Genomic DNA, 112,996 nt, shown 5'->3' with positions numbered 1-112,996 from the left:
GGTATCAGTTTGCCTCAGTTTGAGTCTGAATTGAAGCTTGGACTTTGAACAAGTTACTTAACCTCTTCATCTCTTGCCCCCCACCTCTGTGAGATAAGGGTGATCATAGCACCTATGTCTCAGTTCCCTGCACTGAATTGAGTAAGTCAGGAATTGCTAGAGGAGCTATTGATATGCTCAGAGTGTTTTAAATGCAATCCAAGTTACTATGAAGAAGGTAGAAGTTGTTCATCCAAAATGAAAATAAGTAAACCTTTGAAAAGAGGTGAGCAAATCTTCAAATAATATTCTTAAATAGTATATTAATTTGACCTAATCTCTAAATTAACTATAAGATTTCTTGCCCACTTTGTTAAACTTTCATGGTTTTTTAGTTTAGTTGTTTTTTTTCCTATTATTTGGTTACCATAATTATTGTGTGTGTGTGTGCATAGTGTTATATGTCCATATGTATTTCTAGGTTTATAATGTTTAAACAGAAATGTATACTTTTTTCATAATCAGCAGATATATAGATATATCTTTCTTGTAGATTGACCCAACAAGAACAATATCTGCAGGGAAAGTGAATCTTGGAGCCTTTAGGACATACCCAAAGGTAATTTTAAAAATGATAAGTATAATTTTTTAAATTCTAAATATTTATTTTTAAACATGCTATGGTCTCATTTTATCCTGCAACAATTTAATAACATTTATAAAAGCAAACTACTTTTGCCCTTAGCAAAAGGCAATGCATTTGTCTTATATATTATTAATTTTACAATTAATTAATAGCAATTGTACATTTGTTATTTAGTGTCTGTATGCCCATGGCATTCTGACAGTACTAGAGAAACAAGCTAAACACATATGTCTGCAATCTGAAACAAATATTAGCATAAGTGCATATCACCTAAGGTCAAGAAAAATCAATCTGTATAGCAAATCCAGCCTTCAGCCATCAAATGGGGTTGAGGTTGGGTATCAGCAATAAGCTTTTTTATTAGAATGCTTATGTTCAATATGTGATTTCCCAAAAGTAACATTTCTATAAATTAAAAGCTACGTAGGAAACATGTTTTTCCTGTTTTGTTTTACTCTTCTGTTTTCTTCACTTTTGTTTAGGGCTACAAACCCCCTGATGAAGGCCCTTCTGAGTACCAGACTATCCCACTTAATAAAATAGAAGACTTTGGTGTACACTGCAAACAGTAAGTAATTTTAAGATGTATTTGATGAGAAAATCATCATAGGAAATCTTAGAGTTTATCCAGTCTAAGCCCCTAATTTAAAGATGAGAAAAAAGGTTCAGGTGAAATACATTTCATACTACCTTTTAAAATAATACTTGGAATATGCAAATTTAGGATAATGTTTGAATTTTTTATTGTTGTAACCTAACATATTGCCTTTCACACATCTATAAACACTATCAAAATACAAGATACTTTGCCTATTAGTGAAATTAACAATTGAGGGAAGTTGTATTCAGGGCCTGCCTGACATTAACACATATGCTGCCCCTAGAGTATCCAAGTTCTATTTAGCAAAAGTTCCTCCTAAATAATGCCACACCAAAAGTTAAAGAAGCCATACTAAAAGCCATAGAATTAAATATACTTCTTTAAATTAGTGAATATTATCATGTGTGAATTATGTCTCAGTTTTTAAGAGTGTTAAAGAAACCAATAAGGACAGTTTTCTCCACCTTCTAAGTACATCTTCCACCTCTCTTATTATTATCTTGACCTAACCTACCACCACCTGGAGCCTGAACCAAAGCACTACCCTTCCAACTGTCTTCCTCCTTCTACCCTTCACCCCTTAAAGGTCTTTTGTCAGCCAAACTAATTTAATTTATTAAAATGTAAGTCAGATCATGTTCTTCCTTCTCAAAACGACTTCCAGTCTCACTAAGAACAAGATCCATAGTCCTTACCATGAATTATACAATCCTATGTGGTCTGGCCCTTTTAATTTCTGTGAGTTCATCTTCTATCACTGAACCTTTGCTCTCTCCAGTCTAGTTCATAGTGACCTTATTTTGGCTTTTCAGATGTGCCAGGCAGGCTTCTGCCTCAGGGCCTTTGCCTTTACTGCCTTCTGCCTAGAACATTCTTCCTCATTTTATGTGGCTCACTACTTCAATCACTGTGTGGTTAAGAGTCACCTTAACAGAAAATGTTCATTGGTCACCCTATCGAAAATAGCATCTTCCAGTCACTCTGTTCCTTTCCCTGGTTTAGTTTTCTTATCTCGTACATTTTTGCTTCCTTGTTATTGACCCTGTTAGAGTGTGAACTTTATGAGAGTAGAATTAATTTACTGCTGTATCTAATATTTAAAACAAGGTGTGATACACAGAAGGGTGCTTAAGTGATTATGTGGTATCCCCTTTTCTCCATTCTTCCTGTCTCAACTTTAAGGAATACCTTGACTACCCTTATGCTCTTATTTTTCTACTTAGAGATTCATAGAAAATTACATAATTTCTAAAATTAAATTTTTAAATATATCTGGTTTTCAGTCATCCCTAACATACTTCTGAAAAGAAAAGATGCTATTTTATTTTTCAGTTACAGGTCTGGGATTAAGTCACTTAAATTTGTCCTGAAAAGAGTTTAAACCATTTCAGTTTGAGAGAATTGTTCTAAGCATAGAAGCACCTTTGCTGTGATGTTTTCATTTTCAGAGTAACAGTCTGTTTCTCATTTATATTGTGGTATCAAGAGCTTATACCTGTAATACCTGCTCTACTTTTCTCACCACCAAAACAAAAAAGAGTGAGGCAGTCTATGCTTTCTGTATCCAAACAAACCTTTATTTCCTGATTTTCTGAAATAGCCTGTCAGAGAGAAGTAGCCCCTTTCTAGCTACCTACCTTGATAGAGTCTCGAATTTTGAAGCTGGAATTGCAAGGGTATTCAAAGGTGTTTTCTTACTTAGGATCAATTTCTAAATAAGAAAGGATAAAGTTTTTCATAGGGCAAGTTAGTGGCTCAGTTTATTTTTTATTTCAAATCTTTAGTGAATCATAGTGCCAAGTTGAAAGAACATAGGTTGTGTGCAGACTGGTTAGATCTATTTCCTAAATTATTTGATAATAAGCTATTATTTGCAGTTTGTACTGACCTTTGTTCTTTTCTACCTTAAATCCTAGATCATAATGTACACCGAGAGTCTATTTTAAATGTAGAATCTAATGTACATATTAAATATTTTTAACTTTGAAGAAACTTAGTAAAAATAGGATACAAAGAGTTTTTAAATTAGCTTGTATGTTATCAGTGTTATACAAGCACGTAGTTTAAGTAAGGAGCCAAATGGTTCTGTTAAACTCACTATGAAAGACAATAATCTTGTACCACTTTCCTGTCCCCCAGAGGCAGTGACTAAACTATCAGAGCCATTCCTTTAGGTATTTACCCCCATATCCTCAAGCAACATGCCGATAGTGCTACTTCTTGATTTTAGCTCTAGGCAGTATCTATTATTGAATTTCTGTACAGAGGATGAGGATTTAGCTCCATGAGTAATTTTGAATATTATTCTTGTTTTCAACCCTGCTAGTGATTTGCAGCTACTCACTACATATTAGACAAAAAAATTTCATCACGCCAAGCTATGGAATTAAAACAGTAATTACATTAAGGTGATCCATAAATGTTAAAACATAAAAGTCTATTCTAGACCCTCAAGTTGGTATTCCCTTATTTTCTATCCTTTTAAATCTACGTATCTGTTTCTAAGCTCATCCTCTTATCTCTTCTTTCCTCAAATATTTATAACAAGTACCCCTCCTCCTTTCCAAAGCTCACCTTTCCACCTGAGCCTCTGCCTCCCCTCCCCATACATAACCCCCTCACCTCTTAAGTACTCTATTAAATGTCTATGCTCTGGATGTAAAAATAAAGGCTGTGAGATTTTTTTGTAAGACACAACTTTTCATTTCCTTTCTTTGCCACTTACTAGCTCTGTAGCTTTGAGCAAGGTCTTCACTTTCTAACTCTGTGTCTTTGTCTGTAAATGGAAATAAAAAATCCTTCCTTGTGTGGTTGTAGGGAAAATTAAATGTGAATGTATGTAAAGCATGCAGGACATTATAGATGCTCAAGATATACAATGTTCCACTTCCACATTTCACTAGCTGTGTTCTTTCCATCTTCAGATATGCCCAAATATCTTAATCTTGAAACCTCCTTCACTTAATTCTGAAGTCTTTAATTTCTTACTTTTTAATTTCTTCACTCTGAATTTAATCAATAAGCATTTTTTTGTTGCATCCATGTGTCTTTATCTTTTGTACCGCTAACCTGAGTCTGAGTCTTTATCTCTTCACATCTGTCCCACTGCAGAGGCATCCTTTGTGGTATTCCTGCCTACGGTTTCTCTCCTCTTAACACATCCTACCTTAGCCAACTTCCTAAAACACCTCTCTGGCCACATGATTGTGCTGGTCAAACACCTTGCATCACACCCAAGTACCTAGGGGATAGAGGTTAAATTTCTTATCCTTTTATGTAATATTCTCCACTCAGTAGACCCTAACATAGCTTCCTAGGTTTCCCTCACATAATTCTGCTCTTGCTAAATTGTCCAGGCAAACTGATTCATTTATTGTTCTTTTCATGGCTTTCCTTTTTGTGAGTTGATGCTCTCTGTCTAATGCCCTCCTTGTTCCCAGCACGTCCACACCATAGACTCATTTAAGAATTACTCTAAATCCTGCCTTCTCTCTACACTCAGAGTACTCATTATCTCTTAACATTTAATTGGTAGCTGATTTGTTGTATATATGCACTGTAGAATCACTTATTGTTATTCAACATATATCATTGTATTTAACTTTTTGTGGATTCATATCACATCTCTGATGAATGGTAAGCTCCTTAAGGTAAAGAAGTCCCTTGTATTTCTTTGTATCTGTTCATGTACAGAACCCAATGCGATATTAAATATTTATTACTTTAAAAAAAAACATTTTGCAGACATTTATCTGAATTTCCCTTGCTATTCCTGATTATAAATTAGGCACCTTTGGAAGCAGTAATAATTCTTTCAGGCACTTTAAGGACCTACTTTAAAGTTTCCTTTTCTGAAAAGCCGTAGGTCCCAATTAGAGGATCAGAAAGGGAAGAACAGGGAATCTACATGTTATTTTCAGTATTTTTAAAGACCTAACAAAAATTATAGTTAGTCCTAGAGAGGTAATTCATTAAGTTTATGTGCTATTAGCTGGAATTTATGAACTCATAAGATGGAAAACATAGGTTATTCAAAAGTTGTGATTGGTTGCTGGTAACTTCTTGGGAATTTCTGAACTCTACAAAAGGAAGACATAAAACACAAGAAAGTTCAGTTAACCGGAGATTAATTGAACCACACCCCTGAAAAGTAAGGAAATCATGGTTACCTATCATTGTGTTGTATTAAAAACTAAAACATGACTATATGGATATAAAATATAATTAATTTAAATTTGACCAAAACTTACATGATATCATTGAATATTTTTTCTTACTAAATTTGTGCTTTTGTTTCATAGATATTATGCCTTAGAAGTCTCATATTTCAAATCCTCTTTGGATCGCAAATTGCTTGAGCTTTTGTGGAATAAATACTGGGTGAATACACTGAGTTCCTCTAGCTTGCTTACTGTAAGTACTATACTTGTAAGGGATATGTTTGATTTTTACCTTCATAAGCCACTTAAGTTGTTTAATACCTGATGCTCTTTTTATGGAGAGGCTATACCTGACTTGGACAAGATGGCAGGACTGGGGTCAGATTCTCTACAACCAGAACTGGGTTGGAATACTAAGCCAAGCCAACCTCTGTGTCAAGTACCTTTGCAACCAAGTCTAAATGGCAAATATAGTGGCCAGAGGAGGGTGAAATCTGCTCCAGCCTTCAGGAGACTTATAGAGAGAAAAATACAAATACTGGTTTCTATTGTGTCAGATGTCTCAAGTAGGACTCTGGTTACAAGTGACAGGAGACCCAACCGAACTGGCCTAAACAAAACATAGTCCAAGACTAGGACTTTCTTCAGGCACATAAAAGGTCTTGGTCTTTCTCAGCTTTGATTTCCTCTCAGTTTACTTCAGTTTCAGGCTTCATGTGAAAGCAAGATGGCAGCATTAGCTTCAGACCTCCCAGCCTCTCAGTTTCACATTCAAAAGAGAATATCAAGATAACACACACACACACACACACACACACACACACACATGCACGTACATATACACATACACATGCATACATATACCCAGGCAAAGCCTCATTGTGTTTGAGTTTTGTGTAGCTCACATGCCCACTTAAAAGTGCCCTGGGGCAAGGAAAGAACACAATCACTATCTGGGCCAGGGCAAATGCTTCACTTTTGGACTGGAATAAAAGAAACTCAGGAGCACATGGAGTAAGAATGGGGAAGGAGTTGTCCCCAGAAGGAAATCAAAATATCATTACCTTAAAGTAGAAGATGCTGGACAGAAAAAAAAAAATTTTTCCAGTGTTTCATTAAAACCTGACATATTTAGAAGAATATTTATTCAACAAGCTTCTATCTAGAACTTAGTTGAGAACACTTGTGGTTTTTTTACTCTTTTATTTTAAAATAAGCCACTTCCTATAGCACATTATAGCATAATTAGAACCACAAAATTTGGAATAAAATAAACTCAGTTCAGAAACAACTCTGCCACTCTACTAGCTGTGTGTGACCTTCAGAAAGTTATTTAATCTGACTGAGCCTTTCTTGGGCTCAATAGTAGAATGGTATCTACATCATCAAGTACACTGAAAATTAAATGAAATGCTTTATGTAAAGCCATTAGCAAAGTGCCTGGCATAAATAAAACCTCAATAAATTATTTTGCTGTTTGGTTATTGCATTCATGGGGAATAGACCTCACTTGAACATACTTGGTACGATTTTAAACACAGTTCTGACAAGCTTTTTGTTCTTATTTATTGTCCTCAACAGTCAAAAGTAGCAGATTAGAGGGAAGGAGAGTGATCACAATAGCAAACATTTATCAAGTGCTTCTTTCGTGCCAGTCACTGCTAAATGCTTTATATGTGCTGTTTCCTTAGAGGCAAGTATACTAATAGCAGCCAGAAGTAACACATGATGGCAAGGGAAGGAAACACTAATACCAGAGCAGTCTGAACCTTTGTGTAAGGCAATCAGCTCTACTGCTAAGCCTATGGCTGTCCCTGTATTCCGGCACTGCATATATTGAGGACATTAATAATCAAAATAAGGTTAAATTATATTTCCTCCTTTTTTATGGTTTTATATATAGTACCTTACAGCATTTTAAGAAAATATATAAATGTTCATCTTTCCCCAGCTAAAGCATGTAACCTAAAAACTATCAGAAAAGTTATTTTCTGATTTAAGAAATTAGTTCCCTTTATTCATTCTCTGAGTGTTTGAAATATAACTGATGTCATTTTATCTTATTTTTAATAGTGTAATTGTTCCTGCCATCCTACATTTGTATGGCTTGAGCTAAATTTTCCAAATGTGAGGTAGCCTTCAAATCTTTCTCCAGATTATAGGGGGGTGGGGAATGTATTGGTGCACTAAACCATTTACATCCAAACAAAGTGAATATAACTGCATCTTTTTAAAATAGCATAAGTTTGTAAAATCATTGGAAGAGCTGGTAACATTTTAATGTGCCCTCTGTGATAACTATGATGACAGCAAATAATTTTTCATGTTTGGTAGTTGAACTGTGTTTCCTGTACACAGTCTAACAAATTGAGAATAACACATTAATTGTTGCCAAATTGTTTAATTTTCATTCTCTTCTATTGAGGATATAGGAAGGAGATGCAATATACCTCACAACTCATCGTTGTGAAAATTTGTTTAGACTACAACATTTTTCAAAAGATACACCATAAAAATATTTTTTTAAAATTATATTTAAGTGTGCATGTATAACTACTCAAGTTTTTCTTTTTAAAAAATGTGAAATATTAAAGGACAAAATGATAGATACAATAACCCAGCTTACCAAATGTAGGTGTGCATGTGAACATGAAACATTCACTAAAATGTAACTGTGATAATAGGTAAGTGGAGGTATTATAGGTATTTACTTTTTTCTTTATATTGCTCTACATTTTCCAAGTTTTCTGCAATAACTTAATTTTATAATCAGAGAAGCTAAAACAAATGTTAATTTTAAAATACCACCATACATATTAACCCTGGAAGTTCAACAAGAACAAGTAACAAAATTAGTCAACAATTATCAAGCCTTTAGCAGGTACCATGGACAGTCCTAACAGCTTTGTATACATTACTTAATTTAATCTTCACAATAGTCTTCAGGTAGAAATTACTGCTTTCCTCTTACATTTTCAGAAGATGACTCGAAGGCACAGTAAAAGTGCTTTCCAAGACCTCCCAGCTACTCTACAGCAGGGCCAGAATCTAGACTCACTGCTGTGTACTTGAAAGCCTCTCATAATATCAAATACTAGATTTAAGCAGTCAAAAAGAAAAACTCCAAATTTAATCTTGAAATTACAAAAGGGAGAAAATGCTACACTTGAACTGCTTGAACTTTGGGATCCACTTTACAAGTATAAATTGACTTCTTCACTGAGATTTCTTTGAGGAATTCTTTGTAAATGAAATGTTCTATATGGAGGAAAATTAATTTACATTTAAATATATATTTAAATGTAAATAAAATAAATATATATTGTTAGACCTTATGTACTGACATAACACCATTTTCCCCACAGAATGCAGACTATACCACTGGTCAGGTCTTTGATTTGTCTGAAAAATTAGAACAATCAGAAGCCCAGCTGGGACGAGGGAGTTTCATGTTGGGTTTAGAAGCACATGATCGAAAGTCAGAAGACAAACTTGCCAAAGCCACTAGAGATAGGTAAGAGCAAATATAGTCCTTCCCCTAATTCTTTGTGTTTCTAGATTTGCAAAAAATAGTAGGATTCAAATTCCTTATGGTTCAACTTATAACCTAGAATGTTACCTGAATATTAACTTCTTGAGACCTTTAAAAGTTGTCAAATGCAGATTTTAATTTTGAAAATTTAGGAGACATTAAGTAAGAACATTAAAGGCTTAAAGGTCTACATGATGTTATGAAAAATTCCCAGTTACCTTTTCTAGGTTCAGTTAGAAAGCGTAACAAAACCAGTCTGGATCTTTGAGGGGGGGTGGGGGGAAAACTTGCACAAGAATGCTCTAATCCGATCATCTGAGGGATTAAAGTACTATTTCTTAAATTTATCAAGTTTCAAATTCTAAAGTTTTAAACCCCTACATTTCATAGAAATGACTGTATCTCTCAAGTTATTCTTCTGAAATTATCATTTACATATTAATTTAGTATTTCAAATTTCATTAACAAGAACTTATTAGGAACAAACTTGGGTTATGTTTTCTGATAATTAGTGAAATAATTATGTGGCTCTTCAAATGCATACAGGATAAGGAAGACTACCTAAATAATATTTACTTGCACTGAGATTTGAATTTTAATGTGATAAGGGCAGAGAAGAAGGGAAAACTATGTTGACATCTATATAAATCAATACCTTGGTATCCATTTTAAGAAAAACTGGATTGGTCAGTAGGAAAGAGAAGGGAGAAGGGGAGGCAAAGTGTATTAGGAGCAGAAGTCATCTTGGGCTAGAATTATTTCATTCCTTTCTTCTCTATGGGTTTTTAGAAGATATAGAGCTAATGGCCTGGATCAAAATTACATTTTTCTTTGATATTAGGTCTCATATGAGGTACTTGCTCTGAGTACATTTTTTCTCATCTGTCTTTATATGTCTGTTTATAATTTTATCTACACTTACAAGTCAACTTCTGAATGAGAGCAAAAATTTCACCGTGGGGATGTCTTCAATTATGAGATGAAAAGTAGGAAGGACAAAAGTAGTACAAAAGTAGAGAATTTTTATTTTGGGGTAACTTTACAGGAATTGCATCTTTTCTGAATATTTGTGGTTTTTCACTGTTTATGTGTTTTTATCAACTCTAAAATCTAAGTCTTTACCCACTAATCTAACTTTGACTTTTGTTAGAAGGATGTGATTATTTCAGGAAAAAAGCATAGAATTCTTTAAAATCATTTTTTAACTCTAACTAATAAAGAATAATAGATTTTAATGTAATACTGGAGTCAGTCTATAATTATGAATTACGTATAATTTCAGTCACCTTCTGAAACATTTCCCAAAGCTGCTAACAAGTAACAAAATTAACTATTATGAGTTATATCAAATTTTACATTTTAATCTCTTGTGAAGATGCTAGTATGTAGTGAAATGGTTAAAGACATGCAGAAGGCTAAAAATTAGAAGAGTAAACTATAAATTGGCGTGGTTTGGGGAGTATGAATAGAACTCAAAATCATCATTAATGCAAGGAAATGGGAGCTGAGGGCAACTTGCTTGTTTGAAAGTTTTCAGTCCTAGTCACATTATGTGATGTGTTTTTTTCTTTTCAGCTGTAAAACTACCATAGAAGCTATCCATGGATTGATGTCTCAGGTTATTAAGGATAAACTGTTTAATCAAATTAACATCTCTTAAACAATCACTGAGTTGTACTTTTGCCTGACTGAAAGCCAGTATGAGAAAAATACTCAAGTAAAACTTTGAAAACCAGGTACCAAAAATCTGATTAGAAGTATAAGGTGCTCTGAAGTGTCCTGAATATTAACATCCTTTAATAAAGCTCCTTCAAATGAAATTTTTCTTTCATTGTTTTGTGGGAAGGGTGACATTATTTTTTTAGTATCTTTTAATGTTCTTGTGTCATTAAAGGATACTTCTTACAAGGGAAAGAAATATTTTATTAGAACCATTCTATTTTTTAGGGTCTTGACTATCTAATCTAAGAATTTCAGCATTTCACTTGCCATACAGATTGTCAGAGCCACTGTTTAATTTGCTTGTAACTTCTTTTGATAGTCTATTACTAAAAATATAATATAACATGTTGTTTTTATGTTCATATGAAACATTAACCCAGTCACACTACAAATATTTTCTTGAAAACCAAATAACTTATTTAAGACAGAGCCTAGCATAGGGTATCTAGTCATTCAAATATTCACCAAGTGTCATCACTGAACTAGGCCCAGTGTTATTCTCTGCAGATATTTTGAACAAGATAGAAATGGACACTGTCCTCACAGAATTTATCAAGGAAGCTAAAGCTACGTTAACACAAACCTAAGTGTACAGGTATGAAGGGAGAAATAAAGTGTGCTGGGGAACTCTCAGAATGAGTTACCCAGGTAGGCTTCCTGAAAGAAATGACCTGACATAAAGTTGCAGTTTGAAAGATAGATAGAAGGACTGGCCATAAAAAACATAATGGGAAAGCAATTACTTTTACAGGCAGAGAGTACAGCAATGTGTAGAAGGTCAGAAGCAGATAGCAAGAACCTAAAATAGAACCTTCAAGAACTGAGATTCAGTTAGACTTGAGAGTGTTGAGTAGGACATGGAAAATGGCAGGAGATAACTTTAATGGTAAGATGAGGATAGATCCTTCAGGGGCCTTTGGACTTTATCCTAACAGCAGTGGGGAGTTTAAAGGGCATAGATGTACTGGACTGATGTTTCTAAGATCGCTCTGTTAAGAGATTTGGGATGAGGGCTGCCAGAGAGCAGTTGAGATGACCTAGAGAAAATAAGAGTGAGAAGAGGGCTCAAGACAAATCATAGAAATGTCAACTTTTAAAATGGGCAGAGGAAGAAGAGACCCCAGAAGCAGAGAAGCAAACATTAAGAAGTAATTTACCAGTGACTTCACATGGTGCCAAGACATCAAGGAAAACAAAGCTTAAAAGTTTCCATTAGATTTAACAATGAGGTAGTCTTTGGTAAGATGGGGAAGCCAATTAACAGTATCCAACTGTTTTCCTGGACAGTTGATACATTAGCATTTTGATCTCTTTTTAATATACCTTTAAATAAAAGCAGGCATCCCCAGCTTCAATTGGCTCAAACTGACCTCCATTTCTATGGTCTTTAAAAAAAAATCATGACTGGCCCTAACAAGCAGCCACAATATCTACTGCCACAGCCTTCAGGGAGTCAACACCATATTAAGTCATTTAGTTAGGAACACTGACAAGCTTATTGAGGTGACAGACATGATAGAATGGTTAAGGTTTTTGATATGAAAGTAAGGTATCATTGAAGTCACCATGAAAACATACTAGCAGTTTTCATTCCAAGACTTGGATAAAGTTAACCCACATTTAATTTGACATTCATGACCTAATCAATTAAGACATCTTGGATGATGGAAAATGCTTATAACAACAGAAATACCAGGAGAAGAAAGATTTTCATTCCTATGTTTATTAGACTCATTTTAAGAAGTCTCAGTATTTCTACAATGATGCCTTGATTGGGAGTAACACACGAACAGGTGCCTCAACAATAAAAATAATTTGTTGGCTCACCTGACTCCAGAATCCAGAATCATATTTGACTTAGCCACAGATGAATTAGTTCTCCCATTAGAGTTCTCAGATCTGCCCTACACATGTTAAACTAAACCTAAAACTGGATTACCCCCAAACTGGCTGCACACCACACTATTCCAGTTAGGGGGAAAGAGATGCTCATTATTGACAGGGTTCCAACTCTACTCCAGTTGGTCTAACCTGGGTCATGAGCCCACCCCTGGGATTATATATAGCGACTGGTTGAGACCAATTAAGGGCCAGCCCTAGAGGTGGGGTCAATAATGCCCAAAATGTGTAATTATACACATTGAGAGGTTAAATGGGTACTACAGAGACACCAACTATGTCTCCTTTACTCAATGGTACAGCCCTAGGAGAAACAAACCAGACAGGAGCATTTGCATTTTATTATAAATGTAACTTCAGTAAGAAGCAAAGTACTTTACAAATATTCTTCGAGTATCTTTAAGTTTTAGTGTATTGCATCATGATCACTTTTGGTTTACATGCTCCAGTTTAAATTAGTGAGCTTTTAGAAAATCAGGGTTTCATTTGCAGCCATCATTCAAAAACTAAGTCATGAGTTGGGGTTGCTTTTTCCAGCAAAAAATTATCTCACTTTCTTGGGCTCTTCTGGAGCTGAAAAAGTCATTTTCTAAGTGAAATCTGTTTTTTGTTCAGTTTCAGTGTTTTTCAGAGATAAGTCTTCTGTGATAGTATACAGGAAACATCGATCATTATTGAAAATTTAATCCCAATGTCCAAGTAATAAAACTGTAGCCAGATGCACAGTCTGGAGCAGGGATGGAGAAGTCAATGGATATGGAATGGGGATTGGGACCAGTTAAGGGTACAGAGATCCCAGAATCAAGGGTGTTCCAAATTTTCCAGATTGTTTTAACATCTCAAGGTCCTAATTCCAAATAATTTGACAACACTGATATCTATATATAGTGTTAAGAATTTATGCACTTAGTTCCATTTTTACTTATGTAAGTTACATGAGTATGTCATTCTATATATTTATTGATTAACCATAAAACACCACACAAGTGTTACTTTGAAATCAGTAGTATTGACAAGAACAAAAGATTGACAAGGAAAGAAACCGTTTGTGCCCCATGGTTTCTGAATTTGGATAATAAGCTCTGAAACCAAACATCACATGCTCCATTTGAGGGATCATGTCTGAAGATTGTTGTCACAAAGTAGTATGACTACCTGGTTTAGAATTTTGAAAAATCACTGCATTGCACAATAGAATAATAAACTGCCCAATAGTGCAGCCACTTAAAATAAACACAGAAGAGCTGGAACATAAGTAATTTTACATGAATCAGAAAAACTTGGAGTTGGAGTGCTGCATATTGCAGAAGTTCAGTTTCCAAAAATTGTTCTGTGAGTGATGAGGTACAGATGCATAAGTCATGCATGCAGAGAATTCATTTATATTGCTAAGTCTGCACTGTATCCCCATGTAGCTGAATAAACTGAACTGAACACAGACTGTTGAGTTGCCAAGGTTTCTTTCTGTGTTTCTGGATTGTAATTAGAAACTCTAAAGACACATACATAGGTGTACAGAGGGCAGGGGTAGAAGGGTTTGTGGGGGTTTTTTTGTTTTTGAGATAGGAAAATATACTATACAGAATAGCAGCTCTTATTTTGCTCATCCTTACAATATAAAATAAGTAAAAGGTTATGTTCAAATTATAAGGCAATTTTTTCATCCACTGTTTAATAATTGATGTATCTATGTCATTGTGTTTGCAAAATATGTTCAAAAACTGAACATCTAATTATGTGTTCTCTTTGTTTTGGCCTATTTTCAAAACAAGTTCCAACAGCAAGTAAATTTACCTTCTTGTGGTCAAAATGCTAGCTGAAGGACTTAATGTAACTTCTGAGGTAATTTTTAAGTTTCTGAAGGTTTCTAAACCTTTTATCCATATATTAGTGGAGAAAGACCATTCATCTTTGTAAATATAAAGTTATGGTAAACTTATTTTAGAAAACTAATAACATGAAGCTCAGGCCAACTGTAACCAGATTGGCATGCTTAAACTTTTGATCTCAGAAATCAGAATATTATAAAAATAAAATAAGGAACTCTGTCATTTTGGGTCAAACTTGGGAGGAAACAGCTAAAATCATAGCTTGATAACTAACACCAATGATTAATTGCTTTTTCAACATGTGGATTATCTTGGTGCCAAAAATTATGGAACAATTGCCTAACAAATTAAAGAGTCCCTGATGTCAGTACTCATATTTTCTTTGGATTATACTAAGCAATTACACTAAACTTTCTAATGACTGAGTAAAATGGTATTGTGCCTTGAGGCACATTTTGATGAACTACAGTTGTACTTTTCATAACCTAAGAGGCATATGCATAAAGAAGTATATTGTCTAGAATAGAGCTTTGTGACCTTTATATTTTAGAGGTTTATAAATATCTATCATACAACTACACATATGTTTACCATTAATAGTCATTACACTACTTACTTTCTTGAAAAACTGGTTGGTATAAACTCATCTCCAAATAAATGTTTCACTTAAATGGCTCATTTTTGTTCCTAGAATTTTCTGCTTCATATCCATCCTCATATTCCCTTCAATTTATTATTTGTGTTATTGATGATACTAAATAAGTCATTTAAAACATGTATGTGTTTAGCTTTAATCTTACTTCAGCTCCTGTGCAAACCATCTATCATTTCTTGCATGTGGTTCCAGTGTACCTGAGACTATTATCTTATGATTCAAGACTTAAAAAAAATAACATTAGACTAAGTAAGAAATTAATTTACAATCTTATATATGAGGACACACCATTTGAATAATTACAACCACCTGAAATGTTCTATAGCTTCAGAGAAATTAATGTGATATGCCACTGATATAAGAATTACACATGAACACTACCTTTAGGAGAGATTATTTTATAAACTTTCTAAATAGTCTTAATATTTAAGTTAAAACACTACATCACTTAAAACTAAGGAACTGTGAACTATTGAAATGATAATTCATTAGGCAAACATCAACACTGTGGGCTTCTAGTTATCCCTAGATCTAAAAACAATTTATTAAAAGTGCTTTACCTGTTTCAGTAAAGAGCAAAACTGAAACAAAAGCTGTATTAAGTATGAAAATGTGGAGCACAGGTAGAAATTATATTTTCTAATTCTAAAGCTTCTGCTATCAGATTTTTAAGAGCATATTTGATAGTAACTATTCACACTACAAGAACATTACATTTAATCAAGATTTTTGAATTTCAACTTCTAATCAAGTGGCAACTGTTCTCTCCTTCAAACTTTAAGTATAATAAAGTCCGTTATTCCTATTAACAAAAGGAAATTTACATTGTGCCTTATGAACTAAATGAGCTGTTTTATATCACTGTGATGCAACGGCTGATCTGATTCCTGCTTTCCTCTCATGCTATTCTCCACTACTCACTATGATCCAGCCACAGTTGTCCTCTGGGTCCTCATGCTCATCCAGCTTTTCCCCCTCCAAGCCCTCAAACTGGCTGCTTCCTGGGTGTGGAACACTTCCTCACAGGCTCTCAAGGGCTTGGTTCGCCAGGCTACTCATTTTCAAGTCTCAACCCAAATTCTGTCTCCTTGAAGAGAACTTACGTTCTCCCTCATCTCAAGGAAACACCTCTCCCCTTCCCTCCTTCCCCACTGTACACCCCAGTTTCACTCTATATATTTCTTTCACAGAATGTACCACAGTTTGAGATTGTCTTGGTTATTTATTTATTTACTTTTTCACTGTCTGTGTCCCCTCACTAGAATGTAAGCCCCATGGGAGTGGGAACTTGGTCTAACTTCTATATTCCCAGCACCTTGAACAATGGTACATGGTAGGCCCCTCAGTAAATATTTATTCACTGAAGAAAAAATACAATGAACATTTCATTTGTTTTTAAGAAACATTAACAATATATATTTTTAGAATGACAAGATTAAATGTCCACACCTTTTTATGGTAAACTGACTTGTTGCACTGTAAGATCACTATAAAAAGAATATCTTTTCTTGGACTTAGTAGATTTAAAATGAGTGAAAAGGTACTGTTTTTTCAATCAAGGATTACAATCTCAGAAATATGGGAAAGGCCACACACGAGTAAGAAAACAGCCATGTTCAAAAGCAAGCATGAAGGAATGGAAATTTTTTCAAACAAGCTGACCAAAAAAGCAGTCAAGAGCCCCAAAACTAAGCAACTAATTACAGGTATACAGTTATAAAGGATGTTTTCACTGATTTTAACAAATTACTGTGAAAGACACGAAATAGAGGATGTTACTTTGCTGAGTTTCACTCTTAGCCTCAATCCATCACCAACTAATTAAACTTTTACTGAACTTATTATTGGCCTGATAAGCTTAAGCAGTCTTGGATCTCTATTAGAAGACAGATTCCCCACCCATGGTTGAAAGACAATTTTTTTTAAATTCCTAAAACATAAGTAATGAACTGTTCCTGAAATCTAATTTAAACTTTTTCTAAAATTAGAAGTCCCTTTGTTACAAATGCTTTCTAAAAGACTCAAACTAAACTGTGAGACTCTATTGACATATATAGACATTACTTAAATTAGAATATCAGTGGCAATATTTACAAAAATACTTCTTGAAAATATTTTAAATATAAAATAATTAACTGCATAATATAAATGTGACCTTAAGGTATGAAACTGATTTTCAGTTTAGATATCTTAATTTACAGTCACATCTCATACATTATATTTATTGCCATTTGACCCTCTAGGGGAAGATGGAAGTGAACTATTTGAGAAAAAAGATTATATATGTTAAACAGAATTTGAAAAATAGAACTTGAGAAAGTCTTTTTGTTTTAAAACTAATGGAACTTAAAAAATATAATAGATCTTGACAAAGTCCTTTCACATCTATTCTTAGGTAACAAAGGGGCAGGTAACAAAGCTGGATCTGAAAGTAGTTTCTAAGAGTAAGTGGACTTCATCTGGTGACTTAATGTGGGGTTAACTAGTATGTGAGGAAGTACTGGAGATGGCTTTTTTTTTTGTAACAGGGTGAACTGTGGGCAAGACAGGAACTGAAGGAGGCATATCGGATTTGTGCAGAATGGAAAGGAGTTCAGTTTTTGACAGGTTCAGGTTTTGTTGCCACAGGGACATTCATATCTGTTGGAATGAATATCTAGCAGATAGTTGGAGGTATAGGTCTGGAAGTCAGGGGAAATACTTTGGATTATTTTATATAGAACCTATGCAATAATCATTTACATTTATAGAATACATTATATAATAACACCAGTTGCTAAGTTTTTAAAAAATTAGTTATTATTGGTGCCTGTATTGTACATATTATGGTATCAGAAAACCATGAAGCCCCCAAATAAATGATCATTTAAACCAAGTTACTGAAATCAAGAGTAATATCTTGAATTGAACTTGCCTCATCCATAAACAAAAGGGCTTCCTTCCTTTGTTTAATTCTACAACTTGCAGCTTCTGTAAATGGATACCTGTTAAGAAATGGTTTACTCCATCTAAGCTACACACCTCCTATGGTCACTTTCATTTCTTTCATCCAAGCATCCTCTCAAAATATCCTATGAAAATGGAAATCATGTCCCAAATATCTAAGCAAACCTTCCCTCCTTAAGGGAATTTTTCATTGCTCTCTTTATTAGTTATTTATTGCTACATAACAAAATACCCCAAAACTTCATGGCAGCACACTTAGTTATTTCATAACTTTCATGGTTCAAGAATTCACATCCTCTGATAAGAGTCTCTCACAAGGGTGTACTCACGGTGTTGGCCAGGGACGAGGTTTCATCTGAAAGCTCAACTGAGGAAGCATCAACTTATAAATTAAAACAGTAGATCTCAGTTCCTCACTGGCTGTTGGCTATAGGCCATCCTCAGTTCCTTGCAACATGGGGCTCTCCTAAATTACAGTTGCTCTACAAAGAGTGCAAGCCAAAAATGCAATAGGAAGAATCATCTAAGAAGACTGAAGTCACAATCTTTGGTAACCTAATTGCATAAGTGTCTTCTCATCCACTGTGCTTTATTCTAAGGGTTAGAACAAGTCACTAGGTCCAGGCCATACTAAAGGGGAAGGAATCACACAAAGGCAAGAATACCAAAAGACCATTGAGACCATCTTGGAAGTCTGCCTACAATACTCACGAATATTTACCAATCTATAAGGTCAAGACAAAAAGAAACGTTAACTCCAAAAAGTGCTGATTTCTCTGTATGGAAAATTGATGTGATGATATACATGTCTGGGTCCTTTAATTTGTCAGTTTCTCAATGAAAACAGCTAATCATTAAAGTGCTTTGCTTTGTGTTTCTCACAGGACTGTGTAGTATATCATCTAGAAGGTCACGATATATATACTGATGGACAAAGATACATAGAACAATATACAAAGCAAAATGTATGTTTCTGTCTAAAGACTTGAAAACTCTAGTGGAGACTTTTTTAAATGTCCTTTTTGGCATTATTCTTCCAAGAGTACCCTTTAAAATGATTCTCAAGACTTCACATTTTTTTTACAAATTTCCCAACATCTGTCAAAGTGTAAATCTTAGAGTACTTTATGTTGAACTTAAAAATGCAGCACTGAAGACAAATATTTCTTGTAATCTGCCAAATTGGAAAATACACAGATGATTGGTTAACACTGGGTACCACTAGACAGGAATTATATTTCACATTTTAATGAGAAAATACTTTCTTTTAAGCTTAACTTGCTGCATTAAAAAAAACTAATTAGTAATTCAACCATTTAAAACTATTTTAGATACCATTGATCACAAAGAGATTTTCAATTCCAAGAAGAGCAGAATCCAAATGAACTTTCAGAATATAATTTTATCATTTTTTAAAGCCCTGATTACTAAAAAGAGAAATAAACAATCATAATCCCACCACTAGGAAATAACAAGTATTAAATATTTTGGCATACAGGTATAGAGCCATAGATCTACATCTAAATCTACACATGTATAGACATAAACATAGATAGCCTTTTAGACACTTAAATTTGTATATAATTTTACTACAAATGAGATCATACTCTTTTATAGTGATATATAAAACTGTTATAAAACAAAGATTTTAAAAGCAAGTAATTTTTCAATAAGGCATTGCTAAACATGTTTCTACCAAAATATGTTAGCCGCCAGTTAAGTACTACACAGAGCAATGGGACAGTCAGGCATACATTTCTAAAGTTGTTGTTCCCAAACAAATGAAGGGCATCTGATTTGTGCCATAGAGTTTTAGCCATATTATTTTGATCATTCTTTTATTTCTTCATATATTTCTGTAGCTTTTTATTCTGTTAAGTACCACCACTCCTTAAACTGTTTCCCCAGTGTCTGAATCTAAATTATTAGTTTCTGAATCACTGTTCTTCTCAGAACAAATTTAACCTCTGATGAATCTTTCTCTGACACCTTAACCAGCTTTGCTTCCCTCTTCTAGCCAAACTAGTCAGCATAGTTATTGATTTGCTATTTCTCTTTTCCCTGGTTTCTCCCTCTTGCCTACTTATGGCACAGAGTTTCAATGATTAGTTCTATTCTGGAAACTATTAAAATCATGTCACCTCACATTTAACATGTGTAACCCAAATTCATCTACTTTCTCCTCAAATTACTTGCCACCTCTCCTCTTTCTCCAGTTTTGTTCCTTATCCTAGCTAAAGGCAGGAATTATTTTCAACTTCTCCTTCCCTGTATCTTATCCAATCTCTATTAAATCATGCTTCAATATGCCTTCTAAATTTGTTCATTCCTTGCCACTTTCTTTGCTTTCACCCTCATCCAGGCCAAAATCACCTCACAACTGGACTTGAGTAACAATACCCAGAATGAAGTCAGGGTTCATCCATCCCCATCACTCATCCCTCTTTCTAGACCATGATTACTGTAACAGTCAGTGAGATATAAGGGCAGGGGACCTGACCTTGAAATCAGAAGCCCAAGAGTAAACTCCTTTTCTGTTCCCTGATGTGTGACCTTCAGCATATTTATTTTTCTCTAGGCCTGGGAGTTTCCTTATCTTCAAAATGACAAGTTGGACTGTCTACATGGGCTCTCAGCTGCCTTGTAACTCTTACAATATTCTGCTCTGATGCTTCTTTGCTCAAGGAACAGCAATGACAGCCTTTCCTCCGTGCCCCTCCCACAAGATCAGAGCTGTTACTCAGTTTTCCAGCTTGTACTGCCCCTTACATCCATATCACTCACTTTCCCTAATGAGCACCAGTCTTTCCACTATAAATGTCACTTCCTTATTCTATTGTTCTTCTTATCCTTCACTTGTAAATTATTAATTTTACAAACATTTATAGAATGACTGCTAATGTACAAAGCACTTTGCTAGATAAAACATGTAATTCCTTCCCTTAAAGAACTGTAATCTCATGAGAAATAAGGTAAAGTAACAAACATATAATAGTGTATTAAGTACTATGCTAAAGAATTTAATATATCCCAGTTGTTTTAGTAGCAGAAAGGAGCATCACTTAACAAGACTGATACCTGGGAAGGCTTTGGAAAGGATGCACTAATCCCAAACTGGGTCCTTGAAACTTAAACGGGAAAATAAGAATTGAGGAAAGAAAGTGTATCCTTTGATGCCTCCTTTGCTACCTTGAGGAGCAGAGGGGGAAATTTTTTACAACAGGGTATATTGGGCCAAGTGTCAGATTGAAATATTGGAGCATATATAGGGAACGAGGAAAAGCAGTGAGATTGGTCATAAGGAAGGGACTAGAATGTTACCCTGAGCAGTTTGGGTTTTATCTGAAGAAGGGGGAAAGTATGGGCTATACTTAGATTCAGACAATTCCCTTCCTGGTCTGTTACTGGGAAAAGTAGTTACTGGGCACTGAAACGTTAAAAACTGACGGCAGGAGAAATGGTGGCCTGACAGAAATTGTTCTGGCTACTTCTTGGTCCACAAAAATCATCATATGACCTCATCAAGCTAACCGGCCCTCACTCGGACCCCACCTGGTGGTCACCATCAACCTCCCGCCGTTGCGTCACAAAGGGCGGGCCACGCGGGCCACAGAGGGGGCGCTTCCGGAGGCATCGCGATATTTCCTGTGAGCGGCGGCCTGACCCACAGCGTCTACTTGCAACGACACCTGGGCAGGGAAAGAACAGTGCCCCGGCGAAAAATCACCAAACCTGAGTTAACTGACCCCGGTCTTCCCGCGAGCGGTAAGGCGCTTTCAGAGAAGCAGCATAGGGACGGAAGAAACTGTAGTGCCGTGTTTCTCAAACTTGCCCGCCAGTAAGACTTCCCTCACCACTTGTTAAAATGCAGATCCTTGAGCCTTAACTCTAGACATCTAGAATTGCCAGGAAAACAGTCTGAAGGTCTGTATAATAAACGACTGGCTAGAATCAAACAAGGCTGGGAAACAGCTCTAGAGGAGGAAGACATGGGTCGGGGTTGGCGGCGGAGCTAAAGGAGTGGGGTCAATGGGCTTTGCAAACGCAAAAGCGGGAGCCAGGAATTTAGAGCATCTGGAAGCCCCTGAGCCTGAGGCTCGCTAGGGAACTATACCATCTGAATTTGGAAACCCCCACCTCATCTAGTCTGTAAGAGCCCCAAGAAGTGAAAGCCAAGGGGTCCACCAAAATGGGTCCTGTTGTCTTATTGACCAAATTACCCCTACAGGTAATTTATAGTACAGGATTGCTCTTGCATAGCTAACTGTATAGCAGCTTGTAAGGAAGAAACCCTGGGGTGTATAACCTCTTTAAGATGTGCATTTTTGCCACAGTTATAAGTGTGAAGATATTTGAAATTTACAAGGGCTTCTTAGAGCGCTAGTAAAGTAGCTTTAAGCTGACCCCACTGGCGATCTGGAGAAATAGAGATATCCTATCAAGTGGAGCCCCGAGATATTAGAGATATCTAGCAGGGAAAATTTACCAAAAAAAACAAAAAACAAAAAACAAAAGTTTCTCAAACTTTGAGAAAACAATGAACTTCTTTTGAAATAAATTCAACTACATCCCACAAGCGTTAACACAATTATTTTTATTATAATGTTCTAAAATGCATCCAAATCCAAACTAGGTTCAATTTAAATTCCTAAAGCTTATAATTTCTCTAAAACAAACCACAATACAAATAAAGTTTAAATTAATAAATGTTAAGATGAATAGTCATGTTTTGATGAAACAAAACCCTCTCTTGTGGATGTGACTGCTACAATGCAGGCTGTTTTGAGTAAACAGTCTCTAGTAATTGTGTATTATGGGTTGAAGCCCCTGTAACGTTTTCCAATGGCTTGTTGATAAGGTCCATTGACCTTCCCTTGGTTTAATAAGTATTTTGTGTATATATTACGTTTGCCTCTTTCCTTTCCTTATAATCTGAGAGAATTAAGCAAACACCAGTTTGTGCCCTAGAAGGCAGAGACAAAATCCAGTTATATAATGGTCATTCATAACGATTCAGATAATTCAAAGTTTCTCTGTTTTAGCCCAGGTTAGAAAACAAGAGAGTGAAGCAATAACTTATGTGCTAACAGTAACGGGGGGCTGTAATCTCAGGGAAGAAAGAGAGAAGGAGAAAAAGAATGAAACAGAGCAGGAAGGAGAGCAAATATTAGACAGTGCATAACCCAGAAGACCACAGCATGTTTTCAGAGAGATATTTTGAAATGGCTGTCTCCTAAAAGTATACAGGAGAAAGAAGGGAGAATAAATCATTTGTGGCTCCTGTCTCTCATAGGTCAGAATTACCACTACAGGCAATTTACAGGACAGAGTCATTCTTCAGTAAGCTACCTGTACAGCAGTTTCCTGACTTAGCTGTAAGAGAAAAACCCTGTGGTGTGCGACATCTTTAAGACATGTGCTTTCACCACAGTTATCACTATAAAAAAGATATTCAATTTTCCAGAAAAAGTTCTAAAATTTTAAGATTTGGGGCAAAGAAATTGTATTTTTAAAATATTTTAAAAATAAATCAAATGTATATAAAAGATCATATTTCTATTATATTTAAAATATTGGATATTCTCTACACTACCTACAAACAATATAATTCATAAAAGAAAGCCATTTGCAATATCAACAAAAATATATGATCCCAAAATGACTTATGCATGGTCTTAATCAGAAGAAAATTATAAAATTACTGAAAGTCATTAAAGAAGCACTTGTAAAATGGAAAGATACCACAGTGATGACAAAGAGGACTCAATATTAGACAGATATTAGTTCTTCACAAATTGTTCATAAATTCAGTGCAATTCCTAAAAAAATCCTAAGAGGATTTTTGGAACATGACAAGTTGATTTTATTTTATATTTTTTATTAATGTGTCATTAATATACACTCTTACAAACGTTTCAAATGAAAAACTACTACAGTCACCCATATTATCAAGTCCTCACTCCATTGCAATCACTGTCCATCAGCATAGTCAGATGCTATAGAGTCACTACTAGTCTTCTCTGTCCTATACTGCCTTCCCCATGACCCCTGTACATTGTGTGTGCCAATCATAATGCTCCTTAATCCCCTTCTCCCTCCCTCCCCACCCACTCTCCCACCCTTTCCCTTTGGTAAATGTTAGTCCCTTTTTGGAATTTGTGAGTCTTCTGCTGTTTTGTTCCTTCAGTTTTTCTTCATTGTTGTACTCCACAAATGAGGGAAATCATTTGGTACTTGGCCTTCTCCACCTGGCTTATTTCACTGAGCATAACACCCTCTAGCTCCAACCATGTTGTTGCAAATGGTAGAATTTGTTTTCTTCTTATGACTGAATAATATTCCATTGTGTATATGTACCACCTCTTCTTTATCCATTCATCTACTTACTGATGGACACCTAGGTTGCTTCCATATTTTGGCTATTGTAAATAGTGCTGTGATAAACATAGGAGTGCATATGTCTTTTTGAATCTGTGATCATGTCTTCTTTGGGTAAATTCCTAGGAGTGGAATTCCTGGGTCAAATGGTATTTCTATTTCTAATTTTTTGAAGAACCTCCATATTGCTTTCTATTTCTATTCTAAACTAATTTACATTCGAACCAGCAGTGTAGGAGGGTTCCCCTTTCTCTGCATTCTCGCCAGCATTTGTTGTTCCTTGTCTTTTGGATATTGGCCATTTTAACAGGGATGAGGTGATATCTCATTGTGGCTTTAATTTGCATTTCCCTGATCATTAGTGATGTGGAGCATCTTTTCATGTACCTGTTGGCCACCCGAATTTCTTCTTTGGAGAAGTGTCTGTTCATATCCTCTGCCCATTTTTTAATTGGGTTATTTGCTTTTTGGGTGTTGAGGCATATGAGTTCTTTATATATTTTGGATGTTAACCCCTCGTTGGATATGTTGTTTATGAATATATTCCCCCATACCGTAGGATGCCTTTTTGTTCTGCTTATGGTGTCCTTTGCTGTACAGAAGCTTTTTATTTTGATGTAGTCCCATTTATTCATTTTTACTTTTGTTGCCTTGCCTAAGGATGTGTTCAGGAAAAAGTTGCTCATGTTTATATTCAAGAGATTTTTGCCTATGTTTTCTTCTAAGAGTTTTATGATTTCATGACTTACATTTAGGTCTTTGATCCATTTCGAGTTTACTTTTGTGTATGGGGTTAAACAGTGATCCAGTTTTATTCTCTTGCATATAGATGCCCAGTTTTGCCAACACCAGTTGTTGAACAGGCTGTCATTTCCCCATTGTATATCCATGGCTTCTTTATTGTATATTAATTGATCAGATATGATTGGGTTTATATCTGGGCTCTCAATTCTGGTCCCTTGATCTATGGGTCTATTCTTGTGCCAGTACCAAATTGTCTTGATTATTGTGGTTTTATAGTAGAGCTTGAAGTCAGGAAGTATAATTCCCCAAGCTTTATTCTTCCTTCTCAGGATTGCGTTGGCTATTTGGGGCCTTCTGTGGTTCCATACAAATCTTAGAACTATTTGTTCTAGTTCATTGAAGAATGCCAAATATTGTTCCATTTGGATTTGTCACACAGTTCTCTTAATATTCTTTCATTCCTAGAGATCCTTTATTCTCTCTGTGCCTCAGCTTCTCTGTATTCCTATTCTCTAATTTCTGTTTCATTTACTATCTCCTCTACTACATCTAATCTGCTTTTAAATCCCTCTTTTGTATGTTTCATTTCAGATACTATATTTTTCAAAGTTTCTATCTCCTTCTTGAACCCCTCCCTGAGTTCTTGAATATTTTTCTGTATCCCTGTGAGCATGTTTATGATTCTTATTTTGAAATCTCTTTCAGGAAGATTGGTGAGTTCAGTTTCACTTGGTCTTATTTCTGGTTTTTGTATGATTTTGGTTTGAATCAGGTTCCGTTGACATTTCATATTTGTAAGTGGCACCTTCTAATGCCCAGAAGCTCTACTCTCAGCCCCTAGAGCGATGGCAGGGGTCACAGGTGAGTGGTGCTGGTCTCTGTCAGGAGGAAAGGGGTCTTTCCTGCTTCCTGGCTGCAGTACCTGACTCCACTACCAGGGCCAGTGGGCCAAGTGTGCAGGGAGGAGCCTCTATGCTATGTGCTTTCACTGCTGTAGGTGGGGCCACCCTCTGGCTGGCCTGGCACAATGGTGGGAGCAGCCAGTTTGCAAGCCAGTGCTGGCTGGGAGGAAGGAGCAGCAGGTTGTGTATCATGGTGGGGGCCCTGGAGCTGCATTGCTAGCCAGGGGGATGGAGGGCCTGAAGCTCCTTGAAAGTTCCCAACCTGCTGAGCTGAGTGTGCCAGGACAATTTTATCCAACTATCCTTTCTCCTGAGCAGCAAGCTCTGTGCAATCCTTTCCCCTTTAGCAGTCCTCTCACTGTTGGGAAGTCTCTCAGAGTGCCTGTCTTTTTTTTGTAGGTGCCTTTTCTCTACAAACAGCTAGAATCTCAGTCTCTCCAAGTATGCTGAGTGTCTTAGCTTTCCAACTCCACTAATCTCCACAGAATCATGCAATGTAGGTTCGTGCTCCCAAAGCAGATCTCCAGGGCTGGGTGTTCAGCAGTCCTAGGCCTCCACCCCCTCCCTGCTCCATTTCTCTTCCTCCCACCAGTGAGCTGTAGTGGGGGAAGGGCTTATGTCCCACCAGATCATACTTTACCCTTTTCTGTGAGGTCTGCTCTTTTCCCAGATGTATGCAGTCTATCACTGCATTCTTTCCTGTTGCTCTTTCAGAATTAGTTGTATTTGCTGTATTTTCATGATATATGTGGTTTTTGGAAGAGGTTTCTGTCTCACCTCTCATGTCACCATCATTAAGCCAATCTCCAATGAAACTCTTTGACAAATTGATTTTAAAATGCATATGAAAGAGTTGAGGAAGAGAGGATTCTAGGTATATGCCAGAGTAGGAGGCATCCATCTTCCCACCTAGACTACAACTGCACCGGCAGAACCTGCCTGTGTAACTATTTTGGAAGGCCGTAGTCTATCCAAGGCTTACAACTCCTAAGGGAAGGCTTAGACAATAAAGTGAAGTTAATTTTGGTCCATTTCAATTTCAATCTCAATTTCAGTCTCTACAGCAGCTACCCGTCACCCACACCCACCCCAATGGCATAAAACTGTGCAGGGATTTCTGGAGCACCTTGCACACAGCTTGCAGGAGCCAAAGTGGGCAACAAGCACACTGTCCATCTATCCTCTGTTCACTGATTGCTGCTTCTGATCACAGACAAAGAGGCTCCACCTCTCCCCACTGTTGCAGGTTTCCCCTACCCCTCAAGCAGAAGTGACTTCCAAGGGATTTAAAGAGCTGGTGCTCTTTTTTTCCTTTCCTTGTTCATTTTTCTCTGTTTCCTCTTTTGGGAGCCAGACACTAAAGACTAGGACATTCAAAAGCAAATGCATATAATGGGAATATTAGAAAGTGACTGTGCATGCCCAGAGAAAGGTTCAGGCTCAGAAAACACCTGAGAAGACTTTATATCTTAGGCTGATCCTCAGCACAAAGACAGCCAACAATAATAAAAGATGAAACAACACAAAAACAATAATAAATAACAGAAAACTCTGGAGAAGGGGAATAAACTGATTTTCAGATATACCTCATTACTAGATTAAAATTCCAGTTTTCAGTAAAAAATTGAAGTCATATGAAGAAATGGGTGAGCATGGCCCATTCAAAGAAAAAAATAAATCAAAGGAAGCTGTCCCTTTAAAAGGCCTTATGGCAGATATAGGAGACAAAAACTTTAAAACAACTGTCTTAAAGATGTACAGAATGTCACGAAAATGATATATAGGCAAAATGAAAAAAAAATCAATAAAGATGCAGAAACACTGCAAAGAAACCCTGGCACTGAAAAGTATAATAACTGAAATGAAAAATTCACTACTAGAGGGATTCAAAGGCAGATTTTAATATTCAGGAAAATGAATCAGTGAACTTAAAGAGAGGACAATGGAAATTACTGAGTCAAGGAACAAAAATAAAAAAGACTGAAGAAAAGTAAACAGAGTCTAAGGATCTGTGGGACAACATCAAGCAGACCAACATATATGCATTGTAGGAGTCCCAGAAGGAGAAGGGAGACTGGGGGAGGGAGAAGATTTAAAGAAATAATGTCTGAAAACTTCCCTAATTTGATGAAAGATATGAATATAAACATTCAAGAAGCCCAATGAATTCCAGCATGTACTCAAGAGACCCACACCGAGACACATTATAATGAAACTTTTGAAAGACAAAAAAAGATCTTCAAAGCAGTGAGAAATGGCTAATACATGGAATACAAGGAATTCTTAGATTATCAACACATTATTCACTGGAAACTTCCAACACAGTTGACAGTGGGCCAGTATACTCAAAGTGCTATAAAGAAAAAAACCTGTCAACTAAGAATCCCATATCCTGCAAAACTGTTCTTCAAAGGTGAGGAAGAAATTAAGACCTTCCCAGGTCTTAATCAAAAGCTAATTGAGTTTATCACCACTAGACCTGCCCTTTAAGAAATGCTCAAGGGAGCCAGCTGAGTAAAATGAAAGGACACTAGACAATAACTTGAAGCCATATGAAGAATGCTACTATTGTACAATGTTTAGTAATTCTGCTTTTTATTTTTCTACACAATTTAAGCTAATATATTTTTTAAAATAATTAGTGTAAAACAATATCAGTGTAACTTTGTAACTCCACATTTTGTTACATAATTTAAGTGACTAATGTATTTAAAACAATTGTTAGACTATGTATGGGGGCACACAAGGTATAAAGATGTAATTTTCTCACATCGACAACCAAAAGATGCGGGGATGGAGCTGTCTGTAAAGGAGCAGAGTTTTTGTATATTAAATTAAGCTGGCATAAATTCAAATTAGAGTTATATAACTATAGGATGTTACATGTAATTCCTATGCTAACCACAAAGAAAACAGCAACAGAATACATACCAAAGGAAATGAGAAAACAATTTTAAAGCTTCACAAAAAACAAAAGAAGAGAGTAAGGGAGGAAATGAGAGACAAAAGCTATGACACATAGAAAATAAATTAAATGACAGAGATAAACATTTGTACACCTAAAGAAAGACCACCAAAATATGTGAAGCAAAAACTGACAACTGAAGAGGAAAATAGACAGTTCTACAATAATCATTGTAGACTTCATTATCTTACTCTCAATGAATAAAAAAACTAACCAAAAGAGAATAGATGACTTAAATATAAAGCAACAAGATTTAACATCACATATAGAACATACTACCCAACAACAGTATGCACAGTCTTCTGAAGTGCACATGGGACATTTTCCAGGACAGACAATATGTTAAGCCAAAAATCAAATTTCAATAGATTTTTTAAAAGATACATATCATACAAAGTATCTTCTCCAACCACAATGGGATGAAGTGAGAAATCAAAAACAGAAAGAAAACTGGAAAATTCACCAATTTGTGGAAATTAAACAACACACTCTTAAATAAGCAGTGAATCAAAGAAGTCACAAAAGAAATTAGAAAATACTTAAGATATGAATGAAAATGAAAACATACCAAAGCTTATTACATGCAGTAAAAGCAGTACTAAGGGGGAAATTTATAGCTGTAAGTGTTTACATTAAAAAACAGGAAAGATCTTAAATCAACAACCTAACTTTACAACTTAAGGAACTAGATAACAAAGCAGTAAACCCAAAGCTAGCAGAAAGAAGGAAATCGTAAAAATTAGAACATAGATAAGTGAAATAGAGAATAGAAGAACAGTAGAGATATTCAATAAAACCAATGCTGGTTCTTTGAAAAGATCAATGTAATTGACAAACTTTGAGGTAGATGGACTACAAAAAGCCTCAAATTAATAAAATTATAAATGAAAGTGGGGCTATTTTACTACCAATCCTACAGAAATGAAAAGGATTATAAGAGAGAACTTTTTATAGTTATATGCCAAACACTGGACAATGTAGATGAAATGGAAAAATTCCTAGAAACACAAAACCTACCAACACTAAATCATGAAGTAAAAGAAAATCTGAATAAACCTATAACTAGTAAGGAGAATATGAATCAATAAGTGAAATCCCCCAACAAAGAAAAGTCTTAGCCCCGATGGCTTCATTGGTAAATTCTCCCAAACATTTTAAGAACTAACAACAATCCTCAAACTTTTCAAAAACTTTAAGGGAACACTTCCTAACTCATTCTGTGAGGTCAGCATTACTGTGATACCAAAGTCAGACAAAGACACTGTAAAAAAAAAAGAAAAAGAAAAAGCCAGACCAATAACCCATGTGAACATTGATGCAAATCCTCAACAAAATACTAGCTCAGAAAACCAAAATACTAGCTCAATAAACCAAACTCAGCAGCATATTAACATGATTATACACCATGAATAAATGTAATTTATTCCAATACTACAAGGATGGTTCAGCATACAAAAATGAATCAATGTAATACACTACAATAACAGAACAAAGGAGGGAATAAAACCCATATGATCATCTCAATTGATGCAGAAAGAACATTTGACAAAATTCAACAACCTGAATTTTCATGAAAACATACTCAACCAACTAATAACAAAAAGAAACTACTTCAACATAATAAAAGCCACATATGAAAAACCCAAAGTGAACATCATACTCAATGGTGAAAGACTGAAATATGTTCTTCTAAGATTAGTAGCAAGTCAAGGATGCTCACTTTTACTGTTTTTATTCAACATGATACTGGAAGTTCTAGCTAGGGAAATTTGGCAAGAATAATAAAAGGTATTTAAATTTGAGAGGAAGAAGTCAAATTATCTCTGTTCACAGATGATATAATCTAATCTGTAGAAAACCTGAAAGATTATACACACACCATAAAAAAACTATTGGTATTAATAAATGAATTCAACAAAGATCAGGATATAAAGTCAATACACAAACATCAGTTGTATGTTCATACACAATGGCCAATCTGAAAAGGAAATTTAAAAATCAGTTCCATTTATAGTGGTGTCAAAAAGAATAAAACACTTGGGAATTAACCAATGAGGTGAAAGAATTGTACACTGAAAAATTACAAAGCACTACTGAATATATCTTTAATAGAAGACATAAATAAATGGAAACATCCCAAATTCATGGATTGGAATACTTAATATTGTTAAGACATCAATACTACACAAGGTGATCTGCAGATTCAATGCAAGCCTTATCTAAATCTCAGTGGTGTTTTTTGAAGAAATACAAAAAACCTATCCTGAAAAGTCATATAGAATTTCAAGGGACCCAAATAGCCAAAACAGTTTTGTAAAAGAAGAGAGGACCCACACTTCCTGATTACAACTTACTACAAAACTATAGTAGTCAAAGCAGCATGGTACATAAAGAAAGACACATAGACCAATGGAATAGAATAGAAAGCCCAGAAATAAACCCTCACATATATAGTTAAATGATTTTTGACAAAGGTACTAAGACCACTTAATAGGAACAGGACATTCTTCTCAACAAATGATGTTGGGAAAACTGGATATCCACATGCAAAGAATGAAAGTGGACCCTTACTTAGCCCCATATATAGAAATTAACTCAAAATGGGTCAAAGGCCTCAATGTAAGACCTAAAACTATAAAACTCTCAGAAGAAAACAGAGAGCAAGAGCTTCACAGTATTGAATTTGAGAGTAATTTTTTGGGAATGACACAAAGACACAGACAACAAAAAAAATAAGCAAATTAGACTTCATGAAAAAAATTTAAATTTATGCATCAAAACATCAACAAAGTAAAAAGACAACACACAGAATGGGAAAAATGTTTGCAAATCATATTCCTGATAAGGGCTTAATATCCAGAATACAAAAAGAGCTCTTAAAACTCAAATGGACAAAGGTCTTGAAAATATTTACATATCATATATCGGATAGGGGGCCTGCAACTCAAGAAGAAAACAACCTGACTAAAAAATGGGCCAAGGACTTGAATAGACATTTCTCCAAAGAAGATACAGAAATGGCCATTAAGCAAATGCAAGATCCTCAGCATCACTAATCGTTAGGAAATGCATATCAATACTACAATGAGATACCACCTCACACCCAATAGGATGGCTACTATAAAAAATATAGATAATAACAAGTGTTAGTGAGGATGTAGTTATTTTAACTCTTGAGCACTGTTCAAAAGAATGTAAAATGGTAAAGCCTCTGTGGAAAACAATACAGCAGTTATTCAAAAAATTAAAAGTAGAATTACCAAAAGCTCCAACAATTCTACTTCTGTGTATATACCCAAAAGAATTGAAAATGGTCACAAAAGGATTTTTGTACACCCATATTCACAGTATTATTCACAGTAGCTATAACATAGAAGCAACCCAAGTGTCCACAGACAAATGACTGGTAAATAAAATGTGGTATATACATATAATGGAACATTACTCAATCTTAAAAAGCAAGGAAATTCTGACATATGCTACAACATACGAACCTTGAGGACATTATGCTAAGTGAAATAAGCCATTCACAAAAACACAAATATTGTATGATTCCACTTATATGAAGTTCTTAGAGTCATCAACATCAAAGAGACAGAAAGTAGAATGCCAGTTCCCTGGGGCTAGGTAGAGAGGGGAAATGGGAGTTATTGCTTAATGGGTATAGAATTTCAGTTTTGCAAGGTGAAATAGTACTGGAGATAGATAATGGTGATGATTTTATAGCATTATAAATGTATTTTTACCACTGAACTTATACACTTATAAAATGGTTAAGATGGTGAATTTTATCTTTCAGTGCAATTTTTAAAAATTGGACAAAAAAGAGTTAAGAACCAAGAATAACCAAGGTGAAAAAGAATTATTAAGCTGCACTAATTAAGATGGTATTGACTTGGGGATAGATACATAAATAGAAAAGAACCAAGTATATAGTTCTGGGAAAACTGGTCTCCATAAGAACAAAATAAAATTGAATCTCTATCCCACTTCCTATATATTAATTAAATTAGATAGATAAAAGACCAAAATGTATAAAACAAAACTTTAACATATTTTCAAGGAAAAAAAAGGTCTTTCTCTTAAAATAGGATAGGGAAGGGGTTACTATGCTACATAAAGCATAAGACATGAGCAAAAAAATGATAAATTTGACTACATTAAAAAAATACAGCTATTTTTCAGAAGATGTCATGATAAATACACTGAGGAGAAAGGGAGAAAAGACAAGCTATAGTCTGGGAATAGATATCTGCTATATATATAAGCAATAAAATATTAATACCTGGCAAAAATACATGTGTATTTACAAATTCCTTAGAAGAACACAACCCAGAAAGAAAAATAGGAAAAATATAAGAAAGGACAATTAACAGAAAAGTCCGTATGGCCAATAAACAACAGACCCTCAGTCTCTCTAGTAATAATAGAATGGCAAATTAAAACAATGAGATGACACTACTGATCTGGCTGTTTTAAAATCCCTTTTTTATTTTCATTTTTACAAATTAAAAAAATTCTAAGGTAAAAAGTGAAGTATTATTTCACAGCCAGCAGATAGCAAAAGTTAGACTATTGACAGTAATGTAGATTGCACTATAGAGCAATAAGAACTTAAGCTGTCAGTGGTAAAACTACTTTGGAGAATAATTTGGCAATATACAGTAATGCTGAAAATGTGCAACCTATAAATGGCCACCCCTAGTTTTAAGCCCTAAAGAAACTCTTGCACATATGCTAAAGATGATATGCATAGAAGAACCATAACAGCAACATTGCAAAAGCAAAAAGATTGTAAATACCCAAAAATTTACCACTCAGAAGAAATACATTTCTTACAATGGAATATTATATACCAGTGCAAATATTCTAGAGCTATATGCATTAGTTTTGATGATTGTCACAAACAAAACATTAAGCAAAAAAGAAAGTTAGAATCAGAATAACACTTATGACTATAAAATGTAGAAAACAATACTATACATTGTTTAGATATACATACATCTGTAGTAAAAGACAAATAGGGATGTCTAAATTTAAGCATAAACTCTAAGGGAATGGAGAGGGCAAAAAAGTATAGAGGGGTTCCATATGTATTTGTAATGTATCTAGGTCAATAACTTTGCTATTATCACTATTATTCTACTATGGTTTTGTTCACAGATAAAGTGAACACTGTTCACTGTTTCACCTGTAAAATAAGAAGAACAGGCTATTAATAAAAGATTACTGTATATAAGATATCCATATGTGGCTCATAAGTTTGAGATAACCCATTTTTTAAGCAAAAAACTTAGAATCAGAATACTATTTATGGCTGTAAAAATGTAGAAAACAATACTGTATGTTGTTCAGAAATGTTAAGTGTTTATACATACATCTATAGTAAAAGTATAGAGACACGAATAGTAATGTCTAAATTTAAGCATAAACTCTAATTTAAGAGAATGGAGAGGAAGATATAGAGGACTTATATAAAGCTGACCTGTGGATCCATTACTGTGTTGTTATTCTTTATATTTTTATAATGAAATATTTTATGAAATATTGTTAAGACAAGATTAAGATAAAAGTTATTTTTACTCGATTAGAAACTTAGTTTGGAATATTACTGTGTCACGTTTGAAATTCAATCTGCAAATAGTAATTTAAAATTTTTGTTATAAAAGTAATAAATTTATACAGATTTCAAAAATCTATGAAGATTTGATAATCTTATTCTGTAGATTATAGTTTGCGTTCTGAAGAGTGTAAGGATACATTCCATGTCTTCAAATATTTCATTGTGGGCATTTTATATAATATAGCCTGGGTAATTACATACCAATGCATGAGAACACAAATTTAATTTACTTTCTACTGAATTCATTTTTCTTCCTCAGCATTGATCTCAGGCCCAGAATACACAAACTGACATGTTTGGTTGGTAAAATTACAAATATACTGGACTTACAATGCTCAATTTTAAACCGTATTTTCTTGTTACATTTTTAATAAGGGAATATAAAGCACAATTGGGGAAACTGGGATATCTGTCACTTAAATAGCTATACTTCCTGGATGACTGAAAAAAATGGGTTATGTCAAATTTATAAGTAAGTATCATTATTATCCTAATTTTATAAGAAACTGAGGTAACATGCCCCAAATTGCCTAACCAGTGAGCAATGGAACCATAATTTGTACCCAGGCAATCTGGATTGAGAACCAATGCATTCTGTTGCCTCTTTTGCACCAGCCCCATTTTCAAGTATGCACCAGTGTCCCTTGTATACACTCAAGGTTTTCACACCATATGTTCTCATTTGACAGTTTAATTAATATAGTCACCACAAGAACTATGGAAAAAGGAGCTGGGAGATCTAGTCTTATTCTCAACTGCTACTAGTATGAAACAAATCTCTGCACCTTAGTTTCTTCACATGAGAACACTAGGTGATAATCTTTGAGGTCCTTTTCAACTCCAAAAGAGAAAAATAATCCTTTAAAAGATGCCCACAACAGTAATTCAATACCAGGAAGAAGAAAAGATGTAAACTAGAAGTTAATGAGCATTCTGTATTAGTTAATTTTGGTGTTTTTAGTCTTATTATAAAAAGAATTAAGTCTATAAACTAGAAAATATCTCAATGCCCCTAAAAATAACTATGAATAAGTTCATCAAATAGTGTATAAAAAAATTAAAGAGTAAGTAAAAATAATTTTTCCTAAATTACTATCTACATAATATTCCTTTTTTTTTTCCTTTTATTTTTAGAATGCTGGGCATAAAACAATACCTAAACCTCCTTTAACATGGTTTCAGAACAGAGCTATTGCTGAGAATTTGATTTATAGAGGAATCATGGTTCGACTGACCTTGGATCTAATTGCCAAAAACAGCAATCTTAAATCCCGAAAAGAAACTACTTCACAATACCTGAAGAAAATAACACACGTAAATTTTTCAGACAAAAATATAGATGCAATTGTAAGAACTCTGAAATTATTTCCTATTTTTACATAATTAACAATGTGAAGTTTAGAAATTGTTAATAAGAAAGTTTTCTTATTAAGTATATTTTTATTACACGGGGGACCCTTGAACAACAGGATTTAGAAAAAGTTTTGAAGATCTGCAGATTTGAAAAAAACATTTTCTTTTCTGTAGCTTACTTTATTGTAAGGATGCATTATATAATACATATACAGAGACTGTGTTAATCAACTATTTATATTACTGGTAAGGCTTCTGGTCAACTGTAGGCTATTTATGGTTAAGTTTTTCAGAAGTCAAAAGTTGTACATGGATTTTAAACTCATGGGGGTCAGCACCCCTGACCCCAATGTTGTTCAAGGGTCAACTAGCTGTATTAGCTATATTTTGACAAATCAGCTTTATGTATTTCACATTTTAATTTCCTATTTGTAATGTTACTTATTAAAATTAAGTCTCTAAAATATATATGATCTATTTTAAATATGTGTTAAATATATATGTTAAAACCCTATAGTGTAACAAACTAGATTTGAAAGCATATGTTAGAAAATAATTTCAAAGATAGTTACTTTTGCATAATTTCAGAACTTTGTAATATGAAATTTTTAACATATCAAAATGTTAGGAACTATGTGAAAACCATATTTCAAAACTTTAACAGTGAAAATGTTTTACCACATAATTTAACTGATTATATAAATGTAGGTTATACTGTGTCGATAATATGAGACAATATTATGTTTACTTGTATAAATTCTGAAACTACATTTTCCCTGTGCTAATTCTTGACTTCAATTTGGGAGACTTTAAAGGCAGCAATCATCCTTTTAGGCCATTTGTTTTATTTTTATTTTTATTTTTTATTAAGGTATCGATATACACTCTTATGAGGGTTTCACATGAGCAACATTGTAGTTACTACATTCACCCCATATTATCAAGTCCCAACCAGACCCCATTGCAGTCACTGTCCAACAGCATAGTCAGATGCTATAGAGTCACTACTTGTCTTCTCTGTGCTATACTGCCTTCCCCATGTGCTATACATGACTCCCCCTACATTACATGTGCTAATCATAATGCCCCTTAATCCCTTTCTCCTTCCCTCCCCACCCACCCACCCTCTCCAACCCTTCCCCTCTGGTAACTGCTAGTCCCTTATTGGAGTCTGTGAGTCTGCTGATGTTTTGTTCCTTCAGTTTTGTTTCATTGTTATACTCCACAAATGAGGGAAATCATTTGGTACTTGTCTTTCTCCACCTGGCTAATTTCACTGAGTATAATACCCTGTAGCTCCATCCCTGTTGTTGGAAATGGTAGGATTTGTTTTCTTCTTATGACTGAATAATATTCCACTGTGTATATGTACCACCTCTTCTTTATCCATTCATCTACTGATGGACACTTAGGTTGCTTCCATGTCTTGCCTACTGTACATAGTGCTGTGATAAACATAGGAGTGCATATGTCTTTTTGAATCTGGGATCTTGTTTTTTTGGGTAAATTCCTAGAAGTGGAATTCCCAGGGCAAATGATATTTCTATTTTTAGTTTTTTGAGGAACCTCCACATTGCTTTCCACAATGGTTAAGCTAATTTACATTCCCACCAACAGTGTAGGAGGGTTCCCCTTTCTCCGCTTTCACACCAGCATTTGTTGTTCCTTGTCTGGTCAAAGTTGGCCATCCTAACTGGTGGAAGGTGATATCTCATTTTGGTTTTAAATTGCATTTCCCTGCTAATTAGCGATGTGGAGCATCTTTTCAGGTGCCTGTTGGCCATCTGAATTTGTTCTTCAGAGATGTGTTTGTTCATATCCTCTGCCCATTTTTTAATTGGGCTATTTACTTTTTGAGTGTTGAGGTGTGTGAGTTCTTTATTTATTTTGGATGTTAACCCCTTGTCAGATGTCATTTGTGAATATATTCTCCCATACTGTAGGATGCCTTTTTGTTCCGCTGATGGTGTCCTTTGCTGTACAGAAGCTTTTTAGTTTGATGTAGTCCCATTTGTTCATTTTTGCTTTTGTTTCCCTTGCCCAAGGAGATGTGTTCAGGAAAAAGTTGCTGTTTATATTCAAGAGATTTTTGCCTATGTTTTCTTCTAAGAGTTTTATTAGCTTCATGATTTCATGACTTACATTCAGGTCTTTGATCCATTTTGAGTTTACTTTTGTGTATGGAGTTAGACAATAATCCAATTTCATTCTCTTGCATGTAGCTGTCCAGTTTTGCCAACACCAGTTGTTGAACAGGCTGTCATTTCCCCATTGTATGTCCATAGCTCCTTTAGCATATATTAATTGACCACATATGCTTGGGTTTATATCTGGGCTCTCTATTCTGATTTTTAGGCCATTTGTATTAGTATTCACTGTTTATAATAAACAGACTATAGATGAGATAAATTTTCTCAAAAAGGCATAAGCTACATGAGGACAGGATCATATCTATTTTGTTTACATCACTCTGAATCACCCATCAAATACAGTGCTTGATTCACACTAAGTGCTTAATAAATATTAATTGAAAGAATTAAAGAAAACACCAAAACCCTAGGCAAAATCATCAATTAAGACTTTTTTTTTTCAGAGACCCTACCCAGTTCCCATTCTACATTCCTTCTCCCCATGATTCCAACCACCCAAACTTCATGTCTCTCTTCTGTTGTCCAGGGAACTCTCTACCTCATACCATTAGAGACTGCTTTCTCCAAAGAGCCTCCATTTAACATTTTTTTTTGTCACCTCAAAATCTGTGCTCCTTTAATGGAATGACCTTTTTTAGGAGCAAAGCAAACTGGTTGAAGTAGTTCACACTAAGATAAGAATAATATGTAAAAAGGTCCAAAGATGTGGTTATATTTTAAAAGATTTTGTTACCTTTATGAAAGCTGAGATATTTTGAAGCAACTTCACAAAACCCTTGCCTACTTATACGATGCTGACTCTACCACCACACAAGAATGACACACTTTAAAAAATACTTTATTTTCTTATCTGAAAAGCAAATTATGTTAATTTGTATAAAAATGCATATAAAAAGAAAAAACCTTTTAATCCTATTGTGCAGAGTAAAGCACTACTCATGTTTAGGTGATGTCCCTCCATTCTTTTTTCTACGCATGTATTCATATAGTTTTATAATAGTAGGTCATATTAAGTGTACTGATTTTATTTTATTATGAGATCCTCAATACATTACTAAAGAAGCTAAAGGATATTTGATAGTTTATATAGTATCCTCTTCAGTAGCATTATCATAGTTTATTAATCTGTTGTTCTTGAATATCTAGATTACTCCAATTTTCAGTATTATAAGCCTCAACAGATTTACTTCAAACCTACAAGAAAGATTAAGCTCTGATTTATAATGTTGAAGCAATAATTTGGAGCCTAATTCCTTCCAAAAAAATTTCTTGCACTGGGAAAATCTTTCGTAACAAATACAGTTTTATTGATATAGTTACAGAATACTAAAATATAGACCAATCATTTTCGTCTTGTTGTGACTGTGCTAAGAACAAAGGAATACTATTCTTTTATATTAACCTTAAGGAAATGTTCAGAATGATAAGGTGAAAAAATTTCTTAAAGACATTCAAGTTTTCGGGAGAAATAAAGTATGGCTTCTTTTTATTTTCTTTTTAGGAAGACCTGTCTCTTTGCAAAAACCTTAGTGTTTTATATTTGTATGATAATCGTATTAGTCAAATCTCTAATTTGAATTATGCCACAAATCTGACCCACCTGTATCTACAAAACAATTGTATTTCATGTATAGAAAACCTCAGCTCATTAAAGAAACTGGAAAAACTGTAAGTGCTTTTATTTTTAAGTAATGTAATTGTCATCATTAAAGTAATATTTTTGCATGCAGGCCTTCCCATTATCTGCAGTTTTGTGGAACAGGCCTCAGTTTTTATTCTCTTGTAATATCATTAGTGCAAAATAAATTGTTTCACATATAATACTTTACAATTTGTGTTTTACTAAGCCTAGTACACTTTTCTTTGCAGGAGTTGTCTTTAAGGGATACCTAAGCATCCTTAAGTAGGTTCAACCAGTGAAAAAAGTTTCCATAGAACCCAAATGAGTTCTGTGCCTTTCAGAATCATACATCTCAAAAGGGCTGGGTCACAGAATGGCTAATGTTGATGTAGATTTGATTGTAAAATGTTATTTACTGACTGTAATGATTTTAAACAATGACAACTGATGGATTCAATTTCCTCAGATTGGGAGAACAATCAGTGCTTCTCAAAAAGTGGACCAAGAGCTTCAGAATGGGAAGAAGAAAGTAGAGTGGAAAATGCTTATTAAAAATGCAGACTGCTGGGTTCCAGCCTCGATAGCCAAATCAGAATCTCTGGGGGTTAGCCTCAGAAATCTTCATTTTTAAACCTACAATTCTTCTGCACCCTAACATAAGAGGAGCACTGGCAGATAATTTAATAAGGACTATTCCAATTCTCTCACTTTAAAAACAATAAATTTATTCCTTAGGCTAAATTAAGTATAAGAATAATATATATAGGCGCGGGAGCCAAGATGGCGGCGTGAGTAGAGCAGTGGAAATCTCCTCCCAAAAACACATAGAGCTATGAAAATATAACAAAGAAAAATCTTCCTAAAATAGAGACCACAGGACACAGGACAACATCCAGACCACATCCACACCTGCAAGAACCCAGCGCCTTGTGAAGGGGGTAAGATACAAGCCCCAGCCCGGCGGGACCCGAGCGCCCCTCCCCCCGGCTCCCGGCGGGTGGAGAGAAACCGGAGCAGTTTTTTTTTTTTTGGCGAGCGCTTTTTGGAAGCCTTAGAGGGACGGGCCCCCGTTGCTGGGGAGGCAGGGTGGTGGGACCGGTGAGGAGGTGCCTGGGAACAGCGCCGGAGGACAAAGAATATCCCGCGTTTCTCCCTGCGAGACCTGGGGGCGGGTGCCTGAGACCGGTGCCTGAGGACGGAGGAGGTCGCGCGTTTTTCCCCTTTTTTTTTTTTTTCTCTTTATGGCAAGCGCTTTTTGGAAGCCTTGAAGGGACGGGGACCCCAGTGCTAGGGAGGCACGGTGGCGGGACTGGTGAGCGGGTGGCTGGGACCGGCGCCTGAGGACAAAGAATATCCCCCGTTTTTCCCTGCGGGACCGGTGGGCGGGTGCCTGAGACCGGCACTTGAGGACAGAGGAAATCGCGCGTTTTTCCCCTTTTTTTTTTCTCTTTTCTGCGAGTGCTTTTTGGAAGCCTAAAAGGGACAGGGACCCCGGTGCTAGGGAGGCAGGGCGGCGGGACTGGTGAGCGGGTGCCTGGGACCGGCACCTGAGGACAAAGAATATCCCGCATTTTTCCCTGTGGGACCGGTGGGTGGGTGCCTGAGACCGGCACTTGAGGACGGAAGAAATCGCGCGTTTTTCCCCTTTTTTTTCTCTCTTTTTGCCAAGTGCTTTTTGGAAGCCTTGAAGGGACAGGGACCCCGGTGCTAGGGAGGCAGGGCGGCAGGACTGGTGAGCGGGTGCGTGGGACCAGTGCCTGACGACAAAGAATATTGAGCGTTCCTTCCCTGCGGGACCGGTGGGTGGGTGCTTTTTGGAAGCCTTGAAAGGACAGGGACCCTGGTGCTAGGGAGACAGGGCAGCAGGACCAGTGCGCGGGTGCCTGGGACCGGCACCTGAGGAAAAAAAAAAAAAAATCGCGTGTTTTTTCTTTTTTTTTTCCTTTCTGTTCCCTCTCTCATTGTTGCTGTTGTTGTTTTGGTTTGGAGAGTGCTTTTTGGAAATCTTAAAGGGGCAGGACAGGTCACTTAGACCAGAAGCAGGGAATCTGGGGATCTCTGGGCACTCTAACCCCCTGGGCAGCAGGGAGCACAGAGGCCCCTTGCGGAGATAAATAGTCTCCTGGCTGCTCCCCCTCTAACGGGGCTCCACCATTTTGGAGGAACAGCCCCAGCCAGGCCAAGCCCACAGCAACAGTGGAGATAAACCCCAAAGCAACTGGGCAGGAAGCAGAAGCCCTGTCTGCGCACAGCTGCCCAGCACAAGCCACTAGAGGTCGCTATTCTCCCAGGAAAAGGCTACAAACCAACAAGAAGGGAAGCTCTTCCAGCGGTCACTTGTACCAGCTCTGCAGACTATCTCTATCACCATGAAAAGGCAAAACTACAGGCAGACAAAGATCACAGAGACAACACCTGAGAAGGAGACAGACCTAACTAGTCCTCCTGAAAAAGAATTCAAAATAAAAATCATGAACATGCTGACAGAGATGCAGAAAAAAATGCAAGAGCAATGGGATGAGATGCAGAGAAAAATGCAAGAGCAGTGGGATGAGATGCAGAGAAAAATGCAAGAGCAGTGGGATGAAGTCCGGAAGGAGATCACAGATGTCAGGAAAGAGATCACAGAAGTGAAACAATCCCTGGAAGGATTTATAAGCAGAATGGATAAGATGCAAGAGGCCATTGAAGGAATAGAAGCCAGAGAACAGGAACGTATAGAAGCTGACATAGAGAGAGATAAAAGGATCTCCAGGAATGAAACAACACTAAGAGAAATATGTGACCAATACAAAAGGAAAAACATTCGTATTATAGGGATACCAGAAGAGGAAGAAAGAGGAAAAGGGATAGAAAGGGTCTTTGAAGAAATAATTGCTGAAAACTTCCCCAAACTGGGGGAGGAAATAATCGAACAGACCATGGAATTATACAGAACTCCCAACAGAAAGGATCCAAGGAGGACAACACCAAGACACATAATAATTAAAATGGCAAGGATCAAGGACAAGGAAAGAGTTTTAAAGGCAGCTAGAGAGAAAAAGGTCACCTATAAAGGAAAACCAATCAGGCTAACATCAGACTTCTCAACAGAAACCCTACAGGCCAGAAGAGAATGGCATGATATACTTAATGCAATGAAACAGAAGGGCCTTGAACCAAGGATACTGTATCCAGCACGACTATCATTTAAATATGATGGTGGGATCAAACAATTCCCAGACAAGCAAAAGCTGAGGGAATTTGCTTCCCACAAACCACCTCTACAGGGCATCCTACAGGGACTGCTCTAGATGGGAGCACCCCTAAAAAGAGCACAGAACAAAACACACAACATATGAAGAAGGGAGGAGGAGGAATAAGAAGGGAGAGAAGAAAAGACTCTCCAGACAGTGTATATAACAGCTCAATAAGCGAGCTAAGTTAGGCAGTAAGATACTAAAGAAGCTAACCTTGAACCTTTGGTAACCACGAATCTAAAGCCTGCAATGGCAATAAGTACATATCTTTCAATAGTCACCCTAAATGTAAATGGACTTAATGCACCAATCAAAAGACATAGAGTAATAGAATGGATAAAAAAGCAAGACCCATCTATATGCTGCTTACAAGAAACTCACCTTAAACCCAAAGATAAGCATAGACTAAAAGTCAAGGGATGGAAAAACATATTTCAGGCAAACAACAGTGAGAAGAAAGCAGGGGTTGCAGTACTAATATCAGACAAAATAGACTTCAAAACAAAGAAAGTAACAAGAGATAAAGAAGGCCACTACATAATGATAAAGGGCTTAGTCCAACAAGAGGATATAACCATTCTAAATATATATGCACCCAATACAGGAGCACCAGCATATGTGAAGCAAATACTAACAGAACTAAAGAGGGAAATAGACTGCAATGCATTCATTGTAGGAGACTTCAACACACCACTCACCCCAAAGGATAGATCCACCGGGCAGAAAATAAGTAAAGACACACAGGCACTGAACAACACACTAGAACAGATGGACCTAATAGACATCTATAGAACTTTACATCCAAAAGCAACAGGATATACATTCTTCTCAAGTGCACATGGAACATTCTCTAGAATAGACCACATACTAGCTCACAAAAAGAGCCTCAGTAAATTCCACAATATTGAAATTCTACCAACCAATTTTTCAGACCACAAAGGTATGAAAGTAGAAATAAATTCTACAAAGAAAACAAAAAGGCTCACAAACACATGGAGGCTTAACAACATGCTACTAAATAATCAATGGATCAATGAACAAATCAAAATAGAGATCAAGGAATATATAGAAACAAATGACAACAACAACACTAAGCCCCAACTTCTGTGGGATGCAGCGAAAGCAGTCTTAAGAGGAAAGTATATAGCAATCCAGGCACACTTGAAGAAGGAAGAACAATCCCAAATGAATAGTCTAACATCACAATTATTAAAACTGGAAAAAGAAGAACAAATGAGGCCTAAAGTCAGCAGAAGGAGGGACATAATAAAGATCAGAGAAGAAATAAACAAAATTGAGAAGAATAAAACAATAGCAAAAATCAACGAAACCAAGAGCTGGTTCTTTGAGAAAATAAACAAAATAGATAAGCCTCTAGCCCAACTTATTAAGAGAAAAAGAGAGTCAACACAAATCAACATAATCAGAAATGAGAATGGAAAAATCACGACAGACTCCACAGAAATACAAAGAATTATTAAAGACTACTATGAAAACCTATATGCCAACAAGCTGGAAAACCTAGAAGAAATGGACAACTTCCTAGAAAAATACAACCTCCCAAGACTGACCAAGGAAGAAACACAAAAGTTAAACAAACCAATTACAAGCAAAGAAATTGAAACAGTAATCAAAAAACTACCCAAGAACAAAACCCCGGGGCCGGACGGATTTACCTCGGAATTTTATCAGACACACAGAGAAGACATAATACCCATTCTCCTTAAAGTGTTCCACAAAATAGAAGAAGAGGGAATACTCCCAAACTCATTCTATGAAGCCAACATCACCCTAATACCAAAACCAGGCAAAGACCCCACCAAAAAAGAAAATTACAGACCAATATCCCTGATGAACGTAGATGCAAAAATACTCAATAAAATATTAGCAAACAGAATTCAACAGTATATCAAAAGGATCATACACCATGACCAAGTGGGGTTCATCCCAGGGATGCAAGGATGGTACAACATTCGAAAATCCATCAACATCATCCACCACATCAACAAAAAGAAAGACAAAAACCACATGATCATCTCCATAGATGCTGAAAAAGCATTTGACAAAATTCAACATCCATTCATGATAAAAACTCTCAGCAAAATGGGAATAGAGGGCAAGTACCTCAACATAATAAAGGCCATATATGAAAAACCCACAGCCAGCATTATACTGAACAGCGAGAAGCTGAAAGCATTTCCACTGAGATCGGGAACCAGACAGGGATGCCCACTCTCCCCACTGTTATTTAACATAGTACTGGAGGTCCTAGCCACGGCAATCAGACAAAACAAAGAAATACAAGGAATCCAGATTGGTAAAGAAGAAGTTAAACTGTCACTATTTGCAGATGATATGATACTGTACATAAAAAACCCTAAAGACTCCACTCCAAAACTACTAGAACTGATATCGGAATACAGCAAAGTTGCAGGATACAAAATCAACACACAGAAATCTGTAGCTTTCCTATACACTAACAACGAATCAATAGAAAGAGAAATCAGGAAAACAATTCCATTCACCATTGCATCAAAAAGAATAAAATACCTAGGAATAAACCTAACCAAGGAAGTGAAAGACTTATACTCTGAAAACTACAAGTCACTCTTAAGAGAAATTAAAGGGGACACTAATAAATGGAAACTCATCCCATGCTCATGGCTAGGAAGAATTAATATCGTCAAAATGGCCATCCTGCCAAAAGCAATATACAAATTTGATGCAATCCCTCTCAAATTACCAGCAACATTCTTCAATGAATTGGAACAAATAATTCAAAAATTCATATGGAAACACCAAAGACCCCGAATAGCCAAAGCAATCCTGAAAAAGAAGAATAAAGTAGGGGGGATCTCACTCCCCAACTTCAAGCTCTACTACAAAGCCATAGTAATCAAGACAATTTGGTACTGGCACAAGAACAGAGCCACAGACCAGTGGAACAGATTAGAGACCCCAGAAATTAACCCAAACATATATGGTCAATTAATATTTGATAAAGGAGCCATGGACATACAATGGCAAAATGACAGTCTCTTCAACAGATGGTGCTGGCAAAACTGGACAGCTACATGTAGGAGAATGAAACTGGACCATTGTCTAACCCCATATACAAAGGTAAACTCAAAATGGATCAAAGACCTGAATGTAAGTCACGAAACCATTAAACTCTTGGAAAAAAACATAGGCAAAAACCTCTTAGACATAAACATGAGTGATCTCTTCTTGAACATATCTCCCCGGGCAAGGAAAACAACAGCAAAAATGAGCAAGTGGGACTACATTAAGCTGAAAAGCTTCTGTACAGCGAAAGACACCATCAATAGAACAAAAAGGAACCCTACAGTATGGGAGAATATATTTGAAAATGACAGATCTGATAAAGGCTTGACGTCCAGAATATATAAAGAGCTCACACGCCTCAACAAACAAAAAACAAATAACCCAATTAAAAAATGGGCAGAGGAACTGAACAGACAGTTCTCCAAAAAAGAAATACAGATGGCCAAGAGACACATGAAAAGATGCTCCACATCGCTAATTATCAGAGAAATGCAAATTAAAACTACAATGAGGTATCACCTCACACCAGTAAGGATAGCTGCCATCCAAAAGACAAACAACAACAAATGTTGGCGAGGCTGTGGAGAAAGGGGAACCCTCCTACACTGCTGGTGGGAATGTAAATTAGTTCAACCATTGTGGAAAGCAGTATGGAGGTGCATCAAAATGCTCAAAACAGACCTACCATTTGACCCAGGAATTCCACTCCTAGGAATTTACCCTAAGAACGCAGCAATCAAGTTTGAGAAAGACAGATGCACTCCTATGTTTATCGCAGCACTATTTACAATAGCCAAGAATTGGAAGCAACCTAAATGTCCATCTGTAGATGAATGGATAAAGAAGATGTGGTACATATACACAATGGAATACTACTCAGCCATAAGAAGTGGAAAAATCCAACCATTTGCAGCAACATGGATGGAGCTGGAGAGTATTATGCTCAGTGAAATAAGCCAAGCGGAGAAAGAGAAATACCAAATGATTTCACTCATCTGAGGAGTATAGGAACAAAGGAAAAACTGAAGGAACAAAACAGCAGCAGAATTACAGAACCCAAAAATGGACTAACAGGTACCAAAGGGAAAGGAACTGGGGAGGATGGGTGGGCAGGGAGGGATAAGGGGGGGGAAGAAGAAGGGGGGTATTAAGATTAGCATGCATGGGGGGGAGGGAGAAAGGGGAGGGTGGGCTGCACAACACAGAGAGGACAAGTAGTGACTCTACAACATTTTGCTAAGCTGATGGACAGTAACCGTAATGTGGTTGTTAGGGGGGACCTGATATAGGGGAGAGCATAGTAAACATAGTATTCTTCAGGTAAGTGTAGATTAAAAATTTAAAAAAAAAAAAAAAGAAAGAAAGAAAGAAAAGGGGGATTACTCCTTAACAGGATAAAACTATTGGTAAATCAAAGATCAACGCATGCTTTAAATATCCTTAATGTTGATCACTTAAAGGGTGTCAGATGATCAGCTATGGAGGTACTCTTTTCTGATAATATTCCTTTCTCTTAATTAAAAAAAAAAAAAAAAAGCAGTTACTGTGTGCTGACCTCCAATGAGTTCTGCACAGTGGTATAGAGGGCATGTCAAAGTGTGGGCAAAGGGTCTGTTTGTTTCTACGCAGAAGATCAAGGCCTAGCTTGGATACCCAGAAAATGAACTAAGATACGATATGAGGAGGAGCTTCCGGCATCAGCACTCTCTGGAGGACTCGTGCCGGGGGATGATCATCAAAAAGCCTCCACAGGGATCCGGACGATGCTGCGGTTGTGGCTGCATCCAGCCCACCATCTCCTGGACTTGCCATGAGAAGGAGGAGGGAGATGTCTAGGCTGGCATGTGCATACAGTGAGACAACGAATTTGACTGGATCTGTACTGTTGGAACTCAACCAGGAGTTGGGAGGGGTGCAAGTTGTAGCACCCCAAAATCTCATGACTATAGACTATCTATGGTTAAAAGAACATATGGGATGTGAACAGATCCCAGAAATGGGCTGCTTTAATTTGTCTGATGGTTCAAGTACAGTTGGAAAATATCCATCATATCATAGATAAATTTTCACAAATGCCTAGGGTGCCTAAATGGTTTTCTTGGCTTCACTGGAGATGGCTGGTAATTATAGATTTGCTTTGTTTATGTCACCGTATTCCTATTATGTCAATATGTGTGTGCAAATTAGTTAGTAGTTTAAAACCTATACATACTTAAGGTACTATACAAGAAGATATGTCAAAGAAATAATCAATCCTCCCAAGTTTCCTTCATATGCTACATCTATAGCTTTTCTTCTTCCTTCCTAATTACAAACTTTAAATAGAATTCGTGCCTCATATCGAATTTACCGAGTATCATAATTCCTCCAGGTGGTAAAGATACCTCGAGACAAGTGCTGGGCATAGAAGCCACAGGGCATAAATCTGCAAAGAAGTAAAAAGCTAACCTTTGCAAACAATATGGCTTCTCTCTCACTTACCAACTTTACATTTCCCTGTATGGCCCCGGAAGATGACTGGTTAGCCAGAGACGGGTAAGATTCCTCAAGGGAGGAACAACCTAAGACAGGCACAGTCGCAGGGGGGCCATCAGGTGAGAATTTGGGGATCAACAGAGGTGAGGCTCAGAACCTCACCCCCCCTGCTTTGAGAGAAATCTTCTGCATCCGTGGATGTTTTGCTGCCCTTGTCTAGCCTGGATTAATACTTAGTCCATAGGCACACACCTGATCATCTGATCATCTACATTTGCCTTCTTACAGCACTAAACTATGTTTTCTACCTTTATCTTGCATCTACCTACCACTTCAGCATTTTATTAAAAATAAAAATAATAATAATAATAGGAGAAATGTGGGATCAACATATAAATCAAGTACAAAAATCAAATGAATATTCATATTTGACCTGATGGTTTATAGGTCATATTGCATGATCAAAACCGAAAGTTTCTGTGATGACTGCCCTTGTACTGTTCACCATGTAAGAATTTATTCACTCTGTAAGAATTCGTTCACCATGTAAGAACTTGTTCGTTATGCTTCAGAAGATTGGAGACTGACGAGAATTAGGCTTGAGATGGATTAATGATTGTACATTGAGCATTGACCCCCCTATACTGAATTTTATTGTTGTTAACAACCATTTGATCAATAAATATGAGAGATGCCCTCTCAAAAAAAATAAAATAAAATAAAATAAAATAAAATAAAAAAAAAAAAAGAATAATATATATAAACCTTTCATTAGTTCAATATGAAAGAATATTCTGCATATATAATTTCCACACAATTCAATGATTTTGCTATGTTTTTATCATGTTACAGACTATGATGTTCTCAGAATGTCTGTTTAAAATTATGCTTTATATTTTGCAGATATCTAGGAGGCAATTACATTGCTGTGATAGAAGGTTTAGAAGGATTAGAAGTACTAAGAGAGCTTCATGTTGAGAGTCAGAGGCTTCCCCTTGGAGAAAAGCTTCTGTTTGATCCAAGAACTCTTCATTCTATCGCAGTAGGCCACATTTAAGAATTCTGCAAAGAATATAGTGATTAACAGTTATAATAAAACAGGAAGGCAATGATGGTATATTTGGACATTGTACATATTCTGCATATCTGTAGGTCCCGTTGAGAATTTATTTGGGGGCTAAAACTAATTTTTCCAATATGATTTCTCAGAGACTAAGTGGCTGTAAAGTGGGGTAATAATGTCTGCCTCTAGAGTAACTGGAAGGATCAAAAGAAGGATGTGGAAAGGTTATGTAAAGGACAAACTTCTAGTACAGGTGCTAATTCATTAATAATTTTAACCTTGGCTATTATCATGACTAAAAATTTTAAATATAAGGGAAAAGCCTAAGGAAAGAGGAATACAGATTCGGCAAATTTTGAACAACCTAGAGCATCACTGCAATATAAGTCATTTTCTTGCTGGATTCTGATTTGACTGTGGATTGCCATATACAGGGCTCTGCCTCATGAGAAACAGGTAGATCTAGCACCAGATATTATGCTCCACCTGTCACCTGACATCCCATGTTAGTGTCACAATGAGTTGAGAAGCCAGAGGGTGCCACAGAGGCCTTTACTAATCCTTAAAATGGGATCTGTAAGAATATGCTACCTTCAATTCTAGGGCAAGAGATGAAAATGGAACATGGTTGTTTTATTTACAGATTTTGTTGGTTTTATTTTAGAGAGCCCAGAAACAGAAGGCAGTAGAAAGTTTTTGAACCTTAAAAGTGCTTTAAATTGGAAGAGAAAAGTGATCATGATTTCTATCCTACTCCTTTATCCTCTCCATAGAATCAACTGTGTCTCAGCTCAACCTCAACTGATCTAAGTAGACTGACCCCACTGTGGGGATTACTGATTTTATTAAAAATCACCGTTGAAAACATTTTGTTTTGCTCGATATTTGCAGAGATTTGAGCAGATTCCATAATTCTAAAAATAAGGTGTAATTTTTTAAGCTGTATTTCAAGTCTTAAAAGGTATCAGGAAGTATCTTCTCTGAAAGTTGGCTGTGTAGACACCTCAGTGGGTAGACTCCATCTTGGTAGAGATTCCTTGGCCTTAGATTTTAAAATGGTTTAGATTTAATGTTGCTTTATTACATATTTATGTCCTCATTAACAACTGATGTTGAATTTCTTGTTAATTAGCTAATATTTTAAGTGGCTTCTGAACATATGGACTGTGAAAACTATAGAGAGAGATAAAAACCAGGTATTTTTTCATTCTTGGTGATGTTGCTTATTTTAAAAAGCAAAGACAAAAATTATTTCCTCCTATGTAAGTACAAATCTTGGTGAAATTTAACTCAAAATGATAATTTGCTTAAACTGAAATAAGCATTTTTTTTCTACATTGTGTTAGCATTTATTGGGGCATCTTCTTTCTTTGTGTCTTGATTCTTGGCTTCTTTTTTCTCATATTCTGAAAGAGGAAAATTGGACTTATAAAGAAATTTAGACAAAATTGTGTTATAATTACCATAGTTCTAAAAGTTCAATCTGAAAAAAATATGGCATTGAAACAAAATCTGCATAGCTTTTATTTTCATACCTAAAGAGCAAAACAGCCTGAACTGATAAACCTTAAATTTTTCACTGATTAGGATTTCTGGTTCCTATATATAGTATTTAATTAGACTATTTTACCAATGCTAATTCAGTTATTTTTCTTACAGAAATCCCTCTCCATATTGAATATTAGCAATAATAATATTGATGACATAAGAGACTTAGAAATACTGGGGAATCTTCATCAGCTTATAGCAGTTGACAACCAACTTCTGCATGTGAAGGTAATGTAAAGAAAAACTAATACAAAAATATTTACATGAACTGTGATAAAAAATGTACTTACTTTTGCAGATATCTATAAAATGTAATATTTTTAAAGCTATTCTGGATTTGTTCTAAAAATAACATGTCTCTACTTCTGACTACATTTATTTGCATAATTCTGCCCTCTTACCTGGTTTTCTCTTCCTTACCCAATGCCTCCATCCCACACCAACAGAAAAAAGTTCCCTAAAAAGGAACTGTATACCTTTCCTGTCTGTATTATTTTTCCATCAAATGTTTCCCTCTAAAACTAGATTTCTTGCCCCTTAACTGTGATCTCCCAATGAATGGCTTTCTAGTAACTGTGACTGGATATGAACTCTCTCTTGGCTGCTCTTCCTTGGGGAAGCATCTGGATCTTGAAATTGTTCTAATTTGCACTAGCTACAGTTATGTATGTTATGTCATATCATGTCATATTCATTCAATTGTTCATTCATTCAAATATGCCAATGAGTTTCTGTGAATAATGCATCCACTCCATGGGAAATGGAAACAAAGTAACCAATCACACACACTCACTTTTCTTGGGGAGAAAATGGTGGAAAATTCCAGTCTCCCAAACTGGCATCAATCTTAAGTGCAAGATAAGTAATTTTCCTAAATGTTTTTGTAAGTCCAGATTCTGCACACAATTCTTGGCAATAAAATGTTCCATAATGAGTGGTGACTATATCTTCAAAGATCTGGCTAACTGTTAATTATCACAATTACTAAGATTCATTGCAGTTATTGTCATTACATCTGAAGTCTTATTCTATTACGCTTTACACTCTGGACATAAAAGGAGAATTTGATTACAGAACAAAAATCCTAGCCTCCAAATCATCCCAAAGGAAGTTTTTCTGAATGATATTATGACCAAACTATTTTGCCTACAAAGATTAATTGTAGGCCATGTAAATAATACACCAGGATAAGTGTGTATCCTGAATAAAATGCCTTCATTACTGTTGATTGTTCAGTCTAATGATCAATGTCTAAATAACCCTTATTATTTATTTATTTCACTTGATGTCACCTCATCTGTGTAGCTTTTCCTGAACCTCCCCACCAAGTTGATCTATTCAGAAATATTTACTTAGTATATGTGTGCCAGCCACTGTTACAGGCCCTTGGAGAAACATTTTCTAGGCACTGAGGGTACCATGATAAATAAGACAGACAGCATCTTTACCCGCAAAGAGCTTACATTACAGTGACACAGGGAAGGGAATAGTCAGAAAACAAGCAGAGAAGACTGTGAAAAGTGCTATGAAGGAGTTAAATAAGATGACATAATGGAAAAGAGCTCAGTGGATATTTTAGATCAGGTTATCAAAAAAGGCCTCTGAGGAAATGACATTTATGCTGAGATCTGAAGGATAATAAAAAAGAAATCTGTACAAAAAGCTAGGGAAGGAAAATGCCAGACACAGGGAAAAGCAGATTGCAAATCTGAGGCCAAAGAGAACTTAGTGTTCTAGGAATGAAAAAGAAGCCAGTTCACTGTGATAGGACCCCAGTACTTAGCTCAGTTTCTGAGACACTGTAGGTGCTCAATAAATAATTATTGAATAACTGAAGAGGCAACAATACAAAATAAGATTAGAAAGGAAGGTATAGGGGCCAGATCATAAAGGTTCTTTTAGGCCATGGTCATGAGTTTGACTTTATTCAGTACAATTCCTATTAACATACTAATGCATTTTTCACAGAACCAGAACAAATAATCCTAAAATTTGTATAGCACTGCAAAAGACCCCAAGTAGCCAAATCTTGAGAAAGAACAAGATTAGGGATATCATGCTCCTTGATTTAAAATTACTACAAAGCTACAGTAATCAAAATAGTATGGTACTGGCACAAAAATAGATACATAGATCAATAGAATAGACTGAGAGTCCAGAAATAAACCCACACTTTAATGGTCAGTTGATAGATGACAAGGATGGCAAGAATATGCAAAGGACAGTCTCTTCAGTCTCTTCAATATATGGTGGACATGCTACATGCAAACTGGACAGCTACATGCAAAAGAATGAAGCTGAATCACTGTTTTACACCATATATACAATAAACTTGAAATGGATCAAGAACCTAAATATAAAACCAGAAACAATAAAACTCTTAGAAGAAAACATAGGTAGAAACTGTCAAATATTGGCATTAGTAATTTTTTTTCTGGGTATGTCTCCCCAGGCAAGGGAAACAAAAGCAAAAATGAATAAGTGGGACTATATTAAACTAAAAATCTTTTGCACAGTGAAGGGCCATTTAAACAAAAAGGCAGCCTACTGTATGGGGGAACATACTTGTAAATAATATATCCAATAAGGGGCTAATATTCCAAATATATAAAGAACTCATACAATTCAACACCAAAAAAATAAATAAACCTATTAAAGAATGGGCAGAGGACCTGAATAAACTTTTTCCAAAGAAAACATACAGATGGCCAACAGGCACATTTCAAGATGCTTAACATCAGTAATCATCAGGGAAATGCAAATCAAAACCACGATTAGATAGCACCTTACACCAGTCATAATACCTAGTATCAAAATCACAAGAAACAACAAGTGTTGGGAAGGATGTGGAAAAAAGGGAACCCTCATTTACTATTAGTGGGAATGTAAGCTGGTGCAGCCACTATGGAAAGCAGTATGGTGGTTTCTCAAAAGAACTATAATTAGAAATACCACACAACCCAATAATTTCACTTCTGGGAATCTACCCCAAGAAAAGAATCAATAATTCCAAAAGATATATGCACTCTTATGTTTATCACAGCATTATTTACAATAGCCAAGATATGGAAGCAACCTGGGTCCATTGGTAGATAAATGGATAAAAAAGATGTACATATATAAAATAGAATATTAGTCATAAAAAGGATGAAATCTTACCATTTGTAACATGGATGGACCTAGAGTGTATTATGTATTATGTTAAGTGAAATAAATCATACAGAGAAAGACAAATACCATATAATTTACTTATATGTAGAACCAAAAGCAAACAAAACATAGACGCATAGGCAGAGAACAGATTGGTGGTTGCCAAAGGAGTGGGGGTGGGGGATGGGTGAAATAGGTAAAGGGAAAAATTAGAATGTTGGATATCTTCATTTGTGTGATGGTTACATGAATGTATACACATGTCAAAATTTATCAAGCTGTGCACTAAGATTTGCATATTTTATTAAATGGATCTTAATATAAAAATATAATTTAAACAGTGTTAAACAGAAAACCAAAAAAAAAAAAAAAACCCAAAATGGAATCAGAATTATCAGACTTTAAAATGTGGAAGACTTTAGAATAATGTCTTCAAAGTTTTGAGGTAAAAATAATCTCAATCTTTAATTATATACTCAGTCAATTTTTCGATCAATTATGAAGTATAAGACACTGAACATGCAAGCTCTCAAAAAATATTTACTTCCCACATGCCCTTTCTCAGGTAACTCTTAGAAAATGTGTTCACCCAAACAAAGAGAAAGCAAGGAACTGGGGAGACATGCAATAAGGATATTCCCCAAATGAATTTGGAGGGAATTTGAAATGAAGGGAAGTGCTAGAATATTATCTACCAGGCCAGGTTGTGGCAGGCAGAATTAGTGATAAATACATAAAAACTAGGGAAATAAATAATAACCAATTTTGAATTCTAGGGAAAATAAGCAATCAGTGCATTATGTGACTTAGCTTTGAAGGATATATATGTGAGCTTAAAAATATAGTCAATATTAACAATTTTAGTTTAATTTTGGTTCTTTTTAGAAACCAAACAGCTACATTGATAGGATGAGGGAAGGAAAGTGTAGTAGGAGTTAGAGTGGTACTTAGGAGAATTATATCATCTTCCATAGTAGGAATTCAGTAGATAAATATCTAAGATTTAAAAATCAATAAATATCAGTTGTTATTCAGCAATTTGGAGGCAAGTGTGTGTCATAACAGCTGAAAAGTTGAAAGTGGTTTTGCAAAAGGCCTCATGTACTTTTTAAGTTATGTTATAAACTTTATGGTCTTACTTGTTTTAAACTGTGTTGATTACATTGCTTTGATTTTTTTTTTTTTTTTTTTTTTGAGAGGGCATCTCTCATATTTATTGATCAAATGGTTGTTAACAACAGTAAAATTCAGTATAGGGGGGTCAACGCTCAATGTACAATCATTAATCCATCTCAAGCCTAATTCTCGTCAGTCTCCAATCTTCTGAAGCATAACGAACAAGTTCTTACATGGTGAACGAATTCTTACATAGTGAATAAATTCTTACATGGTGAACAGTACAAGGGCAGTCATCACAGAAACTTTTGGTTTTGATCATGCAATATGACCTATAAACAATCAGGTCAAATATGAATATTCGTTTGATTTTTGTACTTGATCTATATGTTGATCCCCCATTTCTCCTACTATTATTATTATTTTTATTTTTGATAAAATGCTGAAGTGGTAGGTAGATGCAAGATAAAGGTAGAAAACATAGTTTAGTGCTGTAAGAAGGCAAATGTAGATGATCAGATGATCAGGTGTGTGCCTATGGACTAAGTATTAATCCAGGCTAGACAAGGGCATCAAGACATCCACGGATGCAGAAGATTTCTCTCAAAGCAGGGGGGGTGAGGTTCTGAGCCTCACCTCTGTTGATCCCCAAATTCTCACCTGATGGCCCCCCTGCGACTGTGCCTGTCTTAGGTTGTTCCTCCCTTGAGGAATCTTACCCGTCTCTGGCTAACCAGTCATCTTCCGGGGCCATACAGGGAAATGTAAAGTTGGTAAGTGAGAGAGAAGCCATATTGTTTGCAAAGGTTAGCTTTTTACTTCTTTGCAGATTTATGCCCTGTGGCTTCTATGCCCAGCACTTGTCTCAAGGTATCTTTACCACCTGGAGGAATTATGATACTCGGTAAATTCGATATGAGGCACGAATTCTATTTAAGGGTTGTAATTAGGAAGGAAGAAGAAAAGCTATAGATGTAGCATACGAAGGAAACTTGGGAGGATTGATTATTTCTTTGACATATCTTCTTGTATAGTACCTTAAGTATGTATAGGTTTTAAACTACTAACTAATTTGCACACATATATTAACATAATAGGAATACGGTGACATAAACAAAGCAAATCTATAATTACCATCCATCTCCAGTGAAGCCAAGAAAACCATTTAGGCACCCTAGGCATTTGTGAAAATTTATCTATGATATGATGGATATTGTCCAACTGTACTTGAACCATCAGACAAATTAAAGCAGCCCATTTCTGGGATCTGTTCACATCCCATATGTTCTTTTAACCATAGATAGTCTATAGTCATGAGATTTTGGAGTGCTACAACTTGCACCCCTCCCAACTCCTGGTTGAGTTCCAACAGTACAGATCCGGTCAAATTCGTTGTCTCACTGTATGCACATGCCAGCCTAGACATCTCCCTCCTCATTCTTATGGCAAGTCCAGGAGATGGTGGGCACCAGGAGATGCAGCCACAGCCGCAGCATCGTCTGAATCCCTGTGGAGGCTTTTTGATGATCATCCCCCGGCACAAGTCCTCCAGAGAGTGCTGATGCCGGAAGCTCCTCCTCATATCGTATCTTAGTTCATTTTCTGGGTATCCAAGCTAGGCCTTGATCTCCTGCATAGAAACAAACAGACCCTTTGCCCACACTTTGACATGCCCTCTATACCACTGTGCAGAACTCATTGGAGGTCAGCACACAGTAACTGCTTTTTTTTTTTTTTTTTTTTTAAATTAAGAGAAAGGAATATTATCAGAAAAGAGTACCTCCATAGCTGATCATCTGACACCCTTTAAGTGATCAACATTAAGGATATTTAAAGCATGCGTTGATCTTTGATTTACCAATAGTTTTATCCTGTTAAGGAGTAATCCCCCTTTTCCTTCTTTCTTTCTTTCTTTCTTTTTTTTTTTTTTTTTTTAATTTTTAATCTACACTTACATGAAGAATACTATGTTTACTATGCTCTCCCCTATATCAGGTCCCCCCTAACAACCACATTACGGTTACTGTCCATCAGCTTCATTGCTTTGATTTTTAAAAAGAATGAATTGTTGGTACAGAACAACTGGCTAATATGTTATCATATATAACCATATCCCCCATTAGACTGAGAGCTTTTAAAAGCAAGGAATTGTTGATTTCAAGATTCCCTGGAGGTCAGCCCAGTGCCTGGCACACAGTGGGCACCTACTATATGTTTATAGAATTAATGAATATAGGAACAATAAAAAATATTCAACTATCTAGGGAAAGAATGCAAACTATTCAACAAGTCCCAGAGGCTGGGATATGCCAAAAGTTGCTTTTCTTTTCCATAGAGAGGAGATATCCAAAGAGGAGAATGAATGAAATCTCAAGTTCTTTTACTTCCAGTAGGAAGACATAAGCAATTAAAAATGCCTAGACACAGCTTCCTGGAAGTCTGAATACAGACTTCCCTGGGGTTCATTTGAAAAGTGCTTTTGTGGTCCATGATATCCTCTGAACACTTAGTCAAAAGTTATGTTAAAGTTTAGCATCAGAATGTTAACTTGTTTCTCAGTACATGTTTTGGGGATTAGTGTCTCCATTTTGGGGCTTTATTTTTTCTATTCTTTATGCTCATTGATCAAAGTTGCCCAAAAGCTGCCGATATCAAACCATGTGCCATGGGAGAGAAAGCTCAACATGCCATGCACACGGTTGCTGACATCCATCCTAAAAGTCTTCAGCAACAGACAGCTTTTTGCCCTGGAGAAAAAGAAGTGGAAATCATTAGAGAATCCTAATAAAGCCACTATAATTACCAAGGTCTTTAGCACTCAGAACAGCTGCTTTTGTATGGACATCCATAGGTAACTCAAATGCACCTATAGAAAATACATGAAATAATTTAAAATATGAAAAAAATATGGTCTTTTAGGATGGTTAAGTAATCTTGAACCATCCAATAAAGACTCTCCAGTCAAGGTTTGAGCTGTGAGAAAGACGTTTAAGAAAAATAAAAAGGAACATATATAACAAGGAAAAGTACTATCATAGCAACTGGAATCCCGCAGCTCTGTGAAAGGAATAAGAAAAGGAATGTCCCTTGCTAGACATTGGGAAATATAGACATTCTCAGAAAATGCCCATAGTCTACTAAGGGTCCTAGAGCCACAGAAGAAAGGGCTACATTAGAGGAAGAAATGTAGATATTGACCTGGAAGAGCTGGGTGTCCACGTGGCTTCCGTCCTTCCTGATGTTTGGGATTTAATTCCCTTTCCTTTCACTTCTACAGACCCGTAGCTGCCAAGGACTCCTTCCTGCAACATCCTCTCATCCTGCCTTCATGTCTCTTTTTTTTTAACTGAAGTACTGATATACAATCTTACACTGGTTTCAAGTATACAACACAGTGGTTCAAGAGTTACCCATAGTCTTAAATCCTTACCCCAAGTAGTGTGACTACTATCTGTCAGCATAGGAAGATGTTACAGAATCATTTGGCTATATTCGCTATGCTATACCTGCCTTCATCTCTCTTATTCCCTAGTCCAAAGCTGGTCCAGGGAAGACTTGGGGCAGGAAAGGGTGAAGGTGAGGTAGCAAATGAGTAGAGGAAGAAACAGAAGAAAAGATAAATCCTGCCATTCCTTTCTCCTTCCATATCTGAGGTGCCTCTAATCAGCAAATCTTTTGAAACAGTTCCATATAATTTCTCCCTTATAATTCCTGTCCTGCTTCTAATCTCGGATGCATGCATTCATTGGTTTCTTCTTATCTATCCATTCCGAGCACCTACCATGTGGCAGCACTTGCTAGACAATGGGAGAGACAATATGAAGCAAAAACAGATATGGTCCCTGGCCTCAAAGAGCTGTCAGCATTGAGGGGAAGAGAAACATTAGGTACACAATCGTCCAAACACAAATATAAAATTGCACCTATGACAAGTACTACAAAGGAGAAGTATGTGGATCTGAGAGCTTATAGCAGAGATTAGCTCAGTGAAGGCTTCCTTTAGGAAGGGATTGCTGGACTGAGCTGTGAGAGAATAGGAGAGCTTACCAGGTAAAGAGAATAACAAGTGCAAGGCCCTGGGACAGGTGAGTGCAAGATAAAGATGAGGGACAGGGGAACTCTACTGCACTGTTGGCGGGAATGTAAACTAGTTCAGCCATTGTGGAAAGCAGTATGGAAGTTGCTCAAAAAACTAAAAATACAAATACAATTTGACCCAGAAATTCCACTCCTAGGAATTTACCCTAAGAATGCAGGAGCCCAGTTTGAAAAAGACATATGCACCCCTATGTTTATCACAGCACTATTTATAATAGCCAAGATATGGAAGCAACCTAAGTGTCCATTAGTAGATGAAGGAATAAGGAAGATGTGGTACATATACACAATGGAATATTATTTAGCCATAAGAAGAAAACAAATCCTACCATTTGCAACAACATGGATGCAGCTAGAGGGTATTATGCTCAGTGAAATAAGCCAGGTGGAGAAGGACAAGTACCAAATGATTTCCCTCATTTGTGGAGTAAAACAACGAAACAAAACTGAAGGAACAAAACATCAGCAGACTCACAGACTCCAAGAAGGGACTAGCAGTTACCAAAGGGAAGGAGGTGGGAAGGGTGGGTAAGGAAGGAGGGAGAAGGGGATTAAGGAGCATTATGATTAGCACACATAATGTAGTGGGGGTCATGGGGAAGGCAGTATAGCACAGAGAAGACAGGCAGTGACTCTATAGCATCTGACTATGCTGATACACAGTGACTGCAATGGGGAGTGGAGGGAGCTTGATAATATGGGTGAACGTAGTAACCACAATGCTGCTCATGTGAAACCTTCGTAAGATTGCATATCAATGGCACCTTAATAAAAAATAAAAATAATAATAAAAAAAGATGAGGGACAGGAAAGAGAGAGGGAAGGTGGAGCATAGTGCAAATAGAAGCTGGTGGGTAGATGGGACACATAAGTCATGACAGAGTTTTGGTTTTATACTAAGAACAATGGGGAGTCAAGTAACTATAGATTTGCACTTTGTAAAGATCAGAATGGCTACCGTGTGAAGAACAGATCGGAAGAGGCCAAGCTAGTAAGTGAAAGATGGTGAAAACTTGAATAGGACTGGGGTGGAAATGGAGTGAATAAACCATAGAGCTGTTAAGGAAGTAAAGTGGACAGGACTTGGTAATGAGTTGGATATTAGGGAGTGTGGAAGAAAGAAAGAGGTCAAGAATGGTTCTTGGCTTCTGCCTTGCACATTGGAATATAGGGAATTCAAGAATCAGGTTTGGGGGAAATTAAGATCATGAGTTTTGATCATATAGAGTTTGAGTTGCCTTTGAAATGTTCCAGAGAAAATATTAAGTAGACAATTGGATATATGAGGCCAGAGCTCAGTAGACAGAAGAATGTGGGAGTCTTCAGCATATTGGTTAAGTGGTCACCACAACTGCCATCACGATGAGAATGCCTAGGTACGGGAGAAGAGAGTATGATGAAATGCTCAATATTGCTTCCCAGAAAAATCAGGTTCTTCTGCTTACATATAGATGACCCCTCCTTCCTTGGTGTAATAGATGTTTTACTCTTTTCATCAACATAACCATTCTTTTTCTACAGGGTCTGCATATAAATGGAGGTGGTGGGTTACAGAAAAACATTTTTCTAACAATGATTTTACATCATGTTGTGGTCCAGGGAAGGAAAACAAATGCTATTTGAAAGGGATAAAGGTAGATTATAGAAAAGAAAACAAGTAAATTAATACCTGATGGTCTGTCACAGGGATACCTGCTCCTGATCTCAGAGGAAGCTGCAGTACTTGGGAAACATGGTGATGCATTATTGGGAGGTGTTATAACATGACCACCTCACAGATACACTGAGCTTTTTCTCATTAAATCGGTTGTTTTTATGGACTAACTCGGGCAACAGTCCACCAGGTATAATAGTTCTGTTCATTATGAGATGTGTTCTCAGTTCTCAAACGCAGCTTTTAGAAAACTGCCTGTTTATACATTGGGGATTTCTACAGTCAGAGATTTGTTACTTGTGGGGTTAGAGATCCATGCAAGATCCAGGGAACCTGCAAGAATATGGAATCACAAAGCCATAAAGGGAACAGTCAATAGGGTTAGATGCTCCAAAGAACTGAGACTGAGAAAATCCAAGATTGGCAATGGACAGCTTGGTGATAAGGTTAGCAGTGCCTATTCAGAAGCACCAGGCTACAGGAATGCTCAGTGATTGAAGTAGAGGCAGTGCTCCAGACCCTTTAACTCCAAATGTGGTGCTAGGATCAGAAGTACCAACATCATAAATTCAGAATCTCAGCTGCTTCTCTAGACCTAAAAAATCAAAGCCATCGTAAAATCCCTACATAATTCCTAAGCACATAAAAGTCTGTGAAGCACTGGTGTGGACTACTCTTTCAAGAAGTGTGCTGATGGTAGGGAGACAGGATAAAAGCCAGAGGAGGAGAGATTGGAAATGGAAATGCAAGAGCTAAAGAAGATCCCAAGATGAGGAAAACTCTGGAGAAGGAGAGAATCAAAATAATTGATTAATCTGGGAAAAGAAATGGGACTCTTTGTTGAGAAAACTGGGAAAGAGGAATGGAAGAGAAAGTATAATGACAGACAACTGAGAAAATTCTGTGGGTGCTGACCCAGTTCTCCCCATTAAAATTCATGGCAAAGTCAACCACTGAGGAGGAGAAGAGAGATTGTAGATCGAACAACACTCCATAGTTTAAAAACTTTAACTTACATGGCTCTAGTTTAAATGACATTTGCTTTTGGTTAACATTTCTTTGCATTTTTTTCTATAAATCCTTTAAATAGGTATGCATCAATGTATTAGAATATCAAATACTTAAATAACCATTTACTATAAAACTTTTGCACTTTTGCACATAGCTTGATGAGCCATACACTTCACTAGAAACAACATTGCTGACACTTTTAAATCAAATAAACATCATAGTTGCAAGAATGTACAAAAACTTGAAGGAACAAAAAAATGTTAATCTTTACCTACAGTTTTTATGTCTACAAAGCTTGGTATATCAATATAATGATCTGAAAAGTTTATCTCACAGTCAGATATATTAGTGATTTACTCCATAGGTTTTCTGATGACCATTTATCATGAGGTAAAGTATCTTCAGAATGAATAGAGGAAATCAAAAATTTGACATACTTGCCTCTTATATAAACTAAATATTTGATTTATAAGGCACAAACGAACAAACCTCTATGGCCTGTCATGTTTTTCCAGTTTCTAATTTATTCAACCTCTGCTCAATATTGATCCTGACAAGCACAGTAACCCAAAGATAAATTTATTCGCTCCATAGTTTAGTCAGGAACACGCCAAAAATTATAGATTTTTCCAGGCAGATGATGACAGGCAGTCAGGGGGATGACAAATGGCTGTCTTTAAATTTAGTTAGAACAGTTGGGCCAGACATTTCCGATAAAGATTGGAGCATGCTGGTCAAATACAGGTTCATCAGTGGCCATCATTAATTGTAGAGCAAGCATTGCCGGTGCTGCAGGGGCCCATCTAGAGCTTAGGCACCAGCCCTGCATGGGAAATAGAACTGGCTCCCCAGTATTTCACAGCACTCCTTTAAGTGATAGCATGACATGATCATTTATCAAACAGAGACTGTCCAGAAAAGTGTCTGCTCCCTTTAGTAACTTATTGAAGGGCAGGAAAGTGAAAGCATTTTATTAAAGACAGGAAGGCAATGAACAACCAGAGCGTATCCAAAGGGTAATCATATTTCAGTGCAGGCATAGTTTAGTCTTAAATAAACATACACTGGTGGGAGTATGTCCAGGATCATTTATCAAGTGAGGAACAATTAACAAAACTCTATAGGACTCTCTTTATCTATATAAATTTAAAGTTATCTTATTGTTACTATTGGTTAACTTTTGGACGATGGGCATTATGTTCAACATTGTACATAATGCAATGCACAATTCCTTCCTTAGAGGTCTTTAGACTAAGAGAAATAGAGTGAAATTCTCACATAAAGTAAGATAATTGTGGCTATATCAAATGCTGTGGAGGGGGCAAAATCCAGGGCCTAGGACTGGTGATAAAATTATAGCTTTTGAAGAGAACTTTCTTATAAGAAGTCCACTACTTGTTAGTGAGTCAGAAGCTTATTTCTTACAACATTTTTTGCTCTCTGTTGACCAAAATTAAGAGAAAGAGAATTAGTTGAGGAGTGGCAAGGCAGGCAAAGAGGCAGATAGTTAACACAGTTGTTCCAGGCACTTTATATGCTACGGCAACTAATTCTGATTATCCTCACTTTATAAATAAGGACACAGACTGGCCTAAGATCAAGCAATAAACAGGAGCGCCAGGAAATTTGGGGTTGTCCATATTTTTTTAAAACAATTACTTTTATTTTTCACATAAATTATTTATTTGGATACCTCAGAGTCTAGCACAGAACTTAGCCCATGACTCAATAAGTATTTTGTTCAATAATAAAGTAGGCGGAATTGAAATATTTTCCACTTTACATAAAAAGACATTGATCTCAAGAATATTAAGACACCTACCAGGTGTTCTGCAGCAAGTCCTAGACACCCAGCTGTCCTTATAATTATTCCCCAAAGATAGCAGCATTTCTTCATTTAGACAGAGGCACTTAGCAAGATGTTCCAAATTTGTGACCTCTGTGATATGACAGAGTTTTGTGATGATTTTTAATATGTTGAAGGGAACTGCTGTCAAAGCTTCATAATAAAAAAGATTTTCTATAATCTAAAGGATAAATGCAGTCTTATTATAATAAGCTTTCCCCAAAATGGGCAAACAGAATATCTAAGCAACAAAAAACATAAATTAAGCAAAGTATAAGATGGAAGGTACAAATAGTTTCAATAGATGTATAAGCCTGAAAGGTATCAAAAGCTTTGAAGGTGAGGAAATGATATGGTGAATAAAAGTACCAAGCAATGTATTGTCAGTTAATTTCAGCTTTGTAATTAAGAAGATGTATGAATTCATTTATAATTTATATGTCCCATTTTCCCTTATGCCCTATGATAATTCTGGTCTTGGCTTGAGGAAAACAAATGGAAGAATCATAGGTGCTTGCCTGATGCTATCCTCTGGATTTTCATTAACTTTGTAATCCTCACCTACACATTCTAAAGAACAGCACTCCCCGTGGGGATGTACAAGATCTACATGCAGGGACGTGCTCCGAAAACTACAAAGCTCTCCTCAGAATTAGTTGTTATCAGCATTTATTACTAGCAGCGAAACATTTGCTTTAAAAGAATGTTTTGCATATTAGAGATATTTTTCCTTCTTTTTTTTCCCTGTGGCCATTGACTTTTTAAAAATCAATTGAAGGCTATAGAATAGAAAAATGGTTTTTGCATTAGTTGTTTTGAGTAATTCATTACAGCTTAAATTTAACTGATCTTTAAAATAAACAACTTCGGGGCATATATAAGAAATATTATATTTCACTTCCATTAAATAGTAGCTAAAACAAACAAATATATATATATATATATATATATATATATATATATATATATATATATATATAAACAAGGAAGGATAGTAAGCAAGGAATGAATGAGAGAAAGATGGGGCATTGCAGAAAAAGATAATTAATTACATTGGATTGAAAAAGAAACCCATATATGGAAAAAGTGGTAAAGAGGGCAAGCAGAGAGAGGTGGTTCTTAATGACATTAATCTGCTTTTATCACATTCATTTGGATTGTAGACCATGAAATAAGTATTCCTTGAAATAACAATTAGCTGATTTTCTTGCAAGCTATAAAAACACCCAAATGTTATTTATTTTATTAAGGTATCATTGACATACAGTCTTATGAAGGTTTCACATGAAAAACAATGTGGTTACTACATTCACCCATATTATTGAGCACCCCCCATACCCCACTGCAGTCACTGTCCGTCAGTGCAGTAAGATGCCAGAGTCATCACTACTCTCGGTGCTACACTGTCTTCCCCATAATCCCCCTACCACGTGTACTAATCATAATACCTCTCAATCGTCTCCTTTCCTCCCCACCCACCTTCTCCCACCCCTCTCCTTTAGTAACTGCTACTCCCTTCTTGGAGTCTGTGAGTCCGCAGCTGTTTTGCTCCTGCAGTTTTGCCTCATTGTTATACTCCACAAATGAAAGAAATCATTTGGCATTTGTCTTTCTCTGCCTGACTTATTTCACTAAGCATAATACCCTCTAGTTCCATTCATGTTGTTGCAAATGGTAGAATTTGTTTCTTTCTTATGACTGAATAGTATTCCATTGTGTATATGTACCACCTCTTCTTTATCCATTCATCTACTGATGGACACTTAGGTTGCTTCCATATTTTGGCTATTGTAAATAGTGCTGCAATAAACATAGGGGTGCATTTGTCTTTTTGAATCTGAGAACTTGTTTTCTTTGGGTAAATTCCTAGGAGTGGAATTCCTGGGTCAAGTGGTTTTTCTATTTTTAGTTTTTTGAGGAATGTCCATATTGCTTTCCATAATGGTTGAACTAGTTTACATTCGAACTAACAGTGTAGGAGGGTTCTTTGTCTGCATCCTTACCAGCATTTGTTGTTCCTAGTCTTTTCTGTGTTGGCCATCCTAACTGGTGTGAGGTGATATCTCATTGTGGTTTTAATTTGCATTTCCCTGATCATTAGTGATGTGCAGCATCTTTTCATGTACCTGTTGGCCACCTGAATTTCTTCTTTGGAGAAGTGTCTGTTCATATGCTCTGTCCATTTTTTAATTGGGTTATTTGCTTTTTGGGTGTTGAGGCATGTGAGTGATTTATACATTTTGGATGTTAACCCCTTGTTGAATAAGTCATTTATGAATATATTCTCCCATACTGTAGGATGTCTTTTTGTTCCGCTAATGGTGTCCTTTGCTGTACAGAAGCTTTTTAGTTTGATGTAGTCCCATTTGTTCATTTCTGATTTGTTTCCCTTGCCTGAGGAGATGCATTCAGGAAAAAGTTGCTCATGTTTATATTCAAGAGATTTTTGCCTATGTTTTCTTCTAAGAGTTTTATGGTTTCATGATTACATTCAGGTCTTTGATCCATTTTGAGTTTACTTTTGTATATGGGGTTAGACAATAATTCAGTTTCATTCTCTTGCATGTAGCTGTCCAGTTTTGCCAACACCAGTTGTTGAAGAGGCTGTCGTTTCCCCATTGTATGTCCATGGCTCCTTTATCATATACTAATTGACCATATATGCTTGGGTTTACATCTAGGCTCTCTAGTCTGTTCCATTGGTCTGTGGGTCTGTTCTTGTGCCAGTACCAAATTGCCTTGATTACTTTGGCTTTGTAGTAGAGCTCGAAGTTGGGGAACATAATCCCCAACACCCAAATGTTATTGGTATACATATTGTAAATTGTACCCTTCAGTATGATGACAATTAGAAAAAAATCCCTATGCTCAAAAAAGAGGACTAGAAAGATACATAGCAATATATTTAAGGTGATATTTGGATGATAAGCATGCAAGTAATATTTTTTCTCATATTTTCCCCTTTGATGTTTTTAAATAGATTTTTTAAATGAATATGCAGTTTATAAAATAAAAAGCAACAATATATATTGCTGTCAATTCCAATAGACTGCTTACTCAGAACTCCTCAACTGGTTAATGTGCAAATTTCCATGAGCTCCACTAAGAATAGCGTGTCTTGCGCAGTATGGATGGCCAAAGGGGCAAATGTGTTTTCTGAGCTGCAGGTTAGGTCTGTTTAAGGGAGCCTCATCTTTAGTCCCCTCTATTATTGTATAAACTATTTTATATAAAAAAAATTATGGTACACCTCCTAAGTAGCTGGCACTTAAACTCCACAAAAAGTAATTACCTTTAAAAACAGCTAACTGACATGAAAGAAATACAAATAATTATGAAATACTTGTGTCTTGCTTTTTCTTCTCTAATTATAGGATTTGGAGTTTTTACTGAACAAGTTGATAAAGCTGTGGAAAATGGATCTAAACAGAAATCCTGTTTGTCTCAAACCAAAATACAGAGACAGACTGATACTGGTATCTGAATCACTGGGTATGTGTTTATATTAATGTAATTTTCTTAGAGAAAGAGACCTGGCTAACTTTAGTTAATTCATCAAGATGCATTCAGAAATATAAATATGACATCTGAACCTACAAAAATGGTCAAATTTAAATTTGATGTTTTGAATAAGAACAGGTTAAAATTGAAAAGTAAAATATGAAATATATCTTCTGTTCAGAAATAATTGTCACCAGATACTCTTCCTTTAAAAAGAAAATGTGACAGCTACCAACAAAAATGGTTAGTTATAAATGCATAGAACTTGCTGACCTTTTGCCAGATTTTCATTGGCACAAATCTTCTGAAGATCCTGAGAGACCCTTTAGCTCTTGGTTCTGTAGATAAAATTGATCAAGGTTTCACTGCTTGACACTTTCCAAATGTAAGAACATACACAAGTTCCTTTCATTTGTAAGGGGAGGAGGAGGATGGGAATCCCTTTATGAGATCCTTACAAATAACATTGCTGAATATGCACTATACTGGGGGAAATGTATCAAAGCTCTTCAATAAGGACCAAGTTATACAGACAGCATTAGGGGCAGTACTTGTCTCACAAAGGAGATTCATGAGAGGGTTTCCTATATTTGAACTCCTGTGATATATGCTGTATTTGGATATAAAAACGAATGTATAGTAAAGCCATTACAAATCTCATAGCTGTAGTAAACCTTGATTGATCATACTGCCAGTGCAGTGGTTCTCTTGGGAGAAGGAGGGATTTGACAGAGGACATATCAGAAAAATCCAAGACAATTTTTTAAAACACATATGTGAGCGTCACCCCTTGCCCAACTACATCCCACCAGCCATGGGTAGGAAACAGAAAATACACAGGGAGAACAGTCATGTATATTTTATAAAAGCTCTACAGATGATTCTGCTAGGTACCACTCCCCCTACCCAACTTTTCATCTCTTCCCTTCTTGCCTACTTTCCTTGGGAAGCAGAATAAATACAATTAAGATATATGAAGATTAAGAATGGAGCCATTTCTGGAAACATTTCTCACGATATAATACTGTAGGTGGTGCTGTAAAAGATGTGGAGATAAGGTACTGATTTCCAAATAAAGAAGATTCTGTAAAATAAATCTTTTCTATAACATTTTATGATTACAAAATATGTAGTTCTTATAAAAATTCAGAAAACATACAAAATACCATAATCCCACCACAAATCTGTTAACATTTTAGTATATTTGTTTTTAGTATTTTTTCTATACACATATGTGCATGTAACAAACTCTTCTTCTTGTCTTATTTTCATTTCCTTCTTTTTCAACTAAATGTAAAACTAAATAACATAAAGTTAATTGAGGGTGTGGTTTGATGTGCACCAGTAAAGAGGATGGAGGGGACCATTTATGTTTGATAAGTAACACAGTCCTCACCAAATAGAAGGACAGTTCACAAGTCTGGTTTGCTTAACATGAGTGGAAGAAAATTCTGTATTGAAAGCAACACATTAAAACAAATCTCATAGGCCTCTGCTCTTGCATCCATTACCTGGCTTCCCCTCCAGAGTCACCTCTACAACTAATAATCTCAAAAAAGATAATTTGCTAAAAGATAGAATCAGGTTTACTAAGGTATAGTCTCCTAGTCATTCCTCAGCTCTTTCTGGAACATTAACACGGTGAAGAAGATACTATGGTAAAAGACTAATTTTTCATTCCTTATCTTAAAATAGATATTTTAAAAATGTGTTGATTTACACACAATACATTCAAAATTATACTAAAAAATTATACAATTATTAATAAAAACATCTGGAAAGATCAATAAGTACAAGTAGTTGGGAGACTTGAGCATAAAAGAATGACTTTTAATGTGAAGTGATAAGTACTAAGATGTTTGATGATAAAACATTTAGCCAGTTTCTTATATTATAATTTGGAGAGTGCTTTTATTCCATTAAAATAAGTACATGAGATAAGATACAGAAACAATTCTACTTCTAGAGTTTATGGTTCTAGTTTATATTTCCAGCTTTACCACTTTATTTTGTACTCTTGGTATAACAATATTATGGATTACATATTTAAGTGGTGATATTAATACTTTCAGTAGTACAATTAATATTTTATTAGGATGTTGTCATTTTCCCTGCAAGAATATGATCAAAAAATGTTTACCATATCCTTCTTATCATTCTGGACTCCACTGGAAAACATTCCATGGATGATGAAAGAAAATGTATTTTTTAAATTGGAATGCAGTTGATATATAATATTATATTTGTGTCAGATATACAGCATAGTCATTCAGTAATTATATACATTACTAAATGCTCACCATGGTAAGTATAGTTATTGCCTGCCACTATACCAACATACTACAATATTATTGGTTATATTCTCTATGCTGTACTTCCATTCCTATGACTAATTTATTTTATAATTTGAAGTTTGTACCTCTTTATCCCCTTCACCTATTTCATCCACCCACCCCCACTCCAAATGGTAACCAATAGTCTGTTGTCAGTATTCACGGGTCTATTTCTTTTTTGGTTGTTTTGTTTTTCAGATACCACATGTAATCAAAATCATATATAGTATTTGTCTTTCTTCAATTTATTTCGCTTACCATGGTCACTTCTAGGTCCATCCACATTGTTGCAAATGGCAAGATTTCCTTTTTAATAGTTGAGTAATATTCCATTGCCTATATGTACCATATCATTATCCATTCGCCTATCGATGGACACTTGGGTCACTTCCATATATTGAAAATAGTAAATAATGCTGCAGTAAACATAGATGTGCATATATCTTTTCAAATTAGTGATTTTGTTTTCTTTGCATATATGTTTAATTTTAAAAACTACTATATAGCAAAGTTTGTCAGAAAAGAAAGTCTTTCTATTGAATGAAGGCCACCTATACTCATGTGATTTAAAAGGTAATATAAAATGTTCAATAATAAGGGAATCATTTGATATTTTATAGTATATTCATATACACTGTAATACTGTCAGCCTTTAAAAATTATGTTTAAAGAAAGACATGATAAAATGCCCACAGTACAATATTTAAAAGTAGGATGTAATTCTTTATAAACTGAGAATTACAATTTTATATAATAGATACATACATATATATATATATATACACACACACACACACACATACATATATACAAAACAAAAAAATGCTAGGAAATACACTGAAGTGTTGTAAGAGATTTCAGTGATTGTCTCTGGTTATAGAATACAAGCAATGTTAATTTTTTTCTTCTACAATTTTTTTGTATTTCCCAAATATCTTACAAAATACAATAATTATTTGTGCAATTTAAGATGCTCAATTTTCAAAAAATTTTATAAGTAACAAAATGTGTAGATAGCTGAAATCTCATCTCATAGAACCAAGAAGCCAGCTATGTAGGTTTTTCCTATTCTATCCTATATCCTAGGCTATTACAAGCATTTTTAATGCATATACTTTTAAAATACTGCATTAAATATACAAAACTTCTTATTCACTTTAACATAAGATATATTTTGCTTTTTCCTAAGAATAATAACTATAACATTATTTAAATGAATAGATAATATTTAATTTTTGTTGACTATATTTTTGTTTCTAAAACAACAATATACATACAACCCTTCAAGGGCAACCCTACATCAAATTATTTACAGTGATTATCTTTGTCAGTAATGGGAAGGAAAGAGCCTTTCTATGGTTTTTCCATTATGTTTCAGTTGTATATAGTAAACACATATTCTCTTAGAAATCAGAAAAAAATAATTAAAAATAAATAACTCAACACATGTAGCAAAGTTGGATAAATAAGGTATTTTAAAAAGAAATTTATTTTGGCACATGGCATAACTTAAGTTCATATGCCTTTCACCAGAAGTATATATATTTATACATATGTTTATGTTTATATATTGTATTTTTTTTCTCTAGAATTTCTTGATGGAAAAGAAATAAAAAATATGGAAAGACAATTCCTAATGAATTGGAAAGCATCCAAAGATGCCAAGAAAATCAGCAAGAAGAACAGTAAAATTGAGGATGCAAGTAAATCATACATAAGTAAGCAGTCTGTTATTCTTTAGTTCATTACCTCTACTAATTCTGTTCAACAAAAAAAAAATTCCAAGAAATAAGGATTTTTTGTTTAAAGTTTCTGGGGGTTTGTGTTGTTTTACTTATTTACAATTCCTAGATAACTTAACCTGTAATGTTTATATATGAAAATGGTAGCCACTATCAACAAAAGCTCTATTTGTGTATGTTTGAGTATGTCTGTGTCAGCTATGTAAATAGCCATGAGGTGGAGAAAAATGTGTAGTTTCGTATCTGCCAAAAGTACATGAAATTAGTTATGTAAATAGTGAAAACAATCAGCTATGTAAATTCTGAAACCTAAATCACTAGTCTATTTATTTAGCAATAGTGCAAAAATCACATTTTTCATCAGGATAGAATATAAAAATGTATTATATCCACAACTGTGGCCTATACTCCATGTCATATCCCTTCCTCATGTACATACCCCAATACTTGAATATTTTGAATATGCCTAAGATTACATTACAAAGGATATGCCAGCCTCCTTTGCCTAACTAATACCTAAATGTAGCTAAGTATAATGTGCAATAATTATCTTTATCATATTGGGGAGCATATTAGAATTCACTCTTCACAGATTCTATAGTATACACCATTGGAAAAAGCCCTTCCTTTGTTTCATGATAGTGTTTGAATGTTCATGATCATGTTCCACAGTTAACAGGGAAGGAGGTCATAGAAAGTGGTTATGTCAATGGATTAGGGAAAGGGCTGGAACAGTGTAGTGAGGCTTTAATGCATGGATAGCATATCCTGGAGTTCTGTCACTCTAGGATGAAAAGGCTGAGGTAAGGAGAAACAGATGGTGGAAAGGCATAGAACTCCGATGATTTTGCCACATCATGTTCATTGAATATGAACTGGCTGGGAAATCATTTTGAGGAATGATACTTTCTGAGCTGACAATATACCCATGAATGATAATACAGTGTTGGCAATGTGAATTTCTCAAGATCTAATGTCTATAAAATGGACAGGGGCATTTCCTCTCCTCTGCTTGTCCCTGGCTGACTGTGAAGGGCAGAAATAGAACCAGGGTAAGGATTCCAGTATTTTACATATTTTCAGTATTACACCAAAGATGCCAAAGTACCTTATTTATATTGGAGAACTCATGGAATTCAATACCAATGTTAAACCAAAAATGACTATTCTAGAAATAATGTATCTGTCCTCTTAACAGAGTTCAAAAATTCTTCCTACTTCAGAGACAATTAGGTAATTTTTAACTTCTCCAGTGAAATTTCAATAATATAACTATTATAATGTGCCTTAAAGTTGACAGTTTTAATTATACTGTCCTTTAATTTTCTCAATCTGTATTAGTCTCTTTAAAATCTAGAGTGATCCTCAACTAATTAACAAAAACAGTCCTTAAAGCCATGTAGATACACTAACAATGAACTATCTGAAAAGGAAATTAGAAAAACAGTCACATTTACAATAGCACCAAAAAAAATTCTTTAGGAATAAACTTAACTCAGGAGGCAAAAGAACTATATACTGAAACTACAAAGTATTGATGAAAGAAATGAAGACACAAACAAATGGAAAGATATCCTATGTTCATGGATTAGAAGACCGAGTATTATTAAAATGTCCATAATACCTAAAGCGACCTACAGACTCAGTGCAATCCCTACCAAAATCCCAACAGCACATTTCACAGACATAGGAAAAACAATTCTAAAATTCACATGAATCACAAAAGATCATGAATAACCAAATCAACCTTAAGAAAGAACAAAGCTGGAGGCATCACACTTCCTGATTTCAAGATATTTTACAAGCTAAAGTAATCAAACAGTATGATACTGGTACAAAAATAGATACATAGATCAATGCAACAGACTAGAGAGCCCAGAAGTAAACCCATTCTTATAGTCAGTATATGACAAAAATGGAAAGAATATACAGGAGGGAAGGCAGTCTCTTCAATAGATGGTGTTGGGAAAATTTGGCCACTACCTGAAAAAGAATGAAACTGAGTCACAGTCTTCTACCATTCACAAAAATAAACTAAAAATAGATTTAAGACCTAAATATAAGACCTACAATGATAAAACTTTTAGACAAAAATAGTAAGCTCTGGAACATTGACATTAGCAATTTTTTTCTGGATATGTCTCCCTGGGCAAGGGAAACAAAAGCAAAAATAAACAAGTGGGGAGCCAAGATGGCAGCATGAATAGAGCAGCAGAAATCTCCTCCCAAAAACATATATTTTTGTAAATACAACAAATACAACTATTCCTAAGTGAGACCAGAAGACACAGGACAACAGCCAGACTACATCTACACCTGAGAGAACCCAGTGCCTTGCAAAGGAGGTAAGATACAAGCCGCAGCCTGGTGGGACCCAAGCGCCCCTCACCTCAGCTCCCAGCGGGAGGAGAGGAGTTGGAGCAGGGGAGGGGGGAGAGAGCCCAGGACTGCTAAACACCCAGCCCTAGCCATCCACACTGGAACACAGACACAGTGTGTGCATGGGGTGCTGGAAAGTAGGGGAATGGGAGAGTAAGACCTGTGAGCGGGCCCCTGTAGCCAGCGCCCAGGGACAAAGAAAAGCGAATGCCCTTTGAAAGTCTTAAAGGGACAAGGACCCCACAGCTGGACGGAGGCTTCCCGGCACAATCAGGTCAGCAGCTGGGAACCCGAGGAACTCTGGAAGCCCTAACCCCCTGGGCGGCAGAGCAGCTCCAATGCCCCTTTGGTGGTAAACAACTTCCTGCCGGTTGCTCCTCCTGCGGCTCCACAATAGCGGCAGAGGCCACACCCACAGCAACCACATGCAGAGCTTCCTTCACAACAGCCAGGCAAGAAACCAACCTCATCTGCGTGCAGCTGCCCAGGACAAGCCGCTAGATGTCACCATTCTCCCAGGAGAGGAAGGCCACAAACCTAGCAAGCAGGGACATTCTCCCAGCTGACATGTAACAACTACCCACGACTATCTCTATCACCATGAAAAGGCAGAAGAATTTGATACACACTAGATTAACCCAGACAGTCTCCCCTGAAAAGGAATCTGGGGAGATAGACCTAACCAATCTTTATGAAAAATAATTTAAAAGTAAGGTCATAACCATGCTGATGGACTTGCAGAGAAATATGCAAGAGCTAAGGAGGGAGAATACAGAAATAAAACAATCTCTGGAAGGATTTAAAAGCAGAATGGATGAGATGCAGGAGGCCACTGATGGACTAGAAACCAGAGAACAGGAATGCATAGAAGCTGACACAGAGAGAGATAAAAGGATCTCTAACATTGAAACAACATTAAGAGAACTGTGTGACCAATTCAAAAGGAGCAATATCCACATTATAGGGGTACCAGAAGAAGAAGACAGAGAAAAGGGATAGAAAGTGTCTTTGAAGAAATAATTGCTAAAAAATCCCCAAACTGGGGGAGGAAATAGTCGCTCAGACCACAGAAATACACAGAAACCCCAACAGAAGTGACCCAAAGAGAACACCAAGACACGTAATAACTAAAATGGCAAAGCTCAAGGACAAGGACAGAATTTTAAAGGCAGCTACAGAATGGGAAAAGGTCACCTACAAAGGAAAACCCATCAGGCTATCATCAGACTTCTCAACAGAAACATTAAAGGCCAGAATAAAATAGCATGATATATTTAACGCAGTGAAACAGAAGGGCCTTGAACCAAGATTACTATATCCAGCACGATTATCATTTAAATATGAAGGAGGGACTAAACAATTCCCAGACAAGCAAAAGTTGAGGGAATTTGCCTCCCATAAACCACCTCTACAGGGTATATTAGAGGGACTGCTTTAGATGGGAGCACTCCTAAGGCTAAGTAGATGTCAGCAGAGAAAATAAAATCACAGCAAAGAAAGCAGACCAACCAAATACTAACTACAGGCAAAAAATAAAATCAACTACCCACAAAAGAGCACAGAATAAAACACCCAACATATAAAGAATGGAGGAGGAGGAATAAGAAGGGAGGGAAATAAAGAATCATCAGACAGTGTTTATAATACCTCAATAAGCAAGTTAAGTTAGACAGAAAGATATTAAGGAAGCTAACCTTGAACCTTTGGTAACCACAAACCTAAAGCCTGCAATGGCAATAAGTACATATCTTTCAATAATTACCCTAAATGTAAATGGACTGAATGCACCAATCAAAAGACACAGAGTAATAGAATGGATAAAAAAGCAAGACCCATCTATATGCTGCTTACAAGAGACTCATCTCAAACCTAAAGACATGCACAGACTAAAAGTTGAAGGATGGAAAAAGATATTTCATGCAAACAAGAAGAAGAAAAAAGCAGGTGTCGCAGTACTAGTATCAGACAAAATGGACTTCAAAACAAAGAAAGTAGCAAGAGATAAAGAAGGACATTACATAATGATAAAGGGCTCAGTCCAACAAGAGGATATAACAATTATAAATATATATGCACCCAACACAGGAGCACCAACATATGTGACACAAATACTAACAGAACTAAAGGAGAAAATAGAATGCAATGTATTCATTTTAGGAGACTTTAACACACCACTCAATCCAAAGGATAGATCCACCAGACAGAAAATAAGTAAGGACACAGAGGCACTGAAAAACACACTAGAACAAATGGACCTAATAGACATCTATTGAACTCTACATCCAAAAGCAACAGGATACACATTCTTCTCAAGTGCACAAGGAATATTCTCCAGAATAGACCACATACTAGCTCACAAAAACGGCCTCAGTAAATTCCAAAATACTGAAATTCTACCAACCAATTTTTCAGACCCCAAAGGTATAAAAGTAGAAATAAATTCTACAAAGAAAACAAAAAGGCTCACAAACACATGGAGGCTTAACAACATGCTCCTAAATAATCAATGGATCAACAAACAAATTAAAATAGAGATCAAGGAATATATGGAAACAAATGACAACAACAATGCAAAGCCCCAACAAAATTTAAACAAACCAATTATGAGCAAAGAATTGAAGCGGTAATCAAAAAACTACCCAAGAACAAAACACCCGGGCCAGATGGATTTACCTCAGAATTTTATCAGACATACAGAGAAGACATAATACCCATTCTCCTTAAACTTTTCCAGAAAATAGAAGACGAGGGAATACTCCCAAACTCATTCTATGAAGCCAACATCACTGCAATACCAAAACCAGGCAAAGACACCACCAAAAAAAAGAAAATTACAGACCAATATCCCTGATGAACATAGATGCAAAAATACTCAACAAAATATTAGCAAGCCAAATTCAAAAATATATCAAAAGGATCATACACCATGACCAAGTGGGATTCATCCCAGGGAAGCAAGGATGGTACAACATTCGAAAATCGATCAACATCATCCACCACATAAACATAAAGAAGGACAAAAACCACATGATCACCTCCATAGATGCTGAAAAAGCATTCAACAAAATTCAACATCCATTCATGATAAAAACTCTCAGTTAAATGGGTATAGTGGGCAGGTACCTCAACATAATAAAGGCCATATATGATAAATCCACAGCTAACATCATACTGAACAGCAAGAAGCTGAAAGCTTTTCCTCTGAGATCAGGAACAAGACAGGGATGCCCACTCTCCCCACTGTTATTTAAAATCGTACTGGAGGTCCTAGCCATGGCAATTAGACAAAACAAAGAAATACAAGGAATCCAGATTCGTAAAGAAGAAGGTAAACTGTCACTATTTGCAGATGACATGATATTGTACATAAAAAACCCTAAAGACTCCACTCCAAAACTACTAGAACTGATATCGGAATACAGCAAAGTTGCAGGATACAAAATTAACACACAGAAATTTGTGGCTTTCCTATACACTAACAATGAACCAATAGAAAGAGAAATCAGGAAACCAACTCCATTCACAATTGCATCAAAAAGAATAAAATACCTAGGAATAAACCTAACCGAAGAAGTGAAAGACCTTTACCCTGAAACTATAAGACACTCTTAAGAGAAATTAAAGAGGACACTAACAAATGGAAACACTTCCCATGCTCCTGGCTAGGAAGAATTAATATAGTCAAAATGGCCACCCTGCCCAAAGCAATATACAGAGTTGATGCAATCCCTATCAAATTATCAACAGCATTCTTCAATGAACTGGAACAAATAGTTCAAAAATGCATATGGAACCACCAAAGACCCCAAATAGCCAAAGCAATCCTGAGAAGGAAGAATAAAGTGGGGGTGATCTTGCTCCCCAACTTCAAGTTCTACTACAAATTCACAGTAATCAGGCCAATTTGGTATTGGCACAAGAACAGAGCCACAGACCAGTGGAACAGCATGGAGACTCCAGACATTAACCGAAACATATATGGTCAATTAATATATGATAAAGGAGCCATGGACATACAATGGGGAAATGACAGTCTCTTCAACAGATGGTGCTGGCAAAACTGGACAGCTACATGTAAGAGAATGAAACTGGATCACTGTCAAACCCATACACAAAAGTAAATTCAGAATGGATCAAAGATCTGAATATAAGTCATAAAACCATAAAACTCTTAGAAAAAAACATAGGCAAAAACCTCTTGGACATAAACATGAGTGACTTCTTCACGAACATATCTCTCTGGGCAAGGGAAACAAAAGCAAAAATGAACAAATGGGACTATATTAAGCTGAAAAGCTTCTGTACAGCAAACGACACCATTAATAGAACAAAAAGGTATCCTACAGTATGGGAGAATATATTCATAAATGACAGATCCGATAAAGGGCTGACATCCAAAATATATAAAGAGCTCATGCACCTCAATAAACGAAAAGCAAATTGTAAGATAAATTCCAATAAATTCCAACCAATGTAAGCAGGCGAAGAGAGGCAACCAAGGGCCAGGCAGTTTATTTGAACGCAATCCCTGGGTGATGTTCCTCGGTCTGAAACACAGGCCGGGGAAGTCACACCCAGCAGGGCAGGCAGCAAGTTTTTAAAGAAGGCAGGGGAAAGGAGAGCAAAGGTGTACAGTGGCCCGAGGATTGGCCCATCTAGGGTACATGGGGGTCTCTCATTGGCCTTTAGCCAGGTACTGGAAAGTTACCACTAATCTTTTAGCTTGGGGGAAGGGCTCTAGTTGGGAGTGTTATCCGATAAGGCTGTGGAATGTTGTCAGACCGGAACCTGTTGGTCTCTTCACCTGTCTGGTGAGGCCTGAGCTTGTCCATCAGACTCACCCCTTCCCCTGATGCCTCCAGCCTTACATTCCAGCCTTTTGGTCATAATAGGTGACGACTCGATCTGGCTACTTCCGGCTGACAAGGGGTGTCATGGGGGGGGGGGTAGTTTAAGGCTGGTTGACAGCCAAAGGATGCTCAGTTGGAGGGGCAAGTACTTGTGCAGCAACAGTTGATTAACTTTTATTTGTGAAATTTCTGCCATGCGCTGTTGAAGGAACTTGAAAACACATGGGGCAATTAAGAGTAAACCACAAACTGTTATTAAGGGGCCTAGCAGAGGCATTAGCCAGGCCATTATGGGCGACTGAAGTCACCCATAAGGGCCGCCTTCAGGTACTCATGTTTTGTGGAGGTCCTTTTGTAGTTCTTGTAGTTTTTTTATGCTTTGTTGTATGACCCCAGACTCATTGATATAGTAGCAGCATTCTTCCTGCAAGAAAATACCGGTTCCACCCTTTTCTGTGGTAAGCAGATCTAAGGCCCGCCGATTTTGAAGGGTGACCTGGGCAAGGGAAGTAAGTTGTCGCTGGAGGGAAATAAGGGAGGTCGAGGTTTCTCCCAAGGTTAGGCTCACTCTATCATCTAATGCCGCCAATTGACTTGCTAGACCCTGAGAGCTGACTAAGCTATGGTCTAATGCTCCTGCCCCTGTGGTGGCCGTGGCCATCACAGTAACTAGGCTCACTCCCACTAGCACAGGTAGAAAAACCGCCCTCTTCTGTCTAGTGTTTTGATATATAGACCATTCGTCTAGTGCCTGTCTTAACTCAGGTTTGCTGTACAATGTTAGTTGGGGCACCAGCATCACCGAAAAGCAGGGTCCTACCATGGTGCTGTTGATGCATTGTGTAAGCATATTATTGCACCAGAAGAACCTGCCCCCTTGAAGGGAGATTGGAGTGTCTATGGTTACCCGTCGTCGGCATTGGCTTCTCATTGACAATTCTGAGATGGTGAATGCTGGGTCAGGTAGCAGGTCAGTGGGGACGATGGTTCTTCGTGCCATTTTCTGGTGGCCCTGGACCTATGTCAAGCTTTGGGCTTAAGGCTCGTTTTCCACATTGGTACCTCGCTTAAAGGGAGGCTGCAGTCTTTTTCAGAGTTTACTGGTTGAGCCTGGAAAAAACTAACAGGAACTGCCGCCACCGGGGGGCGTTGGAGGGAGGCGCAGAGGAAACAATCAGACACATTGCTGAGGATATGTGAAGCATTAAGAAACTGCAGTTTCTCTAGTGACTCTGGCCCAGGAAAGTGGTGCTCCTGCTGGTTGTAGAGTGGGGGTAGAGGTCCAACTGAATCTTCTGTTTTAGTGCCTGTTCTGTTTTTAGAATATTACTTGATACCTGTGCCTGGGTGTTTAGAACTTCCGTGAGAGTGGGATTTACAGTGGTCCATTCTCTCTTGATGTATACTGTGCCCTGTGGGGATCATTGGTAACTATCGTATAGCTTCCTCTGTACTCCTTTTTCCCAGCGTGGATCCCATGGGTCACTAATGGTAATGTATAGCTTATCTTGTATTCTGAAGAACATGTTGTCAGAGACTCCTCTTGCTGTTTTTTCTACTGCATGAACTCTACATGTGTCTAATTCAGGATGACATCCCCCATACATGTCAGACTGGAAAATACATGTATGAGAGATTTGGTCATACGGAAAGCACAGTGTAGGGTTTGAGAAAGTGTTTAAGATGTCTGTGTGTACCGGTGTTTGAATCGATGCCTGACAACCTACACGTGGGCAACTTTGGGTGCCTACTTCTCAGTTGATTCCATAAAGAGTTAGTTGGAGCTTAAACTTCCATGCAGAATAACTCTGCCTGGAGACCACCAGGCTATTCATCTGACTGGTTGTACTTGACACGACTAACCCACACCTTAAGAGGACCCACCTCACAAGACACCCACTCATCATGTCTGGGTACCCATTTGAGCCTAGAAAGGTGATACCAGGAGGAATGCCAGTGTAGTTTGACCGCTGAGGACGTAGTGAGGAGTACTGTATAAGGCCCTGTCCAGCAGGGTTGGAGAGATTTTGGCTGGAGCTCTCTTAGGAGTACCTCGTCTCCTGGCTGAAGGATCACTATGTCTCCTGGGTTGTTGGATGATGTAGGTTGAGGTAGGAGCTGGTCTGCATGTTCCCTAAGAAGATGTCTCAACAGTGTAAAGGAAAGTAGGAGGCCAAAGGAGGAGTGGTAGCGGGCAGGCCTGTGTTTAGTAAGAAGGGCCTGCCATACATCAGCTCAAATGTGCTTAGTCCAGCCGATCCCCGGGGGGCAGCATGCAGCCAAGTGAGAGCAATGGGGAGAAGATCAGGCCACGAGAGCTTTACCTCTAGACAGCTTAGTTGGTCTTTTAAGAGACCATTAGCCCTTTTGACCTTACCCGACTATTGGGGGTGGTAGGGTATATGGAGGTTCCAGGTGCTATTGAGAGCCTCAGCTGTTAGCTGAGTGACCCGAGAGATGAAAGCAGGCCCGTTGTTCGACTGTAGCGAGGCAGGCAGGCCAAAGCGGGGGATGATATGCGCCACCAATGTCTGTGCCACTACTGAAGCTGTCTCTTGGCTGGTGGGGAAGGCTTCAATCCACCCTGAAAAGGTATCAACCAGAACTAGTAAATACCTGAGCTTTTTATGCTTAGGCATGTGGATGAAATTGACCTGCCAGTCCTGTCTGGGGATGGTTCCTCTCATCTGGTGGAGGGCCATCTGGATCTTCAGAGCACCTTGAGACGAGACACGATGACAAGTAGTCCAGGCTTGGTGCACCTGATCTATGGCCTTGCAGAGACCTAAAGGGGCAAATATGGGGGAGAGAAACCGGTGCATGGCTTCTAGCCAAATGTGTAGAAACTGATGAATTTTGGATATGACATCTCTGCCTTGGGCTTGGGGGAAGGTAATTCGTCCCCCGAGATATATCCATCCCTGATCTCCCAACATCCCCCTTTGATGTAGAAGAAGTCACCGTTCGTCATTGGGGTATTAGGGCAAAAAAGAGGGGGAAAGAAACAGCACAGAGGGTTGCCCCATCCCGGGTGTTAATTTTCAGGCCGTGGCATTTGCCAACGCATTACCTCTGGTTACTGGATCATTTCTAGTCTAATGTCCCTTACAATGCATGATGGCCACTTTGGGGTCTTGTAGGGCCTGTAGCAGGTGGCTGATAGCCTTGCCATTGATGATTGGGGTTCCCTTAGTGGTAAGGAAGCCCCTTTCTTTCCAAATTTTAGCATGAGTGTGTGTAATTAGGAAGGCATATTTAGAGTCAGTATAAATTGTGGCCTTCTTCCCGGCTGCCAGCTGTAATGCCTGGGTAAGAGCTACTAATTCGGCTTTCTGGGAGGTGGTCCCAGATGGGAGTAGGTTTGCTTCTATCACCTGTGTCAGAGTCACCACTGCATAGGCTGCCCTTCGCACCCCATCACTCCCCTTCACCGAGCTTCCGTCCACGAAAAAAGTCAAGTCAGGGTCTTCGAGGGGCACGTCCTGTAGGCCCTCTCTAGGTTGCCTAAGAGCCTCTACAACTTCTACACAGGAATGAGTGGGCTGATCTGCCTGATCGCTGATGGGAAGCAAGGAGGCTAGATTAAGTGGTGGAGAGACTTGTAGGATTACCTGCGGATGTTCAATGAACAGAAGATGGAATTCTTGTACCCTTGAAGGACTCAAGGAGGCCAGGGATTTATGACTCAGAAGATCCTGTAACCAGTGTGGAGAATACACAGTAATGGGCTGTTGGAGGGTTAATTTCAGGGCTTCTCAGGCCAGATTTCCCACAGCTGTCAGGGCTCAGAGGCAAGGTTGCCACCCCCTGGCGGTGGTATCTGTTTGGAGAGAAAGGCAATGGGATGGCACCCTGGCCCCACTGGCTGTACCAGCACTCCAGTGGTCACTCCAGTCCTCTCTGCAGTATATAGAGTAAAGGGCTTAGTTACATCAGGGAGCATCAAGGGGGGATGAAGGCAACGCATCCTACAACTGATTGAAAGCAGAAGCCACCTCGGTGGGTGACGTCAGCGGCCCAGTAGGAGTCTCTGTGGCAGCTGCATAAAGTGGTCTGGCCAGAAGGGCAAAGTTAGGCACCCAGTGTCTGAAAAACCCCACCAATCCTAGAAAAGATAGTATCTCGGCTCTTGAAGTAGGTGGTAGGAGAGCTCTAATCGCAGCCACTTGGTCCACCGTCAGGGCTTTAGTGGTGGGAGTTAGAGTTAGCCCAAGGTATGTAACCTGAGGTAGAGACAGCTGTGCTTTGGCAGGGGATACTCTGTATCCCATGTCTGCCAGGAAATTAAGAAGGGATGTGGTGTCCAGGACCGAGGCCTCCTTTGAGGGGCTGCAAAGTAAAAGATCATCCATGTATTGGAGGAGAGTACTCTCACCCACTGAGTGTCTCAAGAGATCCTCTGCCAGGGCCTGTCCAAAAAGATGGGGCTATCTCTAAAACCTTGAGGTAGAACTGTCCAGGTCAATTGTCTAGATCGACAAGTGTCAGGGTCTTCCCATGTGAAGGCAAATAGTGGCTGCAAGTCTGAGTGGAGAGATATAGTGAAAAAGGCATCTTTAAGGTCCAGTACAGTAAAATGAGAGGTACCGGAAGGGACCTGAGACAGAAGAGTATATGGGTTAGGCACTACTGGGTGTGAGGGAATAATAGCCTTGTTAATTATTCAGAGGTCTTGAACGAGGCGATATGCTCCAGAAGGCTTTTTTACTGGCAAGATGGGAGTATTGCATGGAGAGTTAGTTGGTACTAAAAGCCCCTGCGAGAGTAGACGATAACAATAGGCCATAGTCCCCTTCGATGAGCCTGCGAAATAGGAAATTGAGGCCGAGAAGGGAAGCAGGATGGGTCTTTAAGGTGTATTAAAACCGGGGTGTGGAAGGTTGCCACCACAGGGGTGGAAATGTCCCACATGACTGGATTGACAGCAGTCCAGGAAGTCGGAGATTCAGGTTACCATCGTCTAACTCTCCTTCGCCGACCAAAGCAATGAGGGAGTTTCTGGCATCCTGTGTTTAAAAGGTGGGAGGGAAGTAGAGGCTCCTAACTTATAGAGCAAATCCCATCCTAACATAGGGGTAGGACAGGAAGGCATGACTAGAAAGGAATGGGTAAACGGGATACCTTGGAAGGTGCAGGCCAGCGGGCCCATCTCTAAAGGCTTGGAGAGGGTTCCCATGACCCCAGCTACAGAGACTCTGGCAGGGTTCAAAGGCCCTTTAAAGGAGGGAAGAACAGAGTAGGTAGACCCCGTATCCACCAAGAAAGAGATGGGCTTACCCGCTACCCACAGCTTGGCCCTGGGCTCGGCGAGGGTGATTGGGATGTCAGAGTCCAGGCGTCTTCAGTCTTCGAGGATGCCCAGCAGGTCTGAAGGGTAGTCCTTCAAGGGCATCCGCCCACCTCCCCCCCGTGGGGCTCTGCCACCAGAGGAGGACCACTCCCGAGTGGACAGTCTACTTTCCAATGACCTCGCTTACCACAGCTGGGGCACAGTCTGGTCGGTCTGCGTGGTTGGTTGGGGCACTTCCGTGCCCAGTGCCACACCGAAAGCAAGGGCCTGGAGGTTCAAGTTGATCTTCAGGGACACCCCAACGATCTCCACGAGCCAGCTGCAGAGCAGCTGTTATGGCGCGAGTCTGTTCTGCCATCTGTCAGCTGACCTCCTCTCGCTCTCGTCCTCTCGGGCATGAAAAACTTTAATTGCCATATCCACCAGGTCTCCTAGAGGGGTCTGGGGACCATCCTCAGCCTTTTTAAGCTTGCGCCTGGTGGTGGGAGCCGACTGAGTTATAAAATGCATGGCCAGGAGAGAGGAACCTAATGCTGAGGCCGGGTCAATTTTAGTAAAAGCTCCTAGAGTTTCTTTTAGGTGCTTGAGGAATTCTGATGGGTTTTCATCAGGCTTCTGTGTAATCTCTCTAAGCTTATCATAATTGATAGCCTTTTGGGTGGTTGAGTTCATACCTGCCAATAAGTAGCGAACCATGCGATCCCGGCATGCCTCACCTTTGGGAGTATTATAATCCCACATGGGTTCCTGTAGAGGAACAGCTTCCCTGCCCATAGGTTCCCATTCATCTGTGGCATGGGCCTCATTGGCACAGTGCTGTGCTGCCTCCGTGACACAGTCATATTTCTCCAGGGTTAGAGTGGATTGGAGGTCTACATGCACATCATGCCAGGTGAGCTTGTAAGCTCGAGTGAGATATTTAAACTGCTTAGCAAACATTACAGGGCTGGAGGAAAAGGACCCAAATCACTGTTCTACTTGGGATAAGTCTGCCAGAGAAAAAGGAACATGAATCTGCACTACCCCTTCAGCCCCTGCTACCTCCCTCAGAGGAGCCATCAAGTGACCTTGAGACTGCTGTGACTTAGAGCGGGTTACAGGAGGGCTAGACCATTTGGGCGCCAGCCATGGCGAGTAAGATGGCAGTGGGCTCAAAGGAGGGGACAGAGGGGGCGACCTTGGCAGTGGGGGATACAACTTGGGAATTGATGCAGAGCTTGAAGGCAGGGGACTGGGGTATGGGGGAGTTTTATCTGTTTTATCCAAAGTGGAGTTGGCATCTGTGGAGCAAGATGGTGGCGCGACTGGAAGAGAAGGGGAACAAGATGGTGGAGAAAATGGAAGAGAAGGAGAACAAGATGGCAGAGAAACCAGAAGAGAAGGAGAACGAGATGGCAGAGAAACCAGAAGAGAAGGAGAAGGAGATGGTGAAGAAACCAGAAGAGAAGGAGAACAAGATGGCAGAGAAACCGGAAGAGAAGGAGAACGAGATGGTGGAGAAACCAGAAGAGAAGGGGAACAAAATGGTGGAGAAACCAGAAGAGAAGGGGAACAAAATGGTGGAGAAACTGGAAGAGAAGGAGAACAAGATGGAGGAGAAATATATTGAGGAAGGGAGCTGGCCCCCGCGGTGGGCCTGGAGGAGCAGGAAGGGTGGTAGCCGATATCCTCCGCCAAGTCTGTCTGAGAAGAGCCTTGCAGTAATAGGAGGGGTAGAGATTGGCGGTCTTTGGTGGAGGCCTGGGCCAACAAAACTTGGGAAGGAGTACACTTAACACATAGATCTGGATGGGTGCACAGAGTCCAAAAAGCCTGCACATATGGGATTTCATTCCACTTTCTGCTCCAATGGCAATAATTAGTTAAGTCGGTGAGGAAGCCAAAATCAAAAGTTCCCTCAGGGGGCCAGCGAGATTGGTTGTCCAAGAGATACTGAGGCCAGGCCTGAGTGCAAAGGAAGACCAGCTTCCGTTTGCAAACTTCCTGGGACAAATACAGAGTAGCCAGATTAGAAAATTAGACACCGCAATGGGGTGTGGGCCTCTGCTTTTGAGGGCTGGTTTCCCATGTCTGCGTCACCCCCCAACTAATCCTGCTGACAGGAGCACCCAGCATCCCAAGTGCACCAAGTCAGGGGAGAAAGCCTGGGTGAGGGATGTCTCCCACACTGCAGGGCCAAGGGCAGGGACGTCTCCCACACTGCAGGGCCAGAGGCGGGCCGGATGCCCGCAGACGTCCTGGAGCCTGGGGTAGGGACGTCTCCCACACTGCAGGGCCAGAGGCAGGCCGAATGCCCGCAGACGTCCTGGGGCCTCGGGTAGGGACGTCTCCCACATTGCAGGGCCAGGGGTGGGCCGGATGCCCGCAGATGTCCTGGGGCCTGGGGTAGGGACGTCTCCCACACTGCAGGGCCAGGGGCGGGCCGGATGCCCGCAGACGTCCTGGGGCCTGGGGTAGGGTCGTCTCCCGTACCGCAGGGCTAGGGATGGGCCAGATGCCCACAGAGGGTGGGCTGAATGCCCAGGGGCCGGATGCCCCCCTGGACGTAGCTACAATTTCTAACAGACCAGGTGAAATGGAGTTAGGAAGGGAAACAGACCAGGGGAAACTGAGGGACTCACCAGAAAATAGTCCATGCAGCAAAGAGCAGGCTGAGGTCCCGGGTCGGGGAAGGAGGGGGTGGGGCCAGCGGTGGCTAGTCAGGGCCCCACGCTCACACTCCTTCCCAGGATTTTGGCACCCAATGTAAGATAAATTCCAATAAATTCCAACCGATATAAGCAGGTGAAGACAGGCAACAAAGGGCCAGGCAGTTTATTTGAACGCAATCCCCGGGTGATATTCCTCGGTCTGAAACACAGACCAGGGAAGTCACACCCAGCAGGGCAGGCAGCAAGTTTTTAAAGAAGGCAGGAGGAGGGAGAAAAAAGGTGTACAGTGGCACGAGGATTGGCTCGTCTAGGGTATGTGGGGGTCTCTCATTGGCCTTTAGCCAGGTACTGGAAAGTTACCACTAATCTTTTAGCTTGGGGGAAGGGCTCTAGTTGGGAGTGTTATCCAATCAGGCTCTGGAATGTTGTCAGACAGGAACCTGTGGGTCTCTTTGCCTCATTTGGTGAGGCCTGAGCTTGTCCATCAGACTCACCCCTTCTCCTGATGCCTCCAGCCTTACACAAATAATCCAATTAAAAAATGGGCAGAAGAGCTGAATAGGCAGTTCTCTAAAGAAGAAATTCAGATGGCCAACAGACACATGAAAAGATGCTCCACATCACTAATCATCAGAGAAATGCAAACCAGAACGACAATGAGATATCACCTCACACCAGTTAAGATGGCCAACATCCAAAAGACAAACAACAACAAATGTTGGTGAGGATGTGGAGAAAAGGGAACCCTCCTACACTGCTGGTGGGAATGTAAATTAGTTCAGCCATTGTGGAAAGCAGTATGGAGGTTCCTCAAAATGCTCAACATAGAAATACCACTTGACCCAGGAATTTCACTTCTAGGAATTTACCCTAAGAATGCAGCAGTCCAGTTTGAAAAAGATAGATGTACCCCTATGTTTATCGCAGCACTATTTACAATAGCCAAGAAATGGAAGCAACCTAAGTGTCCATCAGTAGATGAATGGATAAAGAAGATGTGGTACATATACACAATGGAATATTATTCAGCCATAAGAAGAAAACAAATCCTACCAATGCAACAACATGTATGGAGCTAGAGGGTATTATGCTCAGTGAAATAAGCCAGATGGAGAGAGACAAGTACCAAATGATTTCACTCATCTGTGGAGTATAAGAACAAAGAAAAACTGAAGGAACAAAACAGCAGCACAAACACAAAACCCAAGAATGGACTGACAGTTACCAAAGGGAAAGGGACTGAGGAGGATGGATGGGAAGGGATGGATAAGGGCAGGGAAAAAGAAAGGAGGCATTAAGATTAGCATGTGTAATGTGGTGGGGGGCACGGGGAGGGCTGTGCAACACAGAGAAGACAAGTAGTGTTTCTACAGCATCTTACTACACTGATGGACAGTGACTGTAATGGGGTATGTGGTGGGGGGCACGGGGAGGGCTGTGCAACACAGAGAAGACAAGTAGTGTTTCTACAGCATCTTACTACACTGATGGACAGTGACTGTAATTGGGTTTGTGGGAGGGACTTGGTGAAGGGGGGAGACTTGTAAACATAATGTTCTTCATGTAATTGTAGATTAATGATACCAAAATATAAATAAACAAACAAACAAACAAATAAATAAATAAATAATAAACAAGTGTTACTATATCAAACTAAAAACCTTTTGCACAGTGAAAGGAACTATCAAGAAAACAAGAAGGTAACCTAAGAATGAGAGAGTATATTTACAAATAATACATCAGATAAGGGCTTAATATCCAAAATGCATAAAGAACTCACAGAACTCAACACCAAAAACCAAAAATATGATTTAAAAATGGGCAGAGGACTTGAAAGGACATTTTTCCAAAGAAGACATACAGGTAGCCAACAAACACATGAACGATGCTTAACATCACTAATCATCAGGAAAATGCAAATCAAAACCACAATGAAATATCACCTCACATTACTCAGCATGACTAGTGACAAGAAAAAACAAGTGTTGGCAAAAGGGGAAGATATAGAAAAAAGCTGTGCATTGTTGGTGGGAATATAAAGTGGTTACAGCCAACAATGGAAAACAGTATGGATGTTCCTCAAAAAATTAAAATGAAATACCATATGACACAGTAATTCCATTTTTGGGTATTTACCCAAAGAAAACAAAAACATTAATTCTGAAAGATATATGCACCCTTATGTTGACTGGAGCATTAGGTACAATAGCCAAGATGTGGAAGCCACATCAGTGTCCATCAGTAAATGAATGGATAAAGAAGAAGTGATATGTGTACACAATGGAACAGTATTCAGCCATACAAAAGAGTGAAATCTTGCCATCTGCAACAACACAGATGGGCCTAGAGGATATTATGCCATGTGAAATAAGTCAATCAGAGAAAGACAAATACCATATGATTTCACTTATATGTAGAATCTAAAAAAGAAACAAATTTTAAAAAAGGAATAGACTCATAAATACAGAGAACAAACTGGTGGTTATCTGAGGGGAACAGGGTGGAGGGATGGGTGAAGTAAATGAAGGATAGGAAGAGATATAAACTTCCAATTAAAAAATAAATAAGCCACAGGGATGAAAAGTATAGCAAAGAGAACATAACCAACAGTATTATGATAACTTTGTATGGTGACAGATGGTACCTACTCTCACTTACCATGGTGAGAATTTCAAAACATATAACTGGTGAATCACTGTTGTATACCTGAAATTAATATAACATTTCATGTCAGCTTTATTTTGATAAAATAAATAAAATACAACAAGTGTTGGTGAGGATGTGGAGAAACTTGAACCCTTGCACATTGTTGGTGGGAATGAAAAATGGTGAAGCACTGTGAAAAACAGTATGGCTGTGCCTCAATATTTAAAAACAGAACTACCATAAGATCCAGCAATTCCACTTCTGGATATCTGTGCCAAAAAATCGGAATCAGGATCTCAAAGAGATATCAGCACTCTTATGTTCACTGAAGCACTCTTCACAAAGCCAGTTGTGGAAACAACCTAAGAGTCCATTGGGAGATGAATGGATAAAGAAAATGTGGTATATACATACAATGTAATATATTCAGCCTTAAAAAAGAAGGAAATTCTGCAATATGTGGCAACATGGATGGACCTTGAGGATATTATGCTAAATGAAATAAGCCAGTCACAGAGAGACATATAATGCATGATTCCACTTTATATGAGGTATCTAAAATAGTCAAATTCAAAACATCAAACAATGGAATGGTGGTTACCAGGAGGTAGGGGGAATGAGGAGTTACTAATCAATGGACATAAAGTTTCAGTCAAGCAAGATGAATAAGCTCTTAAGAGATCTACTGCACAAAGTTTTATCTATAGTCTTAAAATCTGTAGATCTCTTATTGTGTTACTACCATAATATTTTTAAAAAGCCATATAGACTGTTATAAAATATAGAAGCATCATTTCATGCCTTGTTGTAGTTGCTATTATGATAACCATTAATAATTTTAAATGGAAAGCATTCCATTCTATAAGGCAAAGAAGAGAGGCCAAGGGAAGAAAAGACAACTAATATTTACTGTGCCAAACATTTCAGATATTCATACACTTTGCATTTAGTTATTATATCTGTGGGGCAGATAATTATTACATGAATTTTGCAGATGAGAAAGTTGAGTTTTACAAAGTGAAATAGGCTTTGTCTAAGGTCACAAATATAGCAGGAGGCACAGTAATTAATCAAAGTTACCTAGCTTCATGAAAGAACTGTAGCTTCTAGTGACCATTATAGCCATGACTGGCTGAATTGATCTTGGATATAAGGACAATCATGTCTGTTCTACTTAGATATTCACTTCAGTTTAGTAGGAATTTAGGAAAGTCTGCAGATGTTTAAATATGTGATATGTAAATAATTTTTACAAACAAAAAGGAAGTAGGGAGAAAAATGGAATAATACATTATGAAAGAACTTTGAAATTTTTAAAGTATTCAAATAACTTATATGACTTTCTATGTGGAAAACTAGTCTTTAAGGTCAATCCAAATAAAATATAATTAAAATTGAAAGTTGAGTTGTCCTGGAGTACTGAGTTATTCTCCCTTGACCACTTGTAGAGACACTTCTTTCTTGCCTCCTACACATTGGCCATCCTCATCCAAACACATGATACAGTTCTGAGCTTCTCAGGCTTAACCCAGTACATTGTAAGTGAACAGAAATTCTTAGGAAAATAGTAGTTTTTGTACTTCCTGACCTTTTACATATTTTTGATAGCCTTATAAATGGAGCTCTACATTGGGGATTATGGGAAAATTATAGGGATTATGACCTCAGGCTTCAAGAATCATATAATAAAAAATCTTGTCCTAAATATAGCCTTGTAACTATATAACTCAAAATTGGAAAAAAAATCAAACACTTTAACAAAATCCAAAATATACGCATATCTTTTAACATTTACTTTTGTAGTGCTTTGATGGAAACATTCATTTATTCACTTAATAAACATTTATTGAGCACCTTCGATGTGCCCAGAAGTATGCTAGGCACTGGGGATTAAAGAAGTCTCCACTTAAAGGGAAATCCCTGCTGGAAAGGGAGGAAGATGTCCCTTTTAAACAAGGAAATAATATAGAATGTTAAGGGCCAAAATAAAGGTATGAACATATTCCAGAAATTATATATGACTAATCTATTCCCAAAAGGTTAAACACTCTGAAATAAAAAACTCATAACAGCAAAGTGCAAGGGCAGTTAGTATTTATATTAATATTGGTATACCCAATTTGTCTATGAGAGTTGACCATAAACTTGCCTGTGAGAGTTCTTATGTGTGAAAGTCTGATATTTTATCTTGGATAAAATATTTATCTTACTGGTTTTACTGTGGATCTATTTAACTTAATTCCATTTCATAAAATATAATTTTAGATAGTGTAATACTATTAAGTGCCATATTTACAATTTAATTATTAGTTTCAAAGCAGAATGCTTTTAATTCTTTGTGTGCTACAGGTAACTTTGAAGCAATGCATCACTCAGTTCCTGTTCATTACCCCCAAGTGGGTAAACCAAAATTAGTCTTTTTCTCTGATACACACAGACACCTTGCAAATGACAATATATCTCTGGAAAGCACTCAAGAAGATAACCCTAAAATTATTGAAGAGACAAGGTAGGTGCATTCAAATATTTGTGAAATTTATCTTTTTCAGGAGGATGGGACACCCCCACTGTCAACAACACAAAGAAAAAGAGTCCCCCCATCTGTCTCCCAGTTCTCTGTTCTCAATTCCTTTTGGCCAAGCATCAAAAAAAAAAAATTATTTGTTGGTCTGCCTCTCATAAAGTTGTAGTGGAAGGTTTAAGTAAAAGAAGAGCTGGGAGTCACAGATTAGAGGTGGGGCAGGTGATTTAGAAAAGTCCCAGAAGCAGCAGGTAAAGATGTCTAAATGAGCAGGCATCATTTCAAAAGAGCCTGAGGCCCAGTTGATGGCAGGTGGTCCAGTGAGTGAATGTCTGCAAGGACATCTGGTGGCAGTAAGGAGGGGAAGCCCAGAGCACTGGAGAGGCAGGCTACTTTCACCACTTCTCCAAACCAAAGGTTCTTAATCTGGTGTTTCTGAAGGAAACATTAAAAGTTTCATTCAGGACTAACAGTTACCAAAGGGAAAGGGACTGGGGAGGATGGGTGGGAAGGGAGGGATAAGGGGGGGGTGAAAAGAAAGGGGGCATTATGATTAGCATGTATAATGTGGGGGGGAGGCCCGGGAGGGATGTGCAACACAGAGAAGACAAGTAGTGTTCCTACAGCATCTTACTATGCTGATGGACAGTGACTGTAATGGGGTTTGTGGTGGGGGGGACTTGGTGAAGTGGGGAGCCTAGTAAACATAATGTTCCTCATGTAATTGCAGATTTATGATACCAAAAAAAAATGTTTCATTCACTTCTCAAAGCTTAAGAGCCAAAAAATAGCTCAAGGATCACTATTCCAAACCTTAAGTATGTATCTAATTTAGCTCTATATGAATAATCTCTAAGTCTCCTGATGAGAAGTAAGTGCTTTTTATGGTTTTGATGATATTGCTTTGATGTAAAGATAGACCATAACAGAAAATAACTTCATTTATTCATAAAACTAATAGGCACCTGCTATATGCTAGGCAATACTGAATACAAAACTCAAATGAGATAGTCCTGATCTCAAAGGTCATTAAGAAAGCAATCAGAACCAGTGGATATACTTCAGAATTGATTTCCTTTTTCCAGAACTACCTGCTGAAGGCCATGTGGGTTTGGCATAAGACCCTCTTCTCAGGATCCAGTCAAGGGATGGGGACTTAGCATTCCTCAGTGGGGCCACCGAGGAAGACCCACGAACACTGCGCCGTCCTACCCCCCTTCCCTGAGAGGTCACTTTGACTTGCCAGGATGGAGGTTTAAGGGAGAGGGTCCTGTGAGCCTGGAAAATGATTTTTTAAGGGGAGGAGAAAAGATATGCAGGGATTCCTACTTTTGGTCTTGCCTCCTTTCCGTTCCCACACACAAGAAAATGGAAGTTTTGTGACAACTTGCTTTACTGCCCATGTCCATTGTCATTACTATCAAAATCTTAGGCAGTTTGTCCACAGCACCTTGATAGTTTCTTAAAAATTTACACAACTAGTGTCAATTCCACAATAGTGTTCTTGAGTTTTGAAAGATCTTATTAGTATATCATCAGGTAGAAAAGAAAACAATAAAAATGGAGAGCCTTAGAAAATAATGTTGGAAAATTCCATACATTGCCACAAACACTAAATCACATCAATTGTGAGCTATGACACATACCACATCTTCTATAACCCCAAGCAAAGCTGTAATCACTAGAACTGCACCGGTGAAGCTGCAAATAAATCACTCTCTCATTTTCCTAACTAGGAACACTAAATACAGAGCTAAATGCCTTACCTACTATATACAGCAAACACAGGCTACCCTAAAATAAGCCAGCAGAATACAGAGGTTGATTCTGTAATAAGAACTTAAAGAATGTCTTGCTTCTGCCACTGTCAGTGAAGTTGACTGTGTTCAGTGCTGAGTCTTCAGTTTTACAATGTGAACAAAATTACATAAATATTTTGTTTTAAATGCTTTTTATTTCCTCAGGTAATATTTTTTACTGAGGTCACACCAAAGTCTCATTTTGGTATTGCAAAAGATTTATCTTATCAAATGGGAATATCAGTTCTAACTCTAATAAAGGTGACCAAATATATTACCAAATTTCATTAAGCTCTTGATATAGACATTTAGGACATGCTATTGTTAACATTTTACTAATTTAGCATAAAGCTAAGAGATAACAATAATAAAGGCAGGTCAGTAAAGTGTTAAAAACAAAATATTCAGTCCAAACAAAAAGAATAGATTTTGAGTTTCTGAAAAGTTGACTAAAGCAATTCCTTCCCTTTCTTAAAGGAGGAAAATGAGCTGGCATCAGCAGACATGTACCCGACAGTATATTTAATATTTGAAGTGGGAAGCCTGCTCAGATGTAAAAAATCTTAAGAGTGCTTCTTCCAAAATGCTAAAAGTACATGTCCCACACTCCTTTAAGGTTCTCCACATTGGAAGCTGTGCTTGTATCCTGTGTAGAACCAGTGAAGCAACATCTGTCCAATGACAGGGAATGTTTTCCAACTTTTTTATAAATGTGTGCAGCCTGTGCTCATGTGTATTTACACAAGCCTGCTTTCCCTACAGGGAGGAAAAAGTCAGACTCATTGACGTCGTTTTTGACCCTCAAACTGAACTTGATACTATCAATGTACACTTTAATTAAAGATTAATTCAAAACTGGTTTTTATTTAAAGGCTGATTCTGAACAAATGCCTTCACTGTTCAATTAAAAATAACAGATGGTATTAAACAAAAAATTACACATTATTGTTTCTGTGTTTGTCACAGTATGTTTCCTCTCTTTTCAAACATGCTAGCTAGGAGGTGCTTGAGGCTTAGTTTAAAAACAGACATTAAATGCATTTATATATTGTAAATAAGATCCACTGAGAATACTGTATAGCACTGTACAATGAAAAAAGCAAATTGTTACTCAATTATCTATCTTTTTTAGCCGAAGTAATGTCAATAGAATCAATCCAGCAATTTTGTTAATGTAAAAATAATAACTTTCTAGTTGGGTTAGAATGCGTTTTTTTCAGATACCTTTAAGGAATGTGAACAATTCCTTAAGTTTACAATTCACAGGAAATGTTCACTATATGTTATTTAACTACTTATAAAATACCTACTGCCCTTAATTAGAATATGAAAGTATTCATTAAGTTTCATACTGAGTTAAAAAGTGAACTTATAAAAACAGTTAAGAAGTTATTTTAAAATAACTTGCTTTCACTACTGTTATGTTTTAGCTGTTGTAGTAACAGATCTCCTTTGCATTTCAAGAATTTTTTAAACTTAGATAATAGTTTTACTCACAAAATCCTGAGATGATCTTACATAAACTCATTTGCAGAGCTCTCGATGCCTTTAAACCTAATCTCAGTCTAGTTAATTTTATACACAAAATAAATTTATAAGTATCTGTAATGTAGGTATAATGTTAATATTTTGATTTATAGTTCTCAAAGAACCCTTTTGAAATTAGGACACCCATGCCCCTGTCACAAAAAATACAATAATGGTAAGCAACATAGAGGTTTTTTTCAGGACAGCCTAAGCTAGCTTTTGTGACTTCTAGTCTCAACTCTGTCAATGGGTTACTCTGTGAACAAGAATTCTCTGTAAGATTTAATTTATAAAAACTATATTATTTTTTAATTTTAAAATGTTTACTTTGAAAGCTGAATTTTTCCCATACCAACAAATATTTAAAAAGAGAACCCTTTGAGATAAGAATATTATCAGGTTCGTGTTATAGATGGGGAAAATGAGTGTTGCAGAAACCCAGTCAGAGGGCCCAAAATCACAATTGCCTTGAGGCAGAGCTGGGACTTGAATCCAGGTCATTAACTCCAAAAAGCAAAGCTCTCAAGTACTCTGCAAAGGTGTCTCAAAAATGCCTTCAGATAGGCAGGTAAGGTGAGGGAAGCAGGTGAGAATGTCATTGAGGTGAATTGGAGAGCACATGTCCACCTAAAGACAACTGCTACCACTTGGCTCCTAAACAGTGTAGCTAGGCAAACATGCTGAACTTGAAAAATCAGACTACTAACAAGCAAAATATCTAGATTGTGAAATCATCTGAATTTTAAATACTAGATCAATTTATATTCTTAAAAAAATCTATTAAAATGGATTTTTTAAAATCTGGTAAGGCTAGTAAGGAAATGGAGTGATGGAACTTTCATGCACTATTGGTGGGAATTTAAGAACAGTACAGCCATTTTGGAAAGAGTTTGACATATTCTTATGAAGTTAAACATATACTTACCTCATCTAGCAGTCCCACTCCTAGGCACTTCCCTAGTGAAATGAAAACCTATACTTTCACAAAAATCTGTACCCAAATGTTTATAATGTCTTATTTATAGCCACCAAAGACTGGAAACAACTCAAAGTCTCTCAACTGGAGAATGAATAAACTGTGGTATATCCACACAATGAAATACTATTCAGCATTAAAGGAATAACTAGTGATACACAAAACAATGTGGATAGATTCCAAAAGCATTATGCTAAACAAAAGCAGTCAAACTTAGATGGTTACACACTGTATGATTCTATGACATTCAGGCAAACATAAAACTGTAGACAATAAACAGACCAGTAGTTGCTAAGAACTAGGGGTTGACAACAAAGAGTCAGCACAAGGGAATTTGGCAGGGTGGAGGGTGGGGGTGATGAAAAATTGCCTACCTTTATTTTGGTACTGATTCTTTGACTGTATGTTTAGCAAAACTTGTTAACTACATATATATATATATATATATATATATATATATATATACACACTCAAAAGAGTTAATTTAACTATGTAAATTATAACTTGATTAAACAATGAGGTAGTTAAAAGATGAAAAAAGCATCAATTATGTAAAACCTATTATATATATAACAAAGCAAATATACTTTTTTCACTGATATGTGTGATTATTTTACATTATAAAGGTAAATTTTAAAACCCACACCATATTCAGTGAAATAAAATCTACACTCTAAAGCCATGTACTTTCTGGAAGACTAGACAAGAATCCCAAATAATGATATACTACAAAAATAGTAGATGAATTGTTAATACAGAGTCAAGTTCAAGTATACCCTTTATTGAGATGATATATACAAAGATGTTTTGCAAATAATTATGAACTCTAAAAATATTGAGTAGAATTGTATGGTAAAAAGCACAAGTATTAGGGTCAACCTGCCTGGATTGAATCCTGTCCTTGTCAGTACTAGCTATGTGGCATTTGACAAGTTATTACTTAAACCCTCTCAGCTTTATTTTCTCAACTGTAAAATGTAAAGTCCTCAAAGGGTTTTTGTAAAAAGTAAATGAGAAAAATGCTTTTTGTAAACAATTTAGCACATAAAAAGTTACCTGTCACCAATTAATATAATTTTGAAAATTTGAAGATTTTCATCTTCCACTTCAACTGCAAATACTGTTTGTTTGTTTTTTTCAGGATTTAGGACTAGTCAGAATCATCAGAGGATTCAGAGAGGGTGCTTGGAATGGCAGCAGATAGGTCAAGGGAGTGACCCTCAGTGGTCTGTGGTGTTGTATTAGTCCTTTCTTTTGAACTTGACTGTTGGCCAACACAGTTGGCCACTGGACAGCCACTGTCAGCAGTGAAGAGCCTGCCTCGTGCTCTGCCCTCCATTGCACCTCTTGCAGTAACAGGAGACTAAAAGAGTAGGCTGCGGAGGGATGTGAGATGCCAAGGATGAAAAATTTAAGGAGCCCTAGGCACCTGATTTGCCTCACCCTAGTCCTGGCCCATCTTTCTTCCACATTCTTATTTCCATACCTCTCCCAGTTCACAGATATTCCATATTCTTCCCTATCCCAGGGGAAAATCTTTGTTTCTGCTTCTTTCAAAGCTTGAGATAGTTTACATAGTTTGGTGATTAATCATTAATCTGTACTATTGTTATTGTGTCATAGATTCTATTTTGTTTGCTAACTGTTTTGGATAACTTTTATTTCAGAACTAAAACTGTTTTTCTCCCCTCTATTAATACAGGAATCTCTCTTTAAAGGAATCTGAAGGCTTATTGACAAAAAGTGATATACCTGAACCTGACTTACTCCATATCCCAAAAATAAAAGAAAATTTGCTTGTAAAAAGGGAGTAAATTCACCCTTAAGTGATCTGTTTGGTCTTTTACCCTTATAATAAATGTAGGCAACATCATCTTTTGTGGTTTATAGCTTCATATTATCTCATAATATTAGGAAAAAACTTCAGATTATTGTTTGATTTGTTTCTTTGTAGAATATGAAACATTGCTTTCCAACTGCTCTATTCCTCATTACCTACAAGTTACTGGAAAAATAAAGATGTGCTTTCTCATCCAAAGAAATGAATGCTTTTTTGAACCAATGGTATTTTGGTGTGTTTCTCAAGTGCAAATCTAATTACAGTTATGAAAATCTGAGTATTATTCTGATTCACTAATACACTTAAAGTTGGGAACGATATATTCAAGTACAAGTGCCACCAGTGCTGTGTACTACCTGGTAGTTCTACCTTTAAAATCTATTGTAAAGTATGAAATTATGTCTCTCATACAAGGGCAGTTTCCTTAAATGTGATATTCCGTCTTGACTCCACTTTAAAATGTCCTGCTCTTCGAGCTATAGGCATTGAAGGATACACTAACTACGTTCCTAGAAAATACTGTGTGCCCACTCCTATTTCAGCTCTGAAGGCGATGGGTCCAAGCCTGGCTGAAGCCACAGAGGATGGGGGCGCCCCGGGCCCCTCGCTTCCCGGCCGGCTCCGAACGGGCCTCCGCGCAGCTGCAGCCACGCTTCCCCCGGGGCGCAAGTGCAAAACACCTCAGGCCAGCTCCCCGTCAGGGAACGTAGCCGAGACGAAATTTCACGTCCAAATACCGAAAGCGGGTCGCGCAGGGGCAACGGAGGCGGCCGACCAGGGTTTCACGCCCCGGAGGCAAGCGACCGTGATGGCAGGGCAGTTTACTCTGCGTTGAGAACTTTGTGTCACAGACAGTGGGAATATTCGAGCCAAGTGCGTTTACCTCTGAGCGGCTCAATAAACTGGTCACGGAGTACCGAGGTGGAGGGACTACTGCTTTAAGTAGTTAGCACAGCATGGAACATTTACCTTGTGGTAGAATAAAGGTAGCGGTCGATGCGGCACGCTCCACGTTTCTTCACAGAAAAGTAAAGGCAGTCTCAACAAAACGGCAGAGTTCCCGCCTCAGCTCCGAGCCTGCCTGGAAGGCGCCGAACTCACACGGCCCGGGGTGGAAGGATGACGGAGAGGGGAGATAGCTAACGAGGCAGCGTTGAGGTCTGTGAGCCCAGAACCCCGCTCTCGCCCCGTGGGCCTTCAACCCGGTGGTCTCCTGACCAGCTGCGCTCAGAGTCCTGCCTGGGGCTGAACCAGGCCTGGGGCGGGGCCAGAGGACGCCCCGCCCCTGGCCCCGCCCCGCCTGACGGTTTGATTAATGACTCTCCCGCCACGGAGGGGGCTTCGCAGGTGAGCTAGGAGCGGGGCGCGTCCAGCCGTCCGGGCCTAACACCAAACTTGACTCGCGCGCGTAAAAGGCGCGCCCAGCCGGAGCTGGAAGCGGCGGTCCACTTCGGCTAGACGAGGATAAAGTGAACGGCTCGGCCCTGGCCACGCAGACCTGCTCGACGCTCTTCGCTTCCTAGCGCCCCGAAGCCGAGCCCTGCACTGACGCCTCGGGAAAGGTGAGGACTCCGACCGACCTCCGCCGCGCCGCGCGGTTCCCCGAATAGTTAGTGGGTGCCTTAGTCCAAGGAGAGGCCAGGGGTGCCCCATTCCTCCAGCAGAAACTACCCTGGGCTCCCGACCGTTTTCTCGGGGTCTCAGGCCCCGAGAGCGAATGGTGCGAGGGCGGCTGGGTGGGCACCTCGGGTCAAGGCGGGGCTAGGGCTTCCCGCCGCTCTGCGTGGGAATGATCCCACCGTCTTACCTGCGACGCTGGCCGGATAACATTCCAGATGCGCGAACAAGTTCCGAACCCGAGTTGAGCTTGCGAGGTGGTCCTTCCCGGTAGCGCAGACCTTTCAATCTATGATGGGGAAGTAGAGTCAGTCTTCCTCAGCCTTCTAAGTTGCCCGGAACTCTCAGAACCCACAGCTCTCCCCAGACGCTGGGGGGCAAACGCACCCCAGTCAAAAAGACCATCTTTGAGACCGCCTCGAACCACTTTAGGTGGCCGATCCCAAGTGCGCGCAGCGCAAGGGGAGAGGAGGCTACGCCTCCCTGGGTCAAGCCTGAGCGGAGCGGCGCCCCGGCCTCACCGAGTCTTCGGTCCTCAGCAGGCGTGCGGCACAGGAAGCTGCCATGGACCCCGACGATCCCGCAGGCAGCCCCCTGATCCGCAGCAATGAGCCCGCGCGCATGGACGCCGCCCGCTGCGACTCCAGCCCGGGACGGCCCGGGCAGGGGCCCGCGGGGCAGGGCAGCTGCGCGCGCTTGGGGGGCGGGCGGCCCGCAGCCGCCAACGCGGCGAGGGAGCGAAGCCGCGTGCAAACTCTGCGGCACGCCTTTCTGGAGCTGCAGCGTACGCTGCCGTCCGTGCCCCCCGACACCAAGCTTTCGAAGCTGGACGTGCTGCTGCTGGCCACCACCTACATTGCACACCTCACCCGCAGCCTGCAGGACGACGCCGAGGCGCCGCCCGACCCCGGACTGGGCGCCCTGCGCGGCGACGGCTACCTGCACCCTGTCAAGGTAGGCGGGCGGGGCGCACTGCGGAGATGGGGCGCGGAACGGACACATCGGCCCGCCTGGTCTGACACCACCGTCTGGGTAGATGCCACCGAGCTCTCACCCCCTGGGGGTGAGGGGTGAGTCGGGGAACGGGTCCAGAGAGCGACCTTGGCCTGCGAAGGCACCGATAGGGAGGTCTGCAAAAGGCTACTCCTTAAAGCGTTGTTTGCCGGCAATGGGTTTAAACCCCGGGAGCCGGGTGTTAAGAGGGGTGACTCATGCCCCTTACAGGATACAATCTGCAGAATGTTCTCCATAGGTGAGAAGTTTCTCGGGGGTGCATAGTGGGGGATTGGCTGCACGTCCTCGTAATTTTTAGATTCAGAGTTATATTTGAGCCTGTGAAACTTTATAAGTGTTTTAATTTGCATAATTACATCTCCAATGTGGTTTTTATCAGATGTTTGAAAGTTTTACAAATTAAATGGAGTGATGGAATTGTCTGTCCCTAAGTACTCCTAGGAAACCAACGTTGAAAATTGTAAAACTGGTAGGAACAAAAATGAGACCCTTCCGCATGCCCCACAGAGTCATTTTCAGTCTGTTTTAATAAAAGCTATGATGGCCTAGACTGCTACCAAGAATGATGGAAATACTAATGTGTTCATGTAATTTTCATGATAGATTGGCATATATGTTTAGTGAGCTTATTAAACATTATACTGAAATGTTGTAATGTACAAAATTAGCCAGGAGAATCCGTTTTCTATAATTTTTGTACATTATATTTAGATAGAATGGGCAAAGTTTTCTTTTAATGTGGTATATGTGATTATGATTTATTGCCTATATTTACTGTGACTCCATCATCCTTTTCTTCTAGGTTTGATTGAAATCCTGCATTGATCTAGCTTTCTAAAATGCATCTTCCCTATATTTTCTAAACCTACATTTTCAAGTTTTTGGTTCCACCATTCTGAAATATTTAGACACACACACAAATGCAAGATTAGGATTAAGCCTTAAGTGTATCAGCATTCGATAAATTATTGAATATTCATTATTGAAATGTGGCAAAATACACCCTTGAATATGAATCTAAAATTTTGTGGTGGGGTTTAACAAAATTTACTTTGCAAATTTAATGAGCATTATGATAGATTCACTATGTCAAATGTAAAAATTTGAAAGTGCACTTATTTATAATTATGATAGACCCAATTCCATTCATGTGTTATATAACAATCTCATCTGAAGAGTCATTCATTATTAAGGGATTGGTATTACAGTGTGCATTAGATTGCTAATCAAATATATCAATAATATTAGATGGTTTTTGAGTTGACATTTCCCACATACTCTTTATTTAACCTTAAGTAGACTTAATACAAAAACTTATCTGTTAGATGCCTCCTTGTGGGAGATATAATTCAGATGAGAATCAAGTTGTTTTTCACCTTGCACTGCTTTGAATAACTGTTAGAACCATTATTTTCATGTAATAATAAGCTTAAGAGTTTCTTGCTCTTGATTCATATGCCAAATGTTTTGTGGTCTTATAACTTTAAAAAATTAAATCTTATTCTCTGAATCAATTATTTGAATTTTAAAAGACAATTCTAGGGATAATGAAACAAGGCCAAAGATTACCTCTTAAAAATGAAATTGATGTTTGAACAAGTGACTAGTCTTAAAATCATTTACTGAGTGCCTGCTATGTGCAAAGCACTGTTAGAAGAGTAAATACAATTAAGAATAAGACTCAATCCCTGCCCTAAATGAACCCATAATAGAGACAAAGACAAAAATACAAATACCAGTACTATAAGGGATAATGTATGTGCTATAAGAGAGCTATAACCGTGTGCTGTGGAGGTTCAGAGGAAAGAGGTTTCATATACACAATTGAAAGCACCCTGTATAAAATTATTTTATGGACACTAACAGAATGCTTAACTACTAAGTCTTTCTTTGATTAATCTAGTGCAAAAGGAATAAACACATTCTGATTATTTGTACTTCTTGGTTAAAGATATGGTAACCATTAGTTAAAAAGTGTTCCAAAATGACTTTTTTTCCTGCCTCACAGCATATGTTACTAAGTCTTACTTTGACCATCAAAGATCTGTTAACAAATATTTCAATGCCTTCATTTCGAATCATCCTTATTATCAGTATTGAGGTTTTAACATTGTTAGGAATTTACATTAAAAGCATCTCAAATGAAACTGTAAGGTTTAAGAGACCAGGTATCTGGGGCATAGCTTAAAACAATTTTTATCCCACAGGGATACAAGCCATTCTGATCAGCACCAGCATAACAAAAGCCAGTGATTCTCCGACAGAACAGGGACATATTTCAGATTCTAACACTGGGAAAAAGCACAGATAACTTAATTGCATTGCCTCTGGAGAATCATCGTTGATAATACAGATAAAAAATAATTTTAAAAATAAAGTTTTGTTGCTTTGGAGTCATTTAACTCTAAAAACCAAGAGTGCATCTCATCTTCCAGGAGGGCTGGATTTTAAAATCAACACTTAATGAAAGAATTGCATATAGAGAAAATTACCATTAAAGGTCTTCAGTTTCAGGTTCAGTTCTCGTTAATTATATAAGTTTGCTAGATTGTTCTAAGCCTAATGAAACAACATGATTTTATTTTTATTTTTTAATTGGAATAAAGTTAAAGTTGATATACAATTATTATATTGGCTTCAGATGTTCAATATAGTGACTTGATAATTACATACACTATTAGATGCTTGCCACAGTAAGTGTAGTTCCCTGTTACCATACCAAGATATTACAATAGTATTGATTATATTATATACATGAAACAATATGATTTTTAAATATATCTTATTAGGTATAGTAGAAGTCAGGATTGTGTTCATCTACACAATGCTAAAACAGACCACTGAAAAGTGAAATGTAAATCAGTCAACCAGCTTTTTGGCATGATGCTGACATGCAACCTAATCAATATTTTATCTGCATTTTTATCTCTGGCTTTTAAAACTATTTATGTGTGTACTGTAAATTCAGTTGAACAAAATCATTAGAAGCCTTTTGAAAATCAAGGACACATAGTTCTTAAAAATGGAAGTTTTATTAGGTTCAACACAAATGAGGCAAAAATCCATATATATATTTTTAAGTTTGTTTCATTAATTACTTGTATCCCAGACAAAATATAAGGAAGATGCTTTCATTTATCCCCATGCTTGGTTGCATGATTTAGACTGATTTTCAATACAATGCACATAGCACATATCAACAATACCAGGGAGCATTCAGTAGTAATTTTATTTATCTTTAAATATATTTAATTTACATAGAATTCTCAAATTACATTTGAGGCTCAAGCATGAACTTTTTATTCTCCAAATGTCACCCCTTCTCAAAAAAAAAAGCTCTCTCTTCCTCTCCTTAAAAGGCCACTAATGCTAACATGAGGGACCCAACCTTAGGTCCTCATCTAGCCCTAATTACCTACAAAAATACTATCACATTGGGGATCACAGCATTAACATATGAATCTGTGGGGTGTGATGGGGGCACAAACATTCAGTCCATTGTGCTATCACACTGGGTTCCTCAGGATAATGCAGAACTTAAATCTGGTCTAACAACTCTAGATCCTAACATATCAGAAAATTCTAGGCCAATTTCTAAAACACCTCAAAGTATCAACCAAAGGCAGGAATTCCAAGGCCAGGACAAGTGGTACACCCAGAATGTATAAGAATGTACACTGGTGATTTAAAAAAAAAAAAACAACCTGAAATGGGTTTGCAAAAATAAGTAGTCATTCTTATTACTATATCAAATGTATAATGCAAGGTTATTTATAGGAAGATTATTTAGGTGTAAACCATTTTAAATTCTAAATAACACAAATTTTTTATTTTATCTGTATTTAAAATGTAGATTTCCTGCCAGAAAAATCTGTATTTAGGACTCTTAAATAACCTGAACTGCATGTGAGCAAATTAAGTTATCACATCAGGAGACATAAAAATAGAACTTTTTTTGCTTGCTAAGAACAAACTTTCCAGTTAATATCACATGCCTATTTACTATTCCTTACGGCTATGTTTTACATATGGAATCCCAGTTTACAGGACAGTAACTGTACTCAGAAGTAGTGAAGGCTTATATTATTCCAGATAAAATCTGACCCCACTTTACATTCTGTGACTACTTCTGCAAAAGAGATTCATTCTGATTTAATTGGTCTGGAGTGTGATTTGGCAATCAGAATTTTTTAAAAGCCCCACCATGTAATTTTAATACACAGCTTGGGATAAGAGCCCAGAGCTCTGGTCTTCGGCTTGTTAATAATTGTGCCTGTACTTGGGCACTGTGGATTATCCGCCAGGCATTTAAGAACATTTCAGGGTGCTGTATAAACAGCAGGTGAATGTTCACTGAGGAAGACAGCCTGCTGCTCACAGAAGCATTTACTCTTTGAAGCGTGGGACTCCATTGCTGACCTGTGTGAGTTGTACTTTTTTAGTCTAAAGACTTACCTTTATATAAAAAAGTAGTATTTCTAATTAGTATTCCAAGAATAGTACTAAACTGAACATATGACCCCCCCTCCAAAAAACAAAGAGAGGTTCATTCTGAAATTACTACTTAGGTGTTTCTATTATCATGCCTATTTGGCAATAAATTATATTGTTTAAAAGGTCCATTTTAAAGGTGAATTTAGAAAAATTACAATCAGTATACAAATGTGATAGTAACTGAAAGCTTAGAGCTGTGTGATGCCAATACATCCAGACACTTGATCTGGATGTTTTATCTATATAACACCAAGCATTCTGATATGTGCAACTTCTAGATATTTCTTTTAGCTAAATAAAATGTTTGGGTTCAATTAATCACTCTTCATTATAGTTCTTTGACAAGTGTAGACATATAGTACTTACCATGTATAACTTTTAAAAATATCTTTAAAGCCAGCAATCTTGTTTGAGGCTTAATTTTGTTTTAGGTTTAGTTTAAAATTAAAACATTGTAGGTTTACATTTAGTTCCAAATTAAAATATCAGTTGTCCTCTAGATTCACAATTGCACTTGTTTCTAGCTTCATAATATTGCATTTTCATGTAGATATTTGGAATTTTTAATATTACTATTACAGATGGTTTTATCTGTCATAGATACTAACTTTTGAATTCTTGTTTAAATATTCTTTTTCAGAAATGGCCCATGAGATCAAGATTATACATTGGTGCTACTGGTCAGTTTCTGAAGCATTCTGTCTCTGGAGAAAAAGCAAATCATGGCAGTACTCCAACAGATTCACAGCCTTAGGCTCTCCCCTAATGGGGGCTGGTAGAAGGTGGTGTCTATTGTTTTTAAATACTATGAAATAATTCTATTTATTACATCATACATAACAAACATTATTTCTGAAAGTTTACATATGCCATAGTTGGATGTTCACATTTATCTATGGAATTAAATAATGAGCCTTGTATAAAACACACATACATCTTACCTAGTCATTGTGAGGGTCACTACTACATAGTGCAGTAGAAAATACTAGAAAAAAGAAAACTGTGTATATATCCAAAGAATGCACACATTTTCTGTAGCACATCTATTAATAACTGAAAAGCTGATATCTATTGAGAGTCTTCCTAGTTTAAAAAATAAAAGCTGTGTTTGTAACATATCAGTATTCCATTTTTGTGGAAACCAGTTGGTGCTTAAAGTTGGTGTAAGAAGCCATTTCATTTGGAAGGTACGAGAGCATTTATTCAGTTTAGTTTACTATTGTTGAGGTAATAGGAAGTTGCAGTAACTTCTATAACTAGTTATTTTTCCCTCTTAAAAAACTCACTTAAAGTATTAAAATAGTTTGCATCATAGGACAAGCCTTGGCCACCTTCCTAGATGATTATTAAAGTATCTTACTATGTTTCCAAATTATGGAAGGCACTGGATGTGGGCAGCAGAGTTCATCACCCTCCTCCCTGGCCATCCATATCCACCCCGCCCTCATTCAGGTCCTGGATGGGGTGAGCCAGTGCAACTGCGGCCACTCTAGAGAGAACAGCGTGTTCCTGCCTGTCAGGGACCTTGGGTGAGCCCCCACATCCCTCCCCATCACAGCTTTGGCCAGGTTCCTTCTCCCCTTGTTAAATGCTGCTCACAATCTACCTATGTGGCCATTAAGAAATAGAAGAAACCCTGTCTGATTTGGAAATTGTGGCACTGATATGCACCTTAAGGGGGTCTGAGTGACCATCCTAAGATAAATCAGGCCATAGAAGACCCCCTAAATCTGCCCCAATTTGAACCTGCAACCACGGAAGGTCGTCAGCCACTGGCCTCTCCCACCACACTTCATGCCAAGTGCCCAGGGAGCAGCTGTTTTTCTCCCAGATTGTGCCAGAGATTTCGTTTTTCAGCAGGAGGTTGGGGGGCAGAGCTGTGAAGTAGAAATGTACATCAGGAAACATATGGAATCTCAAAACAACAGGGTACAATAGAAACACCTGAAAAAGAATCATCCATCTCTTGTCACATCTCTACTGATTAAGGTTCCCCTTTATCTCCCTTTCTTGTTTTTCTCTCCAGTCTTTACTATTTCACTTTCCAACTGTTAAGTTCTTTTATTTTTCAATAACCCACAGTTTTAAAGTAGCTGAATTTGATTCAGGATTAGCAAATACTAAGGTATTTTAATAGTCTTGGTTGAATTAACATAATAGTTGAATCACCATTTTATTTTCTCTTCACCTCAGTTTTCTTTTAGCTTTTGGCAATGAAATGAGTAAAAGACCATTTGAAGACCAAACTATCATTCAATTGATTCAGCTGAACATCACCATGTTTTGGCTCATATCTGATAGTTTATAATCTTTATTACTTTAATGTGAACATTCCTTGTAATGTGACCAAAGCATGTCTTTAAAAGAAAAGGCATATAATAAAAGCTTTCTGCATACTAATATGTAGCAAAAATATGTGTATACTTAAATATTTGTGAATGCATTTACTTACATCACATTGAAAAGAATAAAAAGTAAAATGAGATATGGATTCAGACATTCATCATTATAAGTTATGTGTTAAGAATAATCTTTTATCTTAAGGAATGAAATCAATTTTTTTTAATTATAGCAAGAATTTTAGAGAAATAGTTTTCTTGTGAATAATTGTTTGGCTATAGTTGTTAAAACGTTTAATTGAGGGAGAATTATGACTTTTGTTGAATTACAGACTTTTCTAAATCATTCTGTTAAATGTTAAATAGTTAAGCTTTGCCTTTCCCGGTATTACTTCTTATTCTTGTCCACTTAACAAATGTTTTAATGCTACAGAAGCATATTTTTCTTATTGGTTTTCATAACATTTTATTAAATTGCCAAATATGCTAACAGCTTTTGGTAAATTGGAAAATCCCAGAGGAGAAATTACATATTTTCACCCAAAGGTTCAAAGGAGCATGCTCTTTTAATTATTGGTACATGGTAAGGGTAAGGGGTATTATTAAAATAAAATAAAACACTAATTTGAAAATCAGTCTGTTAAATTTGTGTCTTTCTCTGTGGATATTTAACAAATACTGAAAGGTATTTTTGAAAATTTTCTAGAAGATAGATAACTATTTGGCATTAGCTTCTTCACCATGCTGTTCTTAATGGAGTATATTAGGACTGGAGAGGGAGAATGTTTGGATCACAGTATAACCCAGTATTTAAAATCTGCAAAGGAAATCCCCAGTTAAATTTCTGTCAGCTCACTCAGCTCTCTCAGTGATATGACATATATTTAAATTCCTCTATAATGGTAATTTTACAGGATAGGGAAATGCCTCTTGAGAGGCATAACCAGTTCCAACAGACTTTAAAAATTGTTTCTTTTCCTGATTATAAAAGTAGAGTGCAGTTTATCATATGTGAATTATACATCAATAAAGTTATATTAAAACTACATACATACTCATTTTTTAAAATTTAATAACAGAAGGAATAAAGTGGAAAGTAAAAGTCCTACAGTGAAAGTGGGTGTTTGGGATAAAAATGGAGTTATCTATTCACATGTCACTTGGCAGTAAAGAGTGGTTTTGCATTTTTAGAAGGCTTATTTGACCCAACTAGTTCAATCTTAAAGATATCCTAAACAGTGCTTTTCTTATCTATTCATGGGGACATTATTTAAACTTAGAAGAAGCAGTACAATAAAGAAAATAAATGCTGATTGATCTTACTGACATGCACAGTAATTATTTTTGTTCAAGATGCTTTTTAGCTTAAATTATTCAATAATTTCTCTTTCTCTCAAAGAGCTTCATTTTATATTCATGAAAGCAACTGACAGTTATCATCAGGTAAAAAGAATTATTCAGGCTCTAGTACGGTGGTTCTTTTTTTTTTGGAGTGGGGAGATAATTCTATATATACTTTTTCCAGCACATTAATCTTTTTCTCTAGAACTCAGTGTATTATAGTGCCATTCTGAGGAAATGAGTCAATACAGACAAAACATCTCCACAGTGGCCAACATGATTTCCTTAGAAATCAACACATGAATTATAAGACAAGTTGCTTGTTGACTCTATATAAAATTATATTATTATTAACTTAAAGGGAAAATAAATTATAAACCAGATTGCTTCTGATCCAAATTTATGTATTAGATTTCTTAGTTTGAGAGGATAGCTTAATCTAAATGCTCTTTCCTAATTATAGATAGGTTGTTGCAAATTGTATCAATTATGTATTTTATTTGAAAAGCTATATAACCTTTGACCTTTCAAGCACCAGTGGATCCCATCTTAATTTGGTGACAATTCTTTTCTTTTTAATTATTGCTGGAGGATGTGATGTGTACAGTTTCTGAAATGACATACAACTATTAGTGTACTATTGCTATCTTTTTTCATGAGTACACACTTTTTAATTTTAAATTTTTGTTATTTGTTGTCACCTAACTTAAAAAATATCCAAAAGCTAAGATTCCAAATTTTTAAAAGGAACACTAGAGAAATATTATAAATTTGTATATCTCAAACCAATTTGTATCTACTTTTGTTACATACTGGTAACTAGCGGTCTTACATGAAACTGTTGTACTGAAAAAAGCAAATGCCCTGTAAATCCTATAGGTTTGCTTCTTATAAACTTTGAGTGTGGCACAGATGGTGCTGCAGCACAGCTGGGAATGAGGGACATTAAGTATTCTTGCCTAACTACATAAGCCCGGGTAGGGCTTCCCTTCCTATGTTTACACAAGTCTTGGTTTCAACCCATAAGAGAAACCAGCTCAGTGAACTGTACCTCCATCACTCAAACTCTTTCATTATAAATTAAACCATGGCATTTAGCTGTCAGAAGCTTTTAAATTATAAACTGAAGAATAATCTTAACTATTAGACTTAAAGATTATGTCAATAGTCATTTCCTGTGTGTATGAATGTTACTGAAGAAACACGCATTCCTGCCTTCTCAGGACCAAGAAGTATGTATGTGGGGAACTCTGGGGATGAACTTAAATCACTTGTCTCCATTTTATGGCCAATGTGAGGTCTAAATAAGCACTATTTTAAACATTCTTGTTTTCAAATAAGTTCTGAAATTATTCAAGTTAAAATTTTAAATGTGTGCTATTATAAGGCATCTTAATACTTTACATAAATGGGGTCATATATGAACCCATATATCATGTGGATCGTTTTTTTTAATTGAGCTGTAAAAAAAAAAAAGTCCTGTGCGAGACTGTATCTACTCTATATGCAGCACATGTGTGCCTTTTGCTGACTGTAAGCCCCTGTACTGGAGTCATCTTGAAATGTAGGCTATAACCAAGTGAGAAAAGTGGTATGCAAGGGCAGAAATAAGAGAGTCGAAAGAGAAGGTGGGAAGTGGGAAGCTATTTTCAGAATGAGGAAGCCAGTTCCACCGATATGTGTTATGTTCTGGAACTCTCAGAAAAGATTGCCTCGATGCTGGTCCACACCTGGCCTCAGAGGTGAAGAGAGCAGTCACACTATTCATTACATGTAGTGGGCCCAATGGGTCTATCTCTCTCTTGGGCCAGACAGCCAGTAGCAGAGGCTGGGCAACGTCTAGAGTGAAGGTGGTGGTGGGAATGGCTAGACGCAAGACAGAAACTTCCTGTCATCTTAAAAAATAACTGCTGGTCTCTCCTTCCATTAACCCAGGCAAGCCTCACCCAGACTTAGGGTCACTCTAGATTACACTAGTGGCCTCCCCTCCATTGTTAACAGAAGGCAGAACTTCTATGAAAATGAATGGTGGGAGGTGAAAATACGATACTCAAGATCTACCTTTAGTCAACTTGAGGAAGTAGAAAATGGGAAGGCAAGAACAGATGGAAAAAGAAATTGATTCTAGCAAAGAGACCTAAATCCCATTTCCTAATAGGGGATGAGGTGGGGACCATCTATGTAAGTAAATTTCCTTGGGACAAGCCACAGTTTACTAAGGAGAGGAAGGGATCGTATATTTTAAATTATTAAACTAATTCGGTAGTCCAAAGCCTCTCCTACTAGTGATCACAGCACCTCTGGTTAAGGGCAGGTTCCTCCCAGAATGAACTCATTGTATGCCTTTGAAGTCACAGAACTGCCTCAGAATCTCTAGCAAGATAATGGACCTAGAATTCAAACTTTATTAAGAAAGAAATGGAATTCTAAATTCCAAAAATTACCCTCTATGTGTAAGAGCCAAGTTTGAAAGTCTATAGATAGTTCTAACTGGTAACAGAGGTGAGGGTCAGGCCAAGTGGCAGGCAGGCAGCCTTGCCACAGACATGTCTCTGCTGTCATCTGCCTTGAGTAGAGTCTTTGAAGAAATAATTACTGGAAACTTCCCCAAGCTGGGGAAAGAAACAGTCTCTCAGACCATGGAAGCCCACAGATCTCCCAACACAAGGGACCCAAGGAGGACAACATCAAGACATATAATAATTAAAAGGCAAAGATCAAACAAAAGGACAGGATACTAAAGGCAGCCAGAGAGAGAAAAAAGATCACTTATAAAGGAAAACCCATCAGGCTATCATCAGACTTCTCAACAGAAACCTTACAGGCCAGAAGAGAATGGCATGATATATTTAATGCAATGAAACAGAAGTGCCTTTAACCAACAATACTGTACTCAGCAAGATGATCATTTACATTTGAAAGATGGATTACACAATTTTCAGACAAGCAAAAGTTGAGGGAATTTGCATCCCACAAACCACCTCTACAGGGTATTTTAAAGGGACTGCTCTAGATGGGAGCACTCCTAAGGCTAAATAGATATCACAGGAGAAAATAAAATCACAGCAAAGAAAGCAGACCAACCAAATACTAACTAAAGGTGAAAAATAAAATCAACTATCCACAAAAGCAGTCAAAGGAAACACAAAACAGTACAGAATAAAACACCTAACACATAAAGAGTAGAGGAGGAAGAATAAGATGGGACAGAAACAAAGAATCATCAGACTGTGTTTATAATAGCATCATAAGTGACTTAAAGTTAGACAGTTAGATAGTAAAGAAGCTACCTTTGAACCTTGGTAACCATGAATCCAAAGCCTACAAAGGCAATAAGTACATATCTATTGATAATCACCCTAAATGTAAATGGACTGAATACACAAATCAAAATATACAGAGTAATACAATGGATAAAAAAGCAAGATCCATCTATATGCTGCTTAGAAGAGACTCACCTCAAACCCAAAGACATACACAGACTAAAAGTCAAGAGATGGAAAAAGATATTTCATGCAAACAACAGGAAGAAAAAAGCAGGTGTTGCACTACTTCTATCAGACAAAATAGACTTCAAACACAAAGAAAGCAACAAGAGATAAAGAAGGACATTACATAATGATAAAGTAGCCAGTACAATAAGAGGATATAACCATTATACATATATATGCACCCAACACAGGAGCACCAACATATGTGAAACAAATATTAACAGAATTAAAGGAGGAAATAGAATGCAATGCATTCATTTTGGGAGACTTCAACACACCACTCACTCCAAAGGACAGATCAACTAGACAGAAAATAAGTAAGGACACAGAGGCACTGAACAACACACTAGAACAGATGGACCTAACAGACATCTATAGAACTCTACACCCAAAAGCAACAGGATACACATTCTTCTCAAGTGCACATGGAACATTCTCCAGAATAGACCACATACTAGGCCACAAAAAGAGCCTCAGTAAATTCAAAAAGATTAAAATTTTGCCAACCCACTTCTTAGATCACAAAGGTATAAAACTAGAAATATATATTCATAAATGACAGATCCAATAAAGGGTTGACATCCAAAATACATAAAGAGCTCACACACCTCAACAAACAAAAAGCAAATAATCCAATTAAAAAATGGGCAGAGGAGCTGAATAGACAGTTCTCT

General features: G+C 37.6%; 3 protein-coding genes and 1 long non-coding RNA gene across 10 annotated transcripts in view; 3 read left to right on the top strand and 1 right to left on the bottom strand.

Moving 5' to 3' along the window:
• Positions 1-10,738, top strand: part of COPS5 (COP9 signalosome subunit 5) — a 14,740-nt gene extending 4,002 nt beyond the window's left edge. For all 3 annotated transcript variants that reach the window (XM_017664292.3, XM_036998265.2, XM_017664293.3), the window contains exons 4-8: positions 533-598; positions 1,108-1,193; positions 5,528-5,639; positions 8,752-8,900; positions 10,494-10,738. In XM_017664292.3, coding sequence (XP_017519781.2) covers positions 533-598; positions 1,108-1,193; positions 5,528-5,639; positions 8,752-8,900; positions 10,494-10,578 — 498 coding nt within the window. In that variant the 3' untranslated portion in view covers positions 10,579-10,738. The remainder of the gene's footprint in view (positions 1-532; positions 599-1,107; positions 1,194-5,527; positions 5,640-8,751; positions 8,901-10,493) is intronic.
• Positions 10,739-21,583: 10,845 nt separating this feature from the next.
• Positions 21,584-98,218, top strand: PPP1R42 (protein phosphatase 1 regulatory subunit 42). Of its 3 annotated transcripts, XM_073229610.1 has the most exons (10): positions 21,584-21,734; positions 35,716-35,928; positions 39,586-39,752; positions 49,389-49,527; positions 51,208-51,324; positions 67,346-67,463; positions 71,395-71,523; positions 91,713-91,872; positions 92,615-92,702; positions 97,889-98,008. In XM_073229610.1, exons 2-9 carry the CDS (start codon positions 35,803-35,805, stop codon positions 92,673-92,675), a joined length of 1,017 nt encoding a protein of 338 aa, XP_073085711.1. In that variant the 5' UTR covers positions 21,584-21,734; positions 35,716-35,802; the 3' UTR covers positions 92,676-92,702; positions 97,889-98,008. The 3 variants fall into 3 exon arrangements, with proteins under 3 accessions (XP_073085711.1, XP_073085710.1, XP_036854047.2); XM_073229609.1 differs by lacking the exon at positions 92,615-92,702 and having other exon boundaries at positions 35,716-35,895; positions 97,889-98,218; XM_036998152.2 differs by lacking the exon at positions 92,615-92,702 and having other exon boundaries at positions 97,889-98,218.
• Positions 50,230-99,272, bottom strand: LOC118968294 (uncharacterized). Of its 2 annotated transcripts, XR_012128222.1 has the most exons (4): positions 98,996-99,272; positions 82,388-82,596; positions 81,393-81,561; positions 50,230-50,954 (listed from the first exon to the last, which is right to left on the bottom strand). It is a non-coding gene; the product is annotated as an uncharacterized lncRNA (long non-coding RNA). The 2 variants fall into 2 exon arrangements; XR_012128221.1 differs by lacking the exon at positions 50,230-50,954 and having other exon boundaries at positions 71,530-81,561.
• A 9-nt stretch (positions 99,273-99,281) lies between these two features.
• On the top strand, positions 99,282-107,315 carry TCF24 (transcription factor 24). 2 transcript variants are annotated; one of them, XM_036998154.2, is made up of 3 exons: positions 99,282-99,588; positions 100,183-100,597; positions 105,792-107,315. In XM_036998154.2, exons 2-3 carry the CDS (start codon positions 100,208-100,210, stop codon positions 105,903-105,905), a joined length of 504 nt encoding a protein of 167 aa, XP_036854049.1. In that variant the 5' UTR covers positions 99,282-99,588; positions 100,183-100,207; the 3' UTR covers positions 105,906-107,315. The 2 variants fall into 2 exon arrangements, with proteins under 2 accessions (XP_036854049.1, XP_036854048.1); XM_036998153.2 differs by having other exon boundaries at positions 99,287-99,588; positions 100,186-100,597.
• The last annotated feature ends 5,681 nt before the right edge of the window (positions 107,316-112,996 follow it).

Source organism: Manis javanica, chromosome 2 (assembly GCF_040802235.1).
Source record: "Manis javanica isolate MJ-LG chromosome 2, MJ_LKY, whole genome shotgun sequence".
NCBI lineage: Eukaryota > Metazoa > Chordata > Mammalia > Pholidota > Manidae > Manis > Manis javanica.
Note: the sequence above shows the minus strand (reverse complement) of the source record. Positions and strands in the feature narration are given on the sequence as shown.

What these genes read in the sequence shown, in the direction of transcription:
- PPP1R42 (XM_036998152.2), top strand. Translation starts at nt 35,803, where the DNA reads ATGGTTCGACTGACCTTGGATCTAATTGCCAAAAACAGCAATCTTAAA. An exon ending in ACAAAAATATAGATGCAATT is followed by an intron (nt 35,929 to 39,585) that starts GTAAGAACTCTG and finishes TTTTCTTTTTAG; the next exon opens with GAAGACCTGTCTCTTTGCAA. An exon ending in TGCAAGTAAATCATACATAA is followed by an intron (nt 71,524 to 91,712) that starts GTAAGCAGTCTG and finishes TGTGTGCTACAG; the next exon opens with GTAACTTTGAAGCAATGCAT.
- TCF24 (XM_036998154.2), top strand. Translation starts at nt 100,208, where the DNA reads ATGGACCCCGACGATCCCGCAGGCAGCCCCCTGATCCGCAGCAATGAG. An exon ending in GCTACCTGCACCCTGTCAAG is followed by an intron (nt 100,598 to 105,791) that starts GTAGGCGGGCGG and finishes ATTCTTTTTCAG; the next exon opens with AAATGGCCCATGAGATCAAG.